General features: G+C 31.9%; 5 protein-coding genes across 12 annotated transcripts; 3 read left to right on the top strand and 2 right to left on the bottom strand.

The window, feature by feature from the left end:
• Positions 1 to 4,557: 4,557 nt before the first annotated feature.
• On the top strand, positions 4,558 to 62,035 carry LOC127705926 (serine-rich adhesin for platelets-like). 8 transcript variants are annotated; one of them, XM_052210297.1, is made up of 13 exons: positions 4,558 to 4,695; positions 14,139 to 14,191; positions 29,848 to 29,911; positions 39,239 to 39,851; positions 42,201 to 45,987; positions 47,554 to 47,736; positions 49,078 to 49,165; positions 50,403 to 50,552; positions 51,174 to 51,386; positions 52,998 to 53,198; positions 53,589 to 53,687; positions 56,579 to 56,628; positions 59,319 to 62,035. In XM_052210297.1, the coding sequence occupies exons 4-13, from the start codon at positions 39,284 to 39,286 to the stop codon at positions 59,332 to 59,334; spliced, it is 5,355 nt and encodes a 1,784-aa protein (XP_052066257.1). In that variant the 5' UTR covers positions 4,558 to 4,695; positions 14,139 to 14,191; positions 29,848 to 29,911; positions 39,239 to 39,283; the 3' UTR covers positions 59,335 to 62,035. The 8 variants fall into 8 exon arrangements, 7 of the variants coding, with proteins under 7 accessions (XP_052066257.1, XP_052066265.1, XP_052066276.1 ...); XM_052210305.1 differs by lacking the exons at positions 4,558 to 4,695; positions 14,139 to 14,191 and adding an exon at positions 17,277 to 17,404; XM_052210316.1 differs by lacking the exons at positions 4,558 to 4,695; positions 14,139 to 14,191 and adding an exon at positions 20,526 to 20,544.
• A 5,443-nt stretch (positions 62,036 to 67,478) lies between these two features.
• Positions 67,479 to 74,834, bottom strand: LOC127706439 (uncharacterized). The gene is made up of 5 exons (XM_052211076.1): positions 74,734 to 74,834; positions 71,134 to 71,168; positions 70,439 to 70,513; positions 69,075 to 69,231; positions 67,479 to 67,979 (listed from the first exon to the last, which is right to left on the bottom strand). The coding sequence occupies exons 1-5, from the start codon at positions 74,798 to 74,800 to the stop codon at positions 67,495 to 67,497; spliced, it is 819 nt and encodes a 272-aa protein (XP_052067036.1). The 5' UTR covers positions 74,801 to 74,834; the 3' UTR covers positions 67,479 to 67,494.
• Positions 74,835 to 75,026: 192 nt separating this feature from the next.
• On the top strand, positions 75,027 to 94,031 carry LOC127706260 (general transcription factor IIF subunit 1-like). Its single transcript, XM_052210770.1, has 13 exons — positions 75,027 to 75,123; positions 78,125 to 78,180; positions 79,132 to 79,204; positions 80,181 to 80,392; positions 80,799 to 80,969; positions 81,838 to 81,970; positions 82,693 to 82,774; positions 85,392 to 85,542; positions 86,163 to 86,320; positions 87,586 to 87,674; positions 90,398 to 90,470; positions 91,543 to 91,621; positions 93,047 to 94,031. Exons 1-13 carry the CDS (start codon positions 75,103 to 75,105, stop codon positions 93,249 to 93,251), a joined length of 1,503 nt encoding a protein of 500 aa, XP_052066730.1. The 5' UTR covers positions 75,027 to 75,102; the 3' UTR covers positions 93,252 to 94,031.
• A 2,790-nt stretch (positions 94,032 to 96,821) lies between these two features.
• LOC127706289 (F-box only protein 4-like) lies at positions 96,822 to 101,241 on the bottom strand. Its single transcript, XM_052210800.1, has 6 exons — positions 100,739 to 101,241; positions 99,389 to 99,600; positions 98,905 to 99,134; positions 98,424 to 98,672; positions 97,811 to 97,977; positions 96,822 to 97,226 (listed from the first exon to the last, which is right to left on the bottom strand). Exons 1-6 carry the CDS (start codon positions 101,090 to 101,092, stop codon positions 97,146 to 97,148), a joined length of 1,293 nt encoding a protein of 430 aa, XP_052066760.1. The 5' UTR covers positions 101,093 to 101,241; the 3' UTR covers positions 96,822 to 97,145.
• Positions 101,242 to 101,305: 64 nt separating this feature from the next.
• Positions 101,306 to 107,103, top strand: LOC127706506 (60S ribosomal protein L37-like). The gene is made up of 4 exons (XM_052211172.1): positions 101,306 to 101,346; positions 103,058 to 103,166; positions 106,215 to 106,299; positions 107,003 to 107,103. The coding sequence occupies exons 1-4, from the start codon at positions 101,344 to 101,346 to the stop codon at positions 107,079 to 107,081; spliced, it is 276 nt and encodes a 91-aa protein (XP_052067132.1). The 5' UTR covers positions 101,306 to 101,343; the 3' UTR covers positions 107,082 to 107,103.
• Positions 107,104 to 144,179: the final 37,076 nt, after the last annotated feature.

Here is a 144,179-nt window from a genome sequence, read left to right on the forward strand (position 1 = left end):
TACCTACACCAAACCTATAACATATATTGCATCCAAGATTTTCAAACATAAGAGGGTATCAGAGACCTTTACCCACACTGATGTAAAATTCAAACCTCCCTCTTGTGCATCGTACTCATACATTGGTTGTCCATGTAATAACTGGAGACATTGTCATCGTAAACAATGAACAACTTAGAAATTTGTTAGCGAAAGGCCCGGAATATCGAATTACTCAGCATATCAACTAAAAGAATAAGTCTTTAAGGCTACTGATCGATACAGTTGGGGACTACGCCAGAATATAGGTAAAGTGCAAGCCAGATGAACCAAATCTAGACACTTAATCTGAATGAATCAAAGCTGTTCAGTCATGCATACAGAAGCGCAAAAATAGCGGAAAAATAAAAATTACAAAAGTACAATTAGTTTGATGTGAATAGTTGATTTTAATATTGATGTTTTGAGATTGAAGATTTGAAAGAGTCTACTGATGTGCAATTTATGAGGTTATCAGGAAGTTTGTTCCAGTGGGTTATTGTTCTCGGGAAAATATTCTTTTCTTTACTGTGTTTTGCAGGATGGAATTAGGAAACTGTTCGAATTTGAATGTCTTGTTTGTCTCTTTTGTGGAATAAATTTATCATATTTTGTATTACAACCTTTTTGTGTTCTATTTTATATATATAGCAGTACAATCGTGCACATTTTCTTCTGTCAGAGAGGCTGCGCCATTCAAGGTGTTGTAACATGTTACCCACGCTTGAGATGTTTCTGTATTTGTTGGTTACAAAACGGGCAGCCCTTCTTTGAACTTTTTAAATGCTATCTATGTCTCGTTGTAAGTAAGGGTCAGTGGCGGATCCAGGGTGGGTTGAAGGGGGGGGGGGGGGGTTCCGGCGGTTGGAACACCATTTTTTTTACGACCAATGCTTTTGAATGGGAACATATGGTTGGAACCCCCCTTTATTCTGGGTTGGGACCCCCTTTTAAAAATGGCTGGATCCGTCCCTGAGGGTCCCAAGCAGAGCAAGCATACTCTAGTGATGGTCTTACTAGGGACTAGTATGTCTGCTCTTTAATGGATGTTGAGCTAATATTCAGGTTCCTCATTTGAAAGCCTAGGTGGTATTAGCTTTCTGCCCAATTTGTCCTTAACAATTAAACCAGTATTGCAAAATCACGAATTTTTTGGAACCGATAATTGACAGGACTATTTGCAAATTTTGAACTTCAAATATTATTAGCATTCACCAAGGTATTCGACAGATAGCATACATATAATTTTTCTACAAAGTGACTTGTTAATGTGCACATTCCATTTAAGGTTTGAGCTGATGGTTATCCCCAAATATTTGCTGTTGTTACATGTTTGAAAGAGTTATTGTGTAGTTCGAGTTAAAGTGTTCCTTGACTCTGTTGGATAATTGTTTCATTGTTTCATCCCCTTATTTTATAAAGCCTCACACGAAATTGTTTATTATTCAAAAATCATTATTTGAAATGTCTTACTAAAGATCTTGGTATTCACAGAAAACCGTGAATCCCACATATACCCCTACATAATTTACGAAAGAAGAGATTTTAGAAAATCACAAATTCGTCCTTCTGTTCATTGGTATCAATCAACATCAGAAAGGACGATGACAATCTCCCATTTTGATACTGGATATCTAAACTTCACAAAAGTCCGTATAAAGAACGATATATAGTCGGATCATGAAGATATTCGACTAAGTAAACATTATTCTAAAATTCTTACAATCGTTATTTTTACAGTAACAGATGGCCTTCAGACATAATGTGATGAGGTATATTCAAGATTCTTACAAATTCTAGAGATGTAATTCAAAATCTTCAATCACAATCTTTATAATTTTACAATTTTGCAGTAATATTAAAATCTGGGTTTTCTACGCTTTACACTACGATCCCTCATGCTCAAAATTGAAAGATCTATTACACCGTCTCATTAAACAGAGATTTAAAAGGGAAATGTAGATACAAATTCCTTGTTTTAGGTCACGAAAAATCTTACTTTGTGAAGAACCAAACTGATTCTCACAACTAATCATGACAAAAAGATGATATTGTCAAAGTGCTGGACTTTTTGAAAACATATTTGTAGAGTTCTTTTTATATTTCAGCATACGCACGTCATTCCAATGGGTACTTATTGTGTGCTACTACTGGCCGACTTGTTTATGTATATGAAACAGAATTCATACAGAAATTCCTCAAAGGCAAAAAGAACAAGCATCTTTCAAAGTTCTTCTAGGTCACTAACAGATTGATTGATGATGTTCTGTTACTCAATAATCCACATTTCAGTTAGGGCTTACATCTTTTACATCTTATATATCCCAGTGAACTTGAGATTAGGGATACCACCGAAAGTAGGAGGTCTGCTTCATAGCTTGATCGTTTCCTCGATATTGACATGGACGGACGACTCCAAACTAGAATTTGTGACAAATGTGATGATTTAAACTTTCCATTTCTCGGCAGTAACATACCCTCTGTTCTATCGTATTGCGTTTACAAATCTCATCATTGTGGGGTAGTGGTCAGTAGCTAAGACAACCATCCAGTACACCCTGTAAAATATTTTTTGTTACAAACGTAGATTTATAGCTTATAGTCTACTTCAGGGAGTTAAGCAACTTGATTCAAATTCTGATCCGTATTAACTCGCGTGCTCGTATATATGCTCATATGAGTATAATGAAACCGGAGAACTGTATTTTAATTAGATTGGGAGTTAAGATAATTTTGACATATGTCTGATGCGTTAACGACTGGTTTAATCACACATAAATTTAGAAAATACTACTGGCTGATTCAGAATATTCAGATACTATGATTTAATCAGCAACTGTGTCTTATATCTAATCTAAATTTCTACCTCTTGTCATATATATTATGATCCTATTTAACCAGATTAAAGAAACTTGAATTTTTCCATTCTGAGTATTTTTTATGTTTGCCCTTTGAATTGGGCATTTTGTACAGAAAAAGCAATACGATTCGTCTACAAGGACTAAATATCATCCCCTGAAACTCTTCTTGAGAAAGTTCCAGCTCCTTTGTTTCAAATCAATAAAATTGAGAATGGAAATGGGGAATGTGTCAAAGAGACAACAACCCGACCATAGAGCAGACAACAGCCGAAGGCCACCAATGGGTCTTCAATGCAGCGAGAAACTCCCGCACCCGGAGGCGTCCTTCAGCTGGCCCCTAAACAAATAAGTATACTAGTTCAGTGATAATGGACGTCATACTAAACTCCAAATTATACACAAGAAATTAAAATTAAAAATGATACAAGACTAACAAAGGCCAGAGGCTCCTGACTTGGGACAGGCGCAAAAATGCGGCGGGGTTAAACATGTTTTTTGAGATCTCAACCCATTCAAAATATACTTGAAGTTGAAATAACAGAGGATTCAAACTCCCACACATGGAAAACATCCTTTCGTTTTGCTGCTATTTCTCTGTGGAATAGTTCACCAGAAAACGTTAAGACTGACAGCTTCAAGTATTTTAGAAGTCTTGTTCAGTCATGGAGTGGTTCTGACTGTTGTTTGTCCATCTTGCGGGTAATTTGCGGGTTCATGCATTTTTATGTTTCCTAATTAACTTACCGTGATTGGGTTTTAAATCTTTTGGTTTCATCATGCGGTTATATAACTGGTAACCTCACAGTCGGTGCACAGAAAGGTGCTTCCCGCATGATCATGCACACCGACTCTGGAGGTCCAAAAACATTTAGATAATTAGATTTTTGTGTATGCTTGCGGCCTCTATTTTCGTTCTATTTCTTATTTTTCATGCAGTGTACTGTATAGATTTCTATGTAATGACCAGTAAAGCTTTCCAGAGGACGTATATTAGACGTTAGTTATACGTCCTTGATTATATAATATTCATTTTACTTTTTCGTGATGACAAAAAAATACAGATTTTTATTGTATAGATTTAGTTGCAAATTTTTATATCATCTTTGTTTATAGACTGTCTTAGTGCGTTATATCTGGAACATGATATAGTATAACAGAGACATATAGTTCAATGTATTATATGTCTAAGAGTATACTATATACCCAGATTATATGTGCTTTTAGTGTTAGCTTTGTGTATGCTAAAGTTTATAATTATTTATTTGCATATCGCATGCTTTGCTTTATTTGTAACTATAGATGTTTTTATTTTTGCTGAAAAGCTCATCAGAGCTTGGGCATAATATATTGCCAGTATAATAGTCCCAAATCAGAGTTAATATTTAAAGTCGAATCTAAATAAAGTTTTATTTAAAAATTTAGACATAGAGTTATCCCTCTTTGCACATCTTAGGGACTGACTTCTCACCCCTTATTATTGGACCACTATTGTTTGGTGTATGTGTTAATATATTATAATTATATTGTATCGTCTGTATCTCTTACTTGATTGGTATTGTTGTAATGATTAGGAGAATAATATATTAGTGTACCTGACCATATCCGGAAATTATCTATCATTTCCGAACACGATCTCAATTTAGACACCTGAAAGTTTCAAACAGAGAAGAACCGAAATTATCTTTTGTTTTAAAGTTACAAAGAAGAACTGTTTTTACTTCAAAGATAATTATGTTTGACATACAAGGAGGACACCTATAAACTCTAAAACCACAGAATGTGCAGTGTTACCCAATATCAATATCACAAATTATAGGTAAAAGCACAGGAATCGGAAATTCTATCAATAAAATTCTGTAAATAATAAAGTCGACTATCAATAGAGCTTCTCGTAGGAGATATATAGTATACATTTTATTGATAGAATTTCCGATTCCCGTGGTAAAAGGGTCCGTTTAGATTGCCAAGTAACACAACGGTAAATTATTTAAGCCTCTGGAGCACAGGCACTTATCTCTGAAAAAAAATATTCCTATATATCATAATGTAAAAAAGGAAATTTTGTTCAGAAACAAGTGCCTGAGCTCTGGAGACTCGTGAAATGATGTAAGTGAACATTCATTCAGGACAAAAAATGAATCGGGTCTGTTAGCCCAAATTCACGTTCACTCCCATTCTTGTTCATCCCCTTTCACGTTCACTCCTATTCTTGTTCGTCCCCTTTCAGGTTCACTCCCATTCTCGTTCGTTCCCTTTCATGTCCACACGTTCGCACCCTGGATCCATTCGCACCCGTTTATAAAGATTTTGAGTTGAATAAGTTTTTAATCATGCTTTATGTTTAGTTAGTGTATTGCTATAAAAAATAAATAAAATAAGATTTTTTTTATTGTTACAAAATAAAGTGAAATTCTGAAAACGTAAACAGGTTTTCTTTTGTGAATTATTTAGAATTTGACGAAATGAATAATGAATATTGTCATGATGATAAAAGACTAAGTCATTCGTCTCCAAGACTTGTAAAAGAGTCCAAACGGCTTTCAAACTCTCACAAGCTGTAAAATAATTATCTTTCATTTTTTTCAATTTAAAATCTTCATTGTTTTTACTCCTACCAAGCTAGCTACTTATATTTTACTTTACACCAACACATAACAATAATGCCAAATTACTTTGTAATTACCAATTAATGGTAATCTTGAATAAATTAATAATTAATAATCATATACATTGTATAATATTCACAAACAAAATATTTCATTATAAAAATTCACGATTTTTTATTCATGAAATAAATATTTTTATAAATATATACATCTAAAAAAACTTCTAATAAATCAACCAGTATTTGAATAAAAATAGGGTACAAACGGACCCAGGAGGCGAACCTGTGGGGTGCAAACATGTAGGGTGCGAAAGTGTTTTGGGAGCGAACGGAACCTGATACCACAAAAAATTTACTGATTGGTAATGTCATCAGTCGCACATATCCCAACTTAACTTTAACCCTCACACTACCAAAGGGGCATTTATGGCTTCTACACACAAAACTTTTTTATTGTCTAGAAGGTCAATGGTCCTTGGTAACATCACAATATAGAGAGGCACTGACGACGTCAAAAGACGACGCCAAAAGTATGTTTTTGGTGGAAATGAAGTAAATGGAATTAAATGTATTTTTTTTTGTAATTAAAACTAATGTCAACAAATGATACAGGATTAAAAGCTTGTTAGTATTATCATAACAACTTATTTACTAACTTATTTGACTTGTCTACTAATTATATATTTCATCATTTTCTTGCAAATGTGGCTTACATTCAAGTAATATGTAATGGTTTTGATCCATATGCCTTTTATTCAGAGAGATTTTATTAATAATTGCTTTTTCTAATATTTAATTGCAGAAATGGTTATTTTTATACTTGATTATGCGAAATATGAATATTCACAATGCATGCTTTTTTTAGGAGGACTCAAAAATAAAGTCCAGATACAAAACGCCACGATAAAGTTTGGAAGTATTTTTTGTAAAGGTTCACATATGTAAAACTACATACAAGTATTGTGATATGACATTTTCAATAGATTGTATCCTGGTCATGCTGGTTTCATCATTGAAGCAATAATCTAAAAATATTTATGTTCGTTCCAAATAGGGTCATGAAATTTGTAGGTGACCTGATGCAAGCAAGCAAACTGATTTCTTTTCCTATCCAACATATCATGCTATCCCAGGGGCAATCATAATTGTCCACACTATATCTCGGTTATTTACTTTGTAAAACCTATGGAAGTTGTTAATTAGTTCTCGTCTTTAATATTGCATGAAATACTTGCCCCTGGCATTGAGCAAACAACAATTAATCAGTCAACAATTAATGAATATAATATGCATGCTAATTACCAGTGTATTTCATCATAGAAATTTAGAATATCTTCAAGTGGTGGATGATGATTGCTTCAGGCTAGCATGTACACAAAAATGTAGATTATAGAAATCATTTTTGGATACTGTTCCCTCGTTTTCCTGTTCTTCAAATTCATATTTCAAACATTTCCATTAAATTTTGTGCTTTAAGTGAAGTCAACAAAATAACAATAATAAACTTGATTAAGAAAAAGACAAAATTAATATGGATAGTAATGTTTGTTTATATTTAGTGTGGCATCCATTTTGCTGAACAAGTATACCTTATTGTTTAGGGGCCAGCTGAAGTTGGTCTCCTGGTGCTGTATTTTTTCGCTGTGTTGACCCATAGGTGGCCGTGGGCTGTTTTCTGCTATTTGGTCTGGTAGTTGTCTCTTTGACACATTCCTGTTTCCATTCTCTATTCTATGACCAAAATTTAAACAAGGTTTGGAATGGAAGATTTAATCTGAGACATAATACCTGACAACATGAAGTATGTCAAAGAATCAGCTGCTCTGGGTTTTATTTATTTTTATTATGCCCCTGCCGTAGCGGAGGGGGCATTAAGTTTTACCCTTGTCCGTCTGTACGTACGTCCCAAAATTTTTTTTTTCGTTCTCTAACTTGAGTTTGCCTCAACCAAATGTTATGAAACTTACACACAATGCTTATTATCACAAAATACAGATCTAGATCAAGTTTGAATTTTGGTAGCGTCACTTTAACCGTTCTAGAGTTATGTCCCTTTATAAATGGAAAAATTGCAAAATTTTTAGTTTCTGTTCTCTAACTTAAGTTTGCCTCAACCAAATGTTTTGAAACTTATACACAATGCTTATTACCACAAAATAAAGATCAAGTTTGAATTTTGGTGGGGTCACTTTAACCATTCTTGAGTTATGCTCCTTTATAAATGGAAAAAAATGCAAAATTTTTAGTTTCCGTTCTGTAACTTAAGTTTGCCCCAACCAAACATTATGAAACCTTTACACAATACTTATAACCTCAAAACACAGATCAAGTACAAATTTGGGTAGTGTCACTTTTATTGTTTTTGAGTTATGTCCCTTTATAATGTTGTATGCAAGCGGGGGCATCATCTGTGTCCATGGGGACACATTCTCCATTTATTTGTACATACATTGCTTTTATTATTTTTTTTATGGGGTGCTGTTGTTTGGTGAACATAATTCTTTTCGGTAATTATCAATTATCAAAAGGCTTTCTAAGCTAATCAAGTAACAAGGATAAATATATTCTAGTATTTAAGGGCCCGGGCAGGGCCTCATCTAGGATTTTGAAGAGGGAGAAGTGACTTCTCCTTCCATGAGAGAGAAGGGAGAAGTGAGATTCCATTACCGTTTCGGTTGCATCGTGTTTTCATGATTATCACTAAGGAAATTGTTTTAACTTCAATAAAAGATATACTTGCAGTTTTTTCATATGTTATTGTACACCATGTATATATAGAAAGTTCTTAATCAAAAGGTTTAGACAATTTATAGTTGTTATTTATTTATTGATACCATTGTGTTAAACTGTTCTAAATAAAATTTGTTGATTGGGACACGAGGGAGTAGCCTAGTAATATTATCATGATTTTGATGCATTAAATTCATGTGCATCTGCCTCAATTTATTTTTAAAACTCCAGAAAAATATGACTCCCAGTTTACCTGATGAATTTCACATGACTGGGAATTTAATTTATATCACCACTTGTCATTATTTTGTAAATCATTATTGAATGTCCAGGACATTGTATTAGTTGTAAATTGAGATTATCGTTAAAGATTGTAAGTCTATGAATGAATATATCTTTCAATCGCATATTAATTATCCGATAAAGAGCTAATTTCTATAATTTTTTTAAAAATATCATCCATATCAACGAAGTGCCAAAGTGGTCATGAGAAAAAATCCACTGCTGATCACAATCTGGTCGAGTGTCGTACGTTTGCAATCACATTATCCATCAGCTGTCTTTCTACCTTTTATATTTCAATTTTTATTCAATGAATATAATAAATCTACCGTCAATTCCCACCTTTAACCTACCGAATAGTAAAATTGATCGACTCGTGTAAGTAATAAAAATAAAACAAATCAGCTGAGTGATTACGCAACATCCTCAGATGAAAATCATCGTAAAATGATAACTTAAACATACGGTCAGTTATCCGTTAGAACAGTTTTGAAAGTTATATCCGAGGATGTTCAAAGTCGCCGTTGTATTTATTTAATTGATCGTTGACAGTATTAGTTCTGGGTCGTTTCGAAAATCTCTATGATTTCCCAGTGGATTTTCCTTGTAAGCCGCCATTTTTTACCTGTGAGACTTGTCAATCACAAGTTGTCTCCCTTTTACCGATTTTGATAGCGATTTGACTTCGCTATGAAGTCAGTCGGCTGGCGAGATTTAGCGATTTTCAAAATTCTTTGGCGACTTAAATCGTCATTTCGCCGTCAAGATTATGGCCTTAGGGGGTAGACTCGGATCTCCTGTAGTTGGTGATCGCAATACTGGTATACTAGTATTGTCCACAATACTGGTATAAAAATTTTGTACCAGTATTGTATTCCAGTATTGTACCAGTATTGTGTTTTTTTAAAATAAACAATACATATAGGTACCGTAATTAATCTTTTATTAAAGGTGTCACATATATATGCATAATGTCATTAATGATATTAACATATGACATGACAATTTTTTATGGAATGATTGTATGTTTAACTGATGATGCCATTGATGGTACACTGTGATTGTAATCAAAGAAAGTTTTAAATCTTCTGATGTTTTTTTCTTAAGGGAACCGTACTGTCACAGCATTTTAACAAACTCTTTACTTTCTTCTATGTTTTCTTCCAGCTCTCTCTTTCCATGTTTCAATAGTATATTTTAGTGAATTTTATATTGACATTAATGCTGTTATAGCTTCTGTATCATCAGCATTGGTATTGTTTATTTCTTCTTCAGATGACATTTCTGCAATCCCCACTTCCTATATTGATATTTATGTATTCAGTCTGTGGACTTTCTCTTACGCTTACTAGATTACAAGCTTGTTTAGATAGCACCTGTACGGCTCTCTTACTGTAGGAGTGCTTGTCTAGTATTAGTATTTGAGTATTTGTACCTGAGTAGATATATCTGCTACAAATTGTATTGCCCATGGTTCTGAATCAACTGTTTTAACTACCCTTAACATTCATGTAGACAAACTAGTAAAAGTAGTTAATTTGATTATAATCAGGTTCCCCTATTAAGCAACTTTTTATGTTTAATGGATATTGATATCTTTTATCATGTTTATTGTGAAAGATTGATAAGAAAATAAAGACAAACAAATGCTTAGAATCTTAGTATACATGTATTAAAATATCTGTAAAAAATATACAATGGCATATATGTAAATGCTGAATTTACAGTGTTATAGTGTAATAATTTGCTTGAATTTATCAAATAATAACTCAGATAATAAAGCTTTTATTTTATTTTATCTAAATTGAATTAAATAAAATATAGAAATATGAAAAAATTATTAGCAATTATTTATATAATTACTTTAACAATTGTTTGAATAAGATGATTTAATTACAATAATCTTTTGTTTATTTGTGCAAGTATAGTAATTATTTTTAACTGGTTGTTAATTGATTTCACAATTATCTTCTATAATCTTTATGAGTTCATTTAATCTCCCTTTGATCTTCAATACATGTATCTAATTTTGCTTAAATTTCATTTTTCATTATACACCTTAAAGTATAGTGAACAATACAACTACAATACTGGTATATCAGTAATGTACCAGTATTGCTGTTTTAAAAAAAAAAGTTACAATACTGGTACAAAATTTTTATACCAGTATTGTGGACAATACTGGTATACCAGTATTGCGATCACCAACTACAGGAGATCCGTAGACTCAGTTATATTATATACTTGACATAGATATAACAAAAGTGCTTATAAAATTATTAGCAATGTGTATCTTATCTTCAGTTTAAAGATGTGAAATAAAAAAAACTGTATTTCAGTGTTCAAAGGTTGCATTCTAGAATATAAATGTATTAAAAACACTGTTTATGACAATCTTGGAGCAATAATCTTAAAAAAAAATTATGTTTATATCGCTTTTTCTAATAATGGTGAAATTGACGCTGGAAAAATTATTGAAAGTAAAGAATCCTTAGACACAAAAACTTTCTGGATCAGGGATGCGGCCAAAGCATGCAAAGTAAATCATGTTAAAAACTTAAGAATTATTGAAAATTTGACCAGAACTGAACACAAAAAATGCATACTTGGGTCATTTCTTCATCATTTTTAATGTGATGTGCCAAAAAGAATTTATTTGTTATGTATTAATATTTATATCACAACTATTTCTATTTGAAATTTGGAGTATTTTGGCATGATTAAGTAAACCATCAAAATCTTAGGGCCAATTTTAACCTTTTGTGAACTTACTCATTTAAACGAATCACGTTATAAACGTCATATTAATGATAGATATGATGTCAGAAATGTAGTTTGAAGACGTTTCCTGAAATTCTTTACACAAAGTAAATGAAAAATACCATGATATTTGGTGTGCAGTTGTATTAGCCTTGGCACATTTCATTTCCATAGAGATTATTTGACCACGTCCCCTCAGTCATGGTCTATTGACTTTGAAACTTTTGCTAAGTTTACATGTGTTAGTTTGTGAAAAGGTCAGTTTAAGGGGAACTATTAGTGGTAGGTCAATGATATTTGGCATGCAGATGTTTTAACATTGGCACATCTCATTTCCATGGAGACTGTTTGGCTCCCCCTCAGTAATGGTTTCATTGACTTTATAAAAATAAAGAGCTGTGGTATGATTGCTAATGAGACAACTATCCACCAAAGTTAAAATGAAGTGGATATAAGCAATTATAAGCAACTGTACAGCCTTTAACAATGAGAAAAACCCATACAGTCGGCTATAAAAGGCCCTGACACGAAAAATATGAAACAATGCAATTAAGAAAACTATTGTCTAATTTATAACAAAACAATTTACGAAAACCAAATAGGACAGACATGAACCAATGACAACCACTGAATTACAGGCTCCTGACTGGTACAGGAATGAATGTTTTGTTTTATTTACATGTTAAAGTTTGTGATTAGATTTAAGATGAACGACTAATGTTAGGTCAATGATATTTTGAATGCAATTGTATTGGCATTTGCAAGTCTCATACAGCCCCAATCCCTCATGGTTCATTGACTTTGAAACTTTTACATAGTTTACAAGTTAAAGATTATGTTTATGTTAGTTTAAAGGGAACCACTTATGATAAGTCAATAGTATTTGGTATGCAATTTTATAAGCATTGGCATTTCACATTTCCATGGAGGTAATTAGTTTACATTTTAGATATTGCCATTTTAATTTCAACCTTTGCAATATACCATCGAAATTACAAAACATGAGACATATCTCTGTGTCAACAGTTTATTAAAAAATTATTATTAAAGGTTTATAAATTTTAAAATGAAAGTCATGTGAAAGGGGTTTCTGTTTATCATAATGCATCTTCGCTAGCCAAGGGCTACGATCCACTTCCCTCCTCTCCACCCTTGGCAGATTAAGCCAACATTTGTGATAACAATGTTGCTCCATCTATCGATAGATTAAAGTCACACCCATTCCGAATACATTATTCTTGACCAATGGTAGCACTTGAACTCTTCAATTTGGAGGTAAAAACACAGTAGCGTCTAGATTCTACACACTTGGTAAAGCAGGAAACGAAAATATACGTAGACATTCATGCATTTGTGCAAGAAACATACACAGGAACTTCTATCAGTTGATTAAAAACATTCAAATTGTCACTAAATATAGTCGTATGTTTAGGGATGTAAAGACTTGTTGCACAATAAGCACGTGGCAATTGTTTACATACACTTTCTACATTTACACCATCATGTTATAGGCGCTTTTTGATTGGATGCAGCGAGTTTCGACTGCAACCAATGAAAATCATTACCTTGTGTCTCCGAAATTCTATCTCAATCCGCCAAGGGTGGAGAGGAGGGAAGTGGATCGTAACCCTTGGCTAGTGAAGATGATCATCATGAAGAAGTTAGCAACTATAGGTCACTGTAAGGCCATTGTGTCAAACCCATATCGCATATCTTCTTCATAAGGTAAATGAAGAAGGAGAAATTCTAAGTGATAGTATACTTTTTCATGTTGAATGGATTAAAGATTTTTTTTTTATTGAGAAAGCAAGGACTGTAACAGCATTATAAGAATTTTAGATAGAGTTACTGTTCTTTGACCATGAGTTTATATGTACTACTGTATAACTCATAGGTGACAACTCCAGTTATCAGTCTGAGCCTTGCAATATTTTTAAGAATTTGGATGTCTCCCCCAGAAGACCAGCTTCCTGAAGAGGGATGCTAAATTTCCTCTCTTTATGATAATTTAAATTCTTTTCATTATTACACACATGTGATATTAAATGTATATTTTTTTGATATAAAATTACTCCTTACCTTCTTGCATTTATATTCATTTTGCTCAGGAGCTTGTAATTGAGTGATTGTCATTTTTGCTGTTTCTCATATTTGTTATTCGTTTATTGTTTTGCATAGTTGTTCTTGTGTTGTGTTATTACACCACTGTCCCAGGTTAGGGGGAGGGTTGGCAACTTAAAACTAGTTTAACCCTGCCACATTCTGTATGTGCCTGTCCCAAGTCAGGAGCCTGTAATTCAGTGGTTGTCATTTATTGCAGCAAAGCTGTATATCCTGTTTGTTTTTCTTTCATTGTTTATTACATAAATCAGGGCGTTAGTTTTCCCGTTTGAATTGTTTTACATCTGTCATTTCGGGGCCTCTTATAACTGACTATGCAGTACGGGTTTTGCTCATTGTTGAAAGCTGTGCGGTGACATATAGTTGTTAACTTGTATGTCATTTGGTCTTGGTAGAGAGTTTTCACATTGGCAATCATACCACATATTTTTATTTTTATATTTATGTAGCTATACTTCATATTACTTGTACACTTTTATACTTCTGAAGCTGTAAGCTTAAAAACTAATTTTCCAGATACATTTAAAATTGTAAATTTACTTTTTTTTATGATAACCCATTTGTTGATATATACAGTAATCAGTTTACAAATAAATGTTGCTCATTGTTTTGAATCAGTGTATAACTTTTTAATGTAAAATTTTAATAAATAGTATGATCATAATGATATTACAGTGAATATATAAATGAATGATATTTTTTCCTACAAATAAACTTAATAACTTACTTAATCGAGTACATGTTTTATTTCATTATTACAGGTTTTGTTTAAAAGAAAGCTGAAGAAGACCACAAGCCTGGAGAACAATACAAGGTAATGTTTTTTTACTGACATCAAATGATTATCCTGTGGGCAAACATAAAACAGTTATATACAGTGGATTAATGTTTCAAATATTTCTTAGGTGTGGATTGTTATAAAAAGGCATACACCCAAAATCATGCAATGTACTCATATTTACAAATAGTATTTAGATGATGGTATTGAGTCTCACTTCTAATATTGTGTAGTAGTTTGTACTTGATCAAATAATCTAATTCACCTCAACACAAAAGACTATTGGAGTCTCAGTGTCCACTTTAATTTCAACCATTGACACAATTTTGTCTGTAGATACATCTCAGATAATCTGACGATGTTTAACAAGGTGAAGATTGAAGTTTTACATCAGGATTAATGCCAGTAAAAAATTTAGTTCTTATATACTGAGGGATTTGTTCTGATGTAATTTGGTGTAAGGATTTATGCATCAAGATAAATATAATGTCTTCCTTCAAAAATAAGTCGATCTGACCTACTTTTTGACCTTCATATATTCATATAAATATATATATAATGTATATTTAGTCAAAAGTTAAAGTTTTCAAATTCAAAGGGACCTGAATTAGGTTGCACTAATGTCAATTAGTGTTAAATGTTGTTAAATTTGAATTGTTAATTAAATCATTCATAAATACAACAGATTTATTGAACACTTTATATATAAACATCATTTAATGTTAAATGACATTGTGCAGCCCATTCCTGGAATCAAACTAGATAGTCTTGATATGCATCAAAGGAATATAACACTTTCCCACCAGAAACTTTCACAATACATAGTGTCTTGGAATAATAAAACTAGGTGTACTTTTGCATCTTGGCCTTCCAACAAAAGCAATTTTGGTCCAGAAGAAGCATGCCATATTTGCCACTGGATGCTATGATACAACAATCAATCAATCAATCAAAAGCATTTTACCATTGTCTATAGTAATGCTTATGAGTCTAGTTTAAAAGTTTTTTAATAATATAAAAATAAGGAGATGTGGTATGATTGCCAATGAGACAACTATCCACCAAAGTCAAATGAATTTGATGTAAGCAATTATAGGCAACCATATGGCCTTCAACAATGAGAAAAACCCATATCGTAGTCAGCTATTAAAGGCACCGACATGAAAAATATTACCCTGCTTACCTATTCATAAGGGAAGAGTCAACTGCTACCCTAACTTTAGGAAATGATATTATCTTCTAGACTAAATATGTTTGATGAATGAAGACCTCAACCCCCATCAATTACTTTCTTTTTTTGAATGAATACAGTTGTGTACAACAAATTAAATTTTTTGCCATTCCCTTAAATCAGGAAATTTGACAGTGCAAAATTTCCTTTGGATTACGTTGCAATTGGATGTATCATGACGGACTTACTTTTACTAGAGACATGTATATATGTCTTTGCTTTTACCATGCTAAAATCTCCTGAAATTGACATTTGAATAGATTGTCTCTTGACAGAATTATATTAGATCACATGTAATTGTACACCTCTATTTTTTTTCTGTATCAGACTCAATTTAGGGTATTTCTATAGCAAAATATTGAATTATCCATTTCTAAGTGTAAAGAAGTTTGCCACACAAAATGTCTTACAGTTGAAGCTAAATAAACTTGACTTAGGAATTATGGTTGATAACTCTGTGTACCAGGAGAAGTCTTTCTGGTCCCATTTTAGGAGGTCATTATAATCTGCATTTCAATTTTAATTGCTTTAGATTAAGTTTAGTTGTAATTATTCATATTTTAAAGTACATTAGTTGGATAATCTCTTACAGTTGAAATTAGAAGCGAAAGGAATTTGACAGAGTTTAAGATCCCCCTTGCAAATTATGGTAGATAACCCAGTGTATCAGGAGCAGTCTTTCTGTTCCCATTCAAGAAGTCACTTTAATTTCCAATTCACATTTAATTGCTTTGGATTAAGTTCAGTTTCAATTATTCATAAATTTAAAGTACAAGAATAGGATAATCCATATCTGGTATACAGATGCCTTATGGTCTGTCCTTGACCTATTTTTTCATAGTTCAGCGACCACTTAAAAAAACTACATCTTTATATTGCATGATTTTTTCAGTTATTATGAGTAATGGGACAACTTTATTCCGTACATAGATTCATTGCAAGGTACAAATATAAGAAAAAAATGAGATATGGTATGATTACCAATGAAACAATTATCCACCAGAGACAAAGCTACAGTGATGTGAACAACTGCAGGGCACCGTACAGTCCTCAACAATATAAACAAAACTCCAAAACAATAAGAAAAAGTATGCCCGTCAGGGTTCATCTGACCTTGACATATGGTCATGGGTTAGACAGTGATGAATGTTAGATTTTCATGATTACATCTGTTTCTAAGATACTTTTAGTAATCTATAATTGGTTTATAGGATGAATTTTAGGTGTAAATGTCCAAGTGACAGGGTTCATTTGACCTCAACTTCATTTTCATGGTTCATTGGTCAAAGTTTCTCAAATATTATAAGCAGTAGGTGAAGTATATTTGATGTTTATAATGATTAGAAGGTGTACATGTTCATCTTACAGGATTCATCTCACCTTGACCTCATGTTCATGGTTCCTTGGTCAATGTAAAGTTTTTGTGATGACATCAGTTCCTCAGATAGTACAAACAGTAGGTCAAGAATATTTTGTGTATAGAATGATTGTAAGGATGTCTAAATTGAAAACAACGTTCAAACCTATGATTGCGTTGGATAAAAACCGCAATTTTTATACGTGTGCATGCAAAACAAATTTCTTGTTAGAGGGGTCTAATGATTGTAAGGAAAACATGACTTTCTGACTATCTTTTTCAACATTTAAAGGTTTGTGAAAGTAATGGGAATATTCTGATCCATCCAAACATTAATCTGTAAAGGTTACAATTGAGCATTAACTAATCTATAATTGGATTTTTATTTTGATAAAGTAAATCCTTGTTAATATTTTTGTAAGTAAACTTTAAAGGTCAATTATTTGAATTAAATTGTTGATATAGTTTTCAAAGCCTTTCTTTGATGATGATCAGAAGTTTGGTGATCTAGATATTGTAAGTGTTTATTTGTTATTCTTGCCTTTAAGGGGTATTTTGCACTGACTATCATATTTATAATCAAGGGTTTATATAGGTTAGACTGTCAGTCTGTTGAACATAAACATTCTCATCTCATCAGCAAACCATTTTGTTTGTTTCGGTAAGTGGATTATGTTTGATATATATGTTTATGTATTTCAATTACATTGTTATGTGTTTAAATTCATACACAGAATTCGAATGTCATATCTTTTTCAATGTTTTCTCTAAATTTTCATTCAAATATTTTGGACTCACTTCTTGTCCAATCTTTTTTACCAATAACATGATTGCTTGATGTTTTACAAGAACATTTTCACTTTTTTAACATAGTTCTTAAAAATTGACAAATGAAATACTTAATTCAAATAACAAAATTTATTATATGCATATGTAGTGAAATTGCAGCATCAAAATTATTCTATAAATGTAATTCTACAATATTAAAATTTTGAAATTTTTTTTTTTTTAAATTATTCCCCATTGCTTCAGAATCATTCTAACATTATGCAAAAATAATCAATTCTCATGTCAACTGAACAAGACATACATGACATAAGGATTGATGGAAGCTCCCTTTTGATTTTGAAAATTTTGGCTTTGTCATTTCAAAGTTACTGGACTTACTTGGTTTAAATTAAGGCAATTTTTATGCCTCTGCTTTGGAAAAGGATGCATTAAGTTTAACCCTTGTCCGTCTATGTCTATACATAAGTACGTCCATATGTACGACCGTTCATACATCCGTAGGTATTTCTATCCATACATCTATCCATACGTACGTCCCAAAATTAGGTTTGTTATCTAACTTTAGTTTGCCTCAACCAAATGTTATGAATCTTATATGCAATGCTTATTACCACAAAACACAGATCAAAAATGAATTTGGGTGGCGTCACTTTCACCATTCTCGAGTTATGTCCCTTATAAATGGAAAAATTGGCAAAAATTGCAGTTTCCGCGATCTAACTTTATTTTGCCTCAACTAAATGTTATGAAACTTATACACAATGCTTATTACTACCAACCACAGATCAAGTTTGAATTTGGGTGGCGTCACTTTCACAGTTCTTGAGTTATGTCCCTTTATAAATGAAAAATTGCTAAATTTGCCGTTTCTGCACTGTAACTTTAGTTTGCCTCACCCAAATGTTATGAAACTTATTCAGAGTGTGTAATACCACCAAATACAGATCAAGTTCAGATTTGGGTGACGTTTGGCTCTTTTTAATTTCTGTTTTGTCATTTCGATGTTACAGGACTTTTATTGTCAGATTTGAGTAAATTTTTCACATGTTGTACCTTAACTTGAGTTTGCTTGTAATGATTTACTGGAAACTTGAAAAAACTGTTGAAATTGGTGAACAGAACACACCGTTCAAATATAAACAACATAGTGATTAACGATTCCAGAGTTATAGGATTTTGACCGTCAGATAAATAAAGGCATTTTTAAATGTCATGCACAGCTCTAGTATGCTTGGATCAGATTACTACATACTTTAAACTGTTGGGATTGGTGAATGTAGGATCGCTTTTGATTTTGAAAATTTTCTGGTCTATCATTTCAAAGTTATAGGACTTTTAACAGTCATATTTGACACAATATTTTAATATAAGCCTACGGGTATCTTCAATATGCATGTTTTTTTCTACTAAGCAATTTTATATACTTCTAATTTAATGCCTTCTAAATATCCCGTTTTATTTTTGAAACTGTTTCAATATGAACAATAAGGACGTATTGCTCAGCTGCTTATTTTATTGTCTAATGAAATGTGTTATATTTTTTGTCGACATATTACGTATCTGATTTGCCAGAGTCTTCTGTACTGTACTGGATTTTTTATGGTCAAATCAAATCTTTTAACTTATTCTCTTAAAAATACAGCTTTAGTTGAATTATAAACATATCTTGAATATTTATGTACATGTATAATATAATTATATGAATGCACTTGAACAATATGAACAGAAATCCAGCTTAAACATTATGCAATATGTTTCACATGGTTGCATGTGCCTTTTATTGATAATAGTTGTTTTTTTTAGTGACACACCAGTATATATGAGGGTCTTGATGGGGTTTTATACAGGATAGAGAATAATAGGCAAAAAGTGCAGAAGAAAGGCCAAAAAAATAAAGAATAGAGAAGAGTAGGCAAAAAATAAATCCGGAATAGAAAATAATGGGGTACTAAAATATAAAGAATAGGGAATAATGGGCCAAAAAATAAAGAATATAGAAAAATGGTCTAAAAAATTAACGAATTAAGAAATGAAGTACCCCCCATTAAGACATTCATATATATCGACCATCTGTTGTACAAACCAGCAAGGCCAAAAGAATATTAACAAACTAAATTATGAGTACCAATAAACATGAATAAAGAAAACCATTAATTTAATCAACAAAGTAAACTCATCGCCTGAGAAATCAATTAAAAATCAATGGTTTCATTCACTTGGAACGATTGATGTTATTCAATATGTCCATCTATGTGTGAGAGAGAAGTATCTCAGTAACATTGTAGTATAGAGCTGAATTTGAATGAAGATTTTTCACTTGGTTAAGTATGTTGTTTTGTTTTGTAAATCGTTCAAGTAGAAAATATGAATATTACTTTAGGTATTTAATATTTCATTTTGGAGGCAAGGACCCTATGTTTTGTTATTCAAATAAGCTTTTAAAGCTGTGAGCAAATTGTTTGAAAATGGAAAGATATTCTACATAAGTAGTGATTTTTTTATATAATAATATTAAACTGCAACTTTCGCATTTATGTAAATTATTTAGAATTGTTTTTAAAGGTCTAGAATTGATTACTATTTCATTGTTGCCTTCTTATTTTGATAACCTTGTAACTGAAAGACTTTTTTGAACTAAGATGTACCAACTCCCTTAGTCCAAATATGTTTTTGTATCATTTGTTTGTTTTTGTACAGCTATCTGTGTAGAACATTTAAAATCTGTATTTAGGGTGTATGGATCAGTTGGAACTATGTAATGACAGGAGTGGAATTCTGTTGACCATTTAAAATGGGGTTACTTGGTCTCTTATCTATAATACATAGATCATCTTTATATCAACACCCTTCTTATTTAGACTTTTAAAAGAATATTTAATTAGCACACTATTGAAGCAATCGACATTTGGTAAAATGCCAAATGAGGAATTTAAAATTTTTAAAATGTTAGAAAATATTTGCACAAGTGTTTGTAATTGATGAACTGATGAATGTATAAAAAAGATCCATGCTGTGAGTAACTTAAAATAAATCTTAGTAATAAAAGTGAAATTCAGTGTGAATACTTATATTGTCAAATTAAAATAGGGAAATTATTGACACAAAATTTAGGCAGATACTGTCGATAAAAACTGTGATAATACAATCATGAACAATGGATCCTATTTAAAGTAAACATTGTAGTATTTTGTGTCTCAAGCAACATCAGTTTCGGCCTGTTGAGAGAATTTTGTTTATGTAGCAATCTTGTTTATGTTAATTTCTGTTAAGCAAATGTTTTATAAAACATACACAGACAAACATATTATAAGGAAAAATATACATTTTCACTAAAAAAACTTTGTTAGAAGTGATGAATTTAGGTGTCTGACTGTAAATGTTACATGGCAGTAATTCATTGCTCTCTGAATTTAGGTGTCTCGATGTAAATGTTACACAGCAGTAATTCATTGCTCCTTGAGTTTAAGTGTCTCAATGTAAATGTTGCTCAGCAGTAATTCATTGCTACCTAAATTTAGGTGTCTTGATGTAAATGTTACTGCAATAATTCGTTGCTCCCTGAATTTAGGTGTCTTGATGTTAATGTTTGTGCAGTAATTCATTGCTCCCTATATAGCTAAATTTAGGTGTGTTGATGTAAATGTTACTGCAATAATTCATTACTGCCTGGAATTAGGTGGTTTGATGTTAATGTTGGCGCAGTAATTCATTGCTCCCAGAATTCTGGTGTTTTGTTCTTAATGTTACTGGAGTAACTCATTGCTCCCCGAGTTTAAGTGTCTTGATGTAAATGTTACATGACAGTAATTCATTGCTCCCTGAATTTAGGTGTGTTGATGTAAATGTTACATGGCAGTAATTCATTGTCACTGAATTTAGGTGTGTTGATGTAAATGTTACTGGAGTAATTCAATGTTCACTGAATTTAGGTGTGTTGATGTTAATGTTACTGGAGTAATTCATTGCTCATTGAATTAAGGTGTTTCGTTCTAAATGTTACTTGAGTAATTCATTACTCACTGAATTTAGGTGTCTTGATGTTAGTGTTACTGCAGTAATTCATTGCTCCCTGAATTTTCTTAAGCTCATATTTAACTTTTAATGAAGGAAAGAAAAACTGAAATAACTTTTAAAAAAGTTTATTATATATAGATGAAACAGTTAATGAAAGATGGCATTGTTTTTTAGCTGACTTTTTTGAGAATCCACTTGTTTAGCCAAAATTGCAACTTAAGTTGATTTTTTTAGAAAGTAGAGTGCTAATTCTTTTGAGGGAACAAAGAAATGCAAAATGCAAAATGCAAAAGTGAACATGTAATAGCATGTTTAGCATGTTTAGACTAGAACAAAAGGAAAAATTAAAGACAGAAAAATAAAGAAAATTCAGGAAAAAGAAGAATCAGTGAAGATGAAATGTGTTATTGTAAATTAATGATTAATATTGAAGACAGTATTTTAGATTTAATTTTCGCAATTCAAATATAAGCTTGCAAACTTATACTTTGTTCATAATATAATAGTTTGGAAAAATTAAGTCAATAAGATCTGTTTACTTTCAGTAAATACTGATTAAAACTTCTCTAAACTTGAACTTAATATGTAGTAAATAGGAGTATGATTTGCCAACAAGTTTTATTTGCCAATGATAAATGTTTTTATGCTGGCCTAAGTATATGTTTTCTCTTGGGGCCAAGGTGTGTATCCAACATAGATGTTAAATAAGTTTTTACACCTTTTTGCTTGTTTCTGTAAAGGTAGGAATGTTAGAATATTATTTATTTTCTATGTACTAATGTTTGATGTTCTGTTAATGTGGGATTTTCTCTCGGAAGGTTTATTCCAGGTTAAAAATTTAATATTTACTTGAGCACTAGAATTTGGCAGAGATGTTGTTTTTGAAACAGTAAATCCTTTACTTATGAAAAATAACCTGAAACAAATTTTCTTAAAGAAATGTTTCTTCAGACTAGAATAATTTTAAACCAGTAAATTTTATGAATAATTTTTCATCACCATGTCACTGCATTTCTTTACTTATTGCATGCACATATATCATGATGTAATTGGTAATTTTCACATAGGCAGATGGTATTCCTGTGCGTATATATAAACAAGTAAAAACTGTATATTTTGATAAGAATTAAGCTCTGTACTTCCTCTCGTTGGGTCTTTGATGGAAAGTTGTCTAAATTTCATTTTATTTTTATGTTGTGAGAAAAAAAGAAATTTTCGTACATATGGGAGGATTTTTGGTTGTCTGACCGTACACTCACAATTTAGCTGACTAACTTTGTTTAAGTTCTGTATCTCAGGGTTTCAGAAACCTATGAAGGTATGTCAATGATATGTTACCACTTCATTCCTCTTATAAAGTAAAACATTGATCAACAAGATTTGTCAACTAGACTTGACTTTGATAAAAAAAAATCTTTTGGGTTCTGTTTCTTAGGAAATCATCATGATGGGTTTATAATCAGTTACTTAAACTAATTATGTTTCACATTTTTGTCCATTTTATGACTATACCTATAAATACATGTATATCAATTATACTTTACTAAAAGCAATGCATTTGATAATATTGTAAAATCAACATTTTTGTCATTTACTATCAGGGGATAAAACACAGAATGTAATCAGGGCCGTATTTGAACTTGATTTTCTCAGAAATTTTAACTTTTTATTTCATTTAATGTCTATATTATATATATATTAAGTTGAGATCGATGACACAAACTGAAACCATGATTTTTAAAACTCATTTAAAGATAAGGAGATGTGGTATAATTGCCTATGAGACGTTGTAAGCAAGTACAGATCTGATCACTCTTAAGACCATAAGAAAAAGTACAAACATAAGTACATATTAAAAAAGAATTTCATGTTAATATGTATATACATTTTTGAGTGGATCTTTTATTTTATTTTTCAACAAATTATATGAATTGAATATATGATTAATTATGATATTTTTTTCAAAGTGGACCTCCTGTATAAACATACTCAAGATCATATTATCAGCTGTTCTGTGACATTCATTACATTATGAATTAAGCATCAAAGTATTTAAATTCTGCTAATCATCCACTTGGTATCAAAACTATATTTATTGGTTATTGAGTAGAAATATTTGAACATAGTGTAATATTAGAAAATGATTATGTTGTCCTAATAAATTTATGAAAGGTCATAAATTTTTAAGAGGTTGAAAATGGTCATATATTAGATTAGAAAAATTGAACTTAATAGCATTAGATGTGTTACCACCGCAGATAGAATGATTGAAGATTGACTTTGGTTCATCTGAATCAAAACTTTTGATCAAAACACAGATAGGAATCTAAATTGTTCCATAACTTTCATTTATTATCTAAAAGTATTGAATTTTACACTTAATTTAGGAGTACCTATGAAAATTTCATTATGGGTACCTGTACTTGCCATCCCTCACTTACTGACGTAACATTTATGTGTTCAAAGTGTAGTTGTCAATTACCTAAAATTCCTTTCCAAATAGAAAAATAGACATTGAAACTTTTTAGTAGTATAAATGTAGTTTTTCGCGTTTTTGCGCCTGTCCCAAGTCAGGAGCCTCTGGCCTTTGTTAGTCTTGTATCATTTTTAATTTTAGTTTCTTTTGTATAATTTGGAGTTTAGTATGACGTCCATTATCACTGAACTAGTATACTTATTTGTTTAGGGGCCAGCTGAAGGACGCCTCCGGGTGCGGGAGTTTCTCGCTGCATTGAAGACCCATTGGTGGCCTTCGGCTGTTGTCTGCTATATGGTCGGGTTGTTGTCTCTTTGACACATTCCCCATTTCCATTCTCAATTTTGTTTGAGAAAAGTTCAGTTTCATTTGATTCAAAGATGTTTGGTAATCAGTTGTATAAGCATTGGCTTATCTCATTTCCATGGCGATTATGTGACCTTGCCTCCTAGGTAATGGTTCATTGACATTGAAATGTTTGCATGCTTAAAATGTTAAAATTTGAGATTAGGTCAGTTTTAGGGGAATAACTAACGATAAGTCAACAATACTTGGTATGCAGTTTTACTAGTATTGGCACATCTCATTCCCATGGATAGTAGATAATTTGACCAACCTTGGACACTTTCTCAGCTGTGGTCCATTAACTTTGAAACTTTGGCATACTTTACATTGTAAAGTGTTGTCATTTAAATTTCAAAATGTGCAATATACATATACTATCATAATTACTCACAGGCCAGACATTACTCTGTGTCAACAGTTTATACATTGGACTAGATGGGTATCTATAATTTTTTATCTTTGACATTTCTTAGAAATTGTTATCAGTACACATTATTGAATACTTATACACAAATTTATTTCATGTAGTAAGAAAGATTACAAAGAAACTGAAGAAGGCCAGTGGCCAAAACGTCTTAAAAAATGGTTTATTTACTACAATAACACAAATTTATTGACAACTGCAAATAGCAGTACAGTCAATTGTCATATTATTATAAACATAAAAAAGCAACAGCTCTATATGCACAAATGGATACAGGAATAATCTAAGTATGGTTGTAAAGAAATAATAAAGGATAGATAGCTATTTATTGTTAATCTAAGGTGTGTATCAAAGGGAAAATTAATGAATTTGAGCGATGAACTTTATCATACTTCTAAAGTTGATAGATATTTGTCTTAAGGCATTCAGTACCTGGGAGACAACTTTCCGTTTTATGAAAGGTCATTTTATGTTTATAAATAATTGAATTGTACTGTAATCTGTATGACAAATACAAGTATCTACTTACTTGTTACTTAGGACAGAAATACAGGTGCTGAAACAGTTTTTATTTTGTATATTATATAATAAGTAAATGGGATAAATATCCAAGCCAGGTCATTTTGGCAAAAGAAGGCAGCTACATAGCAAAACTGATCCAATGTGTATATGCCAATTTATTCTTTATACTACTTGATCAATATGTTGATTTTTATGCCCCACCTAGGGGCATTATGTTTTTCGGTCTATGTGTCCGTTCGTTCGTCTGTTTGTTCTTTCGTCCGTCTGTCTGTCCCTCTTCAGGTTAAAGTTTTTGGTTGAGGTAGTTTTTGATGAAGTTGAAGTCCAATCAACTTGAAACTTAGTACACATGTTCCCTATGATATGATCTTTCTAATTATAATGCCAAATTAGAGTTTTGACCCCAATTTCACGTTCCACTGAACATAGAAAATGATAGTGTGATTGGGGCATCCGTGTATTATGGACACATTCATGTTATAAATATTTTTATGGAAAAAGTATATTTTCAAATCATTTGATCATAAATTACTTTCTTGTGTAGAAATTCCAAAAGGGAACATACTTTAAATTATTTGTAGTGGACTAACCATTTTTCTATCATTTTGCCAAATGCCATTCGTTAACTCCCCAGACATATATCTCAGCTCCATGATATCAGTCACTTTTCACAAAATATACAAATCCATAATTAAAAAACATGAAGATGACAAAAACAAACTGATTTGCAATTCTTGAACTTAGATGGAATTTCTGCTCAGGAACAATGTTTTGGTATTTTACATTGATTTATTATGTAAATATTTTCAGTTTAAATCATATGTACCCTGCATGAATTCCAAATATTTCAAATAAGGTCAGCGCAACAATGGTTTTGTCTTGCCAAAACCAAGTCACAAAGTCTATTTTGACCATGAAACTTATGCACAGTTTACATGTTAGTTTATGATTAGGTCAGTTTAAGGGGAACTGCTAATGGTAAGTCAGTGATATTTGGTTGGTATACAGTTGTGAAAGCATCAGGCTACAGCAAATCTCATTTCCATGGAGATTATTAGACCCTGCACCCTCAGTCACCATTCATTGAATTTTAAACTTTTGCATAAATTACATATATTTTGAGTTTGTGATTAGGTCACATTCAGGGGAACCTCTAATGATGATGATAAGACAATATTATTTGGAATGCAGTTGTATTAGCACTGGCATATCTCATTTCCATGCAAATTGTTTGGTACCCTCAGTCATGGTGCCTTGTGTTTAAAAATTTTGCATAGTTTACCTCTTAACGTGATGTCATTTTAATAGCAACATTTGTAATATACTTTACTATCAGAATTGCAGACAAGCCAGACATATCTCTGTGTCCACAGTGTCAGTGTATGTAGAATGCAATCCAATCAAGAAGTAAGAAAAATGTTCCTATTATATTTGTGTGTAAAATATTTAGTTCCAGCAATATTATAGGTCCCCCAAGCAGCGTAAGGATATACATTCACCTCTTACTTATTGATTTAAGATTTATTATGTCAACGATCACATATCATAATATGATTAAAAGCTTTCCTTTTTACTTGGGCTTCAAACTTACAGCTCAAACTATTGATCTTTGTACACTTTATGCATTGATTTGATAAAAAGGTATTACAGAAGAAACATGATTGCAGGTTAACTGGTATAAGTAAGAATCATAAAATGTCTGGGAATAGGACAGATTCCGTCAGAATGGAAGGTCTATTAAAATAATCTTTTAATTTATAGACCAGATAATTGTCCTATGTCATCTAAATTGTACTTAAACAAATAAATGTGGTATGTTTTATCTGATACAGTTTTACTATTCTGAAGCAGGTTGCTGCAAAATATGCATTTGATCTGCCACAGGAAGAGACTATTAAATATTAAAAAATAGATTGAAATTGAGAAGGTCGGTGAAATACATAGGAACTTCAGATTTGTCCTTGATTGTTATAATTCTGTCAAGTATTTTGTGAATTAATTACTGTATAGCCTTTGGTGTAAATTCTACTTTGTGTAAGATTCTTTGTAAGAAGAATCCTGTCTATATATCTTTGTGATAGGTAAAATGACACTTTATATTACCTGCTAATTATAAAGGACTTGAATGAGAACTGTCATAAGAGAGGTACCATCTTCTCACCCTTTGTAATATGACTTATTGATTATTAATATTTCCATATGGACACTGCTTGATTATTTTACACCAAAATCTGATATTCATTTGCTTATTTTATTGAAAAATCAGAAAATTTCATTATAGGTTTCAAATTATTGATATATAGTTTTAATGTATGATTTATTAATTGGATACTGAACTGCTTTAGTTCACCATCTGCTGTGTATGATATGTAACATTTGCAATAATTTTATGCAGATATTTTTGTCTGGATGTTAATTTAAACTACAACTTTTGTAAATATACAAATATATGTTGATGTATTACATTTTTAATGTTTAAACTTTAATATAATGTGGGTACATTCTATTATGCTTCCTACGATATTTTATACTGGTGAATGAAATTATAAACTTATTGAAGGGTAGAAAATTAGTTCAGTGAGTTAAAGAAACTGGAAAAAACAAGGTGTAGGTTTTAAGAAAGCTGTGTAGAAAGCAAATAAAATATATTTCTTATATTAACTACGGCCAGCAAAAAGCAGTTTTTAATCAAAATGTTTTATTTTTAAGTTATAGCTTTAAGCAGTATGCACGGTTATATAGATCACATGGATGAAACACATTCCTTGCATATTCAGAGGGAGGATTCTATGGTTAAAAAACACTCCTATCTTTGGGTTTTATTATAAAAAAAAACCCAGATAAAATGGACTGGAACCCCTTGCTGCAAACCCCTTTTCAAGGTGGAACTCCCATAAAATCCACCTTGTGAAAATTTCATGTTTTTGATTAAAAAAAATGCATACCTCTCTGTTGGATACAGTGTACCGGTATTAAAATGATCTTATTTTACCTTAACATATGTTGATAACTTTTACAAGACACCTTGTAAAGTATTTGTCAAAAATGTTTTCCTCCTACTACATGTTAATACATCTGCCCAATGTCTGATACCAGCTAGTTACAGTTAAACTGTTTTTGTTAATTTCATAGTTAAGATGCTCAAGGTCGAGCTGAAAATATTACATGCATATTCAGGATAATAAAATGATAATGAATTTGAATCTTGTTTTGGTTTAGACTAACAGGCTGAGCTGGATTTTAATTGCTTGGTTACAGAAAAATAAGTCACCATACCTGGACACATTATTCTGACTCTGAGGCACAAATCTATGGTGTTACTCTTTAAATGCTGCATGCCAAGTGGGGAAGCAGCATATACCAATTTTAAGTCTTTGGTTTGAACTTTTTGGGGAAAGAATAATTTACCATCCACACTCAAGGGGAGCATACTTTCATGAGACCACAGAGGTTGTTATTCTTAACTGTGTGTTGATGCTAAATCTCTAGTCGGGGCCTTGATGGTCAAGTGGTCAAAGTAATTCATCTACAGCAATCACTAGCCAGTCTAGTCTTATGTTGTGAGTTCGAACCCCATGCGTGGCAGGTTGGTTGGACACCAATCTTAATTGTCTAGGATTGCCAGATTTCCTGCCGAAGGAAGGTTGTTCTCTTTGGACACTCAGGCTTCCTCAATCTTTAAAAACAGGCCACTATGATATAGCCAATAGTGCTGAAAGTGGTGTTAAACATCAACAATCAATCAATCAATAAATCTATGTTCTTTTGAATTCATTAACATTTGCATACACGTAAGGCAATTATTAGCATGGTAAATGCAGAGTTGTTGTCTATCATTGAGGACCATATATTGATCTGTTGATTTATTTTCGTTTTATTTTATTTTGTTTTTGGGTTGCTGTCTGAATAACATTTAACCCTTCACATCAAATCAAAGCTTTGTTTGACACACTTTAAGTATAAAAATGAAAAAACTAAAATATTTGCCAACTTTTTGCTTTATATCAATTTTCATAACTTGGGACATTTTAGTGCCCAACAAAAATGTTTGACAAAGAGATATGTATGTTACTTGTTAAGTTGTTATACCATGTGTATACTTCCAGTAATCTGTTAAATAAGGTTATATCAGCAGTTCAGATAACTAAACAAGGAAATCTAAATTGACACACCCAATTTCTTTGTTAGACAGGAGGAAATAATTTTTTTTTTCTTAAGAATGTTAAAATGATCACAAACGATTACATGTTGTACAGAATTCTGATTGTCGAGTATCTCTATGACATAGAATTTTTCTGCTCTATTAATTATAATGTTTGGTCATTGAAAGATTTGTTTGACTTTAATTTAAATATTATACCTCCAGCTTGTATTCCTTTTGTAAGGAGATACTGCAAGGTTATCTTCATTCTTTTCTGCTCAAATGCACATACATACGTTTCATTATACCTTGTCACAGGGTAAATGTTCGATAAACATAGGACAGGATATTATACGATAACTTTCAACTGGGATATTTTTATAATCTTTTCAGTGGGATGTACAGCAAAAGACAGAAGAAAACTTGATTGTTTAGGTTGAAGTTTTATATGAAGCAGGTAAGCGAGATATAAAAGTAAACGATGAATTGATATAAAATGAATATATAAACAGCCCACAGAAATAAACAATCTTACACTGTGCAGATTATGACTCATATTGCATACGTTTTCATAAAAGGTTGTAATCTAGATAGGTGTATTCCTTTAGTGGGTTTAGAAGAATTTTATGAATTATAAAGTAATGATTTTGCAATATATATGAAAATTATGGTCTACTCGTAGCATTAGAAGGAATAGATCTCTCTTAAGATATGCCCTTGTTACAATAAAATACAGAAGATTTTGGTATATTACTGAAATTCATCCAATATCAGTAGATCATTTGTTACATTATCCCGTATCAGTAGACAGATTTTGGTTTTCTTTACAGCATTTGCATCCAATGTAAGGTACACAGCGGGTCTTCTGTCCTCTTGGATTGTATAAAGGCAGAAAACAATCTAAACTGCAATTTTTGAGAAGGGTTAATAAATTCATTTGAAAAACTTTTCGTCTAAATGAAGAAAATGATGTTGTTTCTTTTACAATTTTTTGTTTGATTCAAATGCTTCTTTTCTGTTGAGCCAGATTTTTAATATGCTTGTTCACAAGGCAACGGTCAGCAGTAAGTACCCTGACACATTATTCTGACTCCCAGCTGGCAAGTCTTTGCTCTTACTTCTAAATGCTGCATCCATAGTAGAGAAACAGCAAATATCAATTTTCAAGTCTATGATTTTACCTAGCCATGGATCAAACCAGATACTTCTGCACTCAAGGCAAGCACAAGATCACAGACCGAGAGGCATATTTTCTTCAACTATGAGCAAAATCCTATTCAGTATTGCAGTTTGTCTAGTCACTTTAACTGATAAAATTAGGAAAGTATTCAAAAAGAATACAAATCAACAAACTAAACTGAGCAACAACAAAAAATTGTATTTTGAGACGTAAGAAGAATTTGATATTCTTGTACATTGAAAATTTAAACCACATAAAGATTTTAACGACAAAAATGTATATTATTATACAGACACTTTGTTCATATTTATGTTTTGGGGCAAATGCACAAGTTATAAAATGAACTCCTTTATTGATTTATATGCAAATGTAATGCTACATGTAAAATATGATTCCATGCAGAAAAATGAAATTGCAGTATATGCTACGAGATTAAAATGTAGTATTAATTTCATAACCTAAATCACCACAACACAATGAATCATGCTCCCAAAAGGGTGTTTTTCTTTGAAGTATTTGTCTATAATCTTAAGCTTTTCAAGAGAGAATAGGTGAAAAAGTGTTGGAAAAAGATAAAATCCTAACTTTACTTATTAGAGAACATTACATAAGCCTTATCTTACTAAATCTCACCTATCATTGCTGGTGGTCTATAATATTGATTTGGTAATTGACGACTACCTGTTCAGGTAAATCATTGTCTGTTTACCTCTTTAAATATTTAAAGTGTTACATACAATAATATTAACCACTTTGACTGGATTGTTCTAGGAGAGATGTAGGGAATATTTACTTTTCGTTAGCAGGTCTGTTGTCATTTTTAACCTGGGAAATTTTAATATATACTGTAATTTTTCGTTAAATCGTTCAATATTGAAGTGAAATTACCTAAACATGTGTGAAAATATTCAGAAAACCATTTTAATTTTACATACCTATTCTGTATTATTCTGTATTATGCCTATGTTTGATTTAAATGGATATACACAGTTAGCATATGATATGGACTCTATACGTAGCCTATGATTGAAAAACATTTGTGTTGTTTTGCTTTTGTGTGATTGTGTTGTTGGGTAACTGTTTGATTGATCTTTAACCCTTTAATCCTTTCATTCATAAAATTGCATTTAAAATAGCATTTCAGTTATCATGTGGGAAAACTATGTAAAAAAATAAACTTAATTTGTACTTTTTGGTCACCAGAAGCCATTTCCTGTCTGATAACAAGGGTGTTTCCACATTTAAAATATATATTTAACTTTAAATTTCAATTATAAGCAGTGATAGCCATAGTATTGTTGTTTTGAATAGCGTGACTGGGATAGTTTACTCAGGATATTTAAGGGTCAATGTGTTTAATTGATCAAAATGAAAGAGAACACACAGCCAATTTCCTTACATGAATAGCTATGGTAAACAGACTGGAAATAACTTCACTTTAATGGAAATAATATAAAACTAAATTCTGTATAGCACACATTACTGTGCTTAAAAAGTTAATGATACTTGTTTATTTTGGGATAAACTCGGTTTGGCCTAGTTACTTTAATTTTGAGTTACTATGAAACTAAATTTGAAGCTGGGTTTAAATAAGAATGGATTGTTTTTCATGGAATAAATACTTTTTAACGGCAAGATAATTTCAGCAAAACAGTTAAACCTTTTATAAATATAAGATCTGAATAGTTTAAGAAGAATTGAAGTGTCGACCTTATATATTATAGAATTAATTTAAAGTTATACTATTAATTCAATCATGACAAAATGATAGTATCATTTGAATCAATATTACATGTATCTTTTAAAATCACCAATAAAGGAAAATAACTAACAGTTGTGTGGGTTTTATATCCATAGTCCACCCACATAATTTGTCATAATATGCTCTGTTCAGTTATGTTTTGTCCTCTGATGTTTTAATTATGTAATAGAAACCAATGTTTATTGATGTGTAACAAGGTGTAAAGACACAGTGCATATTTTCTAACCTATTTGTCTTTTGGGAGCAGCCATGACCTCTCCAAACATTTGCTTTTTATTCCAGTATCTATATTAAAACATGTTTTACGTAGTTTTCAATCTTCATTAAATTGTATGCAAAAACTAATACATTCTTATATCTACTGAATATTTAAAAAAAATAAATTTAAATCCAGAGTATTATTTTAAAAAGTAAATAGAAGGTGATTAGTATTATTTAGATATAATTTTTGTCAGGTGTGGTATATTAACAGATTTATCATAGGGTGTAGGCCCTAGGAGATAGTCCACAGAGTAAGAATGTAATCTTAATGTTTTTGTCATTATGGTATGATAAACTGGATCAAAATCAAAGTCGGTCTGCATGTTACTACAGGTATTTGTGTATACTTTATTGTTTGTTTGTATACTGTTTGTATTAAATATTTATTAACAATTTTAAGCGTTCACGGTTTGGTACAAATATGAATTTATGTCACAGATATTAATTTTTATCATATATATGTAATAAATAGTTCTTAAAGTATGTTTTCAGCCTTATTTATGTAAAACCTTACAGATCTTTTCATTTTGTTTTTTACAAAGATAAATCTATCTTTATAAAACACCTGGCTGGTTTTATTAATAACAGGTCTTTGTACTTTAATGCATGTATATATTATTTTAATGTTTATTTCCTTAAAAAAGTAAGTGAGGCATGCTATTGTTTTAAATAGGTTAAGATATTCAGTAAAAAGTAGAAATCTTGTTACAGGCATCTAACCCTTGTTTTTACCGTTGCTTTCACTGAAGGGATAAATGAAACTTTTACATTCAGGAAAACAAGATCCCAAATTCTTTCACATATTATATGTGGTGAAAATTCATGATTTCAATTGGAATCCAACTGTTTCAATTACTTATAATTTATATTTCAAAGCATTTTAGGAAATTTTCATTTCAATTGCGTTTCCTTTTTTGACCAGACAGAATATAACAGATGTTGTTAACATGCCTTTCATCTATCATATAAATATCCTAAATTATGTAAATATCTCTCATTTATTGTGTAAATTATTGAATAATTCTGGTGCATATTGCATACATTAAACTGCTGAAAGTAAAATCAATTTTTATGTTGGGAGAAGATATGCATGGTTGATTTGTAAGTGGGATGGCTATATGGTTAATTTAGAATTGATAGTGAAAATCAGACGGGACTATAGTGTTGTGAGAATAGAGCTTTAACCAAGGAGGTTCAGATATCATGTAAGGCATTTCTTTATTGTTGTTTCTTTTCAAGTTTTGACTAATTTATAAGCAAAATGTTTTAGTTGATTTTTGATATAAATGTAAAATGATGCATTGTATATCTTATTTAGTTATTAACTAGATGATAGCAACTGCTAGGAGTTTGCTGCAAGATCCATCTTAACTTTTTTGTTCATTTTCTCTATTTTTTTCTCACAACTAAAAAAAATGTTAGTAGAAAAAGCAGAGATATATGTAAACACTACACAGTAGTATGCGGCAAAGAGAAAAGCTTAGTAGACAAAGCAGGTACTATCACAAGATTTGAATGCAACCGACCATAAACTTTCTATTGATTATTCATATTTTTATAGCATTTTACTGTATTCTAATATGTAGAGACCATATATCAACATTTCTGAAAACAGCAAAGGATCAAAAGACCTGTAGTGGTACATCTTTGTCTTTTGGTATTAAAATGGTGAAAAAAATAACACTTCCCACTGTTTTAAGTCATGAAAAATAGATAAACGTTTCCATGTTAGAAAGCTGAGACACAGTAATGACAGTCATTAAAGAAATTAGCATATTTGGAAAGTTGACAGTACACTATTGACAGTATAGAATTATAACTGTACATCTATTGGACAAATTCTTTCTGCTTTAACCCTATAATTATGTATAGAGAATTGAGGTATTAAATGAGACGGCAAAATTTTATGAGGACATTAATGCTATATTCCTCAGTAAACTTAAATAAAAGATAGGTGGGTTTAATTGTAAGCTATAGAAATAATTGTTACACTTCAGTTTTGCTCCAAGGCAAAAGATATTTACCTAGACTTCATTCATATTTTGGGATAGGGAACCATTTCCACATTAATCGCAAGAGTTTCTTTGATAAATTTACTGTCAGTAATTTACTTGTAAACTAACCAGTAGAAATTAATGATGCTTAACATATTAGGTTGTGTGAAGTTTCAAATTTATTTATCATCATGTAACAGACAATTTTTTGCGCAGCTTATTTAAGACTTCGTTTTAATTTTAGTATGTTTTGCTCTTTTTGCAATATGATTATACATGTATTATAACTAGAAAGACATCCATGTTTTTGTTTAAATAAATGATACAGGTGGATATCAAAGTTTGTTTAGGCATAGTTGAGAATTACTGAATTAGGTTAAGGCACCTTAATGCCGCCACAAAGAATGCTATCAGAATTGTTAATCAGCACAGGTCAACCCAAATCCTATTGGGTTCACCTTGGAAGGAAACATATGTTGTGTGAATTTACTTATAAGAAGGTGCAAACAAGCTACCTTAGATAAATCTAACAATGTCAAAGTATTTATCATGGGGACTTTTGTCAGAGTAGATGAAAAATGGAAGCTTTTTATTGGGTTAAACCACAAGTTTTGTCGGTCATCTTTTCGTGCAACTTGCAAAATTTTGCAGTAATAGATTAACATGTAGCTGTCCTGAGATAGATAACAAGATTATTCTTATTGTCATGTGGTATTACTATATGTCTGTAAGCACTAAGTTAATCACACTATGAACACATTTTCTCATGTCATCCTCAAAAATTCCTGATACAAAATAAGTGGAAAATATGATCAAACTTATTTTAAAAATGACAGTTGGAAAAGGAACATAATTTATAATTTTAGTTTATGTGACCTGGGATGTAATATAACTTAAGTTTCCAGATCACTGTAAGGTATTTTTGCTTTCAGACTCTTAAAAAATATTTCCCTTTGCATGAATTAACAAGGTTTTGTGGTCATCTTTCTTTTGTGTATGTGCTCTTAGGGAAATTAGGAAAATTTGATTTTTACATGTTGTTCAGGAATTTTCAGGATTTTTTTTTTTTTACAAAGACATGAAATTGGTCGTCTCTGCTATCTCAATCTATGGTCTTCTGTTTTCCAACTGTTCCTAACATAGAGTATTATGCGTGATTATATTCAAATGGTTATCATCTGGACTAGTTTCAGAATGAAATATTCATTCATGAATCGTTTATAAAATGTATTATGCTAAAGCAGCAGCCCATACTCCATCAATTGCAATTAAGTGGGTATTAGAAGAATACAGTATTTTTAAAATAGATGTCAAGTATATAGTATATGTTTTATTTTTATCTGAGTAACATTAACTTGTCTACCACAGATTACATTTGTGTGTTTTCATTTAAAAGTTTAATACAAATGTATAATTTTACCATAAATGGGTTTAAATTTATTCGTTCATTGTGTGTTGATTTGCGTTTTTTGATTGAGTTAAGCGTTCCAATTGATATTTTATAGTATGTCTTTCTACTTTGTAATGTTATACTATTGTTTCAGAAAAGAGAGAAGGTTTGGTACCATTAAAATGCTTAATCCCGCTGCAAATGTTTGCACCTGTCCCAAGTCAGGAATCTGATGTACAGTAGTTGTCGTCTGTTTATGTAGTTCATACGTGTTTCTCATTTCTCGTTTTTATATAGATTAGACCGCTAGTTTACCTGTTTGAATGGTTTTACACTAGTAATTTTTGGGGCCCTTTATAGCTTGCTGTTCGGTGAAGCCAAGGCTCCGTGTTGAAGGCCGTACCTTGACCTATAATGGTTTACTTTTTATACATTGTGACTTGGATGGAGAGTTGTCTCATTGGCACTCATACCACATCTTCCTATATCTATTAACTGTATTTGTATTTGCATCCACATAAAACCAAATAAAAAGCATGATCAGCACAGATTTTAAATGTCCAGTTTAACATTCTTATACTTGTCAAGTTGTCAAGTTCTTAATAATGGAAAGATGAAGATAAGTGACTAGTGATTGCCTGTAGCCAGGTTAGGTGTGTCCCTACATGTATATTGACAGACAGGTGTTTTGTGACAGGTAGATGATATAGGTATAGGTGATACATATATTTATCATAGGTATATCTTATAAGTAAATAGTTAATATTCAATAATATGTAATTACTATCTATTATATGTCATGTGATAACAAATGTCATGTTGTTTGTCAACAAATCATTGTACAGTGACATCATATTTGCTATTGAACTGATGACTCTATTGTAACACTTGTGTATATTGGTTTATGAATGATTTGTGTAAACTAATAACTGTATTGTAACACGTATGTATATTGGAAGATGAATAGTTTGTGTATTAAAAGATTGATTTTCATTTCCCCAGGTAAGCATTTTTATATTGCAACAAGGGTGAATGGAATCTTCAGCATTTTCCCTTACCTTTTGCAATCAATTTTCCATAAGGTTCTTAGTAGACCGACAGTATATGTTAATTGAATACTTACTTTAGTTTGGAAATTGTGTAAGGGGATATGTAATCAGCTGTTTTGGGGACAAATCTGTATAGATTTTTGTGAAATATGTTCATTTTAACAATTCAGTAAAAATTGAAGTTATTGTGATCGTGAAGGACTTAATGATAACGAGAATATGTTGCGAATATTCTATGTTTCTCATTAGTTTTAACTAAAGATAAACACTTTACTTCTATTCTCTCATATCAAAGTAGACTAGTGTGAGCTGATGGAAAACATTTGTGATCATCACTTTTCTCATGACAAGGATAATTAACATGTGTTGGTTTAAAAAAAATAATTTTCTTTGTTTTTTATTTTAGTAATGGCTATTGGTTTTTGGTGATATATTAAGAATTTTTTTAGTTTTGAACAGAGTGAACTCATCAATTGGAGTCGGTGTAGTCTGGTTGTCTGTCTGTTAATTTTATACACTCTAAATACTTAAATTAATGTATATCTTAAGAGATTGCAATTCAAAGCATCATGCTTAGCTGTGATTGTCATAAAGTGTTCATCTAATTGCATATAATTCCTAAATGATAAAAAAATCATATTTCTCAAGTTTTATAGAAGAAGTGTAACAGTGTAGGGATGTTCAACTTCAGAAGGAATATCTCCCATACATTTTCTATAATATAAATATTAGATTATAAATAGCCATTACCAATTGATTGTTCTTAAGAATACCCAAGGGTATAAAGATGTAATCATAGTTTTTTCAGCTAATATTGTTTTTAATATGACTTTGTCTAGCCATGACTTATTAGATTATAGATAGAGACAAACTTCTCATAAGGTAGATAAATGATATGTTAGGAAACATGCCCAGAGTTTGGTGATGTTTATTATGATATTAGCTTATTAAAAGGTTGACTGTTTCATAGTAAGTTTGCCGATGTAGAAAACATGTCTTTGTTTAGTTATAGTTTACTGCCCTATCCATTGACCTTGACTCTTATTATTGATTATAGTTATTTTAAGGGAAATTAAAAAGGAGTGTATTATTAAAATGCTTCGTTTACTTAAGGTAAGGTATTTTTCAATTTATTTGTTACAGCTTTTTTAATTTAAAAATCTATAAATGTGAATGATGGCTTTTTAAATTTATAAAATTTTTTATCATTATTTTACCAATAAAGTTGTCCCTTGAATTTACAAAAAAAAAATATATATTTTTATTATTCCAATCAAGGGCCCTTGATGGGCAGCATAACATGTACACATAAAACAATACATCATGATTTGTAAGTTTTTTTATATTTGTATATATATATATATATATATACACAACAACGAGCCAATTGATTATTGCAGATATTAATATTTTATATTTTTCAGCAATGATATAGATTTTTTAATGATATTTTTTCATATTTTCCATTTTTTGATCACAGTGTAATTACCTTCGCTATTTTTATATATATTCTGTTAGACAATTGACGCCTTCAAACGATCACTTAGCAAGTCCCTTTGAACTTGATCAAGGCAGTAATTTCATTGAGAAAATATATCGATCCTAAGCTACTCTCTTAGTACCATTGTAATAATGTTAGGTTGTCTGAAATCAACATCTTATACATTTGTATTTCCATTTACATAGGAAAATTTAAGTTTACATAGACCACTTCGTTAATCAAGCAGATTATTTTAAGAAAAGTGAGAAAGTTTTAACGACTTCTGCTAATGATACAGATGCATGCATGCTTATTTTCATAAGTTTTGGAACATTTATCATGTTTATATTTATAATATAATCATTTTCTGCCAATGTTATAATGTATAATTGAATACATTTGTAGTATGTTAATGAAGAAATTGTGTAATGTAATTATTGGTGTGTATGGAGTATTAAATAGTTTTTATGTCTTACAAAGTAAATATTGTGGTACATTAGTGTTAAGATACTTGTATAACGTATACTTTGGCATATATGACTTCAAACTGTTTTTCTTTTTATATTTATGGGACATTGAGAGGAACCAGTGTGCGTACTTAATATGCCTGATAATAATTGTATGTATTTTCTAGCTACAACTAAGTGAAAGTTTTTCTTGTTTTACAGGTATGACATAAGAACATTGAAAAAAGGGAAAACAAAGGCTATACCATGGGTGATAGAGCTTTAATAGTGAATGCACCCCCTCATCATTCACCTGTGAACACCATGAACTTTGGAAGTACAAGTTGGTCACCTGGAAATACCATGAGTGCTAGCTACGGTTCAGTGAGCCGATCTCCTGGTAACACCATGAGTTCTAGTGCTAATTTTAAGTCCATGAACATGCAGGGCGAAAACGGAAGCTTTAGTGCAATGGAACAGCAAATGTACCAAGCCGAATCCAAGTCAGAGTTCTCCACCATGTCAACAGAAGGTGGTGGAACAACATACCATTCTCAAAGCCTCAACAGGTTTCCTCAAAATGCTACAGCAGAGATTAGGCAACTAGATTCCAATCAAAATCATTTACCGAAAATGAGTTCCGTGGATACTCAGTCATTGAGGAGAATAAAATCTGAGACTACAATGGTAAATGATACAACTGTGGAGGACAGTGGAGGAAGAACAACGGTCCACATTACTGGACCACCTCAGTCTATGATAGTGTCAGAATGTGCTGTGGCAGAAATGAAGGGTAGTGGAACACAAAGTATGACCTCAGAAGTAAAGAGGAGAGGTAAGAATATAATTTAATAAAGCAACAAGTAGTTGTATTATGGATATGTTATTGTCATATAAAAAAAGAAGGTGTGGTATGATTGGCAATGAGACAACTATCCACCAGAAACCAAAGGAGAAAGATATAAACAATTATTGGGCTCTATATAGCCTTCAACAATAAGCAAAATTAATACCATTTAATAAGCTATAAAAGGCCCTAAAATGACATAGTGTGAAACAGTTCCAAAGAAAAAACCAAAGACTGATTTATAACGATAACATTACAGCATTCCAATGCCCCCGTTGGTGCACATATTTGATTTGTCCAATGGCAATAACCCCAAAATATTTTTTGGATTCTTTTAAAACTTTTTCATAAATATCCTTGAAGAATGCAATTTTCTGTAAAATTTATATTTCCATTCGGCACATTCTTCTGCAAAAATTGTTGAAGTGCTGAATATTGAACTAATCTAAGACCTTGCTGATATAACCCTTTGATATAAGTTTAATATAAATCTGACAAGGAATGTAGTAGTAAGAGTGCTTGCAATGCAATTTTCAATATCAATTGCATTCCAAAGGGATATAACTCCTGTAAAAATAAGTGATCGATGCTGAATATTGAACTCATCCATGACATTGTATTATAAGATCCTACCAACAGTGAAAGGAAATCACTAGAGATTTGGTTAAATTGGATTGTTAGTTCACTGAATGTCAAATCAACACAGCTGCTTACAGATTTTCATATGTTGGGTAAAACTTTCTTTCCATGGGCAGAAAAGAAATTGAAATTGTAATCCTTTGATGTGAATTTCACACAAATCTGGCAAGAATGGTAGGTGGGAAAGTGCTTACAAATCAATTTGCAATATAAATTCAAAAAGACAGAATTCCTGAAAAAATAGATGATAGGCCAAAATAAAAATTATAAATTTCTTTATCACACATCTTTATGTCTGCTAAAAAATCCTCAGACTTAAAAATTACATGGCGTTGTCTGTTACAGTTTTGACGTGAATATAAAGATTTCTAAAATATATTTCAAGGACAATTCTTGTAAATTTTCAAAAATCCTCATATTTCTGTGCATATATATATATATATACAGTTTGAAAAATTAACCAACTGTTTTCAATTTTTTTTTTTTAAATCTTAAGCTTGTAATATTAACAGAAGTATTCAGTAGAGGCAGATAAAAATAGAAAAGGGCACCTGTTTTAAAATATTTGCCATTGCATTCTGAAATTTTTTAATTCAAAATAGCATGACAATGATATTACAACAAACAGCCCAATTGGATGACAGCTAAGATATTTATTTATTCAATCTGTTTCAGTTGAGGTTTGCAAACATCACTATTGTCTGAGGTGTGCAAACATGATTTTTGTCTGAGGTTTGCAAATATCAAATATCACTATTGTTTTCTTAAGAAGTTACAGGCTCTGCTGTTAGTTATCACTGAAATTAATGCAGTACCATTTTATGTAGGAATTCGTAATGTTTGTTGTACATTTGTATTTACTCCTTTTTTTAATACCTTCATCATGTTCATGATAAAAGCTTTCTTCAGAAAATTTATTTTTATAAATTTGTATTTAAAATATTATTTCAATTCCATGTTATTCCAAGTTAAATTGAAAAATTAGATTAATTAAAAATAAACTACTGCATTTAAAACATAAATAACGCTTCTATAATGCTGATCTCAGCAGAATGCTTTTGTCTCCAGAGGAATTTTCTGGTGTCAGAAGTATGAATGAATCCCTACAAAAACTGTAATGAACGTGACATCTGTATTGATTCTACCAGCAGTGAAAGGAAATCACTAGAGATTTGGTTAAATTGGATTGTTAGTTCACTGAATGTCAAATCAACACAGTTGCTTACAGGTTTTCATATGTTGGATAAAACTTTCTTTCCATAGGCAGAAAAGAAGTTGAAATTGATTGCATAATTTCATTTCCTATTGTTTGACAGTAGAGATTTGTGAAGGAGTGAGGGGCTAAGACATTTATTAACACAGCTGACAGTTGTTATTATTTTCTTATGTTAAACCTTATTGATTACATGGCTATTTTGACATTATTATTTATCATTGGACATATTTAGGTGCAGATATATGTCAGAACACACTATGTTTAATACCATAATCACATAATAGTAATTTGATACAAAGAAAATAGTGATAAGTTATACTTTTAGAATTATTTCGCTGATTGAAAACATTATTGTATTCTGTCAATCTGTCTCGTTAGTCTTATGTGATATTTTGCAGTAATTCTTAGAGATATATATTTATTAAAAGACAGTGTTGAAAATAAATATAAAATTAAAATACATGTGTCTGTTATTTTTACAGGTACTGAACAGATTACAACAACATCTGAACAGAAAACAACATTGTCAGAAGGTGGGCAGTGTACATGTTGTCCCTATGGCTACCACATTGATCTTGGTTTTGTGCAATATTGTGAAAATATGTCTGATGGAGCTTATTTGAAAAAGTTGAAAAGAATCCAGCGAGAAAAGAGAAAATTACGCAAATCCATGGAAGTTTTTCTACATCAGCAAGAAGAGGCAAAAACAACTCAGGAATATTATACTCAGCCGGAAACCGTAAGTGTACAAGCTACTGCTTTCTTAAAAGATGTTGAGCGACAGAATAATGTAACAAACAAAGTTTTAGATGAAATAGATTCATCTGTTGACCATACCTTACATTCAATAGACTCTATGATGTATACCGCAAAAACTTCGAGGATGTTCTCTGAGAGTGATGAGACATCAGCATCCTCAAGTCCAGGAACAACAGTAAAATTTAATACATTCCCAATGAAACGAGGGAAAGACATTCAGGAAGATATTGCAATATATAACAATAGTTTTGAGAGGAGTGGTAGAACAGATTCTCAGAGTTCATTATCATCTATTTCTACTGTAGCTAGTGAACGTTCTTCTCCCTATACACCATACAACTACACTACAACATCAACTAGTGTCACCAGTGAAACTATCTCTAAAATTACCCATATTACATCTGATCAGCTGGCAGCTACCATGGCAACACATTTACCAACAGAAGATGGTGCTGCATCTCCTCAGTCATCCACTACTACCATAAACAAAAATTCCCTCACTGCCATTCGTGAGGCAATGGCCGTAAGTTTGCAGCGATTGAAAGAATTAGAGGAGCAAGTTAAAGCTTTACCTGTGTTACAAGTCAGAATCTCAGTGCTTAAAGAAGAAAAACGTCTCTTGGCACTTCAACAAAAAGCCAAGGAGGTTAGAAATACAAGAACAATTGGCGTAGGTGATAATAATGTAAATGAAGTGCCATCTCCTACTACTCCATATAGGTTTGACTTCAGAGTGAAATCTCCACCAGTGGCTCCAAAACCAAAAGTACGATTGGTTGGTGTTGGCGATCACAGTGTGATTGAACCATATTTACTTCAACCAGACTTGCCAGCAGGTTATACAATAAGAGACAATGAAACATCAACAGACAGTCAGTTCTACCAACGTGATACATATGTTATAGAGAGAGATAGGACACAGTCGGCACTTTACTCACCGTTCAGTAAAACACCAAAACCACAAACAAGAACCATAGGGATCGGTGAAGGAAATGTCTTTGATGAATCAAGCATGAGAATACACGAAAAGGAATTAAGAACAGTTATTATTGGACAGAATCAAGGTGTTGGCAAAAGAAATGTGGGTGTTGACTGTAGAGTTGCCACCAGAGATGTTGGTATGATGTACTCTGCTGATGATGAAAAACCATCAACAAGAACTGTAGGTGTAAATGTTGATACCGGTGCTTTTATGAATTCCTTAAACTTCAAAGCTGAGGAAATGAGATCTGCCTTGAAAGAAGTGTTGTCAAAAAGTGTCAGAAGTATAGGAACATCATGTGAAATGCATGTTGAGAAACGAAGTACAGGGGTACAATATTCAAGTTCATTTACACGATCTATTGGTGTGGGAGATGATCACATTGACATTATCATTAAACAGCCAGTACACATGAAATCAATAGGAATTGATGTTTGTCCACTTTCAATTAATAAATCTGTCAATACAGATTATGGCTGGAAACTGGACCAAAGCACTAACACCATGCAATTGTTCATGGAGAATAAGTCATGTGCAACTGAGCGTGCTCGTCAGGGAACTGTGAGCACTATGACCGATGATAATAGAATGGTTTCTGATAAAACACAAACTGATCTGAAAGTGTTCTATGCCCTTGATGTGGTAAAAAACCAGGGTACCAATCCACGTAAACAACATCTGAAAAATACTGCAATGAATACTGAAGTGAGAGAATTAGTAGATGAAGATTTTAACCTACGTGTGACATACAAATATAGAGGATTAAATGCCTTTGATGTGGCCACAAACACTGAGGCTGCTAGAAGACATGATATTTCTGTTAATACTGACAAGAAAAAGCTTCGAGATGTAGCTGTTAGTGAAGATACTGTTGATTCTTTTGTCTGTAACTTTGAGGAGGAAGTACAAGAAAGAATGGAAGAAGAAACAGTCGAAGAAGTAATCTATCGAGAACAGGATGAAATCATTGAAAAAGAATGGACGGAGAAAACAAGGAAGAGAACTGTTGAAGAGGTTGAGGGACCAGTAGAAGAGAGTTCAGTAAAAACAATTATGGTCAGAGACGTTCCAACAGCAACGCAAGTTGTCAGACAAATTGTTGCTCCTACTGGTAAAGTTATTATAAGTAGTCCAGGCAAGAAAACTGGTGATGATGATATGGTAGAGAAAAAAATTACAAGTAAAGGAGGTTCTTATACATTACAAACAATAACAAGAAAATCAGTCAGTGATGATGAGGATGAGGAAAATGCTGGTCAAACAACTACGACTATTTCTACTACTGGTAGTGGCTTACGGTCTGGTGGTGATAGTTCAGAAGGCAGAGAGGTCACTTCATCCTCTCTCAGTAAGCAGAAACTTGTGGATGATACTGAATTTCATAGTAATGTCAAGAGTACACATGATCGAGCCTTAAGGTTAAAAGCTAAGATGGATAAATTACATGGTGATACTGACACAACATCATCAAAAACAACAGTTCATAGTTCAAGTGGAGGATACCTTGATTATCTGGATTCTAAAAAAAAATCAGGTGATAGATTTGGCTCTGGTGAATATTTAGTGACTTCATCAAATAGAACTCATGGATTGGGTTCTGATGAGAATTTAAATGATTCTGGATCGTCTTTTACATCATCTACAACATCATACAGAACTAATGGTGGAGGATCGGGAACATCTGATGGAGGATATAAAATAATTTCTGCCTCCTCCAGTAAAGTTGCCAGCATTGGGTCAGATGGCCAATCCGGAGGTGGAAGTAAGATGATTTCATCAAGCTCGTCACGAAGTAGTGGTTCAGATGTCCAGTCTGGAGGTGGATCTATAATGATTTCAGCAAACTCATCACAAGGTAGTGGGTCAGATGGCCATTCAGGAGGTGGATACAAAACAATTACAGCAAGCTCTTCAAGAAGTAGTGGGTCAGATGGGCAGTCAGGAGGTGGTTACAAAACAATTACATCAAGCTCTTCAAGAAGTAGCGGGTCAGATGGGCAGTCCGGAGGTGGATACAAAATGATTTCATCAAGCTCTTCGCGAAGTAGTGGGTCAGATGGCCAGTCAGGAGGTGGATACAAGATGGTTTCATCCAGCTCCTCGGGTGGTAGTGGAATTTTGGGGTCAGATGATAAGTCTGGTAGTGGATACAAAATAATAAAAGCATCGTCTAGCTCCTCTCGTGGAAGTGGGTTGTCAGGGTCAGATGAACATTTAGGTACTTCGCTGTCATCATCCCAGACCAGTGAATCATCATCGGATCAAGGATTAGGTACATCATCTAGTTCTGATGAAGTGACCACCATTACTCAGATTTATACTCTAGAGGATTATTATGGTGGAGGAAAAAGTTACTATGAGAAATATGTCAAGTCTAAGGATGGAGGTGTCAAGGTTTTAGAAAGGAGGCCTACTGGAGAAAGTTCTGATAACATTGATTCTAGCTCTTTAAAATCTTGTATCAAAACCACGAAATCTGAGAAAAAAGCAAAAAAAGGAATACGCTTTGCTGAAAATGTGGTTGGAGGGTAAGTTTTTTAATACATCATACAATATTGATTTAATAGAAATTATAAAAGGATAAAATCTATAGGACAAAGTTATTTTAAATCCTAGTAAACCAAACTCACTTCTTACAAAACATTGCTGAGTTCTGACTATTCAGTATGTTTTCTATATGAATTACTGAAATAAATATGTAAAAAGTATTAAACAAAGTGAGAAATTTAATCCAGAAGACCAGTATACATGGTATATGTACAAAAAACTGTAGTGGGGAAAATTGATCAATCAAAATTAGAAGAAAATAACTGAAAAGCAAGTGTATCTTACTTAATGATGTACATGATGTATGCATTTTGAAAGGAAAAAGGATTTAATTATCCTTCAACCTAATTTTGCAGTACGAAACCTTCCCCATTATTTTTGACATTTATACAGTAGCTCATTACTTATTTTAAAAACTGCTAAAAACAATTGCATTAAGAATCACTAAAAACTTTTGACAGTCAGTCGTATAAATATATAAATCATTCGTTAAAAGGATTTCAAGAAGAAATGAATTCAGAAAATATATCATACATGCATACACATCATTTGCACATTATGTAAGAGAAATATTTAAAGTGTTTTTTGAATAAGTTTATATACTACTGCAAGGTGAACCAAATATGTTATTGTAAAATGTCATTAAATTACATGCACTTTATAAAACAGTATAGCTGTAGTAAAAAATGCTTAAACTGAACTATGCATTGACTGAAATCTTATGTAACCAAACTTAATCTGTAGTCCACTGTTTTTAAATTCAGTTGAAATTAGACCTACTGGTATCTAATCAGGACACCTATATAATCAAAACAAAATTTTCTGTTCAAGTGTGGTTTCACTGTATCTAGCTGATACTATAATGCATAAGTTGACACACAGTATGAAAGTTTCACTGTATCTGATTGATACTACCTTCTAAGGAAGGCACAATGTATAAAAGAATTGTAACATTTGATCAAGTAGTAAATAAAGTCACTCAGGTGTGTTTGATTAGACAAGTTATCATTAAAATCTTTTGACATTATCTTGTTATGTAACTGAACAATAAAACAAACACTACATTATGCTTTGTACAAACAGATATGACTTATAAATCTCTGTGTTTATAACTTAATTACAATTTCAGACAGACATAGAACTGTAGTCTATATAAACTAAATTTGCACAGGTTGAACTTATGTTACAGACTTCATGTCAGAATTAAGGGTTGAATTTAGGGGGGACAAGTGTGATCCCCTTCTAAATCACAGGTTTCAAGTCATTCAAGAGAGAGAGAGAGAGAGAGAGGGAAAGAAAATAACAGTGAGTGAATCACAAAAAAAAAAACCATATAAACCAACAATCTTTCAATATTTACTTTGGTGGGAAATACAATGAAGATGTTTCAATATACCAGTATATACCATATGTCTTTCAGTAAATTAAACTGACTGCCGTTAAATTAAATTCTTCAAGTGTATATACAAATATTTTTTAAACTGTTAACTAATAAGCAAATAAGAAAATATTTCTGTAGAAATCCTACAGTGCTGAATATATTGCAGGTATACATCTAGTAGTACAGATTCTGATGATGAGGATGGATCAGACAGTGGCTCCACTGCTAGTTATGATGAGGGGTCGTATGATGGCAGAGAGGGTAGTATAGTATACCAATGTAAAGATGATGAAGCTATTGCTAAAGGAATTCCTGGAGCCCAGATGTTTGACCAGAATATCCGGGAAACGTAAGAATTATCTCAATGTTCTATTTTCTGCCTGTGTTTATGCTGCTATGGTACAATGGTTGTCTCATTGGCAATCAGATCTCCTTATTTTTATATCAATCATACATTATCTACTTCAACAACAATAGTTAGAATTTTTAACAACCTTTAATTTATCATTGTGATCTTGCATGTTTCGGAAAAGGGAGGTTCAAATTTAGATATTATACTCAGTTTGTTTTAATAATTACTTATTAGATCAAAAAGATTATGTCTTCTTAAGTTCTTTATATCTTCTAATGTATCAATTTGCCACTTTAAAACAGGAACCACACCATATATGAAAGGATTATCTCCTATTGAGGAAATGAGAATTATATACTTATTTCAACCCATCATTAAATCTCTGTTATGGAAATTCCATAGCATTCTTATACTTAAGGCCTCTAAATAGACCTGTCATTGTTGCATGTCTGTGATTATATGTTATATGGAAATATGTTGGAAAGAAACTCACATTATATAAAAAGAAAAATCTCTTGTGTACTGCTATTTTTCTGAACATTAGTGTAATTTCTTCTTAATGTATAAAATAATCTAGATTAAAAGATCCTCAAGCCTTCACATGAATTGAGTTCTTTGACTTTCATTGATAACAACTGAAAATAAATTTTGTTTTCTGTTAGAGCAGAAATAGAGATATTTTACACTTTCAACTCTCTTTTCAACTTATGAGTTTTGAATTCCCCCTTGGTATCTATTGCCTCTATTTCCCCCTCAAAATGTTCTATATTTCAAATATATTTCATTTCCTGTGAAGGATTCCATATATTTGATCTCTTTGCCAAAAGACTCCCAGGGCAGAATATGTGTTGCAGACACTGAATATAAATGTTAAGGTATGCATTAGCCTGGGATATTGGCCCAAAACTACCCAACATTGTCAGGGCCAGGTGTGAAAGGATTCCATTGACTAAATGTAAGGCTAGGCTAATCAGATCTTAATATACATGATCATATATAAAACATTAAAAATGATATTCTTTGATAAGAAAAAAAACCCAAATTTAATAGAAAGGTAGTTGTTGACAGCAAGTATTTTACAGGTTACACCTGTGTTAAAAAAGTAGTTAAGTGTAGTATAACCATAATTGAAAGTTTTGTCACATACAAACAAACGTAAAACTGTAATTTAAGAAATAAAGGACCATCCATTTCAAATATGGTGGATCAAATTTGCCTACATAAATATCATCAAAATTCTTGCTGTACATGACTCTCTTGAAACAGTATACATGTAATGTGATATTTTTTATTGAATTGTAGAAATTATTTAATTTGACATTTATATTCATTTTTCAGTTTCGAACTTAGTAGAGGGATGAGAAGTTCATGTGAAACTTTATCCAAGTATTTGGAAGACTCTACAGAGGTTCAAACTAAAGAGCTAGTAAGTTCTGTAGTAATTAATTACACCTACAGTGTTTTTAAGTGTGTACTTTGTCTCTGGCTTGCTCTCTGTTACCCTCTCTCACTTGTATAAATCTTTGAGTGCATTTCTTTCTAACACAAATGATACAAACGGTTCAGTGAGCACACATTTAGATCATTTGTTTCTAACATAAGTTTGCAAAGTTTGCATAAACTTTGACAAACTATGCACTAGCTTAAAAATGTGTCTACAGTTTGTTGTTCGTCGTTTGTTAGTACAAATGCTGCATTTCTTTCTAACTTTAATATTGAATCAATTATCTACACATGATTTTCCTGCTAACTAAAGATGGATTCTGACAAAAGAAAAGGAGGTATGTTCCTGATTGTCAATACTAAAAACTACGGTATGTCTTAAAATACTAAAATTTAGGTATTGCCCTCAATTCTTTCATTGCTGCTATTTTTAATAAAAAGGTTTTATTATCACTATATTTATACTTTCATCAGATGAAGAGTATGAACTGTCATAAAAATAGATATACATAGATGAGTGAAATGTCCTCTGTGTCTAAAACATCTTCTGCAGCGGCTATTTTCCAGTGTAATAAGTTTGATTACCAAAAACATGTGCATGTATTTTTGACAGTTCAAACAGGGTCAGTAAACACTGATTAAACAATGCATTTTTTCTATTTTTTTGACGTTTAGCAAACTATAACAAACAGCACACAACGTTTACAAAAATTTTGTTAAAAAGAAATGCACTCTTTATTTGTCACAAAGTATAGTTTTGTTACTTTAATTGTTTTTTTATTCTTAACACTAGGGTTTTGTGCAGATATAATAGCAATAACTGTTTTAATTTTGTTTACTTGTCTGTGTGGGGTATTTTATTACAGTAATTGAAAACACTCAATCTGAATTACTTTAAGGTATTAATTTGCTATTAAATAATCTTAACAGTTGATAAGGGATATGTATATTTAAGTGGTACTGCTGGTGTATGAAATTCCAGGTTAAATTTCCCAGAACTTGAAGCATTCCTGGTTTTGACAAGTTTAAAAAAAAAAAATCCATTTCACAGCACTAACAGATCTAAGTTCAATACATTAGAATTTTACTGCGGATAATATTTACCAGTATTGAGGCAATAACCCTGTAGTGCACACCTTGTAACAGAATAGTACTGAATAACCATGTAAACATAAAGGAATAATAAGATGTATTAAAATGTATTGTTTGTTTGTTTACAGAATGCTAGTTTAGAGATTATTAAAGAAGAATGGTTTAAGATTTCCAGTGGTAAACTATCAGAACCTTACCAAGTGGAAGATTTTATGTCCAGTTTTAATGAAATATCTAGACGTCTGCTGGAGTATATTGTCAATATCCAAGATTCTAATGTAAGAAATGTAGCCTCATCCTTGAAATGTTCATGTTCTTAATGCATTTAAATTTCATGGGGCAGTAAATGGACAGTCACAGATTTTTGTTAGAATTTACATATAACTTGAACATGTCAAACTGAAAATTTTCCATACAACAAAATATATAGCAGTATAAAAAATGAATTTGAGATCACCTCTCAAAAAAACATAGGAAAAAAACCTCAGAATTCCTGACTAGGACATGCATATGTCATGTGACAGGATTAAACAAAGTTTTAGTATTAGATCAGAAATTAATGTTTGCAATGTGAATCCATTAACTAACAATAAGATGATATTGATTGAATTGTTTTCTATGCATGTTTGAGCCAAAAATTGAAATATCAGTTTCGATCATTTGGTTGTTTATTACATTTTCTTTATCAGTTAGAACATGTATTAATTTGTGAATTTACAATTAATTGTGTGCATTGGACATGAAATAACTTAAATATCAATTACAACATTTAATAATACTTACAAATTTCTTTAAGCTTTGCATAAAATGATATGTTATGTACACATATGTTTTGTTTTTTTATATATCATATATATATTTAAAAAACTTATTGTAAGGAAATATTATGTTACTTGTAGGGAAACACTGCTCTGCACTATGCAGTATCACATTGTAATTTCGAGATAGTCAGTCTTCTCCTCGACACCAGTGTTGTAGATCTTAACAAACAGAACAAAGCAGGGTATACATCTACAATGTTAGCTACTCTAGCCTACACACAGACAGACAGACAGAGAGAAGTTGTTCAACGACTGTTTTCTATGACTGATACTAATGCTAAAGCATCTAAGGTATTTACACTAAGATCAAATGATCAATCGTTTAAATTTTAAATGTACAAATGTATAAGTAAAATTTACCGTACTCAACATGATTTGACTTTTATAATGCAATTAAATGCATATTATGTATTTTTAAGAACAATTTTGTTACTACTTTAGAGGGGAGATAATCCATGCACACAATTTGACTTTTAAAATACAAATTAAATGCATATGTATTGATACTTCTTTAAAGGGGAGATAATCTATACATTGCCAAAAAATTATAGAGAATAGTACATTATCTTTAAATAGCAAGGTCTTTATAACTAAAGGAATTTTCTGCACTATAAAGATTACCAACAAGATATTATACAAAAGAATTTTAGGTGTTAGAGATATTCTTTAGTAAAAATGTTTTCTCCTTTTATAATAGAATATATTCATTGTGTGAGGTAACTAATGATAATATTATGTCCAGTATCAGCCGAATAAACCATGTATGTGCATGGCATCAGCTTATAGCTTATAGTTCAAATGTTTGACATTTTGGAAGGAGATTTTGAATGTAGCGTAAATACAAATTTAGATTTGAAGAAATGAAATTAAAAGTAGGAGATTGTGCTCTCAAAATATACATGCACAAATACAAAAGCATAGTGGATATTTTTGTAGTTATAATATGAAATTTTATTCAGTTTGACAAAACCATAGATAACAGTAAATATTTTGTGGGTACCAATTTTCGTTGATTGAGGTAACCTTTCGTTTAAGTTGATGTTTGATTTCATGGTTTTGCTAAAGTCTGCATACAAGCTTTTAGAACATTAGTAATTCGTTGAACATTTAAATTTGTGGTTCACCTGTACCCACAAAATCCACGAAAATTGGTATTCCACAAATAAGAATGAATCCACAGTAGATATTCTGTATGGTACACATTCAATGCTAGGTTGAAACTTTAGACATTTTTTGTGAACACATTTTTAGGGGCCATCAGAGGTTACTCCAATTCTGCTCTCGGATGCTGCATCTGGGAGTTACCGACAGGAGAGTATAACACCAGGATTTCGGTCATCTTCTGGATCAGTGTACATTCCTCCAAGGACTGCTGCTAAACGCTCTACTTATCACGAGTTTTTTCGCATATAAACATATTACGTATTAGTTAGAGGTATTGCATAGCAGTTATTTATAGAAATTCCTAACTAAGGTTTCAGTCTTAGTATCCATAACCTACATTGATGTGAAACTTTAGTTAGGAGTCAATGTCTCACAACCTATAGATGTGTAGAACACCATAAAATATACACCTATTTTATCGAGCATGTATCAGAATACAGGTAATCTACATGTAGTATTATGCATGGACATTGTCATACAAGTGTATACATTCATATTTATAATTTGCATCTACATATGTGGAGTTTTCATCCTTCCTTTTGGTTCTACATTGTTATTTATATTTCTAAATTAAAAAAAATAAGTTTTATTTAGACTGCATCAGAAATTTGAGAAATTCTTTTCATTGAAAAGAGATATTTTTTATACTGAAGTGTACAGCAGAATCCATAAAGAAGGATGTTTTATTTAAATGGACATTGTATCATTTCTCATATTTGTACTAATTCTGTATATTAGGATGGTCAAACTGCCCTGATGTTAGCGGTCAGTCAAGGTCGTACAGAGATGGTTAATATGCTGATAGATAGCGGTGCTGATATAAATGTACAAGATGACGAAGGATCTACAGCTCTAATGTGTGCATGTGAACATGGCCATACTGATATTGTTAAAATTCTCCTAGCTCATCCCGACTGTGATTCAACCCTTTCAGACAATGTAAGGATATTGTTCTATCTGTTTGATCTATTTCAATTCTAAATGTTGTATGGTACCTCTGTCCTTGTAAAGTACTACATGTATTTTCAGTTTTCTAAAATACTTGTTTTTTCTTTTTATTGTTTCAGTATTATTTATCAGTGGTTTTCTGTATTATGCATTAGTATACATTTTATTGGTGTAATCTGCTTTGTAATGTTTCTTAATCTGAAATCTTAATTTCTTAAATTAGTTAAATGTTTGTAAATTTAGTCTCTAATGATCTAATTGTTCATTTCAATTCTTCCTTTCTCTCAAAACTTATTTTAGTTATCATGTGCATCTTGTGACCTATGACCTCTGACCTTTGTGCATGTTTGTTGTTATATATTTATTGCATGGATATTGTAGGATGGTTGTACAGCCTTGTCTATAGCCATGGAGGCTGGCCATAAAGATATAGGAGTTATATTATATGCTCATGTTAATTTTAAAAGTCAGTCATCTCCTGTAAGTGTGCTGTAGATGAGTTAAAATAAATAGTGAGATCTAAGTCTAAGATATTTTTTTCTTACTGTTAGAGAGAAATATCTACAGAATGTGTTATTATCATACATTAAATAGTGCACTTTTCTTTGAATACATTTTTAAAGACACATGACAAAAACTGAAGAATAATGGCACTCATAAAAAGACTCGTATTGATATTTGGTTCTTTGTTGAATTTTTTTTCTCTCAATTCATATTTTGAATGTAATATACTACTCAAATAAAATTTTGAAACACTTCCATTTTGAGTAATGTGGTCAAACTATGAAGCCTCATATCTTTCGTAATCTTTGTAGAAAATTCTCAAAATAATCTGAAATTAACAGCATTCCTGATTTATAGGATGTTGAATTGATTAAAGAAGAAAACTAAAAAAAATATGAAAAAAATAATAATTTTGCCGGATAAATAAAATGCCCCTCCCAATTTTTTTTCATTTTTATGCCAGGGAAATGTTAGTGTCTTCTGTTCATATGGTATCAATTATGCCATCAGATTCACCACTTCCTTAATTTTGTGCATTGTATGCATTTTTTACCTAGACCATGTGCAAAAAATTGTTGAATTTGTGACTTTCAATTTTGACCTCAAAGTCTGCAAACAGTGTAGATGTCTGATATTAGACAACATAACTGTAGTACTTATGAATACATAAATGATCGAAGATTGAGAAAGGCAAACCTATATAGAAAATTGGAGATTTGTTTTACTTTTATTTTCATTCAGAAAATGTGTAGCTAAATTTTTAGTAGTATATAGTTTTCCATTGCTATACAAATTTTAATGGTATTTTTTCAGTTAAATGTTGATCCATATTTCTTGAAGTTGCAGTCAACTTTTATATATAAGAAATAAATATTGGCTTAATTATGAATAATATGCAGTTTCCGAAAATATATATGTGATATTTACTTACAAGCCTTGCTTAGGTCTCACTGTTTATGAATATCTATTGCTTTATTAACATTATTTGTTTTGTTTTAATATTGTTGTCCTAATCTAACACAATTGTATTTAAATTAAACTCCGTTTGGTGAACCACCGCCTGTGTGAATCATTTCGATAGAGTCCCTGAAGTGGATACCTTGGTATGCGGGGTTGTCAAATTATGCAAATGAATGCAACATTTAAATAATACTCAAAATTGACAACAACACTTCAAATGGTCTGCAATTTTATTTGCTATGGTCTACATGTTTCACCTGCAGGGCAGGCGTCATCAGGACAATTTTCATACAGAAATTAATTACTAAAGTACTCAAAGTGGTACATTGAATTTGACGTTGTCATGGTGAGAGAAACAATGAAAAGTGAAAGTAGCAATAAAGAATTATAAATAGATAAGATGAATATACAATATGACATTGTTCTAAAGGCTTGGTATCTAAATGGACGATCTTCCCATGGTTCCTACCACTTGCGATTTAGATTCCAAGCCTTTAGAACAATGTCATGTATCATATAAATGTAAAACGAACTCAATTTACATTGTAAACAAACTTTATTTTTCTATATTCATCTTATCTATTTATAACTCTTTATTGCTACTTTCACTTTTCATTGTTTCTCTCACCATGACAACGTCAAATTCAATGTACCACTTTGAGTACTTCAGTAATTAATTTCTGTATGAAAATTGTCCTGATGACGCCTGCACTGCAGGTGAAACATGTAGACCATAGCAAATAAAATTGCAGACCATTTGAAGTGTTGTTGTCAATTTTGAGTATTATTTAATTGTATTTAAAGTTCACCATGTTTATTACCGAGAAGGTTCTTGCTGTCAACTGGTGTTTGTTTGTTTACATGATTCCTTCAAATGAAAGAGCAGAATTCTTTACTGGTACTGGTACTCATAAACTAGGAGCCAAGTATTTTAGAATTTCACTGGCATATTTTGAATGAGTAGAAATATTCTTTTATTATGCCCCACATGTATAAAATATTTTGCACAGATATCAAATGTTTATGAATATATGTATGTGTCTATCTTTCTGTGGCAGAAGAACTTGACTTCAACCAAAACCTTGCAAAACTAAAAAATAACATGTTATGAGAAATCTTGATCTAGTGATGTATTATCTGATATATTTTACTAGCAGGGTGGGGGACAATTATCTAGAAGTTAATCCAGATAAATAACTTATATATGAAATAAGGGAGAATTTAAAAAAAGAGTTAATTGGGCAAAATATTTGTCAAAAATTCAACTTTTGTCTTGTATGAAATTTCATAACCATTTTAAATTTGGTAAATCCTTATCTGCATCCATGCAATTAAATACTGCATACAAAAGAAATCTGCATTTGAAGAACATTTTTATGGGTAAATTAAAATTTGATTTGAAGCACCTGACAGATCAAGATTTTTCATCACCCTAAAAGCACACAAAAAAAAGATTGAGTGTCACCTCTCAGGCCAATGTAGGAGAAAAAAAGAAACAAAGAAAAGATTTGTTATCTGTTTCTGGGATTTCATCTGCTATAATTTATGAAATATATATGAGTAGAGATATATCGGATCTAACTTGATACAATGGTAGAATTTTTATGTATTTATGTATATGGATTAAAGACAATGACTTTTAATTAATATGCAAACCCTACAGATAAATGAAAATTTCTTTGTAAAGAGATATGCAAATAAAATTGAGAATGGAACAATTTTAATGTTATACTTGCGTGATTTTGATAAAAAAAAAAAAAAAGCATTGTAATGTTAACTTAGAAAATGAATAGTTTTTAATTAGGTCATTTCTGTAATATTGTTGTTTTATTAACCTGTCTTGTTGATTACAGTGTGAAATACTAGACAACTCAATTCATTTTTTTTTTTTCTGATTTAACTTGTAGGCAATAGTTAAAAAACGAAGAACTTCTGGCAATACTTCACCTTTACCAAGGTATATATGTTAAAATAAGAAAAAAAATTAATGCTCTATATTAGTGTAGGATTATATTTTCATTTTAAATTAATGATTGATGTATGTATAGAAAATATGAAAGTCTAGTGTGATTTTAAGTGTGTTGTAAGGTTTGATGGATGAGGAACAGCCAGTAATTAATAAGGGCCCCACCAAATGGCGGCCCCCCTATAGTGATAAGTCTGTCCGTCTGTGTGTCTGTCCGTCTGTCCGTCTGTCTGTCCATCCGTCCGTAACAAATCGTATACGCTCTATATCTAGAGAACCGTTATGATTTCAAAGTTTATACTTGACATGTATATTAACCAACACCAGAGGGTGTGTCATAATGTATGTTTAACTTCCTAGGTCAAAGGTCAAGGTCAAAAACTTTGGTTTTAGTTGACAACCCCATGTCCTATGGTAAAGATCATGTCCGCTCTATATCTTGAGAACCGTTATGATTTCAAAGTTTATACTTGATATGTATATTAACCAACACCAGAGGGTGTGTCATAATTTATGTACAACTTCCTAGGTCAAAGGTCAAGGTCAAAAACTTTGGTTTTAGTTGACAACCCCATGTCCTATGGTAAAGATCATGTCCGCTCTATATCTTGAGAACCGTTATGATTTCAAAGTTTATACTTGATATGTATATTAACCAACACCAGAGGGTGTGTCATAATTTATGTACAACTTCCTAGGTCAAAGGTCAAGGTCAAAAACTTTGGTTTTAGTTGACAACCCCATGTCCTATGGTAAAGATCATGTCCGCTCTATATCTTGAGAACCGTTATGATTTCAAAGTTTATACTTGATATGTATATTAACCAACACCAGAGGGTGTGTCATAATTTATGTACAACTTCCTAGGTCAAAGGTCAAGGTCAAAAACTTTGGTTTTAGTTGACAACCCCATGTCCTATGGTAAAGATTGTGTCCGCTCTATATCTTGAGAACCGTTATGATTTCAAAGTTTATACTTGATATGTATATAAACCAACACCAGAGGGTGTGTCATAATTTATGTACAACTTCCTAGGTCAAAGGTCAAGGTCAAAAACTTTGGTTTCATTTGACAACCCCATGTCCAATGATAAAGATACAAATTTTTTACCACACATTATTCACAGCGGGGCCCACAGAGATGGCTCCCATCTCAATGATATCTAGTTTTCAATCTTCTCTTTGCATAAGAAAACTAGACTTGTTTATGATGTAGTTTGGTAACATCTGCAATGGTTCAGTTGTTTATGGCCATGTTTGTTGAAAAATTTGACACACATATAAGGGCAATGGACCCCCCTCTGATTGAACTAATTTATGTAATAAGCTATGACAAAAGCACAGAATTATGTCACAAATTGTCATAAATAAAGGTATTTTTATACCCCACCTAGGGGCATTATGTTTTTTGGTCTGTGCATCCATTCGTCCGTCTGTTCCACTTCAGGTTAAAGTTTTTGGTCAAGGTAGTTTTTGATGAAGTTGAAGTCCAATCAACTTGAAATTAGTACACATGTTCTGTATGATATGATCTTTCTAATTTTAATGCCAAATTAGAGTTTTGATCCCAATTTCACGATCCACTGAACATAGCAAATGATAAAACGATAATAAAGACAACAACACCCATCAATTACCGCATGGTTAGAGTTTAATCTGGTCGACATGTTTCGCCAACAAGCATGGCGTCTTCAGGACAATATTACATATGAAATCAAACAGTGAAGTACAAATTTTGCGGTTATGTGGTTCGCCGAAAGTAACGTAACAATAGAGGTTGTTATGACGACGTTATAGATATAAATAGAAAGTTAAAGTAAAATAAGAATCTAGTTAAGTTATAAGTGAAAGTTAGTCAATAAAGTTATTAACGATGTGGTTAGCTGCTATTCTCACACGTCTGTGTAGTTGTTCTCATGGAGGTTTCTAGTGGTATTATTGTAGAAATGATGAAAGTAGATCATAAAATGTCAGTTCATTTCCAAACTGGCCATCCCGTACCAATTCAACTGGCTTCGCTCAGAGGGAGGTACTGCTTCCAATTGCATGCGTTGGTAATAGGGTGAAGTGTATGATCGCCGCAATTTTGGGAATTGTAGATTCATTAATAAAAATTTACTTTGCTAATAAAGTGTCCGTGGATCAAGCTTTTCTTTATAAATATGTTTTGTGGTTTATGTGGTTCATTTCGTTTCTGGTTCCTTCCTTTTTTCTCTAAGTTAAATGCCTGGAATTCCGAATTATTTTGACTTCGTGTAATTATGTATGGTATGTTAATCTTCAGTGATAGACTGCTTCTTATTTGTATTTTTCTGTGGTTGCAGGAAAAAGGAACAGGAGAGAGTCTGATTATAGTATAAATATAAACTCTGCTATATATTACACTAATATACCGAGTTAATGTTCTCTAGCACTAGCATTTTAAGTGACAGTTATAAACATTATACCTAATACTATGATAGGACCTGTCTTGTTATCTTAATCATGATTTCAAGTACACATAGAAAGCATGCTGGCCACTACACTTAGTTCCTCAAATCAAGAATGTACAACCTTCAATAAAATATGTTAAACAGCCAAAATGTTTTACTCTGATTTGAAAATAATACTACATGTATTTACTTTTGTGTAATGTTTGTTTAAAAGAATTTTTTATAATGTTTTCATTTTCATCTTTTCAGTCCAACAATAAGATAGCATGTTAAATAATGTCCAGATAAAGCAGAATATGGTGATAATCTGACCCCAAGATGGTACTTGAGCAGAGCTTGCCAGATGTGTTGTCCAGTATTAATGCATTTGTAACCAGTCAAGCATTTACCAGAATTTGACACTGTGGAAACATCATGTTAAACATTTTATATACAAATTTTATATTAGCTATTGGTCTGAAAGGAACCATAATACCTTTGTATAATGCATGTAATTTAAATGTGTACCCTTTACATTCCAAAAGTTGACCTGTTTTTATGTCCTACATCATGTATATTGGTGTACTAATAGGTATTTTTATAAAAAGGTGCAGATATTTTTTATTATGCTCCTGTACAAAAGTTAGTACTAGTAAGTCAACATTGAAAATTTTCGTATTACCATATTTTTGGAAAAGTATGTTTTATTGATAGGCAAATTTTGTTTAAAGTAATTTTCCAAAAACTATGTTCTTCTACCTCATATTTTCTTTGACCTGTCATGACCTAAACATAATACTCAGAAATGCTAAATTTTGGTGTATGTACTGTGTTTCTTTAACTGCCATAATTGGCCTATGTCCATAAGGTAAAGTACAGGCAATAATGTAATGGACGCCGTTTCTTCTTGAAAAATCTTCTCTTAAATATTTTTTTTATCTGTTAGTAAGAGCCTGAAAATTTTTAAATAGTGTCTTAAGGTAGAAACATATTTTTTAAACAATTTTTCCTGATAAATATCATTTGAAAAATTTTAAAGGTTCTGATTGTTTTAAGATGAGATATGGAGAGAATGGTAAAAAATAGATTTATCACTGTATTACAATTGATTATAATGTTGTTATTAAGTGTTGTTATAAGTGCTACAGATCTCATCCAAAGTGTTGTGTGAAGTGTTGTTTTAGGTGTTTTAACTTATTTGTTTCACATTCCAATGTTAATTTGTTATTATATTTTTTCTACTATGTATGTTGAATTGACAACATTTAGGTATAAACTAGACTCAAAACATTTTAAAAATATGCTACATTTCGTTAATGTCTTAGAGAAAGGGAGGTAAGCACCAGAATTCCAAGTAACTGTCACAAGACTACTGTCTTTGTTTTAGAATAGGCTTTTTATATTTGTATCAGCTGTTGTAATAGCCCATATTTATAGAGTGAATGGATGGATTTATCTTTGTCAACAATTATTTATACAACCAGAGTTTTTAGACTTGAATTCTATATGGTTGATAAGAATGATTCATTGTGTTGTGCCATATTTTAATTTTTTATCTGCAAAGGCCACCTGCTTAATTCATACTAAACACTGTGTCAGTGAAACTAAATTGTTATAATGCACACGGAAATATTTTAATATAGTGGGTCCTATCTTAAGAAGTAAATTAAAGCTTTTTTTTTAAATAGCTTGTGAGAGAGGCTAAATTATAAGCATATATCAATGTGTTAATTTATGAAATTTATAAAACAGTACAAAGTGATTATGTATTTAAGCTATCAGTTAGGTTGTTTGGGATTCATACTCTGTACATATTTTATATTAAAACTATTATACTTCTGTAATCTTTGAAGTCATCCATATTTTTTATCTTTTTACCATGTCATGATGACGAAATTAAAAACAGATCAAGGTTGTATAAGACGTAATGACTTAATGGAGACGATTGTTAAAAACAAATCAAGGTTGTATAAGAAATAATGATTTAAAGGCAGACAGTCTCGAGTCAAAAAATATTACTGTCTAGGTAAAAAGAAAATAGTAAAGAACCAGTTTATAGTTTGGGTAAAACAAATTTATACATGTATTTGCTTTTTTCATATACATAATTGATTATATAATTGAAAATGAACAGTCAAATGTTAAATTTTGTTTAAAAATTCTGTAGGTTGTTATATAAAATGATGGATATGCAAAGTAAAAAAGTAATTTATAAGATTTTCAAATTACATTTTAATGGCATACAATGTTTTAATAGGCAATATTTAAATGGGCATGAAGTTTTAGTCTGAATGCATGATTCCCAATGTTTTGGAAAGAACATTCATTTTCTTGATAGAGTTATTTTCATTTAGATCATTTTAGTAAAACCTCAAATATGGCATTAAACATGTCAATACTCAAACATAAGTTCCTAACCAGTAAGTGTTAAATTATAGATGGTGCTATTTTTAGAATACACAGTATTATGTTAATATTTCACTTAAGTATTTCTTTAGGCAGTTGAGAATTCCTTGTGAGTTTTATAGTAAACAGAAATGGATAATTTCAAATGTTAGAATTATTTCATTTTTTTTTAATATGAAATTATAAATATCAAAATGGGTTGGATTTAGTGTGATTATCTTCAAAAGGGTAGTTTTGCATGACAAGACCCCTCATTTTTTGTTTTTTTATACAGTGTTTCACTCTTTTTTTCTGATGTGAACTGAATTATGTTTGAATAAAAAAAAACCAAATAGATACAAAAAAGGAAAATATGAAATTGTTTGACATTTTAAAGTGAAATATTAGCATATTACAGTGTATAATATAGGAGGTTATGATTCAGTAGGCTGTTGTTTGTGTATTCTGTAGATCTGATACAATGAATGTAAATACATTAATATTTATGTAGTGCCTCATTGCACTCTCTGATAGTTTTACAATAAATTGTTTTTGTTATTACATATCAAAACCATTAATAAAATAAATGACTGTAAAAGATATTGTTATTTTTTGTCTTGATCTCCGTCTTTGTTGTGTAAATGGCACGAAAGGTGATGTAAAAGTATTGCCTTTCTGTAGCATCAGTGTCAATCAACAAGTTTTAGGAAAATCATCTTGGATCACTTAGAGTGTGAATAAAAGGAGACACAGTGAAATTTCAATGAGAGCAACACAGTATTTCAAGTCAACTAAAACTGACACTGTCACTATACAGTATTCAATTACCCACACAATATTGCAAGCTCATTTCTGTTATTCTATGTAAAGGATGCATACAACCTTGGTGAAAAATGCATACAACTTGCATTGAACCTTTTTGCATCACAAGTGATGAAATAGCAATTTATTCAAACACAAAATTACTTTGTATTGGATTATAAAATTTCTATTTACCTACACTAGTCCCTCACTTAACTTAATACACACCTGAAAGTGGCATTTAAGTATCCTATTTTTATACGCCCGTTTACGGGACGTATTATGGTATACCGTTGTCCGTCTGTCCATCTGTCCGTCCGTCCGTCTGTCCGTCCGTCTGTCCGTCCGTCTTCAACATGTCGGACATTAACTCATAAAACGATTTAACCAATTTGCAGAGAACTTTGGTGAATTGTTAATATCTATTGACGTGAGCTCCCTTTCATTTTTTATAAATTTTAGATTTTACGTTTCCGAGTTATGGGGTTTTATTCATTAAAAAAAGGGGGATTTTCCAGTTTTCGGACAATAACTCAAGAATGCTTTCACCAACTTGCAAGAAATTGTGGTGAATTGTTTATATCTATTGACATGAGCCCCCTTTTGATTTTTATAAATTTTAGATTTGACGTTACGAGTTACAGGGTTTTATTCATAAAAAAAGGGGGATTTTCCAGTTTTCAGACAAAAAATCAAAAATGCTTTCAGCAATTCTTATAAAACTTTGGTGAATTGTTTATGTATCTATTGATGTAAGCTCCGTTTAGAATTTTATAAATTTTTCATTTATCATTTCTGAGTTATGGGGTTTTATTCATTAAAAAAAGGGGGGGATTTTCCAGTTTTCGGACAATAACTCAAAAATGCTGTCAGCAATTCTCATGAAACTTTGGTGAATTGTTTATATCTATTGATGTAAGCTCCCTTTACATTTTCATAAATTTCTAATATGACATTGAGAATTAATTGAACTTTATTTGTTTATAGTCTGACAACAGATTTACTAAGTATTGCGCAACGGCACAGTGTATTGCACAACAGCAAGAAATCTTTAATTGAATATAAATTCAATTCATATAACCAATTTCAAGTTCTTTGACTACATTTATTCAGAAACCTATAATATGTCAAATATTTAATTACAAACCAAATTCAGACCTGTATCAAGCTTGAATATTGTGTCCATTTTTGCCCCAACTGTTCATGATTGGACATCTGCGGGCGTATCCAACTGCGCTCAGCGAAGCAGTTTATTAGTTAACCTGGTCCATTGCCATCTGTTTGGCCTCTGTTTAAGTCATAAACTTTAAATAGCATGAGTGCACAGGCTGAAATTTCTCACCTGATTAACTTATCGTGATTGAAATTACTATGTATTATTAGTATGTTGAAAGTCTTTAATATGAAGGTTTACTACAAATATCACATTAACTTAACATTATCAATGATCCATGGAAATGAGGTTGAGATCAGGTCAGGTCAGAGGCCGGACAGACATGTACACATAACAATCACCATACACCAAACAAAGTTGGCCTATTGCTTATAACATCTGAGAAACGGACCTAATTACAAAAACTGAAAATTGACTAAGAATGAGGTCAAGGTTTGATGACCCCCGACAGACAACAGTACACCATACCATCATTCCATACACTAAATTTAATTGACCTATTGCTAATAGTATCTGAGAAACAGGCATAACCATGAAAGATTAACATTGACCAATGAACCATGAAAATGAGGTCAAGGTCAGATAAACCCTCCCATACAGACATGTACACCTTACAATCATTCCATACATCAAATGAAGTGGCCCTATTGCTCAAAGGATCTAAGAAATTGACAAATCCACAAAACTTAACATTGACCAATGAATCATGAAAATGAGGTCATGGTCAGATGAAACCTGCCAGTCAGACATGTTCACCTTATAATCATTCCATACACCAAATATAGTTGTCCTATTGCTTATACTGAGATATGGACTTGACCATGAAAACTTAAAATGATCACTGATTGATGAAAAAAGTCAAGTTCAGGTGAATCCTGTTTTACAGACATGTTACTCATAATAAGTCGCTGAATCATATAAATGAGGTCAAGGACAATGGACATGTAACATGATTAAACTTCGTAATATAAAACATCTGCATACAAGATATCAAGCATCAAGGTCTTCTACCTTCTGAAATAAAAAGCTCTATACAAATATCCTACGGATAGTAATTATTATGTCTCACATAATGCGATTTTTCGTAGCAAGCAAGACCAAAATCCTCTTCTGAAATTGGTGGGCTAATTATTATTTAAACCTGGTCGGAATAATTTTTTGGGTGCATAGTTTTAAAAAAAATTGTGTATTATTACTGCTAACTTGGTTGACATGGATAAATAAAACATATGGTTCAAATGCTGCATCAACTTTCAACTATTGTAACATCAAAAATAAACTGTTCTTAAAATGGTCCATTAGTAACTCCCTTTTAAAATATTATAGAATTGTATTCCTGTTGACCAAAAAGACAATGGCTGCTCTTATGAAAATAAAAAATTCTGTAGAAAAATATGTTAAAATTGTTGTAAATTCATAGGTCATTTAGTCTGAATATTTTTTTTGTGAAATAGGCTTGATATAAATCTCAATCAGAAACACCGATGATGAACCTAACAAGGAAAGTTCATTAGCATTTTCAAAAATCTTCTTATCTAAAACTACTGAGCCAATTTACACAAAATTTTAACACAATCATCTTTTGGTGTCTAGTTTGTAAATTATGTAAACTTAAGCTGCTGACCTACTTACATGGCTACTTTTACTACAATAAGAAAATAGGTGTCAAATGCATGCAATTATACTCCACTGTAGAATTGGGAGCTATATTGCATTTATCTTGTTCCTTTTTTCCGTTCCTCCAACAAATATTTCCATTACAATTTTCTAATGTACTACTGAACCAATCTGGTTAAAATACAGATCCTGTTTTCAAGTTTAGGTTACAAGGATCTGACATCACTCCATTTTACTTTCTGTTCTGGTAATTATTACATCAGCCAATGAAATTTCAGCCTCCAAACTTTTGAAGGTGTGTATTAATTTGACAAAACCAGAGATCCCAAAAGGTCTTTAGAAGAGAAAGTAAAATGGATGTTTTTTTTAGATCCTTGTAAGCAAAGCTTGGACACAGAATCTGTATTTTAATCATATTTCTACTGAACAGAATTACTTTATATTTGGTCAGCAGCTTGACAGTGGTTAGTTGTAATGAGTGAGCACATTTCGGGATCTGTCAAATACCTACTTGCTGTTTGCAGATACTTAAAATTTTTCCATATGTTTAATGATCTTTAAAAAAATTGTCACACTTTTCTTGTGTACTGAACAGAATGACTTCATATTTATTAAACAGCTTTGTCGTGATGACCTTTAATGTGTGAGCACTTTTCAAAAATGTCTGACACCCACTTCCTGTTTTTTGATACTTTGAATTAGGTGTGGATGGCAACATGTGCAATCTTGTTCATTTATCTTAAGTCATATAATCTAAATAAATAAAATGTTTGTGAAATGGTCCTAAAGTAGTGCCCTATCAAAATAAATACCCCTACCTCTGCTAGCCAAGTGACCAACACGGCTGATGTTACTATAAATAATATAACATAGGGGTAAAATTCATGTAATTTACATTGATTTTGAAGTTATTAATCTTAAATGAATTAAAATATAGTAAAATAGTTCTCAGTATTGCCCTTTTCAGAACTACCAATTGCCTGCCATTATTTTCCTGCATTGGCATGTCATTCTTAATGTTTGTTTTCCAACAATTTAATTGTCTCCCCTTGATGCAATGTCTTGCAATGGAAGACCTAGGGATGTTAATTAGCAATATACACTGTTTGGATAAAGCTTCATATTATAGAAGGTAGAAGAGCTGGATGATCCATATTTTCATAGTTCAATAACCACTTGAAATAACTTTATTTATTATAAATAATAGGGCAATACAATTTGTTACATTGCCTAATTTTGAACTAATTCCATGTTTAGTGATCTGTGTAAATTTTTCATGATTAGGTCAGTTTCTCTGGTACAAAAAGTAATAGGTCAACTATACTCAGTGTATAATATTTTTTTCTTTTTCAAGTTAGTTGTCATCCTGTTAGTAGCTGGACAGTGTAGAATTTTTATTGCGCATTTTACATTTATGCTTATCTAGATTTTTATAGCGGTAGGTTTGTGTGAACATAAAACTGGTTTAATCCCATCACATTTTTTGTTCCTGAACCTGGCTGTCTGGATCATATGCTAATAGTTGTTATTGGCTTTTTCGTATGTCTATTTTTTCTAAGGAGCAAGTTGGTGTTGGTGTGAGCTGTTGTGCTTATATCCTTTTTATGTATTATGTAAAAAATTCAGATATACCAGTTCATATTTGTCAAACCAGTCAGTTTGATATGGTTTTTCATACTCATAGTTTCTTGATGTCTTCCTGTTTCTAGTGTCTTGAGGTTGCTGTCTAATAGACCCAAAATCACCTTTTATTTCTATTTACTCTACCGGGTAACTTGGTTTCATTGTCATTGAATCATGTATTATTTTAGTGATAAGGGTATGACAGATCATATAAGTAATTCAGTTATCATCTGACCTCTACTTATATGTCATTTTACAATTCTTGGATAAGACCTGTTTCTCAGTAACAAAATGAAAATGTTATCAGATAATCTACAAGTAAAAATGCCAAATACCAAAAAGGTAAGACTATTGCCTTCAACACTAAAATAAATAGCTTCTGTTAAAACAGATCAAGTCATAAACTTGGCAATTTTTAGTCAGTATAGACCACGAACAATGTGGTGGGGAAACAATATTCATAGTATTGAGTTATTTTGATGATCATGTAACTGTGTACCAAATACCAACTTATAGAGAGCTGTTAAACTGGCCTAATCACAAACTTTCAAATGTTGGCTTTAGAAAATATAATTGGATTTTGATGAAAACAAATAGCAACTTTGGAATTCAAAAATCTCCCTTTGTGAATGCATATAGTTGTACCCAGATCTACTTATACGAAACTTGATCACAAGCACATTTCTATAATTCTTTAGTCACTTAGAATGTTAAACTGTCCTAAATATGCATGATATTATATTAACAACTTGACATTAAACAAACAGATATCAATCAATGAAGTTCAGAACAAAACAATGCAGCCCATAAAATAGAGAAAACAATGCAAATTTGATTTCATATTTATTAATCTCCATTATCTGATGATGAATCTGAATATGGAAACAATGTTTGTAGTGAGTTATCTCCCATGTTCTGTATATTCTTTGTACTATATTCTCTTGTCTTATTTTTTGACAAATTTGTTTTCACAAAAGTCAATGGCTGATCTTGTAACTCTAAATTAACATTAGCTATATTATCTTGGTTTATACTATTGGTATCTAAATATCCAAATGTATTCCTGTACTCTGAATCATTGCTTAAGATAGGTGTTTCTAACGGTAAAAAGTTTTTGCATTCCTGCTGATCACATGGAGTTTCATCTAACTCTTTATTTGTATTGGCACCAACTGAATATTTATGACTACCTGATGACAATGTGGTATCTGAATCTTCACATGATGAAAACATGTTGGTAGATTTTGCAGGCATTTGACAAAATGGCATTTCATATGATATTGCTTTTTGAACATTCACAGATTCATCCCCATTCAATTTCCTCTTCTGTCCTAAAATTACAGAAGAATGTTACAGACAGGCAAATATTGGTGATTGAATTGAAAAAAACAAATTATATGAATTATTAACATAACAATATTTTTTAACATAGTTTCAGAATCCAAAAGACTATGCAAAATGTAATTGTTTGTATATAAAAATAATATTTAGCACATTACATTGTTTGGGATACTGTTAAGCAATCACATTGTCTTGGTGTGTGATTTTAAAAATATTAAATAGAATGCCTAAGATTCTGATTCAGTACATTAATAAGAACTTGTTTGTGTTTTGAAATATAGCCTTTATCAATGACGTCATAATAGGCAAGCAAATACCAAAACATATTTTGACCCAATTTCTTCCTAAACTTTATTAATTATTATAATGGTTATCAAATCTATGCTAAGAAATGAAAGTGCTTCTATATTTTCTATTAAATTAAAATGCATAAAATATTTGCCACTGGTCTTTAAGCAACCAATAATCAATCAATCTATTAAATTGAATAATTAAAACAAGCATTCTGAGAGTATTGCATGGCAATACAGTCCCCTACTGGTTAAAAATTCATTGTATTGGAACAAAATGCTAACTTGATCTATAACTTGTCCTGGTGTAAACTATATAACAAATATCAAGTCAATATCTTCAAGCATGATGAAAAAAAGTGCGGAAAACTGATTATTTAAGTGAATTTTTGAAGTCCAAGCACCATAACTCTGCACAAAATCATCAGACTGGAACAAAATTCGAACTTGATCTATAACTTGTCATGATAAAACTGTATACCAATTATCAAATCAATATCTTCAAGCATGACAAAAAAAAAGTGAGGAAAACTGATTATTTGAGTGAATTTTCTAAGTCCAAGGATCATAACTCTGCACAAAATCATCAGACTGGAACAAAATTTGAACTTGATCTGTAACTTGTCATGATAAAACTATATAACAATTATCAAATCAATATCTTCAAGCATGACGAAAAAAAGTGTGGAAAACTGATTTGCCGGACTGACGGATGGACAGACGGACAGATTGCAAACCTAAAGTCCCCTTTGACTTCGTCGGTAGGGGACTAATAACATTGGTTAATCATACAACCTGTTGTATATCCTCTCTCTACCCATGGAATTTGCTTTACTTCTGGATCAAGTTTCCTCAACTTCCATACAAATGCTTTGTACTGTCTTTGTAAGTGATCAATTTTCAGATTAAATTCTTTAATTTTGGCTTCGGGGTAACATGGTACTTGTGATTGCTGAAATAATGAATGTATATTAAATAAATTTATTAATTTAGCTACATCCGAGTCAAAAGTTAGGCAATCATCTTATTTGACTTTTAAAACAGTTCTTTGATCATCCACAAAATAGTACATTAACAAATCACACCATATGGAAGTTTGTCTCTCGCTCTTTTTCAGATTAAATTTGTGATTGTTATATCGAAGGAAAAAGTAATGATAAGGTTACTTTCTTGTCTTATTTCAAAATCATGAAGTATCAAAAATCTTGATGTTGGACAGAAATTATTAAAATTTCCACTTGAAAATATATAGTTTTTTATTGTAGACCAAACTGTTGAATTTAATTTTCATGAAATCAACATGGTTTTAAAAATAGACTGTGAAAAGGACATAAAAATGAATTGTGATGTCAACAGTGTTTTGAATGTAACCGATTGCTTGCAACAGAAGCAGGTTACCAGGAGACTATACATGAATATCGTTTTAGTTTACATGCACACCTGTACTTGCATAGTAAAATGATCAATTGCAGTATAAATATTTGTTTTTCTGCCTTTATATATCTTGTATCTAATGAAACCTGAATAAACTTACTGCCAAAATTATCTCATTCTGAGATTTTCCTATAAATGTTTTAATATGAGCAAGATCCTCTCAAGAAAAGATACTTCTCACAACATATTATGATACTGAAGATTTTTATCGCAGTCATATATGTTCTTGGTGCATACAAATTCAGTCCATTTTATTCTTGCATCTATTTACCAAGTTCACAATTTCTTATGTATACAATTGTTTGTTATTAATTTCGTAATTACATGTAAAAATATATATTCATGTGTCTGTCCGAAGTCACTGGTTGTATAATGTTATATTATATTTGTTTTGTCTATTTGGCAATTCTGTATTGATCGCTGTTTTTTTTTTATAGTCTCTGTTACTTATATTTATAAATCTCTAGAGAACTTATAACTTGACATACATGTATATACATTTATCAATTATTAAAGACTGAATATTGAACTCGGTTTTTTTTTTGGGGGGGGGGGGGGGAGGTCATTGGTGTGCTGTCTGACTGAGGTATTCCTCTCATCTGGACATATACATACTCATTGACAGTATAACAAACATAAAATGTCAGTACAGATAAAACTATTTTAAAGAAAATAAAATGTATTGAAAAACTACACATAGAAAACCAATTTAAGCTCACAAATACCTTCAAACAAAAGTCAATATCATCTTTGATACTTGGTAACCAGTGCTTGATGTCTTCAGCTGTATTGATATCATCCTGTTATAATAGCAAGTAGATTTACTTTAATTATAGATTATACAGATTCTCATTTAAACGAAAGCAAACATAGAATAATTTCATTAGTTTGTTTATTTCTAGTCATGTAATTTTTACAAATATTAACTTGCATTTGAATGGAAGAAAAGCTTGTAGCTCTTAACTAAAAGTGTACAAAAATTATTATGGCATACATGCAAGATAGTATAAAAATAAGATGTTATATGATTGCCAATGAGATGTTATATGATTGCCAATGAGACAACTAAGTATATCATGTATGATAGGTATAAGGTGATATGAAATATTTTTTTATATTTCTATACAGTGATATCACTTTTTCAATCATTAATTCCATGAATAGTAATGTCAGATATTATCACATCTAATATAAGTCCAATAAGGAACTTCAGGAAAATATTCGATGGTTAGATTTTTTCTACTGGTAATTATTCACTTTGATTATGTATTTTGAATTTTCTTGACATTGAGCATTTGGAGTAAAATATATCACCATCAGATAACGCCTAAAAAACCAGTAATATAATTTTCTTATTCAGCTGAAAACAACTATTGATGAACATAATGTACATTTTATTCATTATAAAAAAACAACATACCAGTCTAGGTCTCTTGGGATTTTTCTTGTGTTGTTCTGCAAAAGAAAATTAAATCTAATGGATCAAAAACTCAAATGGCCAGGTTGAGCAGAATGTTTCACAAATAATGGAGAATGGTCTGTTCAAAAACATTTAAACAGTGTAAAATATGTGTAAATTTCAATATATTTGCCGATTTTCTGTGAATTTCAAAAACAAAAATTGGTACAATCTTTTTATCATTTTGCTGAAAAAATGATTAAGTAGTGTGAAAAAATGGAAAATTTAATTTTTGAAATTGGCGCCATATGCACATGTATCAAGAAAAATTTGACATTGTAAAATATGCATTGGGTGAGAAAATGTGAAGAAAGTTTCATGCAAGTGCATGACATTTTTAAGATATTGTTACATCCTATTAATTAACTTTTTCATTTAATCATCATTTTCTATTAATTCATCGTTTATTATGTCTGAAATGTTGTTTTGTTATTGTGTATATAAATAATTTTCATTGTTTACCTGTTTAACTATGGTACACAGGATTATTTTTGTTAAGTATGATTGATTTTATGTATCTGATCTAATTTGTCTGATTGTGTTATTAAAATATGTGACTGGTCAGTTTTACTATAAAAGGTATAAGCAAGTACACTTGGGTGTTCAGTCTGTTACAAACAGAAAGTTACGAACCCCATGCTGAAGTCAGCCATGCTACTTATAATTAGTTTATAATTAATGGTACATACTAGTTACCACAAATAATTGTGGTTAAAGGTAACCATAAACTACGGTTAAATTATACCAATAAATGTGGTAAAAGTTGTTAAAACCAGCCTACCAGTATTGATCGTCACTACTCATTTCAAAATGCAAAATGCTTATGATAGAAATCAAGAACTATTTGGTTCTATTTGATTGGTAAAACTGTCGTTGTGATCTGATATATAATAAAATCATTTGTTCTATGTAGACCTTGAGTTTTCCAGCTATATTCTCGATATAAGACGGTTCACGCTCGCAACTAAGACATGTAATGCACTGAACCCAAAATTGTAATGATAAGTGTGCACTTTACAATATAAAGTTTTGCCAAACAGAATTTTTTTAAGTACAACATTTATTAAACTGAAAATGTGTCACATAGTATTGCATAACCAGGTGAAGCTTGGTGCCATAAATCAAGAAGCTATGAATATGCTGTAGCAGAAAATTATTAACAAAAATGTGCTATGGATAGACAGTTGCAAAAATGGATGGAGGTCAACCTGAATACTTTAAAGCAGGGGTTTAATTAAGCTTAAACATTATATCCAATACAATTGAAGCAAACTTTGTGTAAAGGAGTTGAGACCATAGTTTTAGATTGTAGGATGCCATTATTTCTTAATCATTAGTTATTTTCATATTCAGTTAAAATGATTCTTTTTACATATGCAAAATGAGGTAAGGGGCATATTCAGGGACTTCAAGGTTGTTTGCATGGTGTGTAACCCTTAATAATTGGCTGAGTGGAGCTTGAGAACAATTTTTTGATGGGTTTTATCATTTTATGAACAATATTTTGGTGGTCTTTAAGACATCAACAAAAATTTTCTTCAGATTTTAAGCCTGAATTCATCCATGCAGATCATAAAGGAAAATAATTCACATAGATATGATGGAGACAGATATTAAGGGTGCCAGAATTTCTAGTGCAGATTTATTCATAAAAAAAAGAATATTCTAATAATATAAAAGCATTAGCTGATGAGTCTTAAGTTTGTCTGGCTTATGAGCTCTGAGGATCCCAAGATTATTAGACTAAATAATCAACTCAACAATTTGTTTTCAACCAGTTTTTAATCATGCACAACTTGTCAGAATATTTATGTAGTTGAATGTGGGCAGTATTTGGAAAAAGAATATCTTGTCTTATTATTTAAAAAAAAGACAGGAATTCCTACAATTATTATAGTCAATTGATAGTTTTTCATATAAGTTAAAATAATCCTTTATTACAGTTATAGTTAGAAGTAGCAGGTGGGTTTCTTCCAGCTAGCTTGTTCAAGTATTATAAACTGGGTTACTGTACTTTTAAATACATGTATATTCAATTCAGCCAGTTTTATAGCTGGTTTTGACTTTAATTTGTTGTTTTTTTTCAACCGTTCATTAAATTATTGTATATAAATTTAATGTAATTATTCAGTTCAGCTTTGGGTACAGCAAGTTGGCTTTTGGATACACCTGAGTTTATTTATTATTAATCCAAAATAAGTCATGTCCTTAAGTAAGGGTCTCGGGAAAGATTATCTATATTTATGTTGAATGCTAGTCAATTCGTTCCAAGTCCGATTCGTTCCAAGCCAATTCGACCCACATTTGGTCAATTCGTACCAAGTCAATGGTCAATTCGTTCCAACTGATTTAGTTCATTATTATTGGGACTAAACAATTTGTTCCAACTTTTTTTTATATGACTCCGTATATTACAGTTTTTGTATAGACTAAGTGTACAGTGCATGTCATTTGCAAAAGTAATTTCACGTCCATTTTCTTTTGTATATTTCATATAAAAGGACATTTAAAATTATTTTGAAGGATTTAATGGTTTGATTTTAACAAACAATGCGTAAAAAAATGCAGAATTGTGTGAAGTATATTTGTTCATTTAGTTAAACATTTTTTTGGGGGTTGTCTTCGTTGTTTTTTCTCTCCATCAAAACGATGACAATTAAACAAGACACCACGTTTCCATGATTGAATGTAAACATATTTGGACTTTGCAGCCTATTATAATATTTCTGTTTCAAAATTTAATTTTCATCGGTTTTAAAAAAAAGTTTACCTATATAAAAAAACTTTTTTTAGAATTTCAGCCCATACTTTTGTTTCTTTTGTTTTCCATCTTTGTTTTAAGTTAATTTTTCTGTTTCGTACAAGGAAACTGAGTAAAATTTTATATTGTAAAACAAACACAACCAATGCTTAGAATGAGTAGTAACGATGCACATTCAGAAAAACATAACACTTGGTATGGTTTTAATTATTATTTACAGGCATTTTTGACCCAAGCTGAGTACAGATTTATTCTTTTGATGAATGCATAAAAAAAAACTTTTATGCGCAAAGTATAAAAATACAATAAGAAATTATGATTTCTTTGAAAATAGAATTAGTTAGTATTTTTTTATATTAAATTGTCATGAAATATTTGCATAAACAAATACTATAACTGCCGGTCAATATATCATTCCCAGTATAAACCACAGAAATAGATTTTAAATATATATATATATATATATATATACATTTTATATAAATCTATTTATAATTAATTTATATGCACATAAAGCATTAAAAATAAAAGTAATAAGGTTATTTTAATAGATTATGTGATAAAAAGTTGGAACGAATTGACTAAGGAACTTGGGACGAATTGGTTGGAGCGAATCGGAGTTGGAACGAATCATCCAGATACCTTTATGCTACATATTTTTTTGCAACTGTGCTACTCTCTAAATATTGTGATTTGTATGTCTAGCCCTCTTTTGATAACTTGCTTAAATAAAGCTGATTTAATTTGACTGCAACACGAGTTGAATTTCCTAATGTCATAACTTCTTTTGAGCACAATACCATCTTTCTGTTGCTTCAGCCACAATCTATTTAGCCTCCCTAGTTGTTTCTCCTCATTTCTGGCCATTCTTGTGTTAGCTTCTCTTTTTGGTCAATATTGATTTTCCTGCTGAAATTTGTTTCGTATAAAAAAAATCAACACGACAAGGTCCTGATAGCCATTGTTTACTTCCATCAAAGGAAAAACTACAGATTATTTATCAACATTAATTTTTTTTAAATAACTCTGCACAAACTGCCGATTCGGATTCCAGTTTGGAAATATGAAAATTCGAAAACAATACCACAAAAAAGGCGATGTAAAATTTACCGTATTTTTTTGTTTTTGTTTTACGAGTAGGAAGAATTTACAACTAAAACCACATTTTGATGGCAACAAATCAGCCACAGGTGATAAGATACATTTGACTGAAAAATTAATCATTGTCACTTTGTATCAGACACTTTATATGCTACCATCTGACCATATCAGTATGGTAAATTAAATTACAAAAACGCGATCTTTGCCTTTCGTGCATACATTTTTCCAACACAATGTCCTATGACGTGTTTACACTAGAATGACCCCAGGTCAAATGGGGCATTTCATTGATATAACATAAATTGGAAACATGTCTTTTATTTGACTGTACTTTGGGAAAATTAAATATATAATGACCCTTGTTGGTAGATCATGCAAGGAACATGCATGTATGTGTCCCTTGTTAGACACTAAGAAGAAAAGTTTTCCAACAAGCAAAAGTCAATATTACATCTTTTTGCCATTTGTCTGGAATTACTGGACATCACAGATGTTCCTGTAAAGTTTTGACGTTACAACAGAAAATGTCTGATACATTGTACCACCAAAGAAAAAAAATCATTGTACATTTTTTGTAAGACTTCAATAGTTCAAATTTTCAGGTGAAGTGTCGCAAATTACCAAATAGCATGAATGTCTATAACAAACATGTTCTAACATGACTAATTGAATACTAGTTATATATAAATTTTAAGATCAAATGAATAAATGTCATGACATTATAACGTCATAATAACAAATAAGATTTTTGACGACATATCCTGAAATTCTTTGCATAACATATAAATTAAATCCTGCATACATCAAGATGTTCATTCTGATACCTTCATTGTCAAAGGGCTTACCAATCATCTGCCCTTACTGATACCTTCATTGTCAAAGGGCTTACCAATCATCTGCCCTTACTGATACCTTCATTGTCAAAGGGCTTACCAATCATCTGCCCTTAACGGGCATGTTACATAAATGATAATATTAGGCTGACGCTACAATATTCATTTGTACATGTATCTGATGAGCTCCTGATGAAGACTATTATGCGTGTTTAATAATATCACATGTTGTCTAACAAATAAAATTCATGAATATTCATGAATAATTCCCCTTTGACATTAAGCAGAAATCAATCAGTCTTTTCTATAGAACAAAAGGGGCAGATGTTTGGATACTTTAAGTGAGGGTACCCAAATTGCACATATTTTGACATTTTTTCCCCTTTATTTATTTAATATGTTTAAGAAACAGACAAAACTTTATTTGTTTATTTTGTAGATATATCCTTATATTACATGTATATACAATTAGAATTTTCCACAAAATTTATTTTCAGTCCTTGACTCCATAGTGAATCATAGAAAAATGGGTTTGAACAGACCTCCAAAAGGATTCAAGATTGTGTAATGAGGAGTACCTAAATTTTGCTTTATTTCTGCACATGTTTTTAATGATTTGACAATATAAATAGTCTATTCTTATTTTTAAAAAAAATGTCTGTATTTTGTAAGGAAATAAATGCGTTTGCGGCATAATTCAATTACTTGTTTTTCAAATTCCCCTTTTTGTGGATGTCACATGCATCAGTACCAGTGGCAGATCCATGGGGGTGGGGGGTGGGCTAAGAGGGGTAACGCCCTCTTTAATCTGCAAAAAAAATTATTATATCATATTGTTCATGATTTTTTAGCATAAAATCATCCCATTTAGTATTATATAATCTGTTTAATGGAATTACACCCCCTTTTAAAAATCCTGGATCTGCCCCTGATTACTGTAAAGTATATTTTTTCAATTGGAGAATTCATGGGTGGGTGAGAGGGTTGCTGCTCCAAAGTTGGTCATCTGGTGGGAAGAGCATCAATTTTGATGATTTTTTGTCCTATTACCTAGGGATGCTGATAGATGTATCTCCCTGTAGTCTGCATGTACAGTGGACCTTAGTGAACACATTAACCACAAAATTTTCCTCTTAGGTTGGAGTGAAACTTATCTGGTATGGCAGTCTAAAGAAGGTAATTTCCACTGAAAATCAAGAATTTTCTTATTTTTGGCTTCACCTGGACCTGCAATCGAAAGTAGTCATTCCTTAAGCGTATTTCAATAAAAAACATGATCAAGAGTTATATGCTCATGAATGGTTTTACACTATTTTGGGAATTTTTAGGCCTCTGTATCGGCTTTGCCAGACACCGAAGTCCCCCTCCAGAAAAAAATATCTGATTTCAATTTTGGCAGTTCGTATTTGGGCTCAAACTCCACCTTAAACCTGAGAATCATGACAATATATAGCCATAGGTTGAGGGAACATGCATCAGTTTCGAAGTACATATCATACAGTTGTCCTCTAAAAGTATGGAATGCCTTTTGTAAAATCTTTTGGGTAGAGGCTGTTATATTAGGGCCCCCGCTCTGTAAGCCTGATTTGGTATAAGTTTTTTTGAATCAAATACAATTAAAATGTATGTATCAGTGTATCAGTTGTTTTTCTATTACATCAATGGTAACTCAGTTCAATACATGTAAAACATGTGCATGTACATGATATATGACTTTTAAATCATAAAAACCGAAAAAAATTCCCTCACTTCTCTTGTAGAGCACTTGTCTGTCCCTTACATGTATCCTTGATTTTGATTGGTGTGCTGTGAGAGAAGGGATCAATTAGATTAAGTTCAATTTTGTAGTTTTAGGTAAAGATCAAGCTAATTCCATGAATTCTGAATGATTGATTGACAATTTTTCATTGATTATGCATTCAGGCATGAATGTAGCCTTCGTAGGGCAGCAGAATATAGGAACTGAATGAAGATTAAAAGTTTTTTTCATTTTTTTCTTCCTACATGTATTTTGACATCAACTTTATATTTTTGTTGTATTTAATAAAGTTTAAATACACACATACAGATATAATTGTATATACATCTGTGCACTCATGATACTTTACAGCCGAAGCCCGCCTCCGTGTGTGGTGTTTTCTCGCTGTGTTGAAGACCCATTGGTGGCCTTGGGCTGTTTTCTGCTCTTTGGTCGGGTTGTTGTGTCTTTGACGCATTCCCTTTTTTCATTCTTAATTTTATTTTGTTTCTTCTATAGGCTGCCGCTGGGGCTTCTGGCAGTGCTACACAAGAACACAGTGTGAGAGTTCTGAAGTAAGTAGTTCATGCTAGAGGAACAAAAAACTTTGTCGCATACTGTGGATTCATAATTATTCATGGAGTACCAAATTTTGTTGATTGAATGTGTATAGGTTAATCACAAATTAAAGTGTTCATCAAAGTTCAAATATCCTATAGGCTTGTATGCAAACTTTGGCAAAACCACGAATCAAGTATCCACACAAATAAAATCTTTCCTCAAGCCATGAAAATTGATATGCACTAATATATAAATCCACAGTAATGTTTCTATCTAAGTACATGTATTTGACAATTATCATTTGGTCCCTATGATTGTTTAAGAAATCAATCTGTCCTTGATTTCTGTACTTGATTAAAAAATGTACTTCCTTTATTATTGAGTTTTGTAGTAATTAAAACTAATTTTGGGGGAATTTTACAGAATTTAGGCTTACATAACGGCTAACTCTTGTTGTCTCAAACTCGGTTGACTCGAAAAAATTTTGGTCGAAATATACTACTGCAACAGTTTGTCATTGCAACTCCTCTGAAACCACACAACAGAATTTCATGAAACTTTGTAGTTAATGAGGACATTATATTAAGATACATGTGTATATCAACAAGAATTTTTTATCAGTTGACTTTTGTAGGAGTTATGAGTCAATCTGGTGAGATTTTGTTTGCCCAGTGGCAATGAAACCAAGATCATGTTACCTTAGCAATCCAGTTGGATATTTAAATGTCCTTGAAAAAGAATTAGCAGCTTTGAGTTTCATATCATGATAAAAAGAGATGTGGGAATAAAGGACAATGTTGAATGTGATAGCAACCCAAAGACATAAGAACTTTAAAAAAATCTAGTATGAACTGGCAAATTCAGTAGATCACCTAGCTGAAGCAGTAGTCCAGTCTACTTTCATCTTTTCTGTGCATTAATGTTTCTGATCTATTGTGATTAGATATTTTTTTTGCATTTTGTAGAGATCATAGGAAGATTTATAAGATGATGAAATTTTCCTCAGGCAATGAATTGGACTTTGTAAAACTTAGCGAGGTAAAAATTATTCTTTATTTGCTTTTATTCAAATGTTATTAACAATTACATGTAACATGATTTAAACAATTTCATATATCATCAACTATTGGATTAATTGATTTATAGTATGCCAAAGTTAGTACTCTTACTCAGAAAAGATGTGATACAATATTTTTATAACAACATTTTAGCATGCTTACACTACCATTTGTTGTCTTGCCCCAACATAGCTACAAAGGTGTGACTAAGGTGTGCTGTTTCAGCTTCAGCTTAAGGGGAACCAGTGAACCACTAATGGTAAATCAATGACATTTGGTATGCAGTTATATAAGAATTGGCACATCTCATTCTTTGGAGATTTTTTGCCCCCTTCTCAGGCAGGGTCTATTGACTTTGAATGTTTTGCATAGTTTAAATGTTAAAGTTTGTGATTAGGTCAGATTTGAAACACCAATATCATGAATATGAATCTTAATCTTTTAGATTATCCTTACAAAGGGAAAATTTGTTAAGCTTTTACCTTCAATCATTGATATTTGACATACTTTTTTGACTTACAAGTGCTTAAAACACAGAGAAACATATTAAAAAAGTTTCAATGGTCTATGGAACATTTCTTTTAGTTCATTCTGAAAACGATAACTTATTTATTAATTGAACACATGTATTAGTCAATGAAATTATAGGAAATTTGTATTTTTAAAACTGACACAAACCATATTGGTTTCCCTTATTACTTATTTATAGTTTATATAGTTATACTTGTTTATAATGATATGTTATGTTTATGTTGGTATGTTTTTTTGAACAATCATTGTTGTATTTAATGCATGGCTATTCAACTAATTGACACTGAGATCATGAGTTAATAATAAAAAGATCTAATCTTATATTATGACTAAAAAAATAAAAGGTTATGTGTCATCTAATGTCTTATTTGTTGTTGCTCACTCATTCACATGTATATATATAAAAGTGCATGTTTTTGTTATAGACACCAGTCAGAATGGAGAGAGAAAATAACTTCAAAGAGTACAAAACAGCTAATGATATAGATCAGATGCCTAAGTTTGGAGCTGGTAGTGAGTTTGGCAGAGAACAGAAAGAAATAGCCAGAAAAAAGAAGTATGGAATCATGATGAAAAACTATAACCCAAGTGATCAGCCATGGCTTTTAAAGATTGGCAAAAATAAAGAAATGAAAAGGTATTTGTTTAGATATAAAATGGAAATCTTGTACAACACAAAAGTTTCAAAATTACTTCTATACTTCATAACATTTATAAGTCCTTCTCCTAAATGCAAGACATTGTTTGTCAGACTATTTTTATACAATAATTTCTGTTCCTGATACCATCCTTAAAATAAATGAATGTCTTTGAGAAATTCTGAAAAATCCTGGAATATTTTGTTGCAAAAATAGTGGGAATCCGGTTAGATTGTAAATGTTGCTTGTTAAATTGGATATGACATAATTAATAAAAGTGTCATTTCAAGGCTATCTTTGTCATATTCCTTTGTTGATTTCACCTAGGAAACTTATGTTGACATCTGTTTCCTATTTCTTAGAGTTCAGGTTCAAGTATGAATAATTTCTGTTTAATTTGAATAGATATAAAGGTGTGAGAGAAGGAACTATAACAGAGAACACGTCATATTACATATTTACTCAATGTTCTGATGGAGCATTTGAAGCTTTCCCTGTAGAAGAATGGTATAACTTTTCTCCAATGATAAGATACAAATACCTTAACTCAGAGGAAGCTGAAGAGGAGTTCAGCAGGTAATTAACGTATTCATTTAATTTTTTTTCTGTGCTATAAATTTTGCTACATTTGCATATTATGAACACATATATTTTGTACAGCCCGCAGTAGTAGATTCTTGAGCAGGTTAAAACTTTTGTTTAAGGTAGTTAATCATGAAGTTGAATTTGAAACTTACTACACAATTACATTATGATGTGAACTTTTAAAAATTGATACAAAATTACAGTTTTTATCCCAATTTCATGGCTCACTGAACAAAAAATGTGATAGTGTAAAATTAAATTAGTACATTCTCAGTTTAAAGATTTTGGTTAAGGTAGTTTTCCATGAAGTTGTGATCTTATAAACTTGAAACTTATGTTAAACATGTTCATGGTGAGTCAATCTTTTTAAATAATATGATCCTGATTTCATGGTTCACTGAACATAGACATTATGATAGTGCCAAGGGGGAAGGTGTTCTATGGTCACATTCTTGTTATTTATAATTTCATATACTCTAGACAATTTAAAAATGATTTTACAAAGCCCTGTCACAAATTTATTTTAGGCAAATCATTTAGATTATTATTACAATTTGTGTGTGTGTGTTTTGTTTCTGTGTCTTTCACATGTTCTACACATTTTTCATTTTATCTATTAAAAACCATAATTTAAATTCAAAACCGTGAAAGAATATATAATGTCCTCTGTATTTGGATCTTGTTAAAGACTATAGTTTCATAAAGATACTATGAGATTTCTTCTTACATAATTGTGGATGTTAATCGGCAACCTATCTTTTATTTTATGATACATTATTTGCTCATTTTATTATTAGTGTTTGCTGAACACACAGCTTTTTTTGTAACAAAATAAGACATTGAACTCTTTTTGTTGTAGACGAGATAAGACATTGAATTATTTTTCCATCATGGTACGGAAGAGATGCAGAAACGATGAAGATACTGATAAAGTGGATGAAGAGGAGAAGAATCTCAAAGTGAAAACCTCGAAGAAAAGCAGTAAAGATTTAGTAAGATGTTGTTTATTACTGTACAATTACTAACTTATTACATGTTTTTCCCCACGCACAACAAAGTTGTTGAGGGGATAGAACTATTGATTTCTGTGCAGTCATATAACTGATTTTTATATGAAATCAATCCTGTAATATGTTATAACGGTACATTTTCTTTCAATTGGGAAGTGTTTAGATATTTAAAATAGCATCACTAAGGATTTGTTAAGATTCAATTATTTTTTATTCAGTTAAGATGACAAACACTGTTTAACTCAGTATCCATCCAATTATTTAAACTGTGTATATCAGATGTTTACAGGTGTAGATGAATGGTTTGATATATCAGCCACTTTGTATTTCAGGTGTTAACAGTTAAAGATGAATAGTTTGATATATCAGACACAATGTATTTCAGGTGTTAACAGATATAGATGAATGGTTTGATATATCAGACACTGTGTATTTCAGGTCTTAACAGATATAGATGAATGGTTTGATATATATGACACCTGTGTATTTCAGGTGTTAACTGGTATAGATGAATGATTTGATATATCAGACGCAATGTATTTCAGGTGTTAACAGATATAGATGAATGATTTGATATATCAGACACTGTGTATTTCAGGTGTTAACAGATATAGATGAATGATTTGATATATCAGACACTGTGTATTTCAGGTGTTAACAGATATAGATGAATTGTTTGATATATCAGACACTGAATATTTCAGGTGTTAACAGATATAGATGAATGGTTTGATATATCAGATGATGAAGATGATGATGACAATGATGAGGAAGATGGCGATGAAGGTTTGCTATTATCTTTCAATAAACTAAAAACATGGTTATCTTTTAGTGTACTGTTAACTCAGAATTTCTGGATTTTTTAATTATATTGCAAAAGTTTTAATGGGATAGCTTTCGCAAAAATAAGAATAAATAACATTTTTACTCTATATAAAAAATGTATTCATCTGAGGGAACTACATGTCAGCATATACTCCACTTTGCCAGATTGAACTCTTTTTTAGCTCACGTGTCCCAAAGGGCCAAGTGAGCTTTTCTCATCACTTGGCGTCCATCGTCGTTGTCGTCCTCCGTCGTCGTCTGTCGTCGTTAACTTTTACAAAAATCTTCTCCTCTAAAACAACTTGGCCAAATTAAACCAAACTTGTCCACAATCATCATTAGGGTATCTAGTTTAAAAAATGTGTCAGGTGACCCGGCCAACCAACCAAGATGGCCGCCATGGCTAAAAATAGAATGTTCAGCTAAGTAAGATCTACAAATAAGTCATCTTGACCAAAATGATCAGTTGACCCCTTAAGGAGTTATTGCCCTGTATAGTCAATTTTTAACCATTTTTCGTAAATTTTTGTAATCTTTTACAAAAATCTTCTCCTCTGAAACTACTAAGACAAATTTAACCAAACTTGTCCACAATCATCATTAGGGTATCTAGTTTAAAAAATGTGTCCGGTGACCCAGCCAACCAACCAAGATGGCCGCCATGGCTAAAAATAGAACATAGGGGTAAAATGTAGATTTTGGCTTATATCTCTGAAACCAAAGCACTAAGAGCCAATCTGACACGGGGAGTAAAATTGTTTATCAGGTCAAGATCTATCTGCCCTGAAATTTTCAGATGAATCGGACAACCTGTTGTTGGGTTGCTGCCCCTGAATTGGTAATTTTAAGGAAATTTTGCTGTTTTTGGTTATTATCTTGAATATTATTATAGATAGAGATAAACTGTAAACAGCAATAATGTTCAGCAAAGTAAGATCTACAAATAAGTCAACTTGACCAAAATGATCAGTTGACCCCTTAAGGAGTTATTGCCCTGTATAGTCAATTTTTAACCATTTTTCGTAAATTTTTGTAATCTTTTACAAAAATCTTCTCCTCTGAAACTACTAAGACAAATTTAACCAAACTTGTCCACAATCATCATTAGGGTATCTTGTTTAAAAAATGTGTCTGATGACCCTGCCCGCGAACCAAGTTGGCCGACGGCTTAAAAATAGTACATAGGGTAAAATGCAGTTTTTGGCTCATATCTCTGAAACCAAAGCATTTAGAGCAAGTCTGACGAGGATAAAATTGTTCATTAGGTCAAGATCTATCTGCCCTGAAATTTTCAGACCAGTCAGGCAACACGTTGTGTGGTTGCTGCCCCTGAATTGGTAATTTTAAGAAAATTTTGCAGCTTTTGGTTATTATCTTGAATATTATTATAGATAGAGATAAACTGTAAACAGCAATAATGTACAGCAAAGTAAGATCTACAAATAAGTCAAAATGACCAAAATTGTCAATTGACCCCTTAAGGAGTTATTGCCCTTTATAGTCAATTTTTTACAATTTTCATAAATTTTGTAAATTTTTGTAAATTTTTACGAAATATTTTCCACTGTAACTACTGGGCCAAGTTCATTATAGATAGAGATAATTGTAAGCAGCAAGAATGTTCAGTAAAGTAAGATCTATAAACACATCACCATCACCAAAACACAATTTTGTCATGAATCCATCTGTGTCCTTTGTTTAATATGCACATAGACCAAGGTGAGCGACACAGGCTCTTTAGAGCCTCTAGTTATAGTCATATGTATGGTCATTGCTCCATTAAGCTTTGCATTAAGATTTGTTTCTCACTTCTCTCTGAGGTGAAGGCAACAATATTTTAAAATTTTGACACCTGCTTATATAGCACAACATGGGTCTTATAAAAGTCAGCTTAACAATTATTAAATTTGTAATGACCTTGGTAAATTTTTGTCTTCAGTTCATTCTTAAATGAATGTGGTAAAACATTTTAATTTATGTTCATTTTCAAAGAGACCATGGACATATCAATTTTATAGTTCCTTCATATAAAGCAATTTGAAAAAATTGGCCATTTTTACTACTATTTTTATATGTAAAGCAACCTTGGTATGTTTCATGTTTAAGTTGAAATTTCCAGAGTGTATAATATAAGAGATTACTTCCAGGTGATTTCATATACTATTTACAGTATACAATCATTTTCTGCTGACATCTTGCTACTATTTTGAAGGATCAGTAATATTTGAATATAAACTAAGGAGATGAAGTATAGTCTACAAATGATCAAAGGTCAAGGACCTGTTTACACTAATTCCTTTTGTGTCATCTTTACTGCTTACAAATAAGCAACAACAAAATCGAAGACAACCGTTTGGAGTAAAAAATTAAACATTTTTAAGCATCAATAATGAATTGCAAGATAAATATTTTAAACATTCTTTTTCAGAAAATATAAAATTTATTTGTAAAAGATGATAATGCCTGCTTTAATTTCTGTTCCTTAAGCTTTTACTAATAAATTTCATATTTTGGGCAATGGACTACTATTGTATATTAACTGTCTAAATTTAACATTCCATTTTGATCTATGTTACAGATTCTAAAAAGTCTAAAAAGGGTAAAAAGTTAGCAAAGAAAGTAAAGAAGAAGAGAACAGCTAAACATAACTCTGATGATGAGGCTATAGAGGAAAGTGATGAGGGAGATTACGATGACAAAGAAGTTGACTATATATCTGATTCTGGAAGGTGAAAATATACTTTGGAAGCATGTAACATAATTAAAATTTAACATTTGCAGAAGTTATATTGACTTTTGTATGTTAAAAATAAAACTATTTGTATGCAGTCCTGAATTCGAGAATGTCTAATCCAATTTTTTTTTACTAGAATAGTCAAATTGCCATGCAGGGGCACATATTATACACAGAAAACCATCATCTTGTTTTAAAATTAAAAAAACACACCTGGCAGAGCATTATTTAAGGTGCCCGTGGAAAGTGCAACTCCTTATGCAGATCTACCAGAAAAGGAATTTTCAATGCTATATCTTTTTTTCAGTGTATGTTGTTCAATTTATTTTATGGGAGAAATTATGTTTCTGATTTTTGATAGTTAATTTCAAATACCAGTATATAAAATGCAAAAACAATATCTCATTGTTAAATTTGATAAATTTAGTTCTATCACAAGTGTAGAATCATATCCTTTTTGATGTAGTTTTAGATCCTGAATGAACTGAACTACTGACTAGCCTTTCTAAAGAAATAACTGAAATAAAAGCAATCAGGCCTTAGTCTTTAATACAAAAAATAACATCAATCCAACAATTCTTTCATTTGTTTTCTTCCATGGAAATTTGTTTTCAGCTCCTCTGAAGAAGAAGGAGCTAAAAAGGATAAATATGAAGAGAAAGGTGTTGATGAAGAAAAAGGTCTTAGAAAATTGATTGGTTCTGAAGATGAAGAAAGTGATGAAGAAGAAAAGAAAGAAGAAAATAATGAAAAAGAAGAAAAATCAAAGAAAGGTTTGCTTATTTCTTGAAGTTTTAAAGTTTTATTTACGTTTCTGTTGACTATCATATAGCTGATAATAGTTTGAGCTACTACTGATCTTTATATAAATAAAGGGAGATGTATGTTTTCTTCGATGAGACAATATCCCAAAAAACAATGAGCTGCCTAGAGGACAAGTTCTAAAACAAAAGGCACTTAAAAAAACATTTCAGAAAAGTGTTAAGCTTTATAATATTGTTTCTAAAGTCATCAAAACACTGCTACCATTAAAAACAATTTTTTAAGTAACACCTTGCAAGTACTGAAATTATTGTCAAAGTACTTAATCTGTTAGTAAATGTAGAAATCATGCCATACTATGCTGTGATATTGGCAGTTGTAGTTCCAAGCAGATTTCATACAGTAACATGAACAATTTGGAAATATATGGTCTTTTGCAATGCCTAAAAATTAAATAAAAAACAATATTGTCATGTAAAAACTGCAAATATTTGAAATACAATTCTTACACTTGTCTGCTTTATAAACAATATTATTTTGAAAAGCTTGTTGCAAATGGAATAATTCTCCATTTATTATTTCATATATTTGTTATAAAATAAAAATTTTGATGGATTTATGGTGTCTGTATATCTCTATCAGGATGAAAACGACCATTTGGAATTCAATTATCAAGGTCTATATTAAAAGGCAATGTTTAAATTTGGGACTTTTTAAATGTAAGTCCAGATGGATGTATTTCATAAGTATATTTAGAAAAATCTGGATTATTTAGAGAGATTATGTTGTCTAGATATAAAATGGGGTTATAGAACATATCAAGTGATGTTCCTTTGGTCTTTGTGAAGTTTAACCATAACCTAAACTCTATAGCAATTAAGGAACAAATTGGTGAGGGGCATTATCAATGAATATTGTAATTGAAATTTCATTCTTTATTCTATAGAAATTGAATAAGCAATACAAAATAGAAAAGGTTATCAAAATTATTGACTTTTGTTACAGAAGGCTAGACTTAATCTAATGAAGGATGATCGTGTGACCACTAATTCGTTATTTTAAATTTTTATTAAAATGATTCAAAATTTTATTGTTCAAATTTGATGAAAAAACAATAATTTCTTTTATTAATGTAGTCCAAAGAGTTAATGGTGTGGTATTGTGTAAATGTCATCAATACATAGCAACTAGCTAGAATGTCTGAAATTAAATATGGTTTTAATTTTGATCGTTATTAGTAATTCATATCCAGTGAACCATAACAATGATTTTTTAGGTGATGAGAGTGAAAGTAGCAGTTCTAGTTCAGGTGAAGATTCTGATATAGAAAAAGACGAAGGTCTTGCATCAGCAATATTTTTACAGGTATGTATGATTCAAAGTGCTTAAATTAAGAGATAAAAACTAAAAACATTTTGGAGGTAAAAAAGATATTTCTTCATAACTTCTTACTATTACAAAGTGACTGACTCAGTGATAAAGCTGAAATCATTGAACCTATAGAATTTTCTTTGAAATAAGATTCCTTTGATATTAAATAAAGGATTTATTCAAAGTATATGAACATATGGATGTGTTTTTGTAAACAAATTCAACAAGTCATATTTTATTTATTTCATTGCAATTTATTATTTTTTTCCAAATTTCATAAAATTAGTGTTTCATTTCTTTTTAAAACATTTAGTTATATTAACTTTAGCCTATGTGGGAGGTCAAATTTGTTCCCTCCTTTTTATACGACCGCAAAAATTAAAAATTTTTTGGTCGTATATTGGTATGACGTTGGCGTCGTCGTCGTCCGGCGTCGTCGTCGTCGTCGTCGTCTGGCGTCGTCCGAAGACGCATTGGTTTTCGCACTCTAACTTTAGTTTAAGTGTATGGATCTCTCTGACATTGTACCACAAGGTTCCATATCACAAAGGAAAGGCTGTAATTGATTTTGGGGGTAATTGCCTCAAAATTTTAGGAATTAGGGGCCAAAAAAGGGGCAAAAAACAAGCATTTTTCTAGTTTCATGACAATAACTTGTGTGTAAGTGTTTGGATATTTCTGAAATTGTACTACAAGGTTCCATATCACAAAGGGAAAGCTGGAATTGAGTTTGGGGGTAATTGCCCGAAACTTTTAGGAATTGGGGGCCATAAAGGGGCCAAAAATAAGCATTTTTCTAGTTTCCAGACAATAACTTGTGTTCAAGTGTATGGATCTCTCTGAAATTGTACTGCAAGGTACCATACCACAAAGGGAAGGCTGGGATTGAGTTTGGGGATGATGAATCATAAGGGGGTTCAAAAAATTTGTGGGGGGATTTTTTTTTTTCTTTTTTTTTATTTTTTTCCTTTTTTTTTTCTTTTAAAATTTTCCATTTTAAGTTGGTTATTTCTGATTTATATTTAAAAGCAAATAATAATGATATGGTAGGAGATACACACCAAACAGGATGTGTAAATTATTATCTAATAAGTATTGTGCAATAGCAAGAAATTTTCAATTGCACAGTATTGCACAATAGCAAGAAATCTTCAATTGCACAGTATTGCGCAATAGCAAGAAATCTTCAATTGCACAGTATTGCGCAATAGCAAGAAATATCCAATAGCACAATATTGCGCAATAGCAAGAAATTGTCAATTGTACAGTATTGCGCAATAGCAAGAAATATTCAATTGCACAGTATTGTGCACAAGAAGATACTTCGTATAAATTGCTTATTTCTTGATCAATTTCAATGGGGTTTTATTCTTGAATTCTTGGGGTTCTTTAATATGCTGAATCTAACCGTGTATTAAGTTTTTGGATTTTGGGCCCCGTTTTTAAATTGGTCCACATTGAGGTCCAAAGGGTCCAAAATTTAACTTTGTTTGATTTCATCAAAAATTGAATTATTGGGGTTCTTTGATATGCTGAATCTAACCGTGTATTTAGATTCTTAATTTTTGGTTCCGTTTTCAAATTGGTCTACATTAAGGTCCAAAGGGTCCAAAATTAAACTTAGTTTGATTTTAACAAAAATTGAATTTTTAGGGTTCTTTGATATGCTGAATCTAAACATGTATTTAGATTTTTGATTATGGGCCCAGTTTTCAAGTTGGTCCAAATCGGGGTCCAAAATTAAACTTTGTTTGATTTCAACAAAAATTGAATATATGGGTTCTTTGATATGCTGAATCTAACCATGTATTTAGATTTTTGATTTTTGGGCCCCGTTATCAACTTTGTCCACATTGAGGTCAAAAGGGTCCAAAATTTAACTTTGTTTGATTTCATCAAAAATTGAATTATTGGGGTTCTTTGATATGCCTAATCTAACCGTGTATTTAGATTCTTAATTTTTGGTTCCGTTTTCAAATTGGTCTACATTAAGGTCCAAAGGGTCCAAAATTAAACTTAGTTTGATTTTAACAAAAATTGAATTTTTAGGGTTCTTTGATATGCTGAATCTAAACATGTATTTAGATTTTTGATTATGGGCCCAGTTTTCAAGTTGGTCCAAATCGGGGTCCAAAATTAAACTTTTGTTTGATTTCATCAAAAATTGAATTCTTGGGGTTCTTTGATATGCTGAATCTAACCATGTATTTAGATTTTGGATATTGGACCATGATAGGTGAATGTCCAATTTAAAATTTTTAAGTTCTTAGACCACATTCATTCTGTGTCAGAAACCTATGCTGTGTCAAATATTTAATCACAATCCAAATTCAGAGCTGTATCAAGCTTGAATGTTGTGTCCATACTTGCCCCAACTGTTCAGGGTTCGACCTCTGCGGTCGTATCAAGCTGCGCCCTGCGGAGCATTTTATTTTTCACATAAAATCTCCAAATTTTTAAATTTCAAATTTTTTTATTTTTTTTTAAGGTTAAATGGGCATAATACTATGATAACATGCTAAAGTTATCTCTACCCATTAAACATAGTACATGTATTATTATTTTCATCTGTTTTAAAGAAAATGAATTTTATTTTTGTTTTAGTTGAGATTTCTTTTGTTTTGATTTTTTTATCAAAATATCAATTTTCTGTGTTGTGCCAAGAAGTTGGTAGTTTATTAGAAGAAATTTTAAAATATATATTATTTCATTTTTAGCAAGAGGCTAAAAGAAATTCACCAGTGCCGAGATCTGATACACCTAGCTCAATGGAAACTGAAGATAAGAAATGTAAGTAAAATATAACACCAAAAGAGAAGTTGCACCAAGAACCTTATATGGCCCAAAAATTGACATCTAATTTTTGTGTAAAAATAGTTGATACGTATATGCAATGATTAATCTGACGAGCTTTCATATATATGAAATTCATCAAGATTTAAAGATTTAAAGGTAGCATGAATTTCATATTTCTGCCAAAAATGTCCAAATATACATAGTTTTGATTCATATTTTTTAGTTTGAATCACAGAGTCTATAAAAAACCAAATTAATATTTATAAGAGAGGTGTTGTTCATACAGACAACTATAGTGGTGAATTATTTAGTTCTCGCATGCTCTCTACATCAGCAGGTCCAAAAACCCGTCGAAAATTAACCGAAAGCTGTGTATTGGCATGATAAGGCCCAGAAGTGGCTTTTGTATGACATCAACACCACATTTAATATGACTTTATGGATTCTCAAATATTTGTTTTTGTATTTGGATTATCTCAACTTTAAAATAGAGATAGTTATGGAATATGGCCATTATTTCTTTGGAAATTTGAATTTGTTAATTTGTTTAGGAAACTTTGGAAGAAGCATAAAAATCCAAATTGTTTTAGGCAACATATTGCGCTTATGTAGTAATGGCAGGTGGGTTTGTGCTAAAGTCAATTAATCCATGAAATCAACACAATTTACATGCTGAGAATGAAGTGTGTTTTAAAATTATGGAGACAGATTTAATCTATGTTGATAAATTTAGATTTTTTAAAGGGACATAGTATTATAATACCTGGTCGTTGTTATTACAGAATTTTATTTATAAAAGATGAGTTTTGTCGGTATTGTGAGACACAGAGTAAATTAATTACTGACTTGAATGGAAGCAGAGACATTCAGTCCCCAATCTATGTATTTTGCATGTAAAGTATCGTATACAGCTGATTTAACTTCAAACACTGCTCTAAATGTTAAGTTAAAAGTGACTCATGCTTTCTGTATAATGTGGTTTTAAAATAAATACATGTCTACTGTGCATGTTCATGCAAAAAGTCTTATATTATGGTCTAAATACATCATATGATTTTGTTTTCAGCAATGAAGAGAAAACTAGAAGGAGAAGCATCGTCATCAAAGAAAATGAGAACAGACAGTCCTAGTGTAGGAGGTTCAAAGTATGTTATTGTAACAGTAATTATTATTATACATAGGATATGATAATATTTATCTTGAAACAGTGATAAAACACAGGCAGAACCAACTGTGGTATCCCTACAATCAATAGTAACTTTGGTCCACAGCCCACAACTAATCATTTAGTATTAAGCACCTGGAAATTGTCAAATAGCATAATGAAGTTATATTTAAATAGAGATGAGACCTGTAAACCAAAAACAGATGATGTTTCTTAAAAAAAAAACACTTTAACCTTTTAAAAGTCAGACTGGATTAATAATCATTTGTAGACAAAGTTTTCTATCAAAGTCTATGAAATGCAGAATTGTAAAATTTACATGAGAAAAAAATGCCAACAATATTATATTGTTACCATCATAAATTTCAAGTCTTTAAATAATTTTGTATACACGAATGTCTAATTTAAAACTTTTACTACTTTTAAATCTTCTGTATAAATAAGAATTCTTGTATTCAATTTTTTTTCATGGTTCTGGGCAAATAATTTATACTTAAAAAGTACATATTAATGTAGGATTTTAAAGCACATAAACAGTTTTAGAAATTACCACCTGCCACCTGTTTAAAAATTTTAAAAAGAGTATAGTATATTAAATATTTTGCTTAAATCCTACCAAGGCTAATTAAGTGAGTAAATTGTTATAAATGGCATACCCTTAGTACTGGACATTGGTACATTGAAATTTGTCTTTCATTGATATAAACAATGAAATTACAATAATTACATTGTGGATCATTTAATGACAAAGTCCTATAACTTTGAAGAAAAAAATGTACCATTTAGTGTCTTTTTTTCAAAGGAGAAACAATTTATTATTGGGCCTTCCATGTACATGACACTCTTAATTGTAAATGTATTTGTATAGTGCACAGAATATTGGATTACATATAAGGTCATAAAGAGGATAACCTTCCTTTTACATAAAATAATCTCATATAGCAAAGTATTTTCCTCTTTCAAAAGATTGCAGATAAAAAAGGTGCACTTCATGTAGGCCATTCTTTTCTTAGTTATTTGATTGTCTACTACACTTTACTTCATATATACAGATATTTCAGAGTTGAAAATTTATTTACAAATGCCTGTATGTTTAAATGTATTTGATACTTACAATTCTCAACCCAAAACATATGTATTTTTTTGCTTTATATTTCACCTATTCGTGTATTGCTCAAGTATATCACAGAAAAATCAACACAGTGTTTACATGGTTTACTAAACTAGTTCTGACAACATAGAAAGTAATTCTTACAGAGCATTTAAGTATTTGTAGATATGCAAATCATGTCAAAATTATGAGTTTTCACATGGCATGTAATAATGTTTTTTTTTATATATGTATTGTAGAAGTATTAGAATTTTTCAATATAAGTACACAATATGACATCCTCTTATTTTTCAGGGAAGGAATTTCAGAAAGTGCAATACGTCGATACCTAATGAGGAAACCTATGACACCAAAGGAACTTGTTCAAAAATTCAAGTCAAAGAAATTGAATATATCAAAAGAACAAATGACATCTACTATAGCTCAGTTGTTGAAGAAAATCAATCCAGACAAAAAGATTATAAACAAAGCTATGTATCTGTCATTAAAATCTAACTGAATATACAGGATGCATAAATTGTTATTGTATTGTTATGTCTGAATATGGCAGCATTTGGTGCAATTGTCATGGCTACAGAGGTTTAATAAACATCTTGGCTGACATGAAATGATCCTCCTGAGAGAAGAATGGCGATATAACCATCATACCGTAATCATACTAGACAAAACAATGCTGTATGAAATAATGGATTTTAGAAATACATATCATGCACTGTTGTTCAATTGATTGTTAGATTTAAAAACATTTTTTTCCAGATTTTTAAAGCCTGAAATATTTTCAAATATTTTTATGACACTAAGGCAAATATATACAGAAGTGATTTCATCTATTTTATGAAATTTGCTTAAGAGTACAGAAACATAATAGTATACAATAAACACACTACTGTTAATTCATTTATTTTTTTGGTACCAATTTTCCTGGATTGAGAAAACATAGTATTTTCCTGGATATTTAAATTTGTGATTTTGCAAAAATCTGCATGAAAGCCTATAGAAAATATGTACTTCAATGAACTTTTGTGGTTAACCTATATTATGAAATGCAGAAAATTGATATCCCACGAATAATAATGAATCCACAGTATGATGCATTAATTTTGTATGGAAAGGGAACAATGATTTGCTCTGTCATATTTTTGTTGATATTACTGATGGAAAAAGCATTTCATAATATGCTCATTTGTTTACTTTTATAAAACTAAATGCATTTTAGATAATAAAAAAGTGATAAAAAAAATTAGCTGTATTATTTGTATCAAATTTTATTTTTAATTTATGTCTCCTCTTTGTTTTGAACTCTTCAATAAATTGTTTTTAGCTCATCTGGCGGAAGGCCAGTTTAAGGTTTTCCTGTCTCCCTCGGTTCCTGTGGTCTGTAAACTTTTTTTCATTCAAAGATCTTTCCAGAAGAAAAAATTGAACCAAATTGAATATAACTATATATGATTGACGCTTAGGGTGTAGTATATTCCAGTCCATCAACCATCATGGCAACACATATATCACGAGGTTAAATTTTAGGTAACTGGTAACCGTCTAATTTTTTGAAAACCATAATAGATATCGAAAATCTTACTGTGGCAAAAATGTTTAGAATGTCCAGATCTATCTGCTCTCCAGTTCTGTCAAAATTATCAGATGACTTCTTTTATAAGTAATTGCACTTAAATGTAAAGCAAACTTGAAATGAACTGTCTTTCTGCTTATATTTTAGATTGTGAATTACCTGACAATACCATCTATCAACAACTGGCAACCATAACTGAAAGTAGAACATAGTGTTTATCTGAAAATATTTGTCTAATATCTACAAAACTGTAGTAGATAGGGGAAATGTATCATGAGCAAAATGCTTGTAAACTTAGAATCTACTATAAACTCATCTAGACCTTTCTTGTTTAAGTCATATGTATAAATGATAAGATGCAAATGTTGGACTGTCTCTGGAAAAAAGAATTTCATTGGAAGGGTTAAAAATTTTGCTTTCTAATATACCAAGTGATTAATTTTCAGACCTGTTATCAAACTTCTGTTTGAGAAATGCATGTACATGATGATATTTTGATGTAATGCTCATATAGAAAAAGTTTTGTAGCATTTTTCTCAACAATTTCAAACTGCTGTTTGTCTTCCCTGCTTCAAAAAGAGGCAGAAGCAAAACTTAGGTGTGCTGTTTCTCTTGTTTGGTGGTATCAACAATTGCCTGTGTTTGGTGACATCAACAGTTGTTTAATAATGTGATTATCATGATTATGTCAATTTAAAAGATATTTGGTATGTAGTTGTCTCTTTGACATATTCCCCATTTCCATTCTCAATTTTAGTTAAATTAGAATTGGCATATCTCATTTCCATGAGATTACTTGACCCTTCAGTCCAATTATTTGTGCACACTGAAATTATAATCATGTTTATTTTGTTACAGTGTAACAGTCTTGTTTTTGCTTGAGATCCCTATTAAAGTTTTATTAGTTCCCTACTGACAAAGTCGAAGGGGACTTTAGGTTTGCACTCTGTCCGTCTGTCTGTCATCCGTCAGTCCGGCAAATCAGTTTTCCACACTTTTTTTCTTCGTGCTTGAAGATATTGATTTGATATTTGGTATATAGTTTTATTATGACAATTTACTGTTCACGTTAGAATTTTGTTCTGGTCTGATGGTGTTGTCCAGAGTTATGGTCCTTGGAATTAGAAAATTCACTCAAATAATCAGTTTTACAAACTTTTTTTCGTCATGCTTGAAGATATTGATTTGATAAGGAGTATATAGGCTTATCATGACAAGTTACAGATCAAGTTCGAATTTTGTTCCGGTCTGATGATTTTGTGCAGAGTTATGGTCCTTTGACTTAGAAAATTCACTCAAATAATCAGTTTTCCACACTTTTTTTGTCATGCTTGAAGATATTGACTTGATATTTGTTATATAGTTTACACCATGACACGTTATTGATCAAGTTAGCATTTTGTTCTGGTACAGTGAATACAGTAGGGGACTATGTATTGCCATGCAATACTCTCAGAATGCTTGTTATAAATCAATTTCTCCGAAATTTAGTAGTAGATGACAATAATATTTCATAACTTCATATGAATAAAAATTATGGGTATATGTCAATGAGACAGCAACTCAAAGATAACAAGAACCAAAAGATATCTGGCAATAATAGATTAAGTCACGCTCTTAATCATTCACAATATAAAAAAAAAAACTGTGAATAAATTTAACAGAAACCATCAATTCAAAGATCTCCATTAACATCAAATTCTCTAAATAACCAAATAACAAATAAAAAAAAACCAAAACAATGAGCAAGACATAAGACAACCATTGATGAGGCTCCTGACAGTCTGTTATAGTTTGACATTTTGGTTGATACAACCTAAATTGTATGCTTGAGTGACTTTTATTTATTGTTATTTCTCAGTATACAGATATAGTGGAGACCAAAATTATATATTGCTGATATCTAACGATCACATAACGTACAAATTGAATCCAGTATTTGGGTCACCATATGTTATAAAACATTAGCAGATCAAACCACAAAATCTTATCATTGACTAATGAACCATGAAAATGAGGTCAATGTGATATCAACCCTGCCAGACAGACATGTACACCTTACAATAATTCAATACACCAAAGATAATTGACATATAGTTTATAGTAACTGATAATAACATATCCACAAAAACATATCATTGACCAATGAACCATGAAAATGATCAGATGAACCCTACCTGACAGACATGTAACCCTTCCAAGGAAAATATATACCAAATATGGTTATCCTATTTAATACTGATAATAAGAGAGTACTTCACTTTTCAAAAAATCAGTAATTTTTTTTTTCAAGCAGTCACTGAACCATGAAAATGAGGTTAAGGACAGTGAACATATGACAGACAGAAACTTCTTAACATAAGGTATCTGCATTCAAGGTATGAAGCATCTAGGTCTTCTAGCATTAGAAATAAAAAGCTTTAAACAGAGCTCCCCCTGTCGTTTTATAATCCCTATGTCTCACTTTAGTTACAGGAGAGACAAGAATGATAAAAGTGATCTGTAATAAATTTTATGCAAATATTTAATTTACAAATCAACAAGTATAAAAACTTAAATATGTTCAGAATGTTTTTTTTGTATCACATCTACAGGATATAAAAATATAAATGTGTTCAGAATGGTTAATTGTATCACATTCTGCAGGATCCAAAAACTACATTCACTTCAGGCATTTCCAGTTTAGTACATTGATGTATTGGCCATACTTCAATATCAACTACACTCATATCCTTCATATTTGAGGTACTGGTAATTTGGCACAACGCATGATTTATTACAAGCAAATTAACTAAGTAACTTGATCTTCTTTATGATTGTTGATCACCTTCTTTGAGATTGTTCTATTAACCATGAAAAGCTGTCAATAACTCCTTCCAGGTTTTCTACCCAACAGTCTCGCACCTGGAATAGAGAATAAGGGTTAAGTCTGCTGCACTGTACTTTTTTAAAAATGTGAATTGTCAATGATATAATATTTAGTAAGCAATTGTATAAGCATTGGCACATCTCATTTCCATGGAGATTATTTGGCCCTGTCCCCTCTGTCATGATCTACTTTTCATAGTTTACATGCTAAAGTTTGTGATTAGGACAACTGAATTGGAACCACCAATAAAAATCAATTTCTGTGGAAATAATATGGTCCCGTCCCAAAGTCATTTTTCGTTGATTTTAAAACTTTTGCATAGTTGACATATTAACAAATTGTGATATTTAGTATGAATGTGTATTAGCATTTGCATATCTCATTTTCATTTAGTTTATTCATTGACTTAGACAATTTTTGCATAGATTATGTGTTGCCATATTAATTTCAACATTTGCATTATGCTATTGAAATTACATACAGTTGAGACATATCACTGTTAACTTTGGTTTGCTTGAACTTGTGTTTTTGTTGTCTATTAACTAAATGTATTGTTCTACTATTTAACTGAAGTTAATCCGGTGATCAAGATTAAAAAAAAGAAATACCACTGAATTACCTGCCATGGTCTATTTAGGTTTCCTAGATGGAGAGCTTCTACTACATTTATACATGGTAATCTAGGACTGAGTGAGTTTGGAATGCAAGACATGACCAGCAGTGGAATGTGAGTATCTGACCATCTTTCTTTTAACATTGCTGATAGTTCATAGATTTCATCAGCCTCTGCAAAAAACAATAAAATATTTCCTGATGATGTTCCTAAATGCATTAAAAATAAAAGTAAAACTTAATTTATAAGAATACAAGTGATTGAATAAGTAGTTATTTTGCATGCAACTTTTGTTAAAGGTTTGTAAGATTGTTATAATAAATGCTATCTGTTATAATACTTCATAAATTTGACATTTCCTCTGAGTGATTCTTCTGAACTATTTGGTCTCTGATTAAGAGTTGTCTCATTGGCAATCATACCACATATTCTTATTTTAATAACCAGCTTTCAGATGTGCAAAATTGAAGCACATTTTTGGACCATTACATGACTATATATATATAGCTATGAGTCATCTTACTGACAAAGAACAATTAGAGATGTAAATTTTCTAGCAGTTATTGCATGAATGAATGCAACAAATTATACCATAATATATAGGTAAGCTGATACTTACTTAGATTATCTAAGGATGTTCCATCCACAACAAAAACAAAAGCATCAACAGATCTACAGAAGTCACGAACAGCAGGTTTCAATTCAACTGTTGTTTTACCTTCTTCATCCTTGTTAACTTGTATTAGATTATTGCCTTCTACTCTGTTCCATAATTTTTGTGTACGTTGTTGCTTTGATGCTGAGTATAAAACAGATAATTGGAATGTCTGTCCATTGGGCAATTTGTAACACCAACCAGAACCAACTCCTGTAAAATGAAAGTACAATTGATATCAAGTGATGCTAATATAAGAAGTAAATTAAATGAATGAAGATTATACTTTCTAACAATCCTCTTACATAAATGCTTTTATGTTCACTAAACAATTTGGTTGAGTCTAGATGGTATGCTTAACTTATAATAAAATCTTTTATGGTTTCAAATTGTAGTAATAATAGATTCTTTGGACATCAATTTAATAACGATGTATGAATCTTACCTTCAAATTGTCCAGAAACAAGACCAGTTCTTTCCATATGTTCATTTTTGTCGTATAAAATTTTTCTAACAAGACCACTAGTTAAATCAGATTCTAATCCTGGTCCAAACATTGCTATTTTCGGTGTCCATGACTTCTTTGGAAGAAATGATTTCAAAAAGTCAGTAAAACTGAACACTGCATCATTTTTGTGCATTAACTTGTTGATATGTGGAGAACATCTGAGGTATCTACAAATTATAATTATCAAAACTATTTAATATCAATATTATGATGCAGAAAATGAAATTCCACAAAGAATAATTACCAAGTATGTAAAGCTATTCTTTTGATATAGAAATAAGTAAATCTTATTTTTACATGTAAAGGAGCAATATCCCTTTTCAGTAAAGTTTTTCACAGCTTATTTTGTAAGGAGTTTAGATATTTGTCCAATACATATGTAATCCAATTATTAAAAATGAGAAAATCAATTTATACATACATTTCTTTATTAGACCAGTCAGACTGAACTTCTTGGTATAAGGCTGGATTAGTTTTATGACCAATTACATTCCATGCTTTTACATCTCTATCCATTAACTCTTTCCATAGAATACTATCTTCACTTACAAAATACCAGTCTCTACACACAGCACTTATCCTACACAGATCTTCTGGTCCTAAGTATGAAAATATATGCAGCTTACAGTCCAGCTAAATAAAAGGAAACAAAATATTGAATGAAATTGAAATAAACACACACATTTCTATAATATTTAAAAGGCCAATGAATAACATCCTTGTGTCCTACCTCCTGGCAGATAACCTAGTATATATTGCAAGTACATGTAAAATTCATTAGTTTTTCTAAATATTTTACATAGTCTATAGTGTGTACAAGGAAATGTTCTGGACTTTCAATGCTGCTTAAATAAAAATGTATTGACTTTAATGGTGCTAAATAAAAAATGCTGATAAAAAGAGGTAGCCATTAAAATTAAAGGTAGATAGAGAGGCAGGAAACAGAACTCTAATTCATTTTTGGCTTACAGCTGTTATCATAATGCATGTGTAATGCTAGCAAGTTAAAGGTTTGGTTGACTTGCTTGCTTTGTTTGTATAAATGTCTGCTCAAGCATTGTAATTAAGTTAAAGATTGACATCTCAAAACAATATAAAAAGGTGGAGTTAAACTTGTATACATTATATCTAAATTTGATTGGACATTATCAAATAATCAAATTTACCTATATACCGGTTTAACTCTGCCTACTTATATTGTTTGCAGATGTCAATCTTAATTACAATGCTTGAGCAAACATTAATACAAACAAAGCAAGCAAGCCAACCAAACCTTTAACTTGCTAGCATTAGGATAACAGCTTTAATGAATAATCAATAATGCACTACCCTAACATCACTTATCAATCTAAATAAAATGTATATACAATGCATTGTACAAATACAGTTTAAAGATCTCTGTTTAATTGCTATGATTAAAGGCCAAATCAAAATTAGAAAGCAATTAAACTATTATTTCACCAAAGGTAATAACTGCATTATTTGTTAAGAAATACAATTGTACATACACGTACATGTGTGAATATGCAAGTAAAAATGCTTGAATATACAATTTACATATGCAGGATAGCCATGAACACAACAATTTTGAGTTACAATAATTTGAAAGAAGTGCAATAAACAATTAAAAAACCATGAGAGTGTTTTCACAAATCTAGATAACACAAAAGTAATTAAACTGTGAATGCAATGCATGATTTATACTTGTAACAGATTTTATTTAAAATTAAGATATAGAAATTTAAAAGAATTCTACCAAAAAATTACTTACTGGTAAGTTATGGAATAAAGAGTCTTGCTGGTGGAAGTCCTCAGTCGTCTCTGTTTTCTTTAGAGCCTTTTTATTTAAATACTGCTGAAGTCCACCAGTTACAATTGATATATCATTAGCATCACCCATTTGTTTTTTGTACTTTCTCACTAAGTTTTTAAAAGCATAAATAACTGTCTGATCAACTATGGGAGTTTCCTGTGATATTTTTTCTTCCTGACTACTATCACATGTGCAAGAATTTCGTGTTTGTAAACAAATTTCCCCGTTTGAAGAACAACTACTATAACAATTACACTGACTCTGTCCCAAATAAATTGTTGAAGAAATGTCAAAAGGAATAACTTCCATCATTTTGTTGATCTAGAATGCCGATTTGTGTCTTATCTTTTATCGTTAAAATTGATAGAATAAACATGACTCTAGTGTTGGTGTTTTAATATATATAGTATTCAAAGGGCACTTGTCAGAACCTCCAACGTGGCCTGTGACAGCTATTTGTTTACATCCGCATGGTGACGTACCGGAAAATCGAACTGTTTCCGGGTTAAATTTTGAGGTCAAACCTTTATAATTTCTTTTCTATTTCCGGTTACTGGATCAACATGGTGAAGAAAATTATTTAACTCTATAATCGGTTTCATCTGTCAACCATACAATGTGTTAAAGCTTGCACTTTCTTTATTAAATTAAGCTATTTTACACCACATGCGAAGAACAAGATATTTTGTCCAAAATCATTCAGTTCTCGCTAAAAATGGATGGCATTGTGTACCACCCTAGATAAGTTAACTCAGTAAAATTTCGTTTAGTCTTTAGATGCATTTTTTTTATTGTACTCACACAAATGACATAATAAAGCGGTCTATTGTTTGGCCCTTTCAGAAAATAATTTCCAGAAACAAGTTTTTAATAAAGCGTCACTCTTACGACAATGTATCTTGTTTGATTACAATACTCCAGTACAGACAATAGTGAATACGCATGATACGTACATGCAATAGTGTAAACATGGTACATTAGGGTTCCAGGTATACTTTAAGGTTAGGGTAAAGGTTGAAATAGTAATTCTCCATGTAGCCTGTACCACTAAAGTAAAAGAAGGCTGTACAACATTAGAGAATAATCCAATTTATTATAAACCGTTGATAATTACAATGCAGTCCGGTAAATCCGCCCACACAAGGCTTTAGTCGTACGTGTATGTATTTCTGCTTAATTATATACAAATTGTATCAAATTTATTATAAATTTAAAAAAACTAACGGCCTAATTTATAACAAAACAAATTACGAAAAAAACAACAAATATGACGGACATGAACAAAGGACAACCACTAAACTACAGGCTCCTGACTTGGGACAGGCACATAAAGAATGTGGCGGGGTTAAACATGATTGTGAGAGCTCAATCCTCCCCTAACCTGGGACAGCACACAGAGTTCACGAAAATGGTCGGTCCTGTCGGTCAAAATGAGGCTCGGACCAGTATTTTAAAGGCTAGTGCTGGTCCCAATGACCGATGTAAAAACGGCCGTTGTAGTGCATATTTCGGCACTTTTTTACATCAGTTATTAGATGTACCGCAACTGTTTCCAATAAGTGTTTACATCGGTTATCAGATGTATCTGCTGCCAATTACCGGTACTGGTTTACGGATTTATTATAAACAAACCAAAGCGGCGATCTACACGTGGCCTACTTAATTTGTCCATAGAGCCATCCCTGGCAAACAATTGGCGATTGAACCCTACAATGGAGCAAACAAATACTGTAACAGCCGAGAAAGTGATTCAGATGATGAAATGGATAGTGAAGATGACTTTAAATAAGAACAATCAGAAGACCTGAACTGGTCTTTCATTGTTAATTTGCCTGTGGGTGCGAAGAATAAAACTAATATTAATAAAGTTATTTTTCGATAAAATATGTTATTAATTTTTTTTCAGGATAAAATTGAGAGATTTTGTAGGACTGGCTAAAATTTTGTAGGACTGACAAATAATCATGCTTTGTCGGTCCCATGACCGACGGGTCAAAATAAGTTTTCGCGAACTCTGAGCACATGCTGTTGTTAGCTATGTTCATGATTTTAGCCTATATAATATTGATGAAATCTCCAAATCAGTGCTCCAAATCCTCTCACAATGTTTGGTTTACTAGTAAAGAGAAAAGATGAAAATTAAAACAGTTTCACTCAAAATTATGATTGTACTGTTTAGATTAATATTGGTACTGTTAATGATGTTTCTAAATGCTGTTTAATCAATTCATTTACTTCATAAACATCATCTAATCATTTAATTATTATAATTTACAGACGAAGGGAACATCCAGTTTTGGTAAAAGGATCAATAAGACCCACACACATGATAGAAGAACCGGAAGGCGTAATTACCATATACAAAAGAAAACAACTCCTAGTCATTGTAAGTTTTCAGACATTCATGGTCCCATCATTTATTTATTATTGGGGACAAAATATCTGAAGGTTCAGTGATAGCTGAACAACTAATAGCAAACTCATTGGTAGTAATTTATAATATGCAGAACAATAAGACTGTATAAAGATAAACTGCAAACTCAGATTTGTTTTGATTAGGAAATACCAGTTGATTGTGATGTGTTATACATAGTCTACAAATCCTCCAATAAAAACTGACCGCCACGAATGAAAGTGGCGTTGAACACCAATCAATCAAACAATCAATCTAATCAAATCCTATTACAATGTTAAAGGTAGATCTGCTTTTCAATTCCTCCCTAACAGCCTAGCATTGCACAGTGCCTTATTATTCTTGTACACTGTAATAATTCATGTATTGTGATTTGTTATTCTTGTTCAATGCACCGCCTCAGTGTTCTCATGGTAGCATATTCACCTCGAGTGTGGGAGTGCGTTGGTTCAAACCCAGACTGGGTCAAACTAAAGACTTTCAAATTGATATTTGCTGCTTCTCTGTTAAGCATGAGGCATTAAGGAGTAGGAGCAAAGACTGGTCGACTCTGGAGTCCGAAAATAATGTGTCCGGGTAAGGTGACGTGTCTTCCTGCCCACTGTTACCTTGTGAACTAGCAAGTTAAAAATCCAGCTCAGTGTGTCGGTCTAGTACATAGCAGGATAAATATTCATATTGCATTAACATGTTCTCATCCTGAATATGCATATTCATTTGCTGATGGTCGTTAAGCAGCCATCCATCTTGTTCAATGCCTTTAATTGTGCTGAACATGCATGGAATATTTGCCACTGGATGTAAAGCAAACAACAACAATTCAATCAATAGCAACGAGAAGGTATAACCTCCCAAAATTAAAGGTGTATATTTTTTAACATCTAGATATTAGTCAACGATCTTTCTTATTGATAGGGAGTTTGATTGTTATAAAAAAAGATACTATACACAATATGCATCATGTGCATTCTTTCTGAAAATCCCTTTTTTATGCCCACACAACTAAAAGTTGGGGGGTATATTGTTTTACCCCTGTCCGTCCCATTATCAGTGATTTTGCTAGCGCTCGTCATTTTCGCAATTTACGAAACTGTTTTCAAAATGACGAAAGTATTTCAAATCTATTTCGTCACTTAAATTTGGAAGTGTAAAAATATTTTCGCATTAAAATATTATAATTCTACCTGTCTACATGTTTCTGACAAGTTTATGACTGACAGCTAATTAATATTTACAACCGGTGTTATAAAGTTGTTATTACAGCTAATCAGCTTATCGCCATCGGATGGGTCACTAATCCGGTTAATTATTTTCCCCAGTAAAATTAGTCAATCTGCATTTTTATTTCAAAATTTCTCAAGGCCAACGACCACATTTTGCAGTTTGTTTGTCGTAGTTTCGTCATTTGAACAAAATTGTTTCCCCTGGACAGTTCGCTTTTTAATTTCAATATTTCTAAAACGATCATAATTTGCAGTTTGTTTGTCGTAGTTTCGTCAAATGATCGTATTTTCGTCATCTTTATTATAAAACGTTTAAAATTTCGATTAAAAAGATAGAACTTTATTCAAAACTTTCAGAAATGTTTTCACGTTAAAAACTTGCATCATCATCGAGGAGTCAAACAGGTGCTTCCTTTACAATATACTGCGCATGCGTGAAAGTATTCCTATGAATTTATAGACACTAAAACGTAGAATACGAAATAAATTCAGTGCCAAAATAAATGAGAAAGACAAATATAGTTCTTACTAAGCAAATTGAAATAAAAAAATGATAATTTCCTGCCTTATTTAAACACGAACCAATCCGTAGATGAATCCGGATTCATTCTGAATTTATTATCTACTTGGCACTTCCCGTTTACATTTCATTTGAAAATTGAAAGTAAACATGATCAATTCTCGATTAATTTACAATTTACAGTTATTGGATTCGTTCCATGTGAATTTGTACAAATCCTTGGTTCCAACTTTATAGAAATTAATTCAAAATATCGATTTAAACGTTTTATAAGGATAATGATTATGCAGTGTAATAGTTTTACAAAGTTCAACAAGTTCATTTATACTGTGATTCCTGGTTTTAAAAAAAGGAACCCAAATTTTGTTGATCAGGAATGTCCCCTGAAACTAATTGACGTAAGATTTTGAACTAGATTTTCAGATCTTATATCCTAATCTTCATATTTAAGTGACAAATCAGTCAAGTCATGCAATTACTGCCTAGTAAATTTATGCCTTAGTCCTTCAAAGTCTGAAAAAGATGTATAGCTAGTAATATACATACATACTTGGTCTATTGCTGTTACCCAAAATAATGTTGATTTTCATCTCACGCAAAAGTGACTAAAGCCCTCAAAATCCTAGCTTAAACCCTGCCCATTATGGGTATATAGTTATTCCAGATAACTCCTACAGTTTGAATGCTAGGAAGTTTTCACTTTGCTGGCTGTTTGTACATATATTGAAGGTGTGCATGTGGTCAGAGTTTTGATTTTTATTAGTATTTGCTCTCTTGGGAGATAGTTGAACTTTGTCATTTTTTGGAAATTTTTACTTGCATAAAAGGTGCATAGCATTTCCTGATAACTCCTCCTACAGTTTGAATGCTAGGAAGTTTTCAGTTTGCTGGCTGTTGGTACATATATTGAAGGTGTGCATGTGGTCAGGGTTTTGATTTTTTTACCGGGTAATATTTGCTCTTTTGGGAGATAGTTTAACTACGTCATGTTTGAAGTATATACTTGCATAAGAGGTGCATAGCGTTTCCGTATATCACCTCTTACAGTGAACCGTAGACCTATGTGCTCCCATGCTCAACTTTGGGTATTTTAAAATAACACTTTGCATCTGCGGGGGTATCATTTTTGTCTCCCAGACACAATAATATCTCTAAGAAAGTCCTACATTGACTTTGTTATAATACAGTTACTTCAGAGTGGAGTGCGGGGCATCATTTTGTCTAGTCTTAAGATAGTGAATGCATCACTGAAATAATCAGAGAAAAAATGAATTTCAGATAATTGGAGTGTAAAGGCAAAGAGGAGGCACACAACAGGAACAGGTCGTATGAGGCATATGAAAAAAGTTTTCAGAAGATTCAGGTATGTGACCTCCAAATTATAGCCAGTGAAGTAAACTTGATTATCATGGTCAAATTTATTAGCATATGTCATTTGCCTAAATGTATGTAGATAAATAAGTAATATTGATATGGCCAGATTTCATAGTGAATTTGTTTGTAAATTTTAATGAACAAAGTAGGATTGGTTCCAGAAAAAATTGTATTTGTAAATAAAAGCAGTTGAGCCAGTAAAGGTAACCACCTGGATATCATGGGCAATGAATTTAGTCTAGGACATACTCAGTAATAGAATCTATGAACTGACTGTATAAAAAGTAGAAGTTACCAAGGAGACTAATCAAATACATCCAAAACATGAAAAGTCCACAAATACTACAGAAAACTAAATATTGAGCAAGAAGAACCCCACAAATAAAAGGGAGAAGTTCAGGTGCTCTGGAAGGATCAGCATTTCCTACTCCGCTAAAGATTTGATTAACCTTTCAAGGGTTTAACATTATTAGACCTAATTTGTGCTTATTATAACCCTACATTATTGCAGTAACACACTGTTTTAAAAGTGATCTTTCATTTGCCAATTTTGAAATCTCGCATCATTAGTTTAACTTGAATGATTTTGGAGACCTATTCACAGTTCTATTTTTTCGTCATGTTTATTTTTAATTGAGCTATTAAAAAAATTGGGAAAAGGATGATTATGATGTTTTTGTTTTTTTTTACAGAAATGGATTCCGTGAAGGAACAACACCCAAGCCAAAAAGAAGGTCGGCTGCAGCACCTTCAGCTGTTGCCACAAAATAGACAATAAAGTTCCTGTAATTAACATGGTTTAATATTATTATTTGCCTTCACGATAGAAAAGCTTTAAAATGTCATAGAAGGGGGTACATACTGTTTTAAACCCTGTCTGTCTGTGTCGCTTTTCTCAGGAACTACAAAAAATAGCTTACTGAAATTTGTTATCAGGCTTAATATCGGCATGCTATGCCTTGTGATGCTGTTTCAGATTCATTACTCAGCAACTCTCTGGGGTTTTCTATGCCCCTGCAGTGCATTAAGTGTAACCCTTGACCAAGGATCTGGAAATTTTTTCACACAATGTCGGTCATTTTGAGATGACTGTCACTTGAAAGTTATGGTCTTTTTTTCAAACTGACGAAATTATTTACACTAGATTTATGGAATCAACAAACTTGTATTGCATTTACTTCATGAAGTTTTTACCGTTTTTCTAAAAACGTTCAAGAACTAATGTATGGAATGCAGCAGTTTAAAACTGAAATGATTTTAATGACTAATTATGGCAAATTTTTCAGGAATTGCCAACGCTTCTTTTGATTTTGAAGACGAAATAAAAATAGGAAGTTTATAAGTTAATACTAAATATTGAAGGTATAATACTGGATTTATTTACGGGATTTGTTCTGTTTATCAAACGACAGGAAATGATATTACCGGTAAAAGTGTTTGAATACAACTGACAATAGTTTCAATCATTTAATTTAGCACAAAATCATTTTGGATTTTACGATTAAGTGTCTAATCTGGGACAATTTCAGGCATGCATATTACATAGTAAATAAAGCACATGTTTGAATCGTAAAATAACAACATTTTCCAAAGACATTTAATAAAAAATTCCCCTTTAAATCAGATTGGCGTTTTAGATAATTAACTTGTAATTGAATAGAATTTCTTGTAAAATATTAGTTCTTAGCTTGATCACTAATGTCAGGTGTGAAGAACTCGGGTAAAAAGTGGTTAGCTATCATTAGCCAAAATACCCAGGAGGCATTAGGAGCACCCTCAGGATTATCATACTATACTGGAATGGCAGTTTTATTTCCGGAAAAGCATTTCAAATCAAAATTGAGTGAAAAATGGCAATTAAGAAATCTGATCTCAATGAAATTATCGAAATATCTGTAAAAAAATTAAATTTGACCTAAATCCCAATCTGCTGTAAAGAACAAATAGCTATTAGTTTACTTAAATTTTCCTCATCCAAATTTTATGAAACTCGTATGCAATGCTAAGAACCAAAACTCACTGAGTTCGAATTTGGGCAGTGAGTCACTTACCTAGCTACAAAACCAGGTTTAATCCACCATTTTCTACATACGGAAATGTCTGTACCAAGGCAGGAATATGACAGTTGTTTTCCATTCGTTTGATGTGTTTGAGTATTGATTCTGCCATTTGGAAAGGAACTTTTCGTTTTGAATTTTCCTTTGAGTTCAGTATTTTTGTTATTTTACTTTTTACCAATCTAGAGTTATGTCCCATTATAACTTGAAAATTTGCAAATTTTATGAAAGTCATACATGAAAATAAGAACTAAAACTTGCAGAGTTCGAATTTGGCCAGTAAGTCACTTGCCGTTCTAGAGTTTCAACCTACTCCTTTCCCCTCCTTCATCCCTATCAAATGGTATACCATAAACCTTCCATCCGTCCAACAACACATTGTACCATAACTCAAATATGCTTTAACAAACTCCCATATAGATTGGGTTGATGAAAGAAAGTTCCTTTTTGAATTGGTTAATTTTGGCTTTGTTATTCCAGAGTTGCGTGACTTTTAACAGTTTGATTTGATGAAATTTTTCACATATCCAGCACTAACTCTAGTATTCCTGGATTGATTAATCAAAACCCTTACATTATTGTTGGAATTGGTGAATATAACACATCGTTAGATTTAAAAAAATGAAAAGAAAGAGGGATGTCATTCCAGAGTTATTGGACTTTCAAATGTATTTATAAACTTTGATACAATTTACGTATGTATAGTAAAATTAGGAATTGTATCCGAGTTGATAAATTCACTTAAAACAAGACAAGACAAGGAAAGCAGTGTTAAGTATGTGGTATAAAAATAGAAAATTGAATATTCAGTGCTAACAAAAACAAATATACAAATCCTGCACCCAAGTGCCGGTGCTCTAATGCCTAAATTCTTGGGTTTTTTTTATGAAATGTATATCTGAGGTTTATATCATCTGTGTCTTGGACAAGTATGAAAAACCTGCGCTGATTACTTGCTTGTAGGAATTTTGGAAGTGTTTATTTTCTGGAGAATTTCATTTTTAGCACTCTTGCATCTACGTTTCTTGTCTATTAATTTAAAAAATGAATATCATAGGTTAATTTTTGCAAAGTATAGAAAGAGTTCAATATCAGTGCTGATCATCAATTATAACAGGAGTTGTGTCAATTGATAATATAAAATATATGAAAAATTGCATTGTTAGTGATCATGCGCCTACATTTCTTTTGGGATATTTATGAATATGTTTAAATGACGATTTCAACCATGTCGACTTATTTGTAGATCTTGTCTTGCTATTAAAGTTTCTCTTTCTATTAAAGTCTTCAAGATAATAGGTAAAAATGAAAGTCACTGATTTGACTACTCAACCCTCTCTTTTCAGAAGCGAGTCTAAGTGATCCGACATTCCTATTTTGAGAAATATTTTTAATTTTATTTTAAGTTTTTTGTGTACTGTTATTGGAGCATTAAAGTTTGGGCGATTGTGTAGATTAAACTCCTGTTCATAAATTGAGCGAGTTGGCAGATATCTATTCATCGGGATTATACTTCTTTTCATAGGTGGGGCGTATTGGCATGCCTTGATTAATCGGTATTGAACCACTTTTCATAAGAAGGGCGAGTTGCAGGATGCAAATACAGTTTTTGTGTTCATATTATGTTATGTCGATGTCTGCGTCGGCGTCTAAAGACTTTTTGGTCGCAGACAATAACTTGAGTATAAGTGTATGGATCTATGAAATTTTAGCACAAGGTTCCATACTTCAAATGGAAAGTTGAGATTAATTTTGGGGGTCATGGCCCAAACCGTTTAAGTAGGGGCCAAAAACTAGAATTTTCTGGTTTCTGGACAATAACTTGAGTATTAGTCTCTGGATTGCTATTTTATTGTGCCACAAGGTGTTATACCATAAAGTAAAGTTTGGGATTGATTTTTAGGGGTTATGACCCTAACGTTTTAGTTAAAAGCGGCCAAAATCAATACTTTTGTAATACTTTGTATAAATTGCTCTTTATTTTTAGCAATTTCAATGGGGTTTATTAATTCAAAGTCTTGAATGTTCTTTGATATGCTGAATTTAATTGGGTATTTAGAATTTGGATTTTAGACCCTGTTTTTGAGTTGATCCATATTAAGTAAGGTCCAAAGGGTCTAAAATTAAACTTTGTTTGATTTCTTCAAAAATTAAGATATTGATGTTCTTTCATATGCTGAATCTAATTGTGTATATAGATTCTTTAATTTTGGGGCCTGTCTTCAAATAAGTCCGCATTAAGGTCCAAAGGGTTCCATAATAAACTTCGTTTGATTTAAAAAAAAAAATGAACTCCCGGGGGTTCTTTGATATGCTGAATCTAAGCGTGTATTTTGATTTTGGGCCCAGTTTTTAAAGTTGTTCCAAATTGGGGTCCAAAATTAAACTTTGTTTGATTTCTTCAAAAATTGAATTATTGGTGTTCTTTGATGTGCCGAATCTAAGTGTTTTAGATTTTTGATTTTGGACCCGTTTTTCTAACTAGTCCAAAGAATCCAAAATTAAATTTTGTTTGATTAAACAAAAATTGAATTCATGTGATTCTTTGTTATGCTGAATATAACCGTGTATTTAGATTTTGGATATTGGACCATGATAGGTAAAAGTCAAATTTCAAAATTTTCAGTTCTTTGAACACATTCATTCTGTGTCAGAAACCTACGCTGTGTCAAATATTTAATCACAGTCCAAATCCAGAGCTGTATCAAGCTTGAATGTAGTGTCCATACTTGCCTCAAATGTTCTGGGTTCGACCTCTACGTTCGTATCAAGCTGCGTCCATCGGAGCATTTTATTAATAGTGGTGCGAGTTGGTAAACTAGTACTTCTGATTAATTAGAGTCCAGCATATTGTTTTTCATGTTCCTGTTACATATAGACAATTTCAGATAATATTTAAACAGTTAATTACCGAGATTGGTTTAGATTCGTCTTCGTAGTCTACACACAGTTTTAGGCGAGGGGTGCTAGTTGGGCTTTTGCAGCTGAGTTACCTACTGAATTGATTCAGTTATATGGAGATTGGAAAAGCGATGCTTACAAGAGATATTTAAAATTTTCATTAGACGATAAGATTTCAGTAGCTAAAAAGATGACGGCACATATATTGATGTTTTGTTATAATAATTACAGGGATTGCTCATACCCTTTGTACCTTAAAGTAAAAGCAACTTTATATGCGTATGGTTCGGAACAGATATATAGTGGACATGACGGGTGTGTGCAAGACTAAAATGGGATAATATGAATAGACTACTAGCTAGTAATTCCTTTGATGTTTTCGTGTGCGGGGTGTGATTTTGTGTTAGAATTTGATACACCTAATTCTTTCTTTTCCGTTATAAAAACATGGCGTTTCGAACAAGATATCATCAAATTCTCCGACTCTATGCTTATTAATCAACTATCATATAGCTTAAACCTGTGTATCAGATTGAGACAACCACAACATAGTTGTAATATTTGCCACTGGAGGTTTAATTATCGGAACATTGTCAAAGCGCTATCGGTGTACTTTTCACAGTCAAATCAGCTGTCCGAGATATTTGATTATCTTATAACTTCACAAAATGGGTACATAGTGTACAAAATTCCAGAGAAGAAGACAAGAAAACAACAGAAGACATTTTCAAGACTCGGAGTTTACCTTTCGGCAAAGTTCCAAAGACTGAAGGGGAATCGTGTTGTAGAAATCAGACTACAACAATCACCTATGCCATCTACCTCCAAAGTGAGTAATCGTACTTACATATCAACAAAAGATGAAGCTACAAGTGAAAATATGGCACCTAATGACGTGGTTATTGATCTCAAAATTAGTGCATCTTGTTGAAGCGCATTCAATAATGATGAACAAGAACTCGAACTTATAGAATTAGAAAACAAAGATGAAATAGAAGCTGTACCCACTATTTCCGTTGACACAAAAGACAGAAGAGTGCGTCCCAAGGCTGCCAAAGGGGGGCGTTCAATTACTCAAATTTTACCTACATGCGTACGTGAGTTAGAAAAAGATGTAAACAACTTAATGTCAACTCAGTCAAACTGGTTCAAATATGAGTAAAAAGGCAATTGACCAAAAGCCGCAAAGGGGTGAGAACCTCTATAAATCTAGCCGATGGAGTTATGAAAGATTTTTCCCTTCCCGGAGAAGTTGTGCCATCTGATGACTATTTGTCCGGGGGAAAAAAACCATTCACCTCTCGGCCACAACTTACTGTTCCAGCGATCAAAACAGTTGAACAGATATACTTAGACAATTGGAGGTATCGGCAAATGGATGCTGAGCATGCGAGTGATAGTGACTAAGTTTTTGCCTTTTTTTTTAACTATTTTTATGTATTTATAACTTAAAACTTATTTTTGACGTGTAATCCGTAAACAAACCATGACGGAATCCAGTGACTGGTGTCTGGAAAGGCTATATAGAATTAATGTATAAAATGTGTTACACTGCGCTGTCCAGGATATCGACTTTTCATGAACCTTTTACATCGAACTCGGCCCCCATCAGTATGCATCCTACATTGGTTATTTCAGCATAGAAAAGAGGTAATTATTTTTTGTTCTCTTCTTTTCGACAAATGCTAAAACAAGAAGCAAACGACGACAATGACGATGATGATGATGATGATTTTTAAATTTTAGAAGCATTCGAGTACACCCTAAGAGTTTCATCTTATAGAATCAGATCTTACCACATTTATTTTGTTCCTTACTGTTGAAATCGTAGTCGCTTCAGTTTATGTGTATATATTATTCTCGAGTATGCAGGTTGGATTCAAGGGGTGTGTCAAAATGACAAAGAAAATCTCATTGAAAACTTGTAAAATATTCCAAACTGCAATAATCTTGTTTCGTTCTGCGTTCATTTATGTTTATGAAAACAAAAGACGTTCTATTAATTAAACCTTTAAATTTTCTTCAGAAAAATGAAAATTGCCTGAGGCACAAATATTCAAAGATATTGCTGTTAGCTAAGGTGTACCAGAAAGAAAGATTCTTTTGGAGGAAGAGGCAACGCACACAGGAGAAAGTATAACATTTTCATATCAAATCCTTGAGAGGCTGGGTCTACTAAATTCGGTTAAAACAATAATGTTTTTGTTTCAAATATCATTTATGGAGAGACAACGTTTGCTAATTAACGGTGGCCTGGCTGTATGAATCAGGTGGACAGATAGATTGTTACATCTCCTGACAAGTCACATACATTTGATATCTTACCCCAACGACGATACATAAAAAATAACCCTAAACTTGGATTATAAATTGAACAAGACATTCTAGATAGTGTTGTCCAGTGGGCATTACTAATTACAATGAACCCTACTTTATTTATTAAAATACTATGAAACTCGTTAATTTGTCTTTGAATAATTGTTTAATGAAAGAGGCGAAAGATACCAAAGGGATATTCAAACTCATAAATCGAAAGTAAACTGATAAAGTCATCCCAAAAAAAGAAAACGACAAAACGACAAAACATCAGTATACAAAACACAACATAGAAAACTAAAGACTGAGCAACACGAAGCCAATCAAAAACCAGTGGTGATCTCAGGTGCTCCGGAAGGGTAAGCAGATCCTGCTCTACAGGTGGCACCCGTATTGTTGCTCATATAAGGACACCGCTGATAAGTTTAATTCGGTAGGTCACATTCGGGGAAAAGGAGGGCGGGATTGTGGTTACGGCGATTGCAACATATCCGTCGTCATCTTGGAAACAGATATTCTGTAACGATCAACCAACTCGTAATGGCGTCCCTAAAAAGGAGTAGGGGCAATAAGGCCCTTATTTGGCCCAAATGTTAGTGCAAATTGAAAAGTTATCATACATATTCTTAAATTTGTCCTAACTTCGCTAAGGTACAAGGTGTTCTCAAAATACAAACATTTCACATTAAAGGAGTTACCATGACAAGAAACCATGACAAATTTTGTGTATTTTGTAAAATTTCTTGATTTCCCTTGTTTTACGTCATCTTTTAAGTATACATTAGATTGGAAAAGTATGTGCGCACGCAAGAAACAACTTGATATTTGGCGAGAATATGTCATAAACTGACCTAATCACAAACTAATACATGTAAACTAAGCAAAGTTTCAAAGTCAATAGACCTTGACTGAGGGGCGGGGCCAAATAATCACCATGGTAATGAGATGTGCCAATGCTAATACAACTGCATACCAAATATCATTGACCTACTACAGTGGTTCACCATGAACTAGACCTAATCACAAACTAATACATTGTTGACGCCGCCGACGCCGGAAACAGCATACCTATGTCTCGCTTTTTGACTCCGTCAAGGCGAGACAAAAAGTAAAGAAAACTGCCCAAAAAAATGCAATTTTCCATCATTATTTCCTCTGTGGAAACATCGTGCGCAGCCAAGAAACAACAAAATAATTTAAGAGAAGCCTTATTATAACTATTGGGGAACCACTTGTGGTAGGTCAGTGATATTTGGTATGCAGTTGTATTAGCATTGGCACATCTCATTACCATGAAGATTACTTGGTCCCGCCCTCTCTGTCAAGGTCTATTGACTTTGAAACTTTGCTTAGTTTACATGTATTAGTTTGTGATTAGGTCAGTTTATAGGGAACCACTAGTGGTAGGTCAATGATATTTGGTATGCAGTTGTTTAAGCATTGGCATATCTCATTTCCATGGAGATTATTTAGCCCCGCCCCCTCATTCATGATCTATTTTCATGTATTAGTTTGTGATTAGGTCAGCTTAAGAGGAACTGTTAGTGGTAGGTCAATGATAATTGGTATGCAGTTGTATAAGCATTAGCACATATCATTTCCATGGAGAATATTTGGTCCTTATCCTTCAGTCATGGTCTATTGACTTTGGAACTTTTGCTTAGTTTACATGTACTAGTATTAGTTTATGATTAGGTCAGTTTATGATGGACCACTTATGTTAAGTCAATGATATTCGGTATGCAAATGTAATGGCATTTGCAAGTTTCATTTCCATGGAGATTATATAACCCCACCCCCTAATTATGGTTCATTGACTTTGAAACTTTTATATAGTTTACAAATAATGTTTGTGTTTAGGTTTGTTTAAAGGGAACGACTTATGAAAAGTCAATGGTATTTGGTTTGCAGTTGTATTAGCATCGGCACATCTCATTTCCATGGAGATTGTTTAGCCCTATACCTTCAGTCATGGTTCATTGACTTTGAATATTTGCATAACTTACATGTTAAAGTATTGCTATTTTAATTTCAACATTTGCATTATCAAAATAACAAATAGGCGAGACATATCTCTGTGTTAACAGTTTATATGAATATGGTGCATATAATGACGTAATTGTGCCGTCATAACATCAAAAATCTTATGTTATGCTGTTATATATATACAACTCGGACCTTTCCTGGTGCCACCATTGGTCGGCTTACTGAACTAATTTCATCTGGGAAAGTAGAGTTAAGTTCGGCGGATTTTGTTATTGTCCATGTTGGTGCTAATAATATTTCTTCATCTCAATCTATAGATACTATTAAGTCATATTTGGAGATTTAATTCACAATTTAAAGAAAAAGACATTAGCTAAGTTGATTTTTACATCTATTCTTCCTGGACCAGTTGATTACATGAAAATTGGCGCTAAAGTAAATAACGTTAATTATGAGTTCAAAAGATTGCGTAAAAGAAATAATATATTATATTGTAAGACAAAATTCCGGATTCTTCGTTATTTGCTCCGAGAGACGGACTTCATTTAAATTTTGTTTAAAAGATTTAGAAGGTTCGTATAAAAGCACATGTATATTCCTCTTCCAACATATGTTGATGGACGCTTGAATTGTTGACTCAACTAAAATCTACAGGAAAAAATAGATTTTTTATCTCTAAAATTCTGTTTTAATTTAAGTTGTATTGAGTAATGTTAAATTTTGAGCTGAGTAATTAACAGGGTCATTGGCTAATATTTCCCCGTACTTGTCGACAACAACTACTGACATTACCAGTAGGGATCAATTTTTCTGTCGATCTGTTTCACGAGCTAGAGCTCTATATTTAGCCTGTGAACCTTGATTTCTGCTCGTCCCATATAGCGTTGTCATTGGAAAAGGATCAAGGCATCTTGTATATACTGAGTTCTGTATTCCCCATTATTTTATGATAGTAATATTCATTAGTCGGAATGTCCAGTAATAAGAAAATTCTGATTTTTTTAGATTCATGTCCATTGGTCTGATATATAAATCAAAAGCCATGATAAAAAGGTGCCAATAAGACAGCAACCTAAAACTAAGAACATTGATTTTACATATAAAACAGGATAAACGAGATGTGGTACTAGGACTGCCCATGAGATAACTACCCAATAGAGACCAAAGCAGGAGGATTTAAACAACTAATGGTCACCGTACAGCCTTCAAAAATTGAACACTCATACCGTCCAGTTAGCTTTCAAAAAGCTCGGTATGACAAGTGATGCAATTTATAAGAGAAAACCAACGACTAATTTATATACAGGAGCTGGGGGAATGGATCCCCTTTTTATACGACCGCAAAAAAATTTTTGTGGTCGTATATTGGTATGACGTTGGCGTCGTCGTCCGGCGTCGTCCGGCGTCGTCCGAAGACACATTGGTTTTCGCACTCTAACTTTAGTTTAAGTGAATGGATCTTTATGAAATTTTACCACAAGGTTCAATACCACAAAAGGAAGGTTGGGATTGATTTTGGGGGTTATGGTAATAACAGTAAAGGAATTAGGGGCCAAAAATAAGCATTTTTGTAACTTCCAGACATAACTTGTGTGTTAGTGTATGGATCTCTCTGACATTGTACCACAAGGTTCCATATCACTAAAGGAATGCTGGGATTGATTTTGGGGGTAATTGCCTCCAAATTTTAGGAATTAGGGGCCAAAAAAGGGGCAAAAAACAAGCATTTTTCTAGTTTCATGACAATAACTTGTGTGTAAGTGTATGGATCTTTCTGAAATTGTACAAAAAGGTTCCATATCACAAAGGGAAAGCTGGGTTTGAGTTTGGGGGTAATTGCCCTAAACGTTTAGGAATTTGGGGCCAAAAAACACATTTTTTTCTAGTTTCCAGACAATAACTTGTGTTCAAGTGTATGGATCTCTCTGAAATTGTACTGCAAGGTACCATACCACAAAGGGAAGGCTGGGATTGAGTTTGGGGGTGATGAATCATAATGGGGGTTCAAAAAATTTTGGGGGGGGGGTTTATTTTTTTTTCCTTTTTTTTCTTTTTTTCCTTTTTTGTTTCTTTTAAAATTTTCCATTTTAAGTTGGTTATTTCTGATTTATATTTAAAATCAAATAATAATGATATGGTAGGAGATACACACCAAACAGGATGTGTAAATTATTATATAATAAGTATTGTGCAATAGCAAGAAATTTTCAATTGCACAGTATTGCACAATAACAAGAAATCTTCAATTGCACAGTATTGCGCAATAGCAAGAAATCTTCAATTGCACAGTATTGCGCATAAGCAAGAAATATCCAATAGCACAATATTGCGCAATAGCAAGAAATTGTCAATTGTACAGTATTGCGCAATAGCAAGAAATATTTAATAGCACAGGATTGTGCAAAAGAAGATACTTCCTATAAATTGCTTATTTCTTGACCAATTTCAATGGGGTTTTATTCTTGATTTCATGGGGTTCTTTAATATGCTGAATCTAACCGTGTATTTAGTTTTTGGATTTTGGGCCCCGTTTTTAAATTGGTCCACATTGAGGTCCAAAGGGTCCAAAATTAAACTTTGTTTGATTTCATCAAAAATTGAATTATTGGGGTTCTTTGATATGCCGAATCTAACTGTGTATTTAGATTCTTAAATTTTGGTTCCGTTTTCAAATTGGTCTACATTAAGGTCCAAAGGGTCCAAAATTAAACTTAGTTGATTTTAACAAAAATTGAATTCTTAGGGTTCTTTGATATGCTGAATCTAAACATGTATTTAGATTTTTGATTATGGGCCCAGTTTTCAAGTTGGTCCAAATCGGGGTCCAAAATTAAACTTTGTTTGATTTCAACAAAAATTGAATATATGGGGTTCTTTGATATGCTGAATCTAACCATGTATTTAGATTTTTGATTTTTGGGCCCCGTTATCAACTTTGTCCACATTGAGGTCAAAAGGGTCCAAAATTAAACTTTGTTTGATTTCATCAAAAATTTGAATTATTGGGGTTCTTTGATATGCCGAATCTAACCGTGTATTTAGATTCTTAATTTTTGGTTCCGTTTTCAAATTGGTCTACATTAAGGTCCAAAGGGTCCAAAATTAAACTTTGTTTGATTTTAACAAAAATTGAATTCTTAGGGTTCTTTGATATGCTGAATCTAACCATGTATTTAGATTTTTTATTTTTGGGCCCCGTTATCAACTTTGTCCACATTGAGGTCAAAAGGGTCCAAAATTAAACTTTGTTTGATTTCATCAAAAATTTGAATTATTGGGGTTCTTTGATATGCCGAATCTAACCGTGTATTTAGATTCTTAATTTTTGGTTCCGTTTTCAAATTGGTCTACATTAAGGTCCAAAGGGTCCAAAATTAAACTTAGTTTGATTTTAACAAAAATTGAATTCTTAGGGTTCTTTGATATGCTGAATCTAAACATGAATGTATTTAGATTTTTGATTATGGGCCCAGTTTTCAAGTTGGTCCAAATCGGGGTCCAAAATTAAACTTTGTTTGATTTCAACAAAAATTGAATATATGGGGTTCTTTGATATGCTGAATCTAACCATGTATTTAGATTTTTGATTTTTGGGCCCCGTTATCAACTTTGTCCACATTGAGGTCAAAAGGGTCCAAAATTAAACTTTGTTTGATTTCATCAAAAATTGAATTCTTGGGGTTCTTTGATATGCTGAATCTAACCATGTATTTAGATTTTGGATATTGGACCATAATAGGTGAATGTCCAATTTAAAATTTTTTAAGTTCTTAGACCACATTCAATCTGTGTTAGAAACCTATGCTGTGTCAAATATTTAATCACAATCCAAATCCAAAGCTGTATCAAGATTGAATGTTGTGTCCATACTTCCCCCAACTGTTCAGGGTTCGACCTCTGCGGTCGTATCAAGCTGCGCCCTGCGGAGCATTTTATTCTAAATATATATATATATATATACAAAGTTTTATTAGTAAATATTCTGCAGTGGGTACAGTGTAGCATTATAAGCATGTGCTTGAAAATAATTTAAGAAAACATTTATATTTCAATAAAAATGTTACTATAATCGTTCAGCTTCTAGTGGACGGTAGCCCCCAGACCCCCTGCTTTCAAATTTATTTTCCAAGCGCTTATTGATTTTAAAAAATACTAAAACAATTATGACACATTGAGCAACTAACAACAGTTACTGGATTAAAGGCTCTTGTCTTGGATCCGACACTAACGTTTTGGTGGGTTTAACGTGTAAATGTTGGGATAACTCGACCTCCACGTAAATTGGACAGTGGTGTAATATGTGTCTGTCCCAATCGGCACAACTAGTGAAATGCCGCCGCCTATATATGTTCTGAAGAAAAGGAAAATAGAAAAAAAGTAGAGTTACCTCCCGTTATACGATAAATATTTTTTGATACAGAAACTTCAATAAACCGTTTGATACGCCTAAGGTATGGACCCCCATTTTAAAATTCTTATGTGACATATTTTCAATAAAGTTTTTTCAGTATTTTGGCTTTTTAACGATTAAGTGTATATACCTTCATATTTTGTTTTGCGCATAAGACCAGAATCATCTTTTTTTCTGGCTCCCAAGTATTATATTGGACAACAGATGGTTCTTTTTATTGTATTCTTAAAAGTCCAATTAAATTCAATTTGTAAAGCACGTAAAAATACTGCTGAAGGCAAAAGAGTGATATGACTGGAGTGAAAGTAGGATAGAAAGTCAATAATTCAGCCTTTTCAGACGGTCAGTTTTTGTCGAGCCTGCGAATTTTGTCGCAGAAAGCTCGACATAGGGATAGTGATCCGGCGGCGGCTACGGCGGCGGCGGCTACGGCGGCGGCGGCGGCGGCGTTAGCTAACTTTTTAAAAGCTTTATATTTTAGAAGCTAGAAGACCTGGATGCTTCATACTTTGTATATAGATGCCTCATGTTACGAAGTTTCCGTCAGTCACATGTCCAATGTCCTTGACCTCATTTTCATGGTTCAGTGACTACTTGAAAAAAAAGTTCAGATTTTTTGTTACGTTTAATTCTCTCTTATTATAAGTAATAGGATAACTATATTTGGTATGTGCGTACCTTACAAGGTCCTCATCCCCGTCAGACAGTTTTCACTTGACCTTGACCTCATTTCATGGATCAGTGAACAAGGTTAAGTTTTGGTGGTCAAGTCCATATCTCAGATACTATAAGCAATAGGTCTTGTATATTCGGTGTATGGAAGGACTATAAGGTGTACATGTCCAACTGGCAGGTGTCATCTGACCTTGACCCCATTTTCATGGTTCAGTGGTTATAGTTAAGTTTTTGTGTTTTGGTCTGTTTTTCTTATACTGTATGCAATAGGTCTACTATATTTGGTGTATGGAATGATAGTAAGGTGTACATGTCTAGCTGGCAGGTTTCATCTGACCTTGACCTCATTTTCATGGTTCAGTGGTAAAAGTTAAGTTTTTGAGTTTTGGTCTTTTTTTCTAATACTATATGCAATAGTTCAACTATATTTGGTATGTGCGTACCTTACAAGGTCCTCATTTCATGGATCAGTGAACAAGGTTAAGTTTTGGTGGTCAAGTCCATATCTCAGATACTATAAGCAATAGGTCTTGTATATTCGGTGTATGGAAGGACTATAAGGTGTACATGTCCAACTGGCAGGTGTCATCTGACCTTGACCCCATTTTCATGGTTCAGTGGTTATAGTTAAGTATTTGTGTTTTGGTCTGTTTTTCTTATACTGTATGCAATAGGTCTACTATATTTGGTGTATGGAATGATAGTAAGGTGTACATGTCTAGCTGGCAGGTTTCATCTGACCTTGACCTCATTTTCATGGTTCAGTGGTCAAAGTTAAGTTTTTGAGTTTTGGTCTTTTTTTCTAATACTATATGCAATAGGTCAACTTTATTTGGTATATGGAAATATTTTATGATCTATATGTCGGTCGCACAGGTTTTATTTGACCTTGACCTCATTTTCACGGTTCATTGCTCAGTGTTAAGTTTTTGTGTTGTGGTCTGTTTTTCTTAAAACTATAAGCAATAGGTCAACTATATTTGTTGTATGGAAGAATTGTTAGCTGTACATGTCTGCCTGGCATGGTTCATCTGACCTTGACCTCATTTTCATGGTTCATTGGTCAATGTTTAGTTTTTTGGTTAATGTTAAGTTTATGTGACAGTTGTAATAAAGCTTTATATTTAGGACTATCAACATAATATCAATGATTAGTAAAGAAGGCGAGACATTTCAGCGTGTGCACTCTTGTTTTTAGACTCAACTCTGCTTTGGTTGTTTCCGGAGCTCTCTTGACAGGGATCAGCGATGGGTTATTGAATTCAATTTTATTTATAAAAGAATGCAATCAAAATAACTTTGGTTTTAGGCCCAGTTACACCCAAAAATGAAATACCTTTTTTCTTACCTGTGACAGGTACTCAATCGGTACCATATCACTCGCCAGTCAGTCATTTGCCACCAGAGATTTCACAAAGCGACATGTATAAGAAAAATCTTAAATTTCTCTTTCCATAATGTCGGCTTCTGGTACATACTTCAATGATGCTTTTTAGAGGTTGTTTACTGCCATATATTAAGGCTTTTTACCAACAGGGGGAATTCAAACGCAAGATGTAGAACTGCACGCTTCCGTATTCTAAAATATGACAAAAATGTATAATAGTGAATAAAACGTAATCTGAAAAATCGTGTATTTCTTGCATTTAAATTTAAATATGCATCATGTAATTATGTTTTAACGTTACATCATTCAAAATAAACTTGACTTGAAATTGAATAACATTCAAATCGTAACGATAATAGAGAAGAACCCTTTTAAACATTTAAATGCATTATTCCATTAAAAATAATCCTTGTGCAAAGAATCCCTTTCATGTGATTTTACTCAAATAGTTTTAATTGAATTCTTAATATTTTCCATTACATTATATAAGAACAAACAACCCAGTGCATACAAGACATACTTCAAAGTGATCAAGTGCATTCCGAATGGAACATTTGTATTCTTCCTGTGTGTTCATGTGACTATAACAGTATTTTGATTTCTGATATTCAGATATTATGAAAATATTTATGACATAATGAATTTATCATAATAATGTATGTTTTGTACAAAGATGATCAACCCATCTTATCCATGCGTATGTGGCTCTCAATTATACAATAAAACTGCTGAGTAACACCATCATTTTTGTCAAGTATATTGCAATTTGTTTCATTTTATCCATTTAAATATTTTAAATCCCATTAATAGTACTCTCCTCTACGTTTGTAATTTATCTAAAGATAAAGATGTTACTACATATAAAAAGTAAAAATCACGAAAAACGATTTGTAAAGATCTTATCTCAAATTTTAAATGGGTAGGGTCGAATACCAACTTCTGCATGAAGGTACGTCATTTGTTAGAATCCCTCCCCCCTCAGAAAAAAAAACCCAACAAAAAATGGTTTGATGCTAACTTTTTAAACATTTTCTTAAGTAAGAATGGTTTTCATTAAAAAAAAAAAGTGCCGCACTGTTTGATTCTTTACCAACTTCTGCATGAAGATATGTCATTTGTTAGAATCCCTCCCCTTCAGAAAAAAAACCCAACAAAAAATGGTTTGATGCTAACTTTTTAAACATTTTCTTAAATAAGAATGGTTTTCATTAAAAAAAAAAAGTGCCGCCCTGTTTGTTTCTTTACCATCTGATCCATCTAGATGACTTTCGTTGTATTTTGTGTTGTTGTATTACTATCTCATTTATTGCTTTTTATTCATAGTTACTCGAATTTGAGGTTTCGACTTTTTTCGTCATTTAGACTCTATATTCTAAATTGAAGTACAATCACGGTTTTCAAAATTATAGCCAAGATTATAGCCAAAACACAAAAATGATGAAACAATGTCACTGAAGGGCAATAACTGCTATAGGGAGTCAAGTGACTATTTCGATCATTTGATTTATTTGCAGATCTTATTTTGTTGTTTAAATTTACAATCTAATTTAGTTTTCAAGATACCAGCATAAAATAGTCATTTATAGCCAATTAATCGTCTATATCTATAACAGTTTTCAAGATGTGATCAATTACTCGCAATTTACCGCTATATTCTTAAGCGTTACTTTGCAGGCGGAATCATCGGGTATATATATATATATATATATATATATGTACGTCTGAACCAGTGATAACTCTACGACAGATTTTATCTATCGGATCACCAGTGATGGTGATACAAGGCTGAAAACACATTCTGTATAGATAATTTGTCTAAATAACAGCCCAACAATGTTAGATCTGTATTTACGGAAGCAAATGTTTTGTTCTTCCCTGGTCGGGATTCGAACTCATGCTACTGAGATATCGTGGCACCATATCGCCTTGCACTATGCCCGACGCGCTAGACCACTCCAGCACCTAGGCTCGACAAAAATTAAGCTTTCGGTGAACAAAAGAACAAAAATTTGCTTCCGCAAATTTACAGATCTAACATTGTTGGGCTGTTATATTTAGACGAATTATGTATACAGAATGTGTTTTCAGCCTTGTATCACCATCACTGGTGATCCGATGGATAAAATATGTCGTAGAGTTGTCACTGGTTCAGACGTACTTATAATATATTTATTTCTGTGACTGCATCCTACATTAATTTGTAAGATCCTCTATGATAGATAATTCAGCTGATCTGTAATATTCCATCTTCATGCCTTATATAGCATGTACTGTGTTACGACGCTAGATAAAAACTGACGAGGAAAGGTAACACCCGGCCACCGAAAACTTGATTTTTGTCGTGCCTAGGTGGTCGAGTGGTCTAGCGCGTCGGGCATAGTGCAAGGGGATTTCGTGCCACGATATCTCAGTAGCATGAGTTCGAATCCCGGCCAGGGAAGAACAAAAAATTTGCTTCCGCAAATTTACAGATCTAACATTGTTGGGCTGTTATTTAGACGAATTATATATATATATTTCTAATTCGGCACTAGATGTGTGATTGTGGTCAAGTTTATTTTTGATTGCCCTATAGTTTTAATGGAGAAGATTTTTGTAAGAGTTAACGGACGACAGACGCGAAGTGACGGCGATAGCTTACACTGGCCCTCTAGTCCAGTTGAGCAAATAAATGAGGACCAGTCGTTGACTATAAAAGTTCAAACACAAAAATTTAATTGGAGATAACACGATGCGCACATGGTCTGAGTGTTTCCACTTAAATTTGTTCTCAAATCAATATTTTCCGATTTGAAATTTATTTATATGATGTTGCTTCATTTGAGTGTGAAATAAAGTTCAGATTGAAATTTGGTATATTTATTTCAAATAAACTCGATGTTCTTTCCGGTATCTTATATAATACAAAGATGGTGTACTTATATGAATCTTCTTATGCTGTTTATCATTATATAGAATCTCGATTTCTATATTGTGAAGATTAGGCACATTATTAGATGTAAATTTGATAAATAAGTATCTCGTTAGGTCCATTGAAATTTACTTGTATAAATAGGTCGATCAACATGAAACGTCAGCGGATAATTGAAATATTCAAGTGAAAAATGTAAGCTCTTCATTTCTAAATCATTCAAAAGACCGAAAAATAAATGTATGTATACATAATTTGGATCTACGTAGCAAACTTCTTTCATCTTTTTTTAACCGTGTTGATCATGCGGTGTTTAGAGGGTATTTAATTGACTTGCTAGTTGCATTAAGATCCTCACATAATAAAACCCCCTTATGGTACGACCAACGAAAGGAATTTTCTCCATGGGACAATGTTCAAGTTTGATGCATGGTTGACGAATCAATGTCATCATTTCCCGAACCATGCCATTTACAAAGAAATTAATAAACGATCAAAAAGTTGTTCTGCATCCTAAAGTTGAATCACGGGGTGATGTAAAATATCATTTACATAAATAAAATTCCTACTTATGTACACATCTAAAAAATAACTAATCTCTAAACCGAGTAAAATAGATATTAGACAACTAACCGTATAACAGAATTGACTGCACTGAAAGTATACTTTTCATAGACAAAAACAAAGTACATATACCTAAATACCTAACTCGAACAAAAGTTAATCCGAATGCACTTGAATAAACAACGCGAGATCTCAAAAACATTTTTTTATACCAATAAAGAAAAACTGTAAACAAATTTCACATCAATGGGTGCAAAGTATTTATTTTTGGCAACTTACTTATATGACAGTCTTAAAAGAATCGCATTCTCAGGTTCAGGACCTATAAGTAATAGGTGACATTCCGGTTGTTCGTACTTCACAATTTTTGTCTTAGTGCAGTTTGTTAAATGTGCCACCCACTGACTAGCCAACAACATTTTCCTTTAGATGAGTTATTGCCCTTCAAATATGATTTTTACCCATTTTTGTATTTTGCAAAATCTATAATAGATAGAAAAAAGAGTTATAAGCAAAAATGTTCAGCACAATAAGATCTTCAAATAAGTATGATCGAAATTGTCAACCGACATGAATTATTTCTCCTGATGCGCTGAGTGATGAATATTACCCATTTCTTTGCATTTTATGTCAAAAACTATAGTGGATAAAATGATAAAGAGAAACTTAAAAAGCCCAAAATGTCACAAAATATGATTTACAAGTTATTATTGCCTTTAAAGAGTGAAGTTTATACTAATTCCTATAATTGTTTCCAATTATTTCGAAAACTTAAATAGATAAGTACAAACTGTAAACAGTAAATTTATCATCAATACAAGATCGGCGAAATTGCAAATAAATAAATCTGATTTACAAATAAGCAAAAATAATTGATTGCAATAAAAGTAAAATAAATATCAAAATGGCATATGTTTACCAGGTAAGCGATTCAGGCTCTGTGAAGCCTTTTCTTGTAGTTTCAAAAGAGATTAACTGAATTTTGTGATCTCCAAAACAATGTTTGCAAATAAGATATAAATTTCCATTTTTTCCCAAAGTCATTTTTTAGCAATATAAATAGGCACGTGCAACCGTTCTCTATATCAAATAGAATAAGTTAGACGATGAATCTGTGTTTTTCTCTCCATAATAATCCATTATTGGATTATACTGAAACGACGGTTGCATCCCCAAGCCCCCTCAGGCAAAGTTAAGTATACATTACAGAGTTTTTGGCTGCTCTGTTAAATGCTTTCCACTTTTGATATTTAATATTTCTTACATTTCAAACTATTGGCCTGGAGCATTTTTGATGAGGGAAGTGTGTTAATTTTCTATATGAACATGTGCTATTGTTATTTTATCATCTCATCATTACTTTCCTACAAGAATAATAAGACAAAAGACAACAAATAGTTTTATCAATACATATTTTTTCCTATTCGTAAACAAGCCCAGGTCAGTGTATTTTTAGATATGAAATATTTGTTTAATTGAGATTTTTCTAAATATATAAACCGATTCAAAGCTTTAATCTTAAGCTCTGTAATTATAGTTTTCCTTTTGGTAAACGAATAAAAGACATTGCTAAATTTGGTACAAAGCTCCGCATTTATCTTAATCTTACATCTTAGAAAAAAATATATAAAGCCACAATTTATTGCAAGTATTAAAAAAAGAAGATTAACAAAAAAAAAAACATTTTTATTTAGCTTCATTTACAGTTTTTAAGCTGAAAGGAACAACTTAACGACTGCTAGTTTAACAATGTTCGTTTAACATTTTGTTGTGTTTGACAATATAAATACATAGATAATCATGTTGTTCGGTAAAAAAAACAACGACATAAAACAAACAGACTTATTCAGAAGGAATATAGTTACGATACTGTTGTCGGGTCATTAAAGGGGCACTAGCTGTCAAATTCATGTTAACCGATTTGACTCAAATTCGCATATTTGATTTATAACAATGTAAAACATTTATCAAAATTATAAAAAGTCTAAAATAAACTATTAACAGGGCATGTGCTCGACAATATGTAACTTCGTTTCGTGTGTATTTTAGTCTTGACGCCATCTAATTAACTATCGAGTTGACCTCCGAATACCTCCGATGGTCATATAAGCAATATAAACATAAATATAGATATAAATAGAAAGTGAACTCGTGTAATTGGATTTATTTAGGTCTGTTTAATTTCATATTATAGATTAAAAATATATGTTAATCATTGTTTTTACCTGTATAAGAATGATTTTTTTTTTGTGGATCGAATCAGTAAATCAAATGATTTACTTTTGTTTTACTTTCAATGTTGACATTCTGTTCCTTTTAATAACTTAACACGCACAATGCATGCGTTATCCATCTCTAGATAAGGGGTTAAATTGAAGTTCACATGAATACGGATTCAGTGAGGTCGAATTATTCACTTGCAAGTGAATAATTCATCATCAATGTTTCTTAGCTTATTTTGACACAATTGAACCATACTGGCGGCTAAAAGCGAATTATTGTTTCACTATTTCACTTTCATAAATGATTGAACAAAAAAAAATCATACTCTAGATTTTTTATATATCTCGTAGCTAGTGCCCCTTTAAAGATGGCATATTTTGGTATTAATATTGATTCACTCTTAGGGTCTTTGCATCGGAAATAAACACATTTAATTCAAAAACCAGTTTTTGGCATGATACGGGTTATGTTCTTTTCATATATTTTATGATGGTATGATACTAAACCCCTAACGGAAGGGATTGTGCTTGATTTTCATATGATGAAGACACAATCTTTCAATCAGTTTAATTGAGGTCTGGAGCTTGCATGTCAGTAACTGCTAGTAGTCCTTTGTTACTTCATGTATCATTGTCATTTTGCTTAGTTTCTTTTGTTACTTTTTCTGACATCGGACTCGGACTTCTTTTAAACTGAGTTTTACTATGCGTATTGCTGTGTGTTTGTTTATTCTACATTGGCTAGAGGTATAGGGGGAGGATTGAGATCTCACAAAACATGTTTAACCCCGCCGCATTTTTGCGCCTGTCCCAAGTCAGGAGCCTCTCAGTGGCCTTTGTAAATCTTGTATGTTTTTTTTTTTGTTCATTTATATGTTTTGGAGTTTTAGTGTGACGTCCATTTTCACTGAACTAGTATACATATTTGTTTAGGGGCTAGCTGAAGCCCGCCTCCGGGTGCGGTATTTTCTCGCTGTGTTGAAGACCCATTGGTGGCCTTCTGCTGTTTTCTGCTCTTTGGTCGGGTTGTTGTCTCTTTGACACATTCACCATTTCCATTCTCAATTTTACATACGTGTCGTATCATACTTTAACGCGCGTGATCCTTAATATATTATATATTTCATCACTTTAGTAGACATATGCAATTTTAAACAACATTTCCCTGTGTCCAAATATATGAAGTTAAATGTAATGAACCACATCAAGCTTTTGATAAATAGATTCGTAGGAACAAAAAAAAAGACGGAAATCATGCGCAAGATCAAAATTCGTATGAACTCCAATAACACAGAGGTCAGCAATACAAAGTCAATATTCGTATGAACCCCATATGGACAGAGACCATATGCAAGGGCACTGTTCTATTCGTATGAAAAAGCATTCATGCCATTGCATACTCGTGTTCAGTATATGGCATGGGTAGTGTTGTTTTTTCTTCAAAACTATATTTTAGTTGTTTTTAAGTCTGCGCGAGGGCAAAACTCAATTGTAATTCAAACCAAAATGTCTCAAACCTTAGAAAAAATCGAAATATCGCCCAATTACGTATACTTTGGCTGACTGTCATATACGGTAATAAAGCAAAGGTTTTTCATGTCCGCATGAATTAATAATTAACCCAGAATTCACAATCAACGCTTGCACTTGCTGGTACACAGCCAGACTATCTAAATTATGATATACAGATTTTGAGTCAGTGGGTCTGCAAATATAAAATGTCCACCGTTTGCACTATCTAATAAGACCAACACCTTTGACTTATTGTCAAGAATAGTTTAAAGGTGCGTATTGAGAAATAAATGATTGGCTAGATCTTGGTTTTTTTTATCACAACAGAGACACTGTGGCTCGCTAAACAACATGACCGTAGGAATGTAGATATAGAATTTAAAAATTGTACGTATATATAAACAAACACTAAAATTCGAATATAATTCTATTTCTCCTTCAATTATTCATGCAAACCATAGTATACCTTTAGTAATGGCATCATATAAATAAGTTTTTTTTTTATCTCGAAAATTGTATTCACTACTGCAAAAGACGCAGACACATAAATAGGTCCACGAGCATGACAATTTGAATTTTTTATTTTGTGTTCATGCACTGAATGTTTACTACTGATTTCTAAGCCTTTTTTTTATCAGACCACCAAAGCTTGGTTAGTATCATAAAGAACATACAGGTCTTTAACCTTTGACATTAAAACTAATGTTTAATAAAGTTGAGAAATGTTTTTAAGCAGATTAACTATTTTTTTCTTATGCGGAATTTTAGGAACATATTATGTTTTAAACATACTAAACATACCATGTCGAAACAAGCAGACTTCAAAGAAGCTTTTTTTTTATAGATGACAAAATAAGCGTGCAACTGCATAATATTACAGCAAAGAAAAGATTAAGAAAAAAGTAATGCGCATGCAATTCATAGAAGCAGATCGTTTGAGAGTGTTGAACCTGTATCGCCTTTTCACTAATTAATGTCTAGATTTTGTTTTCTGACTGTCAGCAGTTTTTGTTTAAGCTACTCTGTGTTGTTTGTCTTGAGAGTATATCATATTGAAAATGTTCTTTTCCTTAGGAAAAAAGAGGAACGTGTACAAATGACATTATAATGAGAGAGGAAACGCGAGCTCTAACGAAACAGCAATCCATCAATCAAAGTTCAACACATCACCAGTGGTCGTCTTATGTCATCTTTATCTTAATACCTGTTGTCTTTTTGAGAATTTGATGACAATGTAGATCTTTGTTTGTATCCAAAAATTTGATAGTCTCGGGGAAAATTAAGAGCTTGACACATTGTATAGTCACTTGTCTATTTTGTATTCACAAATCTGATAGTCTCGGGACAATTAAGAGCTTGACACATTGTATAGTCACTTGTCTATTTTGTATTCACAAATCTGATAGTCTCGGAACAATTAAGAGCTTGACACATTGTATAGTCACTTGTCTATTTTGTATTCACAAATCTGATAGTCTCGGGACAATTAAAAGCTTGACACATTGTATAGTCACTTGTCTATTTTGTATTCACAAATCTGATAGTCTCGGGACAATTAAGAGATTGACACATTGTATAATCACTTGTCTATTTTGTATTCACAAATCTGATAGTCTCGGGACAACTAAGAGCTTTACACATTGTATAGTCACTTGTCTATTTGTATAGTCACTTGCCGAGACATAGCGACCCTAGATTCCGTCGTCGGTGTCGGTGTCGGAGTCGGCGTTGTCAACATTTAGGTTCAGTCTATGGTTAAAGTTTTTTTTATACATCAATAATTTTGTCAAACCTACATGGAGTTATATGAAATTTTGACAGAAGCTTGTTTATGACCAAAATACAGTATCCAGAGCAAAATTTTGCAAATATTCATTTTTATTTTTCCGTATTTTACTGATAAATGGACTTAATTTTTTTTTTACAGTTAACATTCAGATATTGTCTACGGTTTAAGGTTTTTTCTTTTACATCAATAACTTTGTCAAACCTACATGGAATTAAATGAAATTGGAAAGAAGTTTGACCAAAAAGACAGTATCCAGAGCAAAATTTTTAAAATGTTTATTTTTATTTTCCCGCTATTTACTGATAAATGGACTTAGTTTTTTTTACAGTGAACAAGTAGATACAGTCTGGGGTTAACGTTTGTTACATATCAATACTTTGTCAAACCTTCATAGAGTTTTATGAAACTTTGGCAGAAGACTAAGTCTTTTAATTATTAAGGGATAATGTCTGAAGTAAACCTTCGAAAATATATTTTTTTCAATTTTAGTATTTTTCTGATTGATGGACTTTTTTTACAGTTACTATTACAAACAGTCTGAGATTAAATTTTGTTGACTTGATAAATTTAAAAACCTTCATGGATTGATATGAAACTTGGACAGAAGCTAATCTTCATGACCAAGAAATAGCATCTAAAGAAAAAGTTTGATTTTTTTTAAATTCTGTATTTTACTGATAAATGGACTTACTTTTTATGTCAACATTTCACTTTTACACCGACAACAGCAATCGGAGGCGAGACACATGGTTTCGCGGAACCCCTTACGAATTTTTTTTTGCATGTTCTACTTTTACGCTATATGATCTTGATAACAAAAAAGTAAGGAGGTTAAATATTCGAAAAACTTGTTTAATCACACCACATGTTGGGCCTGTACCAAGTCATGCTACCTGGACCATGTGTGTTCGTTGTCAGTTTTTACATCGTTTGTACGTTTATTTGGGGGTACTTGGGTTGTTTGACATGTTGTACTGTTTATTTAATCATTACACAAAAAAATAAGAATAAAAATCATAAAAACAAAACAAGACTAAACTAAAACTAATTAGAACCAAACATAGACAGACATAGAAAAAGAACAACCCCTTCACCCCTCCCCAAAAAAGCATCTAGAAACAAAACACAACCTCTTAAAAGATAAGGGAAAAGGCTAAAAAATACATATATATGCTGTGCTGTAACACCACTGTCCCAGGTTAGGGGAGGGTTTAGCGCTCACAAACATGTTTAACACCGCCACATTCTTTATGTGCCTGTCAGGAGCCTGTCGGGGTCTTTTATAGCCGACTATACGGTACGGGTATTTCTCATTGTTGAAGGCCGTACGGTTGCCTATAATTGCTTACATCCAATACATTTTGAACTTGTTGGATAGTTGTCTCAATGGCAATCATACCACATCTCCTTATTTTTATATAAAACCACTAAACGACAATCAGCGATAGATTCCAGAGCAGACACACCAACATATCACAGAGTTGCCTTAATTCCTTTCTCCATTTTTATTTTGATGAGAAATATGAAAATTCACATACTAAAAGCCCATGAATAAAATATCACACCAGAAGAAGTATCGCATTCCATTTTATCGGTAATACAGACACGATATGGGCAAAAAACACAACTTTCATTATCCCTTTTACGCATTATTTATATATACCATTTCAAGAAATACTGACATATAATATTGAAATTTTATTCGCTTATAATGATGGGTATCAATAAAATAAACATTTTATGTACAACAGCTTGACTCTTTTCTCTATCTCTTTTGCAGTAATTTTATATCACATTCTGAAAGATTTGTTTGTGTGAGAACAGTAAAATTCTGGTAATAATGGTATAACCACAATGTGTTAACAATATAGGTGTACAGTACTTTTAGCAGTGTGTGCGTGGGCTTATTAACAATACTAACAAATTACTATCAATGATGGAAAAGTTAAAAGGAATCCGGAAAATTGTTTTATAGGTAATGTTATACTCATTAAAAATTTACCAGTTCAGTTAACTTATTAAATTCCATTTCTTTATTTATTTTAAAAAATCGTGCATTTTACCATCTTTTTTCCTTAATTATGCAAAAATGTTTATTTCTATTTGTATTTATTGATAGAAAATTAATAGTTTGAATTTATAAATTTTTCAAAAGTATGTGTAAAATGTGCACACCCAACTAATAATGTATAAAGTAATGAATAAAATTATGCAATTTTGAAAAGCAATTTAGTGTTCAATCTATCTGAAAATATTTAGAAAATCCATTAAAATTCATAAAAATTCAACGTCAAAAAATTTGTGTTTCCTCAAACTAATATGATTTGAAAAAAAGAGCATTTTTTTTCATCGTCTCCGTCATTATGCATTTTCTGTCTGTGGATTTTTTACACACGTTTAAGACTATTCACTAACTTTTTAAATCTTAATTTTAGATAACTAATTATTGTATAACGAATGACTGACAACATAAAACAATAGAAATTTTACAAGTATACAATATGAAATGCATTTACCTGACAGACAGAACTAGAAATGAACAAATATAGAAATTTTCTTAAAAATTACTTCTGCATTCGCAAATATAAGAAATGATTGGTTTGTCCGTGTATCGTTTTTGTCAAATAAAAGCACAGAACTGTTTATGTGCATACTGAGCTTCCGGTCAGACACAAAGGTTGAGTACTGTACTAGACGTATTTCGGTGACTCAATATTTGAACAACGCAGTTTCTGTAGCAAAATAAATAAGGATTATTTAACAGAACAAGTCAACATATTCTCAGTTCCATTCATCTTAAGTCAAAAAGGTAGAATTTATATCTCTTGTATATTTGCTAATAATTTTTTCGGAAGACATTGTTTGTCATTTCAGTTCCAGGAATAATAAATATGACACTATGACCTTGTATCTATCAGAATGGTTTTGGTAAATAAAAGAAAAGTGGAGGAAAATCTTTTTATGCCTGGTATAAGTCTTACTTCAATGGAAGTAAATATCATACAAGGACACATGAATGGAAGGTCACAACATATAAGCTAATGATTGTCATTCAGTTCATTCTGTGAAATCATCGAAAAAGATAAAAAAAAAAAAAAAAAATCGACAAAGACCCACTTTATAACAATATTGTTTTTTAATTTTTACATATATTGCAATTTTTGTTATCTTTGATACAGGTATCATATAAGTTAACTGCTTTTTGTACCAATTTGTAGTGAACGTTATGTACTTCTTGTCATTCCAATTTGCTATCTAAAAAGCTGGTCAAATCTAGCTACGTGTTCATGGTCCTGTCCTAAGTCAGGAACCCCCTAAGTGGTTGTGTCACTGTCCCAATCAGGAACCCCGACAATGGCTGGAATTCATGTGTCGGTCCTAAGTCAGGAATACCGCCAGTGGTTGTGTCCCTGTCCCAAGTGAAGAACCCCGTCATTTGCTGTCTTTTACGTGCCGACCCAAGTCAGGAACCCCGTCAGCGGCTGGCATTCATGTGCATGTCTCAAGTCAGGAACCTCGTCAGTGGCTGTTATTCAACCTATCTCAAGTAAGGAGCCCCGTTAGTGGCTGTTATTCATGTCCCCTTCTCATGTCAGGAACCCTTTGAGTGACTCTCATTCATGTGCCTTTCCAAAGCCAGGAACCCCGTCAATGACAGTCATTCATGTACATGTCTCAAGTCATGAACCAAGTAAGTGGCCGTCATTCATGCGCCTGTCTCGAGCCAGGAACTCAGAATGTTAGTTTTATCCATGACCTTAAAGCTATTCAGAAATTCTTCAAGTATTGTGGTTAAATATCCAAATGATATGATTTCCGTGCGCACATGCAGCACAGCATCTCTTGCTGGAATAATCCGTTCATCAGGCACATACTTGACTAGAATGGTTCTCTGTCCCTTTTCTGTTTGACTCAGCTATCTGCATATCAAATCGCAAGGAAAAGTTTGAAAAGCCAACACTATGAAACGTTTGAGAACATATAAACCAAACGGTCTAAATAGAACTCCAATCATCTGAGGTCACCTTGAAGATTAGCTGATTAAGGGAAAAACCAAAACAATCCAGAGTTAATCATCGATTTGCCCCCACCACTGTTTAATTATAAGATTGCAGTTGGATTCTTTTTTTTTTACTCTAGCGATCTAGCGTTAACCAAATCGAATACCTCAGTTTGATATGAAAAATTAACGTTCTTTACAATGAGGATGACAATGGCCGATTTGAAAATACGCACTAGTTTCATATTTACCGAACAACGAGAAGTTGTTTAGATACATGTTTTACATTTGATTATCCTGAAGCCTTTTAAAGCTTACTATACGATATGGGTATGGTCCATGTATACCATCACACAGTTTCAGATTCCCTAATTCCTCTACCAAAAGATTGATTGTTTATGTTCAGCATGCAGTGGCAAATATATCATACATGTTCCGCATAGTGAGTCGTTGGGATTGTGGAGGGAAATTGGACTGCTTTTGAAGAAGTGATATTGGACGGTGCAGAAATTTCGTGTTGCAACAGGTCACTGTATAGAAAAATTTGGTTTCATTACTGGGACATTCAATATCAGTCTACGACATCATTTTTTAACACGTTTTTTCTTTACACTTATGTTGTTTAATGGCATTAAAATTCGAAATATCATGTCGCAAAATATCTTGAGAGTGTCAACCATGACTAGGTTTTGATGTTATTATCGACAAACTACGTATGAATTTTCATGTTTGTAACGCCTATCGAAGAAAAACTATTATAAAGTTTAGATGGCTATTAAGAACCAATTAAATTTATCTTTCCCCTAAAAAAGAGTCGTAAAACGGTTCTTTTGCCAGCGCAGAGTAAATTCGAGTTGCATAATGTTTTGACATTTGCCAGACTATATTTCTCTCACTCAAAAAATGTCTTTGAAAACCTGGGAACAATCCTTTTACAATAAATTTTTAAATCTTTTTATTGTGGATTTTTGCTCGTGTTATAAATCTACCAAGACAAGCACGCTGTTTTCCTATTAATCAAATAAAGCTTTGCACTTGCTAACGTTAATAAAACTGAAAAAAAGTGCACATTTAATACCATTTGGGCAGCATTGTAAACCGATATGAAATACATAATATTTCCGAATATAAACTATGTAAAAGAGATTAGCGGTGATAAATGACACAGTTTAATACAGATTGAAAAGTTGTGGCTTTCATATTGAACTTAAGATATTTAAAGTTTTGTAAGCTATCTGTCATATGATTAAGAAATCCTTTGATGTGAATATAAAAGGTAGAAGTTAAGCTGATGGTTATATAACACCCTAGGAAGTCATTGTAAGTATACAGCTGCATGTGAAACAAATAATGGATAAATATCTGCTTAAATTCTCAACTTGTAATTTCCACACCATTTATTTCTATTTATCTAAATCTTAAGAATGGTAGACTTCCACAGATATGTAAGATAATTTAAAATTTTGACTTAAGAAAGATGAGCTTTACTTCCTCTTTGTCATCCCCAAACTATGTGGTCACGAGAGATTCATTTGTAATTGTATTGTATTCCACCCTCTTCTTGTCATCATCACTGTGTGTTATCTCCAAATATGGCTTTGAAGTTCTTTTCATCGTTTAGAAAAACAATCCTCGCATTAATATTCTGATAAAAAAAAATAAAGATTCGATAAAGCATTTATTTTCCACATACTGCAATATTATGACACTTCTAAAAATGAGTTGCAATCAACCAAAAAAGAGTAGATATAACAAATTTAAAACCAAGACGTCTATCGTCCTATGCATATGAATTAAAGAGTAATTGATACTAGTATACTTAAATTTATTCTTGGTAAGAACTACTTCCTAAGAAGTACTCAGCGGTAATCTTGAACAGCAAATCGTGGATATGTTTTTCTTTTTTTGGCTAGAAACCCGGGTCCCTTTCCTTTTCACCACTGTTGGTGGTTCGTTTTGATTAATGTTAAGTTTCTATATACATAGCATCTAGTGGACTGTTGTTTTTCCCTCTTTCTATCTTTTGGTTATGGATCTGTCCGTCCTTAGATGAGCAGAAACACTTAACTTCACCACCGGTTTATAGTGAGTTAGTTTTGATAAATGTTAAGTTTCTACATAAACAATATCCCTTAAAGTGTTGTTAGTCTTTTCCCCTTTTTAACTTTTGGTTATGGTTCTGTCTGCCCTTAGTTAAGCAGAAACTGATTCACCTTCGGAACACTTAAAATTCACCACCGGTTTTTAGTGAGTTCATTTTGATTAATGTTAAGTTTCTATATAAACAATATCTAGTGGACTGTTGTTTGTCTTTTTCTCTTTTATCTTTTGGCCATAGTTCTGTCCGTCCTTCTTGAACTTGTGACTTTGATTGGTAACTTAGTATCTTCTTACTTACACGCAAGTAATAATTTATAAGGCAGAACAAAAGATTTATAATAAGATGTAGCGACAAGAACCAATATTATGAACTTGGAACCTTATAAGAGGGACACACGATACAGAATAACAAAACATCATCTGAATATAAAACCACGGTTTTTTTAAACAATTAATCTACTATCGTTTTATAGGTGGAGCAACTTGTAACCTGACCCCTATTTACGTATAAATAATCAAAATTTCTGGCATATTGTCATTTCAATGCACTTTACTGTTTTGTAAGGCTATATTAATATAATACAGGATAATATAACTAGAACAGAAATTCGAGAACAAGACATCGAAGTTAAGTTCATTAATATTGCGATCGTGTTCTATTCGCTCTTCCGAAGTGCAGATGTATCGTGGGTCATAACTGTAACATCTATTTTTTAATTCTTGTACGTGTGAATAAAAGTGGTTGTGTGCTCTAAGTCAATTCAACAGCAACTCTACGACATAAAACCACATTAGTTGGTTTTATGTCTAATCTAGATATAGTAAAAATCATTTATTGTTCGTTTGATGAATTTATCTCTGAGTATAATATGCTGTTAATTGCTACCCGGATTACTTACTGTAAATGAAACATGTATTTGGATTTTTTTAAAATTTCTTTTGGATATTCATGTGTTTGAGTTTTTGACTCATTCACGTACACTTCATACCTTTTTTGGCTCATAGATATAAAGTATTTTAACGACATGTTATTGTACATGTCTATCCTTTGTCAAAAACTGTAGATACCGTCACTAAGACAGGCACTAGAATGAAACCCCCAGGTCATCGGAGACACGGATGATCATTTAACAGCCGGAGTGAGATCAATGCTGAAGGAGCTGGAGGAGATTGGATATACCTGGAGCGAGACAAAAAAGAAGAGCCCAAAATAGAGTAAGATGGAACGCAATTGTGGCAGCTCTATGTTTCACAAGGAATGAAGAGTACTAAGTCAAAGTATATCCCTTCTTATGGAAAATTGTTTCAATTCGAAAATTTCACATTCTGTCAAGTTTCAGGGTTTGAACATTTATATGACCGATTGGTTTACGAATTTGGTGATGTCTAATGGTTAGATAAAAGCAAATTACCTATGCTTTTTTGCGTGATGCCTAAAGCTGTGGTCACACCTTACCGGATAGCTCGAACGGACGCCGAACGGATGAAAAAAAAAGTTTTTCGTTGACAAAATTTGTATCCGTTGGGTGTCCGTTGGTATACTGATCAAATAAAACGAACGGGTAACGAATGCCTAACGGACACTCACAGGATGTGCAACGTACAAGAAACTGAAACGTACTGGACAGAACGAACGTCGAACGTACATCCAACGGACGAGTACCGCATAAAACGGATGAACAAGATAAGCGGAAAATTAAAAGCGATAATAATAATACATATATTTCAGGACTAAGCAATGATCTTGCCCACTATCTCCTTTGTTTTCTCTTTCTTCTCCTTTCGACAACTAGTAGGTTTATATTTGCAACATTTAAGTTCAGTCGGACCTGAATAAGAGCTGCTTCATAGTGAAGACATGCTCTTTCTCCAAGATCCACCATGAGTAATAGACGTTCATGACACTCAAGAAATCTGACACATCAATAATTGTCATTTCTGAGTGACGCGAAATTTTCAATTGGCATTTATCCGTTTTACATTCGGTAAGTATCCGTTATCCTTCCGTTCATGTCCGTTTCCCATCTGTTCATCATCCGTTTTATCCGTTATACGTCCGGTAGAAGTCCGTTGGTGAATTTGTCTACCGGACCTCTAACGGATGTATATCGGACAAGAAACGGAAACGAAAGGGACGAGTACCGTACAAAACGGACGACTACCGGACGTTCAACGGACACTTCATCCGTTGGACGTCCGTTCAAAGCTTTGAACATGCTCAACATTTTCCACCGGACAGAACGGACGTCGACGGATAAAACGGACGTCGACGGATAAAACGGACGCTAAACGGACATGAAACGGATATGGACGGACGTCTAACGGATAAGAACGGACGTCTATCGGACATGAACGGATTGAAAAAAAAGTTATCCGTTTGGCATCCGTTCAAGCTATCCGTTAAGGTGTGACCGAGGCTTCACGTGATATAACTTTTCAACGTACTTCAATGGAGTAACACGACGGGTGTCAAGCGTGGAGCTTGATCAGTTAAACCCTTCCGGAGCACCTTAGACCACTCCCCCGGTTTTTGGCGGGGTTTGTGTTGCAGTCTTTAGTTTTCTGCGTTGTGTTTTGTACACTGATATTTGTCGTTTGGTAGTCTTTCGCCCTGGTGCATGTTGTCAGTGTGTCATCGACTTATAAGTTTGAATATCTCTTTCTTATCTTCCGTCTCTCTCCTATAAAGAAAATATGCAAAGGTTCAATTCATTGCTTTGGTGTCAAACCATCAATTCACCCACTCCAATTTAGAACGTATGTATAAAAGTAGCCCTTCCCTGACAAAAAATAGTGCTTTTGATGTCATTGTTTACTTAAACTAACCAACAAATTTGCAGAAATGAAACTTTTGTTAAAAGAGAAATATATGTAGACCATTTTGAGCCAAAATTTACTTGTCATTGAGTTTGCATTAAAAATTGAGGATTAATGCGCTCCATAGTATACTTATTTAATATTTCCAGAAAACCAGGGGTTATTTTCAGCAGTACTTGTCTTCCGAACGTTAGTATTTCCTTACAATACTTTAAACATAGGTTGAAAATTGGCATGTAGAAAGATGATACATGTTTAAGTCAGGATATACCTGGTTTCTATGAAGTTAAACTTAAGGTAAAATATTTAGAAAGCTCTGAAATTTGCAAAATTTGGTTGAATAGATAGGGATTTTGAATTGTTGGTCCGACACCTTTTCCGCTTATTTTCTGGTGTGAAGTTGTGTTATATAATTATAGATAATGTTCATTATTGTTGCATTTGTTTAGTCTAATTACTTCTCACATGAACATTATACCATGATATGACGTATTGTCGTCTTACCATAGGACGTATTGTCGACAGCATACCATATCTATATCATGTCTGTATGCTACTGCTATTTAAACGATACTTTTTTCAATGCAAGTCATTGACCTAAAAAAAATGATAATCAAGAGTAATTAATATGTTACAATTATTTTCACTACCTTTCAATATTCATCAGTATAATTAATATAGTTCAAAACTAGGTGTCCTGAATTATTGTCTGAGCTGTCAGTATACTTGAAATCCTGGTATTGTATATCATAATTATCACATTGATATCATAGTTTTCTATACAATATTTTAGTAGTTTGATTTGTAGCTGCCCCATGTCTGAAATTTGATACTTTTGAATATAAAATATGTCCATGACAGAGCAAAAATATCCAAAAATGCATTGAAACTGATATGTTTAGTTCGTCTAATAAATCTACTTATACAAATTAAAAGACATTTTATTACAACTGAAAAATATGCAAAATATCTTTAAAACAGACACCGATATATATTGAATAATAATAAATAAACATCGGTCTTATGGTAAACGTATCAACCGTAATAAACGAATTCAACATCGTACTAATTTTACACTTAAGGAGCTCTTATCTATATATTCAAGAGTAAAGTTAGACATCAATTAATATGCAAACTGGCCATGGATGAAATACTAATTGGTAAATTACATAACATTTTCAAAGAATGTATTCCATAATCGTGGATATTCGCATATCACATTTCGAATATAATTTAAAAACTTCTAAATGGGTAAATGATACGTACATTTTTAAGATTATAAGTTAAACTTCAAGTACTCAGTGAGTGTTTTGTGTTACTATTACTACCGGCCGTCATAGCAGCCAGCAATGTGGTGGTGGTAGGACGTGAATAATACACAACAGTCAGTTTTATACATTCTTCTACATGCAAGACCATGCGTTCAATGGGGAGTCAAATAGTAGTCAATCATATCATTACATTTTCTCAGCTTATGGCCTGTTCTGACCATTTGAAGGTCCCAAAATATTTGCTACTTAAACTAAACAAAGGGAATTCAATATCGACTTCCAGTCAGTGTTCTATAACTATTCTTTCTTTTGGCTTGTTTCCTGACCACTATTAAAGGACTTATTAATAAATTTGTAATAAAGAATATGAACATGCTAGAAGGCTCATGATGTCTTTACCTTGTCCCTGATTGATAATTTAATTTTGGAACACATGGTATATTTAAAGTAGAAATTGGGGGTTGAACAAGCTTTCAGTAACTGTGAGTACTCTTAAGTCGGTAATTTGTGTCCTTTGCAGCTAGTTGTTTTTTTTCGGCTCAGTACCGATGTGAAGAGTCTTTTTCCATTTAGACTCATTTTTACCGTTTGTTCTGTTGTTGTACTGTTACACCTCTGTTCCAGGTTGAGAGCAGTGTTGAGCTCTCTATATATAACTATAACATACCTAACCCACCACATTTTCTTGCATGTCAGAAACCAGGAACCTAAAATCCAGTGGTTTTATTCGGTTGCTTTCTGTCATTAATGTTATTCATTTATGGTGCAAGCAAAACAATTCTTTTGAATTGCTTCACATTTTGTCTCCTCGCGACCTTTTCTCTCATCTTACTATTCGAAATCCTCACTGTTGAAGACATGCAGGCAGTGACCTGTAGTTGTTCACATGCTTGTATTTCGGGTTTCAAATAAAATCCATGAGCTGTGCTAGTAGGGTATACAGCTCATTGTTTTTGTTTCAACGTCATAAGGGGACGGCCATTTGATATTCTCGGGGAAGGTGGGATTTTAGAAATGAATATTCTGGCCAAAAATCACTTTGACCAAGATAAATGAATATGTTGTCCAACAAAGTGCAGCAAACAAAATTCTCTGATGATACTAAATTCAACGAAAAAGTTTATGGAATGTATTTTGCAATATACCTTCTGAAAAGGTAATCTTGAACGACAAGCTTATGCGAGCGAAAGATATATCTTCGAGGAAGGAATGATATGAACATGATGTTTCAATAGTAGCTTTATTGGCATTTAGTACAAACAATTTCAACAAACAATAAATGTTTAATATCATGGTTGTGATTTTTTAGTCTCATTCGATCATAAAATTAGAAAATTATTTGTTGAAGCGTTTAATAACCTGGTGTGGGTTGCAGCAAATTAACTTTATTTTTTAAAAGTGTAAATACAAAACGTAGAATGTTAACGGAAACTGTCGTTGATATTGGTTCTATGAAATAAATATTTTATTTTGGTCAATAGTTCAAGTGATTAATGACTGTTTGGGGTATTAAGCTCTTTGAGTTGATTTGTAAAATGCTTCTACATGAAGGCAGCAAATAAGATATTTGATGCACTCTGACAAAAGGTCACAATATATATATATATATATGTTAGCGGCAATAAGTGAAATTAGGCATTAAGCTTAAATCATAGGCAATAAGCTAACGCCTAGGCAGTAAGTCTATTGCCTAAATGATGTTAGGCTTAAATCCTAAAGAATGTGTCCAGGCATTAATCTTAATGTCTAAAATGTAAATACGAGTAAATAAAAAGACATTTTTTCGAAGTTAAAATACAATTGGTACATAATAACATGACAAGAACTGAAGTTTAAAATGTCAACTACCTGAAATAAAGTCACTAGTTCTGGCCAATTCAAATATTTGCATAGCCATGGAATCACGAGAAACATTAGCATAGCCATGGAAGCACGAGAATTATTAGTATAGCCATGGAATCATGAAAAATATTAGCATAGCCATGGAATCACGAGAAATATTTGTATAGCCATGGAATCACGAGGAATATTTGTATAGCCATAGAATCACGAGAAATATTTGCATATATATAGTCATTATTAAGTTGGTAAAATCGTATGGTATCTGCCGCCATGAACTGTTTGTGTGCTTTTTCAAAGTTCCATACAGTTCTTCTAGAAAAACCTTTTTTTTTTTTTTTTCCTCATCATTCTCCTCAACTTTACTTTTACCTTTCAAAGTCTTCAATGCTAACGATACCATACCTTATTCATTTGTAGAAGTCTATAGTTGCCGTCTTTTCTTGGGATTCTAAAGGGTAAAAGTTCAATCTTTGCCAAAAGATCATTGTACTATCTTCGGTATATGCTCCTTGTTTTCACTGATTCAAATTTAGACCGTAAATATTCAAGAAATTTGTCTTCAGTAGACATGTCATTTAAATGATAATACAGATTATGAATTTTAAAAAAACAAGATTGTCTGGGTGGTAGTTAACAAAAATTAATATTCAAAAGTAATTCTTTACATGTCCAATAAAATCAATGAAAAGATGATGCGAGTAAAAATTCATATCTACATTTGTCTACTTTTGACCAGACCCAAACCAGCTTAACCAGTGAAATAATTTCAGACAGAATCAATCGCTTGTTTGAAACATATCAATTTTTGTGATACAACAAAGAAAAAAATAGTTATTTCTGCTATGAATATGAAAAATTATCAAAGTTTGAAGATCTGCTAAATTTATGTAAATGTATATTAATATTTGGAATATAATATAAACTATACCTTACATCAAGAATATTTCACCGAATGTACATTGACATTAAAGATAAGGCAAAAATCCCAAAGTTCACTTATTGCCTGAAATGATGTTTGACAATAGGTTGATAAATCATCATCAGATTTCAGGAAATAATTAAGCTTAATGCCAATTTCAGGCAATAACTTAATGCCTAGGCGTTAGCT

The sequence above is a fragment of the Mytilus californianus genome, unplaced genomic scaffold (genome assembly GCF_021869535.1).
Source record: "Mytilus californianus isolate M0D057914Y unplaced genomic scaffold, xbMytCali1.0.p SCAF_1, whole genome shotgun sequence".
NCBI classification, from domain to species: Eukaryota; Metazoa; Mollusca; class Bivalvia; order Mytilida; family Mytilidae; genus Mytilus; species Mytilus californianus.

Bases quoted from the DNA above. Each gene is read 5' to 3' on its own strand.
- LOC127706289 (XM_052210800.1), bottom strand. From the start codon at position 101,092: ATGATGGAAGTTATTCCTTTTGACATTTCTTCAACAATTTATTTGGGA. The intron at 99,135-99,388 runs GTATGTATAAAT...TATAATTTGTAG, and splicing joins GACTGGTCTAATAAAGAAAT to ATACCTCAGATGTTCTCCAC. The intron at 97,227-97,810 runs GTAATTCAGTGG...TCTCTATTCCAG, and splicing joins ACCTAAATAGACCATGGCAG to GTGCGAGACTGTTGGGTAGA.
- LOC127706506 (XM_052211172.1), top strand. The intron at 103,167-106,214 runs GTAAGTTTTCAG...AATGAATTTCAG, and splicing joins GAAAACAACTCCTAGTCATT to ATAATTGGAGTGTAAAGGCA. The intron at 106,300-107,002 runs GTATGTGACCTC...TTTTTTTTACAG, and splicing joins AAAGTTTTCAGAAGATTCAG to AAATGGATTCCGTGAAGGAA.
- LOC127705926 (XM_052210297.1), top strand. From the start codon at position 39,284: ATGGGTGATAGAGCTTTAATAGTGAATGCACCCCCTCATCATTCACCT. The intron at 47,737-49,077 runs GTAAGAATTATC...TTCATTTTTCAG, and splicing joins GACCAGAATATCCGGGAAAC to TTTCGAACTTAGTAGAGGGA. The intron at 51,387-52,997 runs GTATTTACACTA...TCTGTATATTAG, and splicing joins CTAATGCTAAAGCATCTAAG to GATGGTCAAACTGCCCTGAT.
- LOC127706439 (XM_052211076.1), bottom strand. From the start codon at position 74,800: ATGGCCAGAAATGAGGAGAAACAACTAGGGAGGCTAAATAGATTGTGG. The intron at 70,514-71,133 runs GTATGTTGTTTT...CTATTATAACAG, and splicing joins ATCCCAAGAGACCTAGACTG to GATGATATCAATACAGCTGA. The intron at 67,980-69,074 runs GTTGTATGATTA...CTGTAATTTTAG, and splicing joins AGAGAGAGGATATACAACAG to GACAGAAGAGGAAATTGAAT.
- LOC127706260 (XM_052210770.1), top strand. From the start codon at position 75,103: ATGGCAACAAATCAGCCACAG. The intron at 82,775-85,391 runs GTTTGCTATTAT...TCTATGTTACAG, and splicing joins TGAGGAAGATGGCGATGAAG to ATTCTAAAAAGTCTAAAAAG. The intron at 85,543-86,162 runs GTGAAAATATAC...ATTTGTTTTCAG, and splicing joins TATATATCTGATTCTGGAAG to CTCCTCTGAAGAAGAAGGAG.